The following is a 144179-nucleotide window of genomic DNA, read 5'->3' on the forward strand; positions in this document are numbered from 1 at the left end:
TTTTTTCTCTCCTTTTCTTAAGGTGCCCAACAGCACTTTTATTCTTGCTGTAAACACAGAGGTCAGTCAGGGGTTAAAGTGGGATTTGCAAGAGCTGGTGCAGCATGGGGAAATGACTCACTTAGAAATGAGTCACAAAGTCATTTGTACTGTGAGCTCCAGTAGGTTTGTTTCCTTTGTGGACAGACTGTGATCAGCTGACAAATGCTGCTGCTGCTGGGCACGAGGTACTGCCCTTTCTAGATTTACTCCACCATATTTCCCAATATACAGTACTGTGCAAAAGTTTCAAAACATGTGCAAACATACATGGCGTTTTTACAATTTGAAAGCTTGAAAGTCAATATTTGACCTTTTATTCTTCACCGCATCCTGAACTCTATCAGGAGAGCTTTCTTGTAATGTCTGTAATAAGTCTTTATGAATAGTTCTCCAGGCTTTGTGAAGGACATTCAAAGCTTTTCTTTGGATGTTGGCTGCCTTTTTGTTTTGTGTCAAGATCATCCCACACTATTTGATGCCAGGAATAAAAAAGCAGAGAAAAATCTTTGTATAATCATTTGCAGCCAACAGGGGGGGGGAAAGACCAAAAAAACCCCAAGGATGAAGGTTGCATCTAAGAATGTACATCCCTTACTCCACAGAAAGATAGAGGGACTTGACACCTTTACACCAGACCTTGTTATGAAGCATGGAATTAGGACCCAAATGGAGGACGTAGAAACAGTCAAGAGTAAACTGAAAGTGCACCTTTAATGCAGGTGGATTGAAGTCCAAAAATACAGAGCCCATAAGGGAAACCACAAAGACTCTAATAAATTTCCAATAAACAGCCAGAAAACACACAAGTGGCAAACACTGAGGGGAAGACAGCACTACTTAAACACATGGGGGTAATTAGGAGACAGCAGGTGATACAAATTAATGACAGTGAGACAAGAGATGTAAAATTAAATGTGAAACATGGTTGACAAATGACTAACAAAATAAAAATAAAAGGAAATGAGAAACAAAAAGTGAACAGGGAATAGCAGACACAAGAATAAAGTAAATCTAATGGAATTAACAGAAAACAGTGAAGGAAAAAATTAAACTAAGAACTTTTAAATTATAACAAGAAATAAAGGCTCCAAAATACTCAAAATAAACAAAATTGTGTACAAAACACAAAGATTTAAATGTCTAAAGTTAAAAAACAAACAACCAGGATCAGAACACCACATCACTGCTATCCTATACTGAGGTCTGAGGGATCTTCCAGGAATAGTGGCGCTATTTCCTGGAGACTTGGCTGGTCACTAGGCACTAATTTCATACTTGCTGATCTCTAATCTGATTCGCAGTTACCATAGCAGTATACCATGGTAAAAAGTGCTAGCCATTAAATTAATTGTGACAGCAACTTTACTGACATTTGCATGCACAAATGCATGACAGGGATAAGAAGGACAAAGGATGTGTGATTGCAGATCGTGTGTGTGTGTGTGTGTCAGGGAGGCATTATGTTCTGATTTGTTGAGTGATAATCTCCATGGCATTAGTTGGTAATTCCAGTCTGCAGCACATAAAAGATTACCTCGCTTGACATTATAATGTGTTAAACTGCCAATTAGATTTAATTACTCATTAACTGAAGGTGCTGGAATGTATCGCTCCAGCACTCTTTAACCCCAGTTCATAGTCCCCTTTAGGTAGCCGTACCTGTCACTATGAACACGCTTATCCACAATTTGAGACACTGTAATAATGTATTATGGCGTCATTTAAAAGTACTATTCATTAATTGTCACTTATCACGTGTAGCATTCAGGCCGTGTGCATTTTGCAAAAGTAGACATCCATAAGATCCTCCTAAAGTAAAATTAAGGTTCAGTAAAAGGAAAAAAAAAAAAAAAAAAAAAGCATTGATATGTTTTTTTAAATTTATATCAAGCATCTTCTTTTTTCTTGACGTGTCACCCAACAAATAACACAAACAAGGACATGTTCTTAAAGATGACAGTTAATCTTGTGAGGGGATTTGTATTTGAGAGAATATTTCCCAGCAGACACTTCCTTTTCTTCCTGTGGGTATCTGGTGATTGACAGTGAGCATGTAAGCAGTTATATGGAAACACTCCAACTAGGGCACAATGAAATAATGATCAAACAGAAACTTCTCAACAAATCAGCTATTCATTTTCACTGGTATAGATTATCTTGATCAATTGAAGTTGGTTTTCCATATTGCTGAGGGATGAATGGCAGGAAATGGGTTTTTATGAAAAGCAGGAAATGAGGCCTCACATCTCCAACGCAGTGCCGAATGTAAAGAAGAGGAGCAATCTTCTCCATTAATGGAGTTTTGGATCTGATGTATGGGAGCAGATTCTGACAAACTTTATTTAAAACCAGGGAAGACATCATGATGAGTGAGTGTTTTATTCCAATAAATCAAACGTATTTGGAATTATATAAGCACTTTGAGCTGTCTTTTGATCTCAAGTTAACAAAAAGTTCAAGAACTAATTGAACTAAATAACTTCAGTGGATTTTATGAAAACCTAAAATGATTATAGTTTCCCTTCTTCTTGACCTTAAATTCAAATGATTTTTTAATCACTCAAGACTTTCATCATTGACAAATTTAGGTTTGGCCTCACTTTGTTGCAGCTACATTGATCCAACAAGAAGCCATAAAAATAGTTTTCTTTGAAACTAAGATTAAATTTCCATATTCACTGATCTGTACCTTTTATAAGACTGTGAGACAAATGTCTGGAATAACTTCCTGCAGGTATAAGTGAGGCAGCGGGAACAAGAAGTTGATACATGAATCTGCGTTTACATTCACATATGGCAGACATATAGCAATGTCAGCATTCAGTCGTGTCTTTCGGTCAACATGATGGATGTTGCATTGGTTTTCTCTCCAGCAACTCCCCATGGAACCATTCATCTGTTTAGCTCAGCGGTGTCCAACTCCAGGCCTCAAGGGCCGGTGTCCTGCAAGTTTTAGATGTGTCCTTGATCCAACACAGCCGATTTAAATGGCTAAATGACCTTCTCAACATGTCTTGAAGTTCTCCAGAGGCCTGGTAATTAACTAATCATTTGATTCAGGTGTGTTGACCCAGGGTGACATCTAAAACCTGCAGGGCACCGGCCATTGAGGCCTGGAGTTGGACACACCTGGTTTAGCTGAATGCTCCAATGTTACTTGCTAAATGTGTACATTTGTCCTTTGTCTGTTGCTAGGGCAACCGAAAGAGGGAAATGGACTGCTAGCCACTTATCTATAGCCTGAAAAAAGATATTAATTTGCAACTGGTGAACATTAGACAGATACATAGATACATAGCAAAGACAACAGATGCAGTTTTATCACTGAGGGATAAAGTGGGATTTAATGCTTCCATGTTAAATCTACGCTGTAGTTACATTGCGAACACAAACGTGAAACCATTACATCCTAACTAACACTAATGTGCACCACATCAACTCAGCCTGAAACAACTAGGATTTACCAATTCTGTCATTTCCTTGTGGCCATTTCCAGTTGCTTCTTTTGACACAGTGTTTTGACTATTCAGATGCTCCACTGCCACCTGGTGTTTTGGCAGTGAAATTGCAGCACAATGTGGCAAGTATAAATGCTGGCAATGGGGTCAGCAGGCATGTAGGCTACATTGTGGCCATTACATAGATCCAACTCAGAAGTATAACTAAAGCTTACGTCATAGATAATGATCCTAATATTAGAGAAATTGCCTTTTTCTTTATCTGAGTGTCTTACGATGATTTCCAAGAATTGGCATGGCAACAGCATATGTGACAGTAAAAAGACAAACAAACAAACAACCCCCCCCCCACACACACACACACACACAGGTAAATGTACTTTTAGTTGCTGGGTTTGTGTATCCTCCTGGGTTTACGTGGTTTCGCATGCAAACACAAACAAAAAACAAACAAACACTTTTTTACCGTGTATTACTGCAGCATTTCTTTTCACTCTCTGAAGTCCTTGTATGCTCGGATTTCGAAGTATTATGAACGTAACAAAAAGCTTTAGATTTTGCCAAAAAGGAAAACATTATCCCTGACTGATCATTTCACATGCAAAGCCGCACTCTTTAAGTAAACGGTGACTGTGAAATACAACATTTCTTTGTGACTTCAGGATGTTAGCACTTCAGAGCAAAATGCTGAAAAATGGCTTGAAAGCATTGGCTGGTTTACATTAGTCCAATTGGCTGTGATTGTGTCAATATTTCATGCATGTTCAGTTGTCTGAAATAGGAAACATGAATAAGAACAGCTTTTTTGGGAATTCAGCTGTATTGAAATACATTGTATGTGAGTGGAGAGTAGATGAGATGCAAACAGATGGAAACTTCAGTCAGATTAGTCATGCACTGTGCTAGATTTTAAGAGTTTTCTATTATTCAGAGGAAATTGCCACCAAACTAAAATAATCCACCTGTTTTAGCAGCCAAAATGGAACATTTGAAGTTGCTAGCAATAGGTGAGACAATATAAATAGCTGTCTCCATCTGGATTTAGTCAAGACAGCAATCATTCTTTATATTTGAGGCATATCAAAGTAACCACTAGAAGAGCATCATGTGAGTCTGTTTTATGATGATGTAGATAAGTAATGAAGGAACAACAGGGATCATAGGTGAGGCGTTTAAGGCAGTTCAGGACGAGTGTTTTCTGTGGGAGAGAAATGACTGTTTGGCCTGGACTGCACAAAAAATATGTAGTTGTCTGAAAGGGCAAAGAAAAAAGCCAAGTCCATAAAAGGGACATTTTGAAGGTAGAAGAATAAGCCTTTTTTCTTGATAAATGGATGCTTTTTCAAAAATGTTACCGCACTCCCCAATAAGGCATGGTTTTGTATTATAGAGTAGAAGTTATTATAGCGTCTCTTTTATCATTCCAGGTCATCAGAGGCATGGGCTGTAAAGGATATGAACCCTACACATCACAAGGTCTCAAGTCTGAGATCAGAACGACGTATGTAAGACAATGCCCGTCCTGTTCTTCTGTTTCACAGTCCGCCTAATCTCCACCCCTGCAGGCTATGCTTCTTGTTGGGAAGTCATAGGATTCCTCTGACTGCAGCACCAGCAGGATAAATACGCAAAGAAAAAAAAGAAAACCTGGAAAGACAAGTGAGAATTCTTCAAATGTGTAAACGATTTTCATAAGTTCATAAGTGATTGGTGCGCAGTGGATTGAAGTCACCACAAATAGATACACGCAAACACAAACATATGACTTCTTTGCCCTTTTTTGATGTTTTACTCTGACATCTTTCTGTTGCTCAAAATAAATAGCTACAGGCTAAAAAGATCTGGTCAAGGGAGTGTGTATGCTGCAGGCAACACACACACACACACACACACACACACACACACACACACACACACACACACACACACACACACACGTCTTTTTACTTCCTGCAGAATGAATCAAATTCATGTGAAGAAGCAGAAAAGAGGAAAAAATGCAAATCCTTGAAAGGATGAGAAGCTGACATCTAATCGCACACATTGAGACATGAATTATTGGTGCATGTCCATATTTATGCAGGTAATAATAGAAAAAGTGTTAATCTTTTCACTCAACTTACAGCGTAAAGTGCCCGCATCACCGTTCAGTGACTTTATTTTAATCAGAAACAGACAGTGCGGTTCGTTCAGTATGTGTCGAATTAACAGTACTGGCAGATTCCCAGGAAGTACATTACGGGAAGACACCTTCAACGCTATCCCTCATTACCTCACCTTTCCTCTGTCTGACAGTCTATAATATGGTTGGATGTCCTACATTTAGGATAGCGAGGGGAGCATTTCTATTCAAGAGGCCACATGAAATCTCCGGGTGAAATATGGTCTTTTAATGCATTTAATTGTATGATCTTTTTAATGCGTAGTATACAAGCAAATAATAATGTACTTTACTAAAGTACTACTTGTCCTTGTGATAATAAAAAGTGCCAATGAGACCTCAAGACAAGGCTTCCATTTCTGTTAATCAGTTTTGGCCAGTAGAGGGCAAAAAAGCACATGCTAAAGACAATAAGCTTCTTTTCAGATTAAGTGGCATCGCCAACTGGTTTTGTACTCTTAAGTTTCATTTTACCCGCGTCCATGTTAGTGTTTTGAAGCCAGAAGTGAATGTATTTGGGAAGAGGGTGGAGTGCTAAGTTATTCTACAAAAGGCACCATGGAAAGCTCCAGATCAGTGACATTAATTAGCTGAGCTGAGACCAAACAGACAGCGATCTACTTGAGCTGTATGAATTATTAAAAAAATAAATAAAAAAAATCAGTACTTATTTTGACAGGGAAAGCTATCCACAGAGGCCAAAAACATTTTTGTACCATACTGTAAACATGTTTGTTTCTACTGCAAGATTGGACATTTTAACATGGGAGTTTATGAGGACTGACTCACTTTTGGATCCAGTAGCAACTTATCCAACTGTAAACTGACGCCAGTACAGAAGCAAAAAGAACTGCAGTTCCTCTAAATCCCAAACTGCCACTCTGAAAGGAAATGATAACCTGTAAATTGTCATGGCTGTGTGAAGGCAGGCAGAAATGGTGGACCTAAAAGCAGGACCCAGGGAGGCAAACGTAAACTCAGAAACACTCAGCTTTATTGCTGGATTGCAGAACAAACAGAAAACTTGCTAAAGTGAGAATACAAATAAACTAAACAGGCAAGCAAGCTGGCAGACACTAAATACAAGAGGTGAACAGGACCAAGAGGAAACAGCTGGGAGACACAGCTGACACTGATTACACAGACGAGACGGAGGAGCACGCAGAACTGAATACACTGACATAAGACACAGACCTTCAAAGTAAAACAGGAAACTAAACACACAAGCAGAGAGACAGACAGAACTGACTAAACGGGAACAGAGAGAGCACAGAATCAGAATCTAACAACTAAATGGCAAATGGCCTGTATTTGTATAGCACTTTACTAGTCCCTAAGGACCCCAAAGCACTTTACACATTCAGTCATCCACCCATTCGATGGCAAGCTACATTGTAGCCACAGCCACCCTGGGGCGCACTGACAGAGGCGAGGCTGCCGGAAACTGGCGCCACCGGGCCCTCTGACCACCACTAGTAGGCAATGCGTGAAGTGTCTTGCCCAAGGACACAACGACTGAGACTGTCCAAGCCGGGGCTCGAACCGGCAACCTTCTGATTACAAGGCGAACTCCCAACTCTTGAGCCACAATCACTAGCAGATCTTAACAAAACTATGATTTTATGCTGTTTTTTGCACACTGATGGTAAAGTCTGAACTAGATTCATGGTTTTCAGTTAACAGGTGAGATTACCTGATTGAGTTTCCTGCCCGAGGACCATAAACAGCAAGTGCTGTAATAATCTGTTTTACAGGATAAAAACCAAAAACCTAATTAAATATTAACTCTGGTCCGTTCTTACACGGGGACATGAAGGTCAGTCAGTGCAGAGAGTTTCAAGAACTTTGTGTTTTTGCAAATGCACTTAAAGAAACTTCCCAATGCTTTGATGAAGTCCACACAACCCCAGGAGAGAAAGACCAAGAGATAAGTTCATTAGGAGTTCCCAGTCTCAGAAATCAATAATTAATGAGACCTTAGATTTAAGGCCCACATCAATGTCTCTCAGAGTTCAAGCACCAGGCGCATCAACATTAGGCCTTTTATGACCAAATAGTGCAAAGAAACCACTACTGAGGAAAGCCAGTAAAAAGAAGAAGAAGATAACTGGATCCACAAAACACAAGAAATGCACGTAAGACCAATGAAAATGGGGTCTTTGGTTCTTGGCTGTGAAGGAGGAACTGTTATGGTGTGTGTGTGTGTGTGTGTGTGTGTGGGGGGGGGTCTTGCTGGTGACACTGTTGGATATTTACACAGACTTTCAAGGCAATACTTAACCAGCATGTCTACCACAGCATCCTCCACAGAAACTCCATCCCATCTGGCCTGGAGCTTGGTGGGGCTATCGTTTCTTTTTCAGCAGGAAAAAAGAGCCAAAACATACGCTCTGTGAGGGCTGTTTGAAACACATGAAATGTCTCCACAACAAGTGAGATGTTTTGGGATTAGTTGGACTGGAGAGTGAAGGAAAAGCAGCCAACAACTGCTGAGCACATGTAGGAACTGCTTTAGGAGAGGAGGCTATTTAACAAAAAAAAAGAAGCTATAAAAAAAGTTAAAAAAATTCAGAATAAGAAGGCATGTTTGAACCATTGGCTAATCATATACTTTAAAGCTGTAGTAAGCATATTTATTTGACCATTTCATACGTGATGAACTTTTTCAGGTTGCTGAAAACCATCCTTCATTTCAAACTGTGTTTCTGGCCCACCTGAGTGATAGATGCCAATGTTCACTTTCCCCTAAATAATTCCTCAGCTGATTCATTTTTCTCTTTCTTCATGAGCTACTCGCCTGCAGTTACATGCTAGGCAGGTAGCATACCATATGTTTAACCAAGATTAATGGGTAAAAACTCGTGCATCCATGCACTGCTAATTGTGTCAGCACTGGTACAAAATATTAGAAAGAGGCACACCTTTAGAAACGGCCTGAATGAATCTGACATTTCGAATAATTCTCAGAGACTTTGAAAAGTTTTAAGTGGAGAAGGAGTGGACACCAATGAGGAAGGTGTTCCAGCGATCATCATAGGGAATGGGCAATAAAAAGAATGAGCTTGGTGAGCAGGTACAGACCTGGAGGGAGTGCCTTGTAATATGATATGTTTTTAGACAAACTTGATTGGTAAGAAAAATTGCAGAGAGATTGAGGAAATTGTGATTAAGAAGTGGTGTAATCCCAGAGCATTATCATTCCCAACGTGTAACATGCAGACGATTTATAATGCCTGTAGGTGTCTCAGAGTAAAGCAAAAAGTATTATTAAACGCTCTGGGTTCTGAACTGACTCCAATATAAACCTGCTCATGGCGGTAAGAGATGCTTAGAGCAAAGGCTTCAACTGTCCATTCCAACACAAACTCATGAACGTATCACTGGTAACTCAAGAATAAAATAGCTTCATGTTGTGGCCATCACATAGTGTTTTCCAAAGTGATTCCAATTCTCCAATTGAACAGATTTAACGTACATAAGGTGGGTTTTCATTTCACACGTAAAACACATTTATAGATTGATTCCAACCGGCTCTCATTCCCAACATGTAAAATATAGACAACTTGTCACAATCGTTGGTATTTTACGCGTCAGGATGAGAACGTGTTTGTAATCACGGAGATGTTACTGAGAAGGAACTGCTACCAGTTTGAATGCATGAATATTACTCGCCAAAGGAATTCTTTATCACTTGAGATCCCTTCAAATAGCTTTGACTGTAGTGAATACCTATGATTTTTAAATAGGTATGAAAATTAACCTTCTGCATTATTTACTTGGCAAGCAGTTAAAACTTTGTCTAAAGTTTTTTTTTTTAGCTCCGCTGCCACAAAAGCAAGTACAGAAAATATGTTCTTATTGTGTTATGTGTTGCATTTACATTTTCATCCCTCCATTCATTTGCTGCAAACAAATGGAATGACCTATAGAAAACTATGAAGCCATATATATAAAAAAACACCCAGCACGCCCCTGCGGGCGGTTTATCCTTCAAGCTTGGGTCCTCTACCAGAGGCCTGGGAGCTTGAGGGTCCTGCGCAGTATCTTAGCTGTTCCCAGGACTGCGCTCTTCTGGACAGAGATCTCCGATGTTATTCCCGGGATCTGCTGGAGCCACTCGCCTAGCTTGGGAGTCACTGCACCTAGTGCTCCGATTACCACGGGGACCACCATTACCTTCACCCTCCACATCCTCTCGAGCTCTTCTCTGAGCCCTTGGTATTTCTCCAGCTTCTCGTGTTCCTTCTTCCTGATATTGCTGTCATTTGGAACCGCTACATCGATCACTACGGCCGCCTTCTTCTGTTTGTCTACCACCACTATGTCCGGTTGGTTAGCCACCACCATTTTGTCCGTCTGTATCTGGAAGTCCCACAGGATCTTAGCTCGGTCATTCTCCACCACCCTTGGGGGCATCTCCCATTTTGACCTCGGGACTTCCAGGTTATACTCGGCACAGATGTTCCTGTACACTATGCCGGCCACTTGGTTATGGCGTTCCATGTATGCCTTGCCTGCTAGCATCTTGCACCCTGCTGTTATGTGCTGGATTGTCTCTGGGGCATCTTTACACAGCCTGCACCTGGGGTCTTGCCTGGTGTGATAGACCCCAGCCTCTATGGATCTTGTACTCAGAGCTTGTTCTTGTGCTGCCATGATTAGTGCCTCTGTGCTGTCTTTCAGTCCAGCTTTGTCCAGCCACTGGTAGGATTTCTGGATATCAGCCACCTCCTCTATCTGCCGGTGGTACATACCGTGCAGGGGCCTGTCCTTCCATGATGGTTCCTCGTCTCCCTCCTCTTTCTTGGGTTTGTGCTGCCTGAGGTATTCACTGAGCACTCGGTCAGTTGGGGCCATCTTCCCAATGTATTCTTGGATGTTCCTTGTCTCATCCTGGACTGTGGTGCTGACACTCACCAGTCCCCGGCCCCCTTCCTTCCGTTTAGCGTACAGCCTCAGGGTGCTGGACTTGGGGTGAAACCCTCCATGCATGGTAAGGAGCTTTCTTGTCTTTATGTCAGTGGCTTCTATCTCCTCCTTTGGCCAGCCTATTACCCCAGCAGGGTACCTGATCACGGGCAGGGCGTACGTGTTGATGGCCCGGATCTTGTTCTTACCATTCAGCTGACTCCTCAGGACTTGCCTGACCCTCTGCAGGTACTTGGTGGTTGCAGCCTTTCTAGCGGTCTCTTCATGGTTCCCATTTGCCTGCGGGATCCCCAGGTACTTGTAACTGTCCTCTATGTCTGCAATGTTACCTTCTGGCAGTTCAATCCCCTCAGTTCTGACTACCTTCCCTCTCTTTGTTACCATCCGACTACACTACTATATATATATATATATATATATATATATATATATATATATATATATATATATATATATATATATATAAAATTTTTATTTATTTATTTTTTTTAATCTAAACTCACCAAAAATTCCTTTGATCAGAGACAGACAAGAGAGAAATGATGGGAAAGGTCAGATATTGTTTGTACGTGTTCACTCAGATACAATATAGTTTATTTAAATATTGAGCAATATATCGAGAAACAGGCGATGGGCTAAATGTGCGGCAGTGTTGATGGGTGGTGATATCAGTGGTTGATGATTTATCAGAGGTTGCCAGTAGCTTGTAAATCAAGGCAGTGTTTTTGCTTGTCTTTCCATTAATTCATAATTCATCATAATCATGAGATTTATAACAAACTGAATCTGTGTTATTATAGTTTTATGTCATCCATGGATATAACTGACAGCTGCATATGGGTTCATTGGCACCTTCATTGCTTGATCATCATCACAAAACAAGAAAAAGCAGACAATGCATTTCTAAGTCACATGATTCAATTCCATGTTTGATTTTCAGCTCATATACAGCTGATTATCATAGCAAGCTTGAGCATCTCTAAGGAGACAACAGGATGATTGGACTACAGCAAAGACAGGCCAGCCTACTAAAATATGGACCTGATTCAGTATTGCACACCTGATAATAAGGCACAGGCTAATGTGTAGGATAAAGGTGGAGTTCTTAGTGGTTTTTAGCTTCTTACTCTGCTACTTTCTGATTTGCTTCTTTGAGTTAAGTAACATGCCACAAACCTACAGCTTTAATTTCAAAGCAGAAGAACTGCAGGCTTGCATGTGGTCTCCCAAGATAAAAGTCAGGGGCTGGCATTTATTTTTAAATCTTCAGAGAGGAAAATTCTCCTTTCTGCCACCCCCTGAATTAAAATAATCCACTTTTTCCTTCACCGCAACTTGAACAGAGGGTCTCGATGATACTTGACCACATGACGCACTACCAGATTTTTTTTCTTCCCCTCTGAGACACAGCTGTTTCAAGTCAGTGTATTACAGTGCATATGAAAGGAAGGCAATTAAAGCGTCAACATCTCTGCTTTTCCCACTGACATCCCAAATGAGAAACATATTTCAGATGGGTTTTTTTTACTTTCTGCTGATTGCATTTAAATGGATTCCATGAAGCAAGGGGAAAAAAGAAAAGATTCAAATTTGGTTTTTTGGAGTGCTTTGTCGCATGATGCAGGTTATTTGATTTCACACACACACAGGGCCCATATTGAGCATATGTTTGATTTTATGAAAACTTCTCCCTGCAAATATTATTGCATCAGGGTTTATGGACTTTATAAGGCAAACACTGCTGTCATTTCTGAGCACATTCTCTGGTTTATATAATTTCTAATGCTATTGTAATGCTGAGCTTACGGTTGACTCTTATTGAAGAACCCATCTATCTCAAGGTTTCTTGATGACATCTTAAACTCTGGACAGAAGTGGAAAAAAGAGAAGGACGGGGAACGATTGAGACACAAAGTGAAAATAAAGAACAGTGAATCAGAGTGTCTGAGTACATAATAGAAGTTAAGAAAGGTAACAAGAGAGAGGCTGGCAGGGAGAGGGATGAAATTGAGAAGTAGGAGCTGTAGAAAAAGAGGCTCAGTGAGACTCACTTCATCATGTTCAGTGTGTGAGTGACCTTCACGTTTCTACACACATTTGTTCACCCACAATTGTTATTCTCGCACCGGGCAACATGGAGAGAGAACGATTTAAAGCAGCGTAGGTGTTCTGGAGGACTGATCCCACACCCACATGCTGTCAGACATTTGATCAATGAGGTGACCATGGTTGATCAGATCAGTTTATTTAACCCAAGAGCAACACTCACATGTGCAAGAAAAAAAAAAGCCAGTGTTGAAGCTGCTGTCTGTGCGTGACAATGAAAAATACAGTTTGGAAGGTTTTAACATTTAGGCTGACAAAGACATAAAAACTGCCAGAGCTGTAGATTTATAACTGGAAGTCCAGACACATTTAAAGCACAACAAATAAGAACTTGGACCTGACTTTTGAAGAGCTCAATGCTAAATGTATTGCTGCTTTTTTTAAACAGTAGAGGCAAAGTTGAAGCTGAAATAAATCTGTAATCAGTGAAATGGTTCTGTAAAGTTTTTTATTAGTCATTGTTCTCATTGTCCCTGTTCTTGTTAGCCAGTTACTGTTTGCTGTGGATCTTTGCCTCTGCTTCGGACGCCTACATTGGAGAGACTAAACAGCCACTTTATAAACACAAGGCACGACATAGAAGGGCCACCTTGACGGGACAAGACTCGGCTTTCCATCTGCATTTAAAGGACAAAGATCACTTTTTTGAGGATGCCAGTGTTCACATTTTGGACAGAGAAGACAGATGGTTTGAAAGAGGAGTGAAAGAAGCCATCTATGTCCACTGTGAACGACCATCTTTAAACAGAGGCGTCTGCCATCTATAATCCAGTTTTGAGATCCATTCCCAGATTCCTTAATGCCCACTCAGATCCTGGGCCATTTGACCTCAGTAAATCACATGATAGGGTGGGGCTAGGTTTCACAGTGGGTGATTAGGTAGAAGATCAATAGGGGGGGCATGAAACCTCTTGGGGGGACACTGCCATAGGGCTTAAAATCTGGGACCCTCCACCAGTTGCTCTTAGAACTGAAGAAGCTTCTCAGATGAGAGGTGAAAAGTTTTCAAGAAACTTGAACAAGTCCAGACACTTTTCTTTTCAAGTCCACTTTAAATGGGCCAAAAGAACTTCAGATTTGTTGCAGAGTCAATACAAAGACTTTGTGTTTGAATTCAGATTTTAGCAAAAAAAAAAAAACAGGAAAAAAAAGGTTTACTTCATGTTTGAGATTTTAGGCCTACTTTTAGAGGACTTTAAAGACTCTACCACAGTGGTGTCCAAACCCAAACTTCGAGTGCCGGTGTCCTGCAGGTTTTAGATCTGTCCTTGATCCATCACAGCTGATTTAAATGGCTAAATGACCTCCTCAACATGTCTTGAGGTTCTCCAGAGGCCTGGTAATGAACTAATCATTTGATTCAGGTGTGTAGCTCCAGGGTGAGATCTAAAAACCTGCAGGACACCCACCGGCCCTTGAGGCCTGGAGTTGGCCAAGCCTGCTCTACCTAGTCGATTGACTTTACATAAAAACTGTTTTACATGCTAAACTGATTTCAGCCAACCCTGAAAAAGGCTCTAAACTTGATTTAAACATGTTTTTTTTTTGTCAATTCAATGCAATTCAATTTTATTTATACAGCCTCAAATCACAACAACAGTCGCCTCAAGTCACTTTATATTATAAGGTAAACCCTACGATAATACATCAAAATGTTTACATTTTAAAAAGGGTGCCACAAAATCCTCACATTTAATTTTGATCCTGTTTTGGAGACCTTAGATGAGACCTATACAAACAGACACAAACACTGGATTTGAAAAAAGCCTTAGCCAAACTTCAGACTTGGCCTGGACTTGTCCTCGTGGACCTACTCACAATGACCTGGAACTTGCTTTGAAAATGAAGACTTGCTTTAAGGAGAGTTTACTCACACTTCTTTCAGTGGACTCGAGGCTTGATTAAAACTTGTCCTGGCTGACTTGACACTTGCCGTGACTTGGCTCGCAGGGATTTCAGACTTAGGTTGACCCCATATCTGACACATCCCATTTCAATCAAAGGAGCCATGGTCAAGTTTCAGTTATTGAAATGGACTCTCAGTTACTCCAGACTGACTGTGTAAAAGTGGAGATTTCAGTGGGATTTTACTCTACTTTACATGACTCCAACATGCCCATGCTCTCAAACGTGTTTTGTTGTTACACTTCAGCGCCTGATTATTGGCTTGGTAAAAGGTCTAGCATATTTTCTGACTGGTTATGTTGGTTTTTCAATTTCACTTTCCAGCTCATTGCCTTTGTTTACTTCACTGTTACATTTACCAAATCCCCATATTCCCTCAGCTACTTCTTTTGATTCTTTTGTTCTGTTGTTGATTTGCTAGTTTTTGTCGTCACTGCTTGTGGTTTTCCCATATTATGGCTAACACTGTAGTCTTCATCCACACCCACTGACTGGGAAAGTAAATAAACAATACAAAGCTGAAGTGGGTACACAGTTTCTCAAAGGATGCTTTTGGGTTTAACTGTTTCCTTTTGGTTGTGTTCTCTTTAGCCTTGGAAATTAGCAGGCTGTCGCTAACTGATCCAGTCATTTAGAGAAGTTTACCAAAGGTGTATGTTCCACAGTGACTGAGCAGGAAATAGCTTTGCTGTCTTGTCTTAAAATACACCCCTTTAAACCTCAAGACCACACAGCCTGTGTTATTACAGCTCATATTCTCCACCTATAACACCAACACTCCCACCACACGTTGCTGACTCTACAGAATGAGCCAGACCAGCCTAATCTAAACGTCTGGTCTCTTTGATGTAAAGCAGCCTCTGCTGGGTTAAACACAAAGCTGTGTGTACTTTGTTTTACCACCGACAGAAGTTTACACTAATTCAGTAGCTGCAATTTGTACTATACTTCTTTATCAATGGCAAACTCAAGTATACATGTTGGAGGTATCTTCTAATTTCTAGCAGTCCTATGTGTTAGATATCATTATTATTATTATTATTATTATTAACTCTACAGCTAAAAGCATGCTAAACAGAAAGGTATCACACAAATGTCAACTTGCACGGCTGTAAGGAGATCCATGACGCTGGTCCCAGCCAGTTTCTCTGTTAAGTTTGGGTCAGACTTAAAAAAAAAAATTTAAAAAAGAGGTTTTCAGGACCAGCTGACTGTATCTAAGAGATGGATGTGCCCCTTGAAATGACTGCCTTCTGGAATCATTTGGATAGTTTTAATGCACTGTAGGCACTGTCAGGTTGATTTGGAACCAAGTAAAGAGGTTATGGTATTTTATCAACTAATATTAGTGCACAGTAACATTGTTTCAAGTGGCAGACTCTAAAAGACACGTTGGAAAGGCTGTATCAATTAAAAATCCATATAGGTTGTTTGAAAATTGTTAAAAATTAAAATACTAAAATCAATAAATAAAAATTGTACCTGCCAACTACTGCCACCTGTGTTGGTTCACCTGTCAGTCAAAGCACCCATGCCTCTAGCTTTAAGTATAATCAGGACAACTCTTCATAGACACAAAACCATTTTAATACTGATACGACTGCTACCGTGATTTTAATTGTTGTTATTGTTGGGGACAGCTTCAAGTGAATGGTCATAAAGTTGCCAATAAACAGTCTGCTGACCTGAACCGATAATTCTGTCACAATATTTTAAAAAGTCACACAAATTGGATGGTCTTGCAGTAACACTGTTGCAGCTGTCTATTACGTATTCTGTCACTTCATCCTGTCTAGCAAAGCAGAGCAATTTGACATCAGCTTGTGCTAAAACAAGCAACGGAAATATACCCAAAATCTATGCAGCGCATCTGCTGTAAACATGCAGGTGACACATGTTGACACTGAGGAAAAATAAATAAGTATGTAAGTATTGATGTGTCTGCTGCAGTCTGTTGCTTTTGCATGTGTGCGAACGTGATGGATTTTTCTTCTTTTTTTTAAATTTTGCAAGAAGAAATAAAATCCTCCTTCCTCTACTTCATGCTGTTCAATCTCTCTGTCACCTATTTCCAGTGTGCATAGTCTTATTTCACATCCCACATTCAGTTATTATTCCGAATGATTAAAGGGCAGAAATGAAAAGCATGTTACATAAAATAAGCCCTGCAGAAATGGGCATTTAAAAGGAGCTGGATTTAAAAATCTGTTAAATTTATTCTATTCTGCTCATAAGTTTTGAAATGCCAAACACATTCAACCCCCTCTTTGCACTATGGCATCTTATGCAATTAAGAGACTACAATTAAATTTGTCATTTTTGACTCTGCTAATTGTTGCCACAGCTGGGGGCTTACCTGTTTGTAGGTGTGAAGCAAGAAAAGGTCTGCTGGGCGCACAGCAAATTCTGCATGCTAAAACACCACTAATGCAAAGTGACACTTTAAATAGTTCTTTTCAGCTCCATTAATGCATGAAGCCCCTGAGATATTGTTTGAGACCTTCCAATAATTTGGATCAACTGAGTTTTCACCCTCGCCTGCATCTTCCCTACCAGAGGTAACGTCTTTCCTTTCATGGATGCAACATTTGAAATGTTGTTGCTGTCACAGCTGTTTCGGATGTCACCCGGTGTCACTATTTAGTTGAGTTCCAGGCAGGAAAGGGTACTGGCAATAAGAGCAGAGCAATCTGACAGCTTTCAAGATCTTTTCCATATACATCTCTCTACTGCAGAGCCCAGAATAAACTGATTAATCTTTTCTACACCTCTCCGGGGATGTATTGTTTTGAAATATCTCTTCGTTCAGTGCTTGTGTGTGTCAGTAAAGAGGCCCTGTGCAGCAGCGTGTTTGTTTATGAGCAAACACTGCCTCTCATAAAGGTTTGTGACATGAGTTTAACACAAGGAGGGATGGCTGTTTGCGCCTGCCAGGCACTAACCTAAGTGACTGTTAACACGCCTTGTTGCAAAGTCAATCAAACAACTCCAGGAGACAAAAACCAAGACCATGAAGAGATGTACAGTGGCAACCATGTCTCAAAAAAAAGTAAGACACCCACAAAGACATACAAACAACTGCACATCTATTATAAGGCAATACACAACTCAATCAGAAATTACAAGAAATTAATGTGAAACAATCACAAAAGGATGCATAACTGCTCGTATGTCAGTAAGGTGTTCCTGTAGAGCTCTGTCTTGCTTCTCACGAATTGTAACACAAATTTAATACAAGAAGGAATGACTGTTTGGCCCTGACCCAGAGACCTGAGGTTATGTTGGCACGACTGTTAAAATGTCTTATTGTAGAGTAAATTAAGTAAATTCGAGAGGCATAAAATATAGAGACTCCAGAGAGACATAGTGTTTTGTCAAATCATCTTACACTATAAGATCAGCATACGTGCATCACAAAGTGACACCTATATTTGTTGCGAGATGAACAGTTACCCTAGTGGTAACCTTAACCTTAACCACTAATCGGTAAAAGGAAAAATGTTCTTATATTAAAATAAACATCATTTACTCAGCATTACTCACGATAAACTGACAACTCCTACGCACGTGAATTAACACAGTGTCTTGTACTCTGATATTAAAACAACAGTACAGCTAGTGAGCAGGAAGTACCCACAAAGATAAGCAACACAACAAGAAAGAAAGACAAAGAAAAGCAAACGATGAAAACAAAGAGAACCAAATGAAATACAGACAAAAAATAACCACAAACTAACAATAACAATATAAAAACTAACTAAACTGGCTCCTAAAATAGACAAAAACCTCCAGAAAGTCATTTTAAAATTTCCACAAAGGGAAACAAATACCCTCAAAGAAATCCTAAGCAAGTACATAATATGGTGCAAAACAACCTGGAAGGAATGTTAAACGACCACAGACACATAATTATGACAAGTTTACATAAAATGACCAAAAGAAGTCAAAAACCCTAGAGCCAAAAAAAAAAATGACTGAAAGTAAGGGGCCACAAAAAGACACCCAAAGAGCCCTGAACACAAAAAGACATTTAAGGACTACAAAGAGATGTCAAACTCCAAAAACCTGCAAAACAAAATTCAGAAATGAAAACAACAACAACAACAACAGAGACATGCAAAACATCCACGGGGATGTAAAAGGAGTATTAAGACACACAAAACAACTGACAGAAATAAAAATAGAACCATGGGGGTGTAAAGCAACTACAAAGAACCACAAAACAACCAAAAGGAGACTTAAATTGACCGCAAAGACCCACAAATCACAGACAAAGACAGGAAAAAAATAAAACAACGACTGCAAAGTCAGAAAGTTTACTCTGGGTGTCTGATTCTCTGCAGGAGGGAGAGTCTTTAAGTATCTGTCTGGGGGCCTATTGTCTCATAACCTCTGCACAGTTAAACAGGAAGCAGACAAAGTGAGTGTCATTAATCCCACGTGAATGCACGCGAGAGCAGCGAGCAGGCCTCGAGCTCTCACCTCTCTGCTAGCTTTTTAATTCCACTCTTGGGATGCCACCTTCCCCATCTCACCCCTCCTCCATCCCCTCCTTTGGTCCATGTGATTAGGAATTTGCACAAGTCCCTAGTTCTCCTTGCACTCTCTCTTCATTCTCTTACATTTAGGCATCAAGGGAAATGAAGGTAATCCACCGACAGTTCGCCAGGTGAAGTGAACAGTGGAAAAAGGGAAGGGAAGGTGGATGCAATTCATCATGAGACTCCTTTTATTTTGCACGAGTACGCCTGGCACAGCTGTTTGAAATGGCACCCCTCGCCTGCAGACTTTGGGGAAGGGCGCTTTATGAAGATGCATGAGTCGGAAAACAGACTATTAAAGTTAGAGAGAGTTCATTAACCTTGTAAAAGTAGGCTCTAGCTCCCATAAAGCGCCATATTTCAGGATTTTGCTCTTCATTTTTTATCATAAGTGCTCTTGATGGCCTGATAGTTCATTTCACACGTGACAAGCATTAAATGAGACAAAGAAAATAGGAGTTGGAGCCATGCACATGTGGCGGCTAATGACTGATTTTGTGGCCTGTTCTCAAGGAATTAAAGTCTGGCAGTTCATCTGGTTTTCAGCACTAAATCTCAAAGTGTATTTCCCCCTCCCCCTCCCCCCTTTTTTTTTTTTTTTTTGCTCACTGAAATGTAGCAACAACTCAAGCTGAGTACAAATTAGAAAACACAGAGGGTAATCACAATCAAGCAAGTTGGTGCCGGGCTAACATGTCTAATCATGGACAAATCAGAGGGGGGCCCTATGCTTAGCAATACGGCTCTATTGGTCCTCAAGGAAGGTGTTGCATCGGAAATGGAAGCAATGAATGAACGAAGATGGCAGCTTTGACTCTGAGACAGAGCAATTATAATTTTTCTACCATCTGGATAAGTCATCTGCTACCCCATGACTGTATAGCAGGTTCTCATAACCATCATCATTACCATACACTCTGCTGGAAGTTCCCCTTTGGGCTGACTCCACTTCAGATTTTTATCTTCAGAGCATCACTGCTGCAATGGAAGAAAAAAAGAGAAAATAAACATGCTATGAAAATAAACATGGACACGTCATGCGTGTTCCATTTTTGAGAAAAAGATTTGGAGGCCTGCTTTTTTTATTGGGCTGTTTGTGTTATTATTATAGCCTTGTGAAGTTCTTGCCGCACATTAGGACAACCCCCTGCCAAATTATGGCAAGAAAATAATTCTGAGCAGATGTACAAGCATGCTTAGCAAAAAGTTAATATATGCAAATCACTGCTATTATTTGAATGTGAGGGGGGAAATAGACAAGAGTTGTCTCTGCTTTTTGTGTGTCAGATTTCTGATGATGATGGTGATCGCTTTTTGCCCCTGTAACAAAAAAACAACAACAAAAAAATTGTCCCATGAGAAAAACTAATTTAGCTTTAAAAAAACTTTTAATTGTTTGTGTCTCTTATCATAGTTACAGCATCAGGAACAAAAAAGGAGGCAAACGACTGTTAGCATGTGGAGAGGTTCAAGTGTGTCTGCTGGTGTCTGTCGCTCGGACAAGCACGACGCCCTGCTGCGTTGCTTCCAGGGGATACTCCCACTTTGGCACCGAGCTGCTGGCAGCTGCATCCGTCTGCTGGGGGAGGCGGTGGCTGACCATCCAGAGGTAGGCTTAGTCAGCAGGGAAACAAATGCACAACACACACGTCTTCTGTCACAACGAAATGCCTAATGCATAGGTCTATAAACAACAAACACAATTGTTTCCATATTGCACTAGTGCCCATTTGCTGGAGTTGAGACTGTGACTGTGTTGTAAAACTATAAACATTAAAAAAATGCTATAACTTAGCAGTGTTCACCATGGTGATGCTGAAGGATAAAAGCTGTTCTTTAGTCTGTTAGGTTTTGTGTTTATGGATCTAAAACGTCTGCCTGAAGGTGGGCGTTCAAACAATACATGACCAGGGTGTGAAGGGTCTAGAAGGATTTCCTTAATGTTCCTGAGACAAAAGGAGCTGTGTAGCTCTTCAAAATTTTTGCATTCCCATAGGCAAGTACCTCTGCAAATGCATGCTATTACAGTGTCATAAAATAAGCATTGGGAGGTACAGCCAATCAGGAAAAGGCTCAAAATGCAAGAGGATAGGAGCTAAAATGATTTGAGTCACATGGCAGATGAACTAAAATAAGTTTGTCTTTAAACTGCAAGTCATATATATCTCAGTAAAGTCCAAGTAAATAAATATGGAGCTAAAAAGAGGTAAATCTCAAATCTCCTGTTCTGTTAAAAACAGCTGCACTGGACAAATGTTAAACCCGTGTAGAAGACAGGTTTTGCGTAGGATTACAAAGTGTGTTTTGAAGCTTCACTGCTTATTCTGGTCACTTGCTTCCTTTTATTTGCTGATGCCTCTCATTATCCAGACTGTAAATGAATATTTTCTTTTGAGCCACCGTTCCACTTTGTTGATGAAAGAGTAATTTCACTTCATCAGCGGTATACACCGAGCCAACCATCATGCAGATTGTTTGATACACTACAGTCCACTCTATTCCCTTAAATCATTTAAAGTTCCTCGTTGTTAATTGAGAGCTTCCACCGGAGAGGAAGTGATGTTTGTTTCAGTCCTCTGCGTACGCCTCAGCGTCAGATCTCTGCTTACCTCGCCAAAGCCTGATGCCAGCTCGTTATGCACATCCCTTGCACTCATTTGCGTGAAATCAGGAGATGAGAGGAATTAGTTCCTGTCTATTTTACCCCTCCCCTCTCACCCCCCTTCATCCTCCTCTTCATCTTCCTGTAGGAGTGCAGATGTGTTGGGTCCTTTGAGGGCCCATCTGTTGTGCTGCCGTAGCTTTGGCCCAGCCGGTGCCTGACTGGAGGCCAGATGATTAGGCTTCCAGCCAAGGCAATCCACCCAGGTAAGCCACGGTTTCAACACTCTGACCGGCCCTATCAAGGAGAGACAGGAGACGGGTGTTAGACCAAACACATCATGCGAAGCCCTGAGTGGAGCCAAATCCGGAGGAGGTTTTACACGGATATAGACAAGCTGATGACGTGAAAACCCTCAAGGTGTAACGCCTCAGCTCATTTCACTTCAGGTTCAAAGAGCAATGAGTTTTACTGCATTTGCCAACAGAGATGTTTTAACAGGTATGATATGTGAAAACACAGAGTGGAAACAAAGGCACCACAGGCCAGAGGGCTATAAACTGCACTTTCTGATTATGTAGCAGCAGTCTGCGTACCCCTTCTGAACCTTTTACTGCTCGTCAGCCAAATCAAAAAAGGAAATGAAAACTTAAAAGAATATTAATGCCATTTTCTATTGTGCCGCACTAGTTTATTAGTTTCTCTCCAGCTGTGACCAGCAGAAACATTAGTAACTAAAAACCCATTATTCATCATCACAAGTGCTAAACAGCCAAATGACAGACTGTTTAGAATAACAAATGAAGGGGCTGCATTTGCAATTAACAAGCTCAAGTGACCTTGTTTTGTGCACGGGGGTCTATTCTTTGGTTTGGCTTTTTCTCAGAATCCTGAAAGATGTTTTGACTTTTGGCAGGAAAGTTATTTTTCTCTATCCTCTAGGATAGGTCTTTATTAACGTTCACTTTTTATTAGTAACACGGTCTGTATGACTAAGTATCACGTTGTTGGGCAGTTATTTTCTCCATTGATCTCAATAGGAATAAAGAACTGTGAACTTCTGGAGCCAGTGCTACGAGGAAAACAACTTCATTTCGAACCCAATTGACATTTACAACATTTCTCAATCCAAAAAAAGAAGACAAAAAACAGAGGATGGGTCTCTGTTCTTTGTCTGCTACGTCTAAAGACACAAGACAATAGTTTGTCCTTGAGACTCCTAAGATAACCTAAGCTGCCATGCTTCAATATATGTTTCTGTGTATTATCAACACGTTATTTGGTTTATATGTGAGCATGTACATACACATTAATTTGTGTGCCAAACACAGTTTTACAGACTTTTTTTTTTTTTTTACAGCTTTGGCGTTGAGTTTAACGACCACATCAGCTGCTTAAGCCTCTCTGTGAGGGTCACCCCACCAAAGGATCAGAGCTTCCCACTGGATGCATGTGGAAAATGTGTAAACGCCAAGGGAGAGGACATAAGATCGGTTTTGCAGCCTTCTGATAATATATTTTTTAATATATTTTTTCTTTTTTCCCCCTTATTTTAATTATAGAATGAAATCTGTTCATTAAAAGATGAAATACTCTGTAGTTTTATGCATTTCTTTTCTTAATGTTTGACCCCAAGGAGCCATGCTGTCAGGTTTCTTTGATTTACTACCAACTGTTACTCTTTACATACCCCACCGTTAATTGGGTTTATAAATGGATGGTGTAAACGTCTTTACACTGAAATAGAAAACCTCCCAAAATCTTCAGATATTTTAATATGTTATTAAGCAGTAGTTTTACTGGTCCAGCCACCTAAAAGTTGGACCAGCAGAGCCTTAAAATATATAGGATAAAGTCCTGTGTTAATGTTTGCAGTCTAATCCCTTGGAGTAGAAAGTAAACATGACTAACATACATGTCCACTTATGCCATTTCTTTTTAAAACAGCTGGTTTTAACTGCAAGTCATACAAAGCTAGTACAGTAGAGTCCAGGAATAAAAATAAGTACCTGGAAAAGAAGATAATAAAAGGTCCTCTCAAAGTCTTTAAGAAACACTATATGAGCAACCAGGTTGCAAACTATAGGACGGCCATTCTGGTGGAATACCAGCTGGCAAGTATTATACTAACAGCATGATGTGTTTCTTAAAGTGGCTGTGTAACAATCTGATCACCACAGAGCCCAATAACACAGATCAGGAGACCAGGCAAAAGTTCTTATTTGTTAGTGTTTGTGCGCTAGAGATCAGTCGATTCAAGCCATAAAACACAGAAAGCAATCAGAAATGTACGTAAAGAAAAATGAACGAATGAAGCCAGGTACACAAGAGGTTTAACGTGAGCACATGTTGCAGTGCTTGACATATACATAGCAGTACACATAGAAACAGATAGGTGCAGCTCATTAAAATGGGGCAAACTATCAGAAAGGCATCCCAAAAGGTTGATTCTGTTCATGTGAATGTAGCGTTTTCAGATTACTTTTTGGGATTTCCTGTCTCAAAGGCAAACAATCATAAGTTTCATTGTCATGTACAGATAAACAGTGTAGCCACATTTGGCTCGTGCTCCTCAGCTTTACATGAACATAGAAGTGTGCAGTTAAATTAAAGAAGAAAATAACAATGATAATAATGATAATAATAAAAATAGCAGATAACAAAATACTAAAGTATTAAATATTAAGAGAATTTGAGACAATTGTTTGGTATTTACAGTCTGTGCAAAAAACGTGTGCAGTGAGGATTTAAAGTGGTTTAAAGTGGCAGTGTGTAGAGTCCAGTAGAGAAACAGGGGCAGGAAGTAAAAAAAAAAAAAAAACTACCTTAAGAGCCGTGGCTGGTTATTACAGGTTGCATGCTTCTACTATATCTAATATTGTGCCTCATTTGCAACTAAGATTTATAGATTGAGTTCAGTAACATCAGTCAACCAGACAGCGACTTGTGCAGTCCCTCTAGCATCTACTGGAATTAGGGGGATGGCCACCTTGGCCAACATGACCTGATCCACTAGTTTGTGGATTCCTGTTATAAATTCCAATTATGAGATGAATGTTTTGTACACTGCCAACCTCACTTGGGAACAAATAAATCTCTGACGCTTATATTAACCAAAATTTGGGGTTTCCAAGGTGCAGTTTGTATTCACCTAACATTTAAAAGAGACCTGGTTTGATATTAGGAAGGATATGGGTTGTAAAAAAATCTGTCAAATCTTGCTTGTGAATAAGCAAACAGATGAAAACTTTTTTCCTAGAAAGACCAACATTTAAAATGCAGTTAATGTTATATTCAAAATGAGGAGGAAGCCCATGAACTCATCAGGAAAGGAGTTACAGGAGTCAGAGCCACAGGCAGATTTTCACCTTTGTAGGACTGGAAGTGTTTTTAGAACAGCTATCACCCTCTGGCACCCTAAGAAAGAAGGCAGGTTTAAGGCACTTCTGCATTAGCTTCACTTTTGAGACCTGGAAGCTATGTCCATTTTTATACTGTCTATGGCTGGGCTTACCCTCTGCTATTTGAATCACTGTACTGTGTTTTTTTTCCCCCCCGATTGGTGCCTTTTGGAGAATTTTATTAAAAATGTCAGATAAAAATTTTGACCTGTAGATGTTTGTGCTTCAGTTTTGGTGACTGGTGAACATCAAGTTTTGTTTACTGTTCTTTTGGTTTACTAAAGCAGAAATGACAGTTTGGTCTTAGGACCTGCAGCTTGCTGCCATCAACTGATGCAGTAGATTTTTCTTGTGGCACTCCACCCTCCCTCAAATTCTGTCACCAAAAAAAACATGTTTAAAGTTTATGAGTGATACCACAGTGGCTACATTCATCTTTCATACAGTCTATAGTTATTGGCCTTCACTAGCTTCACTAACATCTTTAAATAGGTCATCACTGATTACTACCCAATTTTATATCTACTGCAATAGAGCATGTAGAAACTGATGGTTTGGTTACTGACAGACTCAAAGAGCTCCTTACTTGGCTGTAAACTCATAGAAAAATTATATCACTACTCCTCAGGCTTTGGGTCTTCATACCTGACAGTTACATGAGGAGAACCCAACAGAAATCAAAGAATTTGTTTTTTCCCATGTATCCCAGTACCCGAAGAAACCCTTAAATGTGGTTTCACATCAGTATACTGACAGTACTTTGGCTAGCTGCGCCTATGAATACACCAGTTGATCGCTTTTTCCAATGTCTGCTTCCAGATCCTTCCAGGGGATCCTTAAATCTGCTCCAAAGCCAGCAGGGATATGTGTCAGTCTGCCCAGATGGGAGACACCCAAATGAAATCCCTACCAGCAGCCTGATCCGCCTAAGCATGCCCATCTCGACGTGGAGCCGCAGCAACAGCAGCTTCAGTCTGAGGCCCTTCCAGATCACTGAGCTCCAGGAGTGGCAGAGGCCAGCTGCCCTGCAGATAAACCTCATTTCAGTCGATTGCGTCCTCAGTTTCATTCCATCGTTTGGCAACCAGAGCTGGGTGACCATCAGTGAGGGTCAGCATGAAGTCTGACAACAAAAACTGATTCGAAATCAACATTATTTTTCAGCTCAGCTCACTCTTTAAACTGTTTGTGATGTCCAGTTCAGGATAGTTTACAGCATGGCTTTTTAAATAAGTATGCACCAATGTGTACAGAAGCTGATACAGTTTGATATTGTGCAGATATTGACTGTTAGATCAAAATTATAACAACTTAAGTTTGCCTCTTGAGTCTGTTGTTTACTAAAACCTAATAAATTGAAATAATAGGGTTAGTGAACACATTTCTTTTAGTTTGTTTTGAGCAGAGCTGTACAACAGGCACATGTCTAAATTGTATCTTCATGCATCAAATAATGCAGGTAAATAATTTAAGTAGAACGTTAAAAGGAATGCACTATACGTTCCTCTTAGACTTCTCCTTCATTGGCTTTTGCCTTTTTTATCCAGTCGGGCATTTGTTATGAAAAGCATAGACTGTATGTGAAGGATGGAAATGGCATCAGTGAAATCACCCATTTATTTCTGGGCTCCACATTTTGAAGCCTCATTATTGATGCTTATTTCCCCCTTCCCTCGTTTATTTGTTTATTCTTTTTTTTTTCTTTTTTTGATATTTTTTACTTACATTACAAATTCTATTATTAGACAAGGATAACCTAAATTAATAAATATTGCAATTTCTTTAATTATGATTTTATTCATTAAGGAGAAAGAGTTACCCAAATCTATCTGGCCCTGTATTTGCCCCTAAAACTAATAACTGGTTGTCTCACCCTTGGCAGAAAGAACTGCAATCAAGCCTTTACTGTAACTGGCAGTAAGTTTTTCCAGTTTGTCCTGTGAAGGAATTTTTGGACACTCTTTCTTGCAACTTTCTTTTAAAAATGCAGCCAAACTGGATGGTTTTCAAACATTTGTCACCTTAAAGCATTTCAGTCTGATCAGACTCCCGACTTTGACTTTGGCTCTTTCAAAACCTTCATTTTGTTTTTTTGCAGAGGTGGACTTAATGGTGCACTTCGGATTTCCTTGTAGGATTAACCTAAGTGGACTTGAGCTCTATAGCACAAACTGATTATTCTCTTTCACGTTTTTCTGGTGAAGAGAGGACTTCATTAAGGTAATGGCCGGCCACTTCGGTGAGGGTTTCACCACTGTTCCAATTTTTCTCTATTTGTGGGTGACACCTCTCACCGTGGTTCTCTGGACTCCCAAAGCTTTAGAAGTGGCTTTATAATCCATTCCAGACTGTCAGATGTCAATGACTTTGTTTCTCAGCTGTTTCTTGAGATCATGATCGGTTGCTTTTTCAAATCTTTTAGATTACATCACTTTGTCAGACAAACTTTTAATTTACACACGGTTCACGAGGCGACCCGGGATGCAGACATTACTGAAGTGAGGGAGCTTTATTAATGGAGGGTGAACATACAAAAGGCGAGGGTGGCGAAAAACAGAACAGAGTAACCTAAACTGGGAAAAGCTAAGCAAAAACAAACTTGAAACCTTGAGACATGAAACAGAGACACAGGGAAACCACATAGGATGACAGAGGGAGATACAAACACTATTTTAAGTGCCACGTCTAAATATTCCTTTAATGCTAATAAGTTGTGCATTTTTAACACATGGCTCTGTCAGGACTGTATTGTTCCTGTGAAATGCAGGAACTGCTGTACTGACTTCATATTTCAGCTGCTTAGGATGACAATTTGAATGCAGACTCTTTCAGTCATGGGACTGTGGCAAAATTCACCATCTTGAGCCACGACTATTGAGATTATCTTTCAAAGGAAGAAAGCAAATGTATGCAAACAAACTGCAAGTTTTATATATTTGTTATCCACATAAATAATCTATGGCGGTTTTATAATAACAAACCAGCAACTTCTTGGCGATTCTTTACATGCATCTCTTGGTGATTTTTTCTCCAATTAAGGTGCTACCAGGATTAAAGTTTGGGCAGAGGAAGAGAAATGTTTTACTGTCAAGGTACCTGTGGAGGGGATGCAGACTACCACTGGATGCAGTGCCATAGCTACTTTATGCGATGCTGGAAGTTGTGGAAAAATTGAGTTACTCATTACTGCTATTGTCGTGGCCATGGCAGCATCTAGACCTGCTTACCTTTCTTCTCTCTACCTTTTTTTTCTTTTTACTATTCTGACCTTTTCCCACCTCTTTTTCATTCGCTCCGTTTCCAAGGATGTGCACCCTCAGATATCTCAGGCTGAGACTTTTACCGATGCACTTGCTCTCCATCATCTCAGCAATCAGCTGTGTATTTACCTCCAGTGAAAAACTAGTGACATGTTACAACTCTTATACTTGCCTTCATCTCTCATCTCCTTTCCGGGTGAACAGTTAGTCTCAGTCTGTTAGACTCTCTCCATTGGCTGGCGTTTTGAGTCAATCTGTACTCATTAGGCTTCTCTCCTAGCAGGTAAACTCTTACTAAGAAATACTCTAGCTGCCTGTTTATTGGTTGTCTAATGTTATGCACGACATTCACAGCTTATTGAAAGAAATTGGAGACAGTTTTCTATTAAATCATCTTTCTGACATGGTTGTCCCAATATCTAAAGTAACCTTCTGTTACCTCCTGAAGCCAAATCATCACAACTCAGTTTCCAAAAAAAGTTTTTTTTTTCAGTAGTATCTTTTAACTTTTATAGCTAGAGCACAAAAACCCACATCTGGATAATCTTATTGTCCAACTCAAGTGTCCTGTTATAAAGCATAACAATGATTTATATAGTGATGTATCAGCACTCATTCATTCACCTTTATACTTACTCATTCAGCAGAAACATCAGTGCATGCAATCGCTCCTTTCTGTGTGGGAGCACTTCTCTGTTGCACTTGTGAATTGCTTTTTCATGCAGTCCACCTCAAAAACTCGGGCTTCAGTCAGCGTAGATGGACCATTGTGTCATTTTGATTGATTTTTTGAGAGATTTGAGAAAATCCATGGCTGTGAGTCAGTGGAGGTCAGATATAAAGACAGGGGTTACCTTTGCAGAAATTTGCCTTTATCTTTATCATTTTTATTTGAGTCTAGACACTTTTGCTGAAGACAAGCAGTAAAATATTCTCCTTTCAGTTTCAGTGAGGAATGATGAACCGCTCGCATGCTGAGGGGCATTGCAGAAAAGATTAACTAAAGTTAATTCAAGTCAACTTTGGCCTTAAGAAAATGATACTAGGGTCAACGGGGTGCTGCTAACCTCAGGCAGTTGGCTCTTGGTGCTAATTTGGATACAATTTATATTCAAATGTATAAATCCATGACATTTGCAAACCAGGGGAGAAAAAAACCCAAATTTGTGGCTCTGGAATCCATGTCAATGCTGATTTTAAAATGAGCTCTGTCAGCAGAAAAAAGTGGCCATGTTTAGTAAATCCTGGGACAAATGCAATCAAATCCTCTGCAGACTTACTGCCATAAGTCTGAAAGACTTTTTTAATCCAAGCCTTTCTCAAACATAAATAGTGGCTCATTTTGGTGAATTACTCCATATTTATTCCTCTAATGAGCGTGTGATTGGATATAAATGAATAAAAACAACTGGCTGCACAGATTGTGACGTAGTTTAAATTTTAAATGAAGAAAACTGGGCAGTTATCTTGCATGTTCCCTCTGTAGTTGATTTGGTTCTCTTCAGGTACTTGAGCTTCCTCCAAATGGCGTCTGTGCTCTCCCTTGGAGGTTGAGGAAGATATTATTTGGGAGGCACTCACATCCAAAGCTGCCAGTTGTGCTGGTTTGGGGTTCTGACCAGAAAGCCTTCTGTATGTTTGGTGAAGTGTTTTGGTCATGTCCTACTGGGAAAAGAGTCCTGCAGCAGACCAGGACATGCTGGAGGGAACCCGTCCTTATCCTTCAAGAAGAACTGGAGTAAGTGGTTGAGGAGAAAGAGGCGTCTCTGCTTAGACTGTTACCCTAGAAAATGGCAAAACGTGGACAGAAAAACAAATTCTAAAAAAGGCCTTTTTATTTGTCATCATGGGTTTGAGAGTTGTTTGTTGTGAATAATTGAATTCATTCAGAAATAAATTACACTGTGCAAAAAGTGATGAGGTCAGACTGCTATCTGGAGCAAAGCTGACTGTGTTTAAAAAAAGATTTAATAATGATCCATGAGATGTATCAGCCTTTTCAAACAATGTTTTATAGTAGGGCACATTCAGTGCTGGTTTAGATCCTTTTGTTGGATTTTTTCACAATAAGAAAAAAAAAAATAATAATGAATAATAGGCATAGGAGAGTAACAAACACGTCACCACAATTGAAGCAAGCTGCTGTCATCTCCAGGCTCTACCACCAAATCAACCACAGACAAACAGATCAATAGCACCAACTTGTTGAAAGGTCACTGTGGTGAAAACACCTCTGAAGAGTCGTGAAATTAGACGTGAAGTTAAAAAGGCCGTCAAACATCACGCATCATGGCTGTTTACCTCCCAGCTGTTTATAATAAGCAGTTTTTGAACCAAGATTTAAGTAGCATAAAAGCATTTCTGTTAATACCCTGAAACCTTATATCCCCCACAGTCTCCTTTAAAAGAGGCTGCATGCTATGCACAGATTATACATGAATCAGAGATTGCCACTTACTCATCTTTCCTTAGCTCAAGCACATATTTACTGACAGATAATGCAAACAATAATTCATGGGTAAACATCTTGGTTTACAGTGATTTCTAGAGCATTCTATCCTTTGTTAACAGAATGCAGAGGGGGTGGAATATTTTTTCCAGCTCTGTTGGCTGTTGCTGCGTGCGTAGAAAGTGCGATCATTTCCATTGTTCCCAGTGAATGCATCGTCTCTCCTTTGTGACCTGATTTGGCACCACCCCTGTCGAAAAAGCGCCCCAAACACAAAGGTGGTAATGCTCGTGCCTTGGAGGGTCTCTTTGTTAAGCCGGTGGGAGTTTGATTTGCCACGGGGAGGAAGAAGGAAGCATTCCACGGGGAACGAGGCCCTGTTTTGCTTGCCCTTATTGCAAAGCATAAGCTGCAAACAGAGCCGGAGGGAATTGAGGAGGTCAGGCAGCCTGATCAATACGCACATTTCCTCGCTAACCATGTTGAATATGTATGGGAGTGTTCTGTCATGCAGCATCTATTTCCCTCTTTATTTCCTACTTGAATGACACTTTTGTGTGCCCTGGCAACAGTCCCATATCCTTCAAAAAATGGCTCAATTTGGAAGGGAGCTACAGTATGAAACACCTACATCACATCACATTCTTTACAGTAGCTGAAGCAAGTATATAGATTTAGATGCTTGGAAATAATCTCAGACCTTGAAAAGTGTTTCATTAATATATATGCCACGAGAAGAATATACCGACTCAGCCCACAATTTATTGAATAAAGACAACTTAAGTGAGGAAAATATAGTTCAAACTTTCTTGAAAATGGGATATATATATATATATATATATATATATATATATATATATATATATATATATATATATATATTAGTGCTGTCAAGAGATTAAAAAAAATAGAGATTAATTAATTATGATTTTTAATTAATTGATCTAATTAATCTCTTTTTTAATCTCACCTAAAAATAGCTGAGGAAAGCCCTCAACTTATTGTGGCAGACCAAAAGACTGATATAACAAAGAAAGTGACTTTATAAAGTCATTTATTGTTTAACAAACGTTAAACAGATGCAACCATTTACATACTGTTGTATTCTTTTGTAAAATAAGTGGAAAAATAAATACAAATAAAATCAAATAAATTAAGTGCTGCAAGTTAGCACATCAGAGTTGCTCTTTTCTGAGCAATACAGCACTGAAATTCCTCTGCTTCAGATAATGAAAAATAAAACTGACATTGCAGTGCTGCAAGTTAGCACATCAAAGTATTCTTCCATCACAAAAAAAAGTGCTGAACATCAAGCAATCTATTCTAGTAGGCTACAAATGACACAGCAGCTATGCTGACCACATGTGTCTCATTTCTTCTTCCTCAGCCAGTCGCTAAGACACACCAGCCTGGTAACATTTTCTGGAAGCAAGGCTGCCCTTTTCTTTTGCACTATGTGGCCTGCAAGGCTAAAGAGTCTCTCACAGGGTACAGAGGTAGCTGGGGAGGCCAGGTACTTTTGTGCTAGGACTGACAGCTTTTCATAGACTCCTGAGTGAGCATACCACCACTGCAGGGGACAGTCATCAATACTGATGCTGGGTTCTGCTCTGTAGCGCTGCAGCTCTCCAGACTCAATTCCATCTTCTGAGTCAGAGTCAGACCCCAGAAGGAGTTCGCTCCTCCTCTTCGTCTGAGCTGGTCCATCATCCTCTGTGGAGGGCTGGAGACTATCTGCTCTTCTGGGCTCTGCTGCCTGGAGCATATTCTCCAGAATGGTCCACACCTGAATGAATGAATGAATGAATGAATGAATGAATGAATGAATGAATGATTGTGATTAAAACTAAGTGCTTTTTTTTTTATTTTATTTAATCTTGTAAAGAACTTTGTGTTCCATATAATAAATAAAAGTTTGATTTGATAATGAATTGGACTCATTAGTCCAGCTTAACCTTATTGTCCTACCTGTTCCCTCTTTTCTCTTGGAAGACATTTCAAATCCTTAAACCGTGGATCCAATGCTGTGGCCACCTCGAACCATATCTCGTTGCCATTAGCTCGTCGTGCTGCCAGATCCTTCTGGAAGGCATTCTTGAACTTCACCACGTAGGCAGGATCATCATCAGTAATGTCCATGACACGGTACAGATGGCGAAAAGCAGGCAGCACTACAGAGCAAGAGACGTAGGCCTCACCACCCAGCAGCTCTGTCACATACCTGCAGAGGTGGAGAGGTTTGCTAAATAAACCTAGCTGGATTCATTTAAATCAAAGTGTAACTGATTTCCAATTTAATTGTCCTTAAAAGTTCCTTGTTATGTTCATTAATTTTGATTTTACACATGTAACAGTAGTTTATATAATTAAAATGGGAAGGTGTTTATTTGAACTTACTTGCATGGTTCAAGCAGGAGCTCCAGCCTCTGCAGTTTCGCCCACTCAGCTTCGGTTGGCAAGACCAACCTGTGGTTCTGTTGGTCCAACGTAGCCTGGACAGCCTCTCGGTTACATAGGAGGCGTGAGACCATTGCGAGAGTCGAGTTCCACCTGGTGGGTACATCCTGTATAAGTTGATCGCTCTTCTTTCCGAGTGCTACTTGTTGTTGGTTAAGTTCTGTGGTACTCGCAGGGCTTTGTTTAAAATGACCAACAATCTTGCGGCACTTTGCCAGTACACCGACAAAACCACTGCTATCGAGACATACCGTGATGGTCCTCTGGAGAATGTGAGCATTGCAGGCGATGTGCTCATATGGAAGTGCTCTCATAGCAGCCAGCATGTTTGCTGCGCTGTCTGTGCCAATGGTGGATATCTTGTTTTCAATACCCCAGTCATTTGCTACCTTGAGGAACTGTTCGGCGCATTTATCAGCAAAGTGCCTGGTTTCTGTTCTCATGACGGTCAGTGCAAATGAGTTGAGGTTCCACTCACTATCAATAAAGTGTCCAGTCACCCCAAAATAGCTGTGGTTGCCAGCTGAGGTCCAGTGATCTCCGGTTATAGCAACACAGTTGGGAGAATCCTCCGCCAAAATCTCAAGTTTGTTTTTCTTTTCGCCGTCGTACATTTTGCTGATTTTGGTCGTTACTGTAGTCCTGCACGGCGGCTTGTATGATGGGTCATTGGACGCAATTTGCAACACCTCTGTCAATCCTTCGTCCTCTACTATATTTATCGGCCTACAGTTCATTGCTATCCACTTGGCAATAACATTAGTCAGCCTGTTGGTCGCAGACTTGCTCATACGAGGGGTATTCTCTAGTTTTGTTTGGCGAAAAGCTTTGCTCTGGCTTGCTATATTGCTAACGTCTTCACTGCTAGCTGTTGCTGCACTCGCGGCTGGGTGCTTTGCGTTGAGGTGATAGGCCAAACTTGAGCTGCTTCGGTGGTAAGCAAACTCCTTCTTACACTCTAGGCAGACCACTTTACCTTTGTCAATGGTGCCGTCGGGGCGTTTATGAAATACAAATTTCCCGTTCATTGGGCCAACAACTCTCAGATGCGCCTCCATATCCACACTGTAAGCTAATCACCACTTCTCACCTTGACCTCACGACGTGACTCCACCCCCAACAAGTCAAGCACAAGGAGCCCAGCACATAAAAACGGATTTTATAACATAGCAACTCTCATACAAAATCAATGACGTCAAGAGATTAAAAATTAGATTAACGAGATTAAAAAACATAACGCGCTAAATAGCATTGTAATTAATTAATCGCAATTAACGCGATAATTTGACACCCCTAATATATATAACACCCAGCACGCCCCTGCGGGCGGTTTATCCTTCAAGCTCGAGTCCTCTACCAGAGGCCTGGGAGCTTGAGGGTCCTGCGCAGTATCTTAGCTGTTTCCAGGACTGCGCTCTTCTGGACAGAGATCTCCGATGTTGTTCCCGGGATCTGCTGGAGCCACTCGCCTAGCTTGGGAGTCACCGCACCTAGTGCTCCGATTACCACGGGGACCACCGTTACCTTCACCCTCCACATCCTCTCGAGCTCTTCTCTGAGCCCTTGGTATTTCTCCAGCTTCTCGTGTTCCTTCTTCCTGATATTGCTGTCATTCGGAACCGCTACATCGATCACTACGGCCGTCTTCTTCTGTTTGTCTACCACCACTATGTCCGGTTGGTTAGCCACCACCATTTTGTCCGTCTGTATCTGGAAGTCCCACAGGATCTTAGCTCGGTCATTCTCCACCACCCTTGGGGGCATCTCCCATTTTGACCTCGGGACTTCCAGGTTATACTCGGCACAGATGTTCCTGTACACTATGCCGGCCACTTGGTTATGGCGTTCCATGTATGCCTTGCCTGCTAGCATCTTGCACCCTGCTGTTATGTGCTGGATTGTCTCTGGGGCATCTTTACACAGCCTGCACCTGGGGTCTTGCCTGGTGTGATAGACCCCAGCCTCTATGGATCTTGTACTCAGAGCTTGTTCTTGTGCTGCCATGATTAGTGCCTCTGTGCTGTCTTTCAGTCCAGCTTTGTCCAGCCACTGGTAGGATTTCTGGATATCAGCCACCCCCTCTATCTGCCGGTGGTACATAAAATTCAAATTCAAATTCAAATTCAAATTTTATTTGTCACGTACACAGTCATACACAGTACGATATGTAGTGAAATGCTTGGACAACTGCTCGTGACCTAAAGAGAACAAAAAAGGAAAAGGCTATGAATAAGATAGGAAATAAATATGAAAAATTAAAAAGGGTAAATTTAACTAGGAAGGAATAAAATATAAATTAAGGTTAAAAATGAAATAACTGTACAACACAAATTAGAATGAAGGGTAAATTTAACTGGGAAGAATAAGATAAAGATAAATATATAAATTAAAGTTGAAAATAAAATAACTGTACAACAAAATACACACTACACAATATAGAACTATATAAGAATGTATGAAGGAATCTAAATATAAATAAATATATACACAATAACAGCAGCTGTACAAGTATTAACCGGAAATGAAGAATATAGTGACCAGTGTTGTGCAAAACCAAAGTCCAGAAAGTCCAGTGTGTGTGTAAGAACCATATGTGTGGGTCAGTACTGTGTGGTGGTGTGATTGAGAGACCGTATCGCCTGCGGGAAGAAGCTCCTCCTCAGTCTCTCTGTGTTGGTCTTCAGGGAGCGGAATCGCTTTCCTGACCTCAACAGAGAGAACAGTCTGTTGTTGGGATGGCTGAGGTCCTTCACGATCTTCCTGGCCTTGGTCCAGCACCGCCTGCTGTAGATTGAGTGCAGGTCAGGGAGCTCGGAGCGGATGGTGCGCTCAGCTGACCGCACAACCCTCTGTAGAGCTCGTCTGTCCTGCATGGTGCTGTTCCCGAACCAGGTTAAGATGTTTCCCGCCAGGATGCTCTCTATGGTGCACGAGTAAAAGTTCCTGAGCACCTTGGAGGGCAGTTGGAAGTCTCTCAAGCGTCTGAGGTGGTAGAGACGCTGTCGGGCCTTTTTCACCACGGTGTTGATGTGACAGGACCATGACAGGTCCTGCGTGATGTGAACTCCGAGGTATTTGAAGCTGTCCACTCTCTCCACTGGGCACTCGTTGATGACGGGGGTCTGGTAGTTCCTCTCCTGCTTAGTGCTGAAGTCCACTATCAGCTCCTTTGTCTTACTGACGTTTAGAAGGAGGTTGTTCCTCTGGCACCAGTTCTCCAGATTCCTAATCTCCTTCAGGTAGGCCGTCTCGTTGTTATCAGAGATCAGGCCCACCACGACGGTGTCGTCAGCAAACTTGATGATGGTGGTGGAGCTGGTAGTGGCCACACAGTCATATGTGTACAAAGAGTACAGCAGGGGGCTCAGAACACACCCCTGGGGGCTCCAGTGCTGAGAGTGGTGGAGGCTGAGACATGTCCGCCCATCCTTACTGCCTGTGGTCTGCCAGTTAGGAAGTTGGAGATCCACTGACACATAGATGAGCTGAGTCCCAGATGCTCCAGCTTGGTGGTGAGTGTGGAGGGAATTATGGTGTTAAATGCAGAGCTGTAGTCTATGAAGAGCATTTTAACATAATTCCCCCTTCTAGTGTCCAAGTGAGTGAGTGATGTGTGGAGGAGATGAGAGATGGCATCGTCTGTGGAACGATTTGGACGGTAAGCGAACTGTAGTGGGTCCAGTGTGTCTGGTAGTGAAGAAATGATGAAGTCTCTGACCAGGCGTTCAAAGCACTTCATCACTACTGAGGTGAGGGCTACAGGGCGATAGTCATTGAGAGAAGCAGGGTGGGGTTTCTTCGGGACAGGAACAATGATGGACTCTTTGAAGCATGTGGGGATCACCGACTGAGATAAAGAGATGTTGAATATCTCAGTGAACACAGGAGCTAGCTGGTATGCGCAGTCTCTTAGGATACGACCTGGGATGCCGTCTGGTCCTGCTGCTTTCCTGGTGTTCACTCTCTTGAAGGCTCTCCTTACTTCATGCTCGGAGATGACGAGCACGTTTCCGGTGCTGGCAGTATCTTCCTGTCTGCAGCCGTTAGCGCCGCTAACACTAGCATTGTTGGAGACCTTAGCTGCAGCCTCGAAGCGAGCATAGAAAGTGTTCAGCTCGTCTGCCAGAGTCACGGCCGCGTTCGTCATACCGGTTGTTGGTGCTTTATAGTCCGTTATTGTCCTTAGTCCCCGCCACAGGCTCCTAGAGTCACTCTGTTGGAGTTGTGACTCTAGTTTCCTCCCGTAGCGCTGCTTCGCCTCTTTCACCGCCCTCCGCACGTTATATGACGCGGCTTTGTATGGGTCCATGTCCCCCGTCATGAGTCCCATGTTGTAGGCAGCGGTGCGGGATCTCAGAGCGTCGCGGATGGTTTTATCCACCCACGGCTTCTGGTTGGGAAACGTTGTGATAGTCTTTGTCTCCACGGTATCATCCGCTAGTTTCCCGATGAATCCCACAACCGCTTCCGTAAACACGTTGACGTCATCGTCGGAGCTGTTTCTGAACATGCCCCAGTCTGCGTCATCGAGTGCGTCCTGTAACGCGGCCACCGATTGATCCGTCCAGCGCGCGACCTTCCTCTGAACCGGAACTTCCTGTTTCAGCCTTTGTTTGTATTTTGGCATGAGGAAGATGGCGGCGTGATCAGATTTGCCAAACGGGGGGCGGGATTGTGCCTTGTAGCCGTCCTTGACCGTAGTGTAGCAGTGGTCCAGTGTCCTTTCACCCCTGGTGGGGCAGGTGATGTGTTGATAAAAGTTCGGCGCTGCGCGTTTGAGGTTGGCGCTATTAAAGTCCCCCGTCACAATAAGCGCAGCGTCCCGGTGTTGTGTCTGGTGCTGTGTGAGTGCCTCATGCAGCTCGCATAAGGCGGTGACCGTGTCCGCTTGTGGTGGAATATAAACGGCACTTACAATGACCGATGTAAATTCCCGAGGTAGATAAAAAGGACGACACATGATGGACAGTAGTTCCAGATTTGGTGTGCAGGAGCGTGTGAGAGGAACAACGTTCGCACTGTTGCACCAGTTGTTGTTCACCATTAAACACACGCCGCCTCCCCTTGACTTCCCCGAGTCCCGTGTCCTGTCCATGCGGTGAACCGAGAAGAACTCGGCCGGCTGGATGGCGTGGTCCGGCACCGCTGGGTTCAGCCATGTCTCGGTGAAGCAGAGGAGATTGCAGTCCCGAATGTCTCTCTGGAACTTTATCCTGGCCCTGAGGTCGTCAAGCTTGTTCTCCAGTGACTGGACGTTGGCGAGCAGGATGCTAGGCAGAGGTGTGCGGTGTGCACGAGCTCTCAGCCTGTTCCTGACGCCGGCTCGCTTCCCTCTAGGCCGCCGCCGCTTCCCTTTGTTCTCCCTCGAGATCTCACTCGGCCAGCTCGGATCCGGAGTTAAAAACTTCGAATTGTGAGTACATTGTATACCAATAGAAACAAGAGTGTCACTGTCATACCTAATGTACCCAATGGTGATGATTTTGCCGATTTAGAAACGCTGAAAACTAACTTAAAAAACAAAGACAAAGAAAAAGTGGTCGGAGCAGTCGTGACGGCAGCCGACCTCACCGGCGCCATCTTAAAGATACCGTGCAGGGGCCTGTCCTTCCATGATGGTTCCTCGTCTCCCTCCTCTTTCTTGGGTTTCTGCTGCCTGAGGTATTCACTGAGCACTTGGTCAGTTGGGGCCATCAATATAATATATATATATATATATATATATATATATATATATATATATATATATATATATATATATATATATATATATATATATATGGTGTCTGTGCAGTTTGTGATAGTTTTAAAAAAAAAAAGTTTTTCTTTTTTTAAAGTATATGAACTAATCGTGTCTGAAATAAATAAATACAGATGTATTCTGCCAGTTCATATGTTTCCTCAACCCTGTATAACAGAAAATCAATCAGTGCACCTGCCTCTGGTTCCACAGAGAGCGTTTATATTTTACCTCAGGATTCTTCCACATCTGGACAAGAAATTAAAGCATTAGTAAAAGCTGCTGTTGCTACGAAGGTTTCTGCATTGTTTCGGTAGTTTTTACAAATAGTGCCAGCTGTACAAAACGTCAAGTGGCTGCTTGAGACTGCAAAAGGTAGCCTACCCCCAGAAACACCTGTATTAAAATGTACACTTTTTCCTGTGATGAACATTTTTTCTTTACTCGCCTCCACATTCATTCTTTAAGTCGGACTCGTTCCCGGTGGGTGATGGGCTCTGCCAGGGCTGCCCTTTGTCTCCGGTTCTGTTCATAATTTTTATGGACAGAATTTCTAGGCGCAGCCAAGTGGCGGAGGGCTTTCGCTTTGGTGGCCTCAGAATCTCATCTCTGATTTTTGCAGATGATGTGGTTCTGTTGGCTTCATCGGGTGAAGGCCTCCAGCTCGCACTGGAACGGTTCGCAACCGAGTGTGAAGCAGCGGGAATGAGGATCAGCACCTCCAAAGCTGAGGCCATGGTTCTCAGCCGGAAAAGGGTGGAGTGCCCACTCCGGGTCGGGGATGAGTTCCTGCCCCAAGTGGAGGAGTTCAAGTGTCTCGGGGTCTTGTTCGCGAGTGATGGGAGAAGGGAGCCGGAGATCGACAGACGGATTGGGGCTGCAGCTGCAGTAATGCAGACACTGCACCGGTCCGTCGTGGTGAAGAGGGAGCTGAGTGTAAAAGCGAAGCTCTCAATTTACCGGTCGATCTACGTCCCTACCCTCACCTATGACCACGAGCTGTGGGTAGTGACCGAAAGAACGAGATCGCGGATACAAGCGGCAGAAATGAGCTTCCTCCGAAGGGTGGCTGGCCTCTCCCTTAGAGATAGGGTGAGAAGTTCGGCCATCCGGGAGGGGCTCAGAGTAGAGCAGCTGCTGCTCCACATCGAAAGGAGCCAGCTGAGGTGGTTCGGGCATCTGACAAGGATGCCCCCTGGGCGCCTCCTGAGTGAGGTGTTCCAGGCATGTCCCACCGGGAGGAGGCCCCGGGGCAGACCCAGGACACGCTGGAGAGATTATATCTCTTGGCTGGCCTGGGAACGCCTTGGTATTCCCCCGGATAAGCTGGAGGAGGTGGCTGGGGAGAGGGAGGTCTGGGCCTCTTTGCTTAGGCTGCTGCCCCCGCGACCCGGCCTCGGATAAAGCGGATGAAGATGGATGGATGGATGGGAAAGTAAAAATAAAAATGTCACACTGTGGTATGGTGAACATCTTTCAGTCTACAAAATTACTGGTAGTGGAATTTCACTTCATACAAGTTGATAGGTTGGTAGCATAAACCTATTCGCTGGAACGTTAAGACAATATAATTACACTGCAAGCAAGACGCAAGTAGGCAAACTTCTTCATGGTACTCGTGCACGGGAGAGAACCAGACAAACGCCGTTCCTTCGCTTGACCCCAGTAGCTCTCGTCCGTCCTCCCGTAACACTGTCCTTTTATTGAGGTTACATGAATATGCATAGGTTCATTAACATACCGACGTCTACATACAAACAAAGAGTACCTTGCCTGTGTGTGTGTGTGTGTGTGTGTGTGTGTGTGTGTGTGTGTGTGTGTGTGTTGCTGATCAAAGGGTCAAACATCCTTGGTCAGGAAGAGGGTAGACTAGACCCCCTCCGGTGAGGAAGTCCAGCAGTTCATCTAAACAGAAAAGCACTTAGACTAGAACAGATGTAGCTACGTTAATCCTACCATAAAACAATTAAAACAAGATGCGACCTCTTCCCGTGCTCCCAGGATGTAGGTGTGCATTCTAGTGTGGAATGCACACCAAGCCTCTGTAGCCTGTTAAAGATCACACAACTTATCACTACACAATTGATTATACACCTCTAAGCATCTATGGTTAAATATTTCTAAGCATAAATGACAATCAACAATACAAACTCTAACATTCCCCCGTTTTTGACCTTTATGCTAGAAAGTTCCCAGTTATGCATACCTCATGTCTGACAGTTTCAATGTAAACATTTTTTTACTCAGCATATGTCAAATCACCCTAAATTACTGTAAAAGTTACACAGTTTAATAAATGTATTAGCAGTTACCCCATTCATTGAGCTCATCTCATGGCAAACTGCATCTTATGAGCAACCAAAGAAATTGTTAATTTAATAGTGAAACTAAGAAAGTAACATTTTCAAAAACATCTCAGCTTGGTGATGCTTCCTCCGGGTGTGCAAATCACATGTCTCTCTGCAGAGTGGTTTGAGTTCTGCAGGGCGTCATGAATGTCTCTTCTAGTTGTTTCGTTGTCCATAGGACCAGAGTCCAAATGTATGTAGAATAAACATTCAAACATACCAGTTAGTTTTGTTGTTTGTCAACATGGGTCTCAGCTATTTCCAAAGCTGCAGACCTCTCAGCACTCTAGTTTTATGGCCTCCCATCACCTCACTTCAGGCCTTCATCCTGCGAGGGGGATATTTATGACTCCTTCATTGTCCACGCTCTGCAGAGAAACACCTCTGTGGAAAGGGTGCAGGGTTCAGTTGTCTTACTGCTGTTATGATCCCAGCAGCCTTCAGAGTGTCATCGTATGCACAGTATAGTGGCACAGCATTAGGTGATGTTCATAGGAAACTGCTGTCATCACCACCATAGCTTCTGGTTCCTGTGCTTTCACAGAATCATGATGTCATCCTCGAACTCCTTCTGCGCTGTCGATGGAGCTTGGCACGCTCCCCTCATCCCACGAGTTTTCATGTTCCAACGCTGCTGAAGGTTTAAGGCAGAGCACGTCGTACACCTTAGTCGTCTTCCTCAGCGTCAATATTGAATCTTTCATTTTATTTAAAATCTCCTGGAAGCTCAGTAGCACAGCTCTCTGTGTGATGTCTGCTGTGCTGAAGATGATCTCTGATCCTCCTGAAGCCTCTCTCCTGGCCTCAGCTCCCATCTTGTGGACGATCCTCTCCTCTATTTTGCAGGCAGTTTCATGGTCCTTGCTGTGGCTCCAAGGTCTGATCTCATGATGGGCCCCAACCAGCTTGACCTTTGACCTCAACCACTGCCTGGCTGTCGGCTATGCCTGGAATGGTTCACGCTTCTCACTGGGCCTCTGAAGATTTCTCAGGAGATTACTGCTGCACCTGTATTTCCTTGCTAAGAAGAAAAACTTCTATTTGGAGAGCATGTCAACAATCATCAAACCACATTCTTTAGTTCAGTGAACTTCACTTATAGGCCATCAAAGCCTCATCTGAACATGGATGCACCACTTGCATAGGTTTAATACTTGTAAATAAACGGCTAATCACACAAATCACTGCAACAATAATAGTAAACATTGTTTAATGTTAATCCTTGCACTCCACCTCTTGACGCATGGACATTCCCATGCGTCAACTCACCAAACCTGGATCCCTGTCTTAAAGAAAAAGATTAGCTAGAACATGTCCCAGGCAACATCAGGGCACCTCCTCCGGAGTAGCTCCGTAACCCTGCAATAAAAGATGTTAGCGTGCGTTGCATATTAAGTTTGCTTAACACCTGGCTCTCCCAGGAGCCTGTATACACACCATCACGGCCTGGAAAGCAAAATCTGGAAGTGAAATCAAACTTCACACCTGTAAACAATTGTATCATAAGAGTAATAAGCATTCAACATCAGCAAGACAAGTGTCATGTGCAGGTTTTCTCAAATCAGTAACTACAACTATTACCCTAATTCACCTCAGACATGGATTATCCCATGTACTCTGTTAACATTAATGTAATCAGTGGCTTCTCTTAAGCAAAGTCACTCCACTCATATATTATTATTATGGGTTCAAAAGTGGCCAGCAAATGAGCCCATGATAAACTATTCCATAATTACCGTAATCTCTTATTTGTTTTACTCATGTCACTTGTCCGCTTCAGCTGATTCTTCTAAATGCAGTCTCAGAAAAACAAACATTAGCAATACACATTGACCATCCTGGTGGGCAGGCGTCGGCCATCCACATTCCAGAGGTGCCATAAAACACCATAAAGTTAACACTCGCTGTGGAAAAAGTAACACTGGTCTCATCACAGTATGTCTCAAACTATATTAATTTCTCCATCAACATATAGCCTGTAACTACAGTTTTCTTCACACATAAACCCAGAAATCTTGTAGTAGAGAAACATTAGCCAGTATTCCTATAAATCACATGATCAAACACATGAAGAACCGTAATGCTGTAAAAACGAAAATGCAAATGCTAGCGCTTGCGCCGGTGTATTGCATACTTTGTCACAGCTATCTCTGTGAGCACACAAGCTAGTGAATGACACACACATAGTAAATTCACAGACACAGAAAATGGCATTTAAAATGTTAAATCATCACGCAACCTCGAGTGTTGCTGTCATCTTTCTGCTCCTGTAAAGGGAAGCACACACAGACTCATCTGCACCCCTGCCAGGCGGGGGTCAACTTCACACAGTCGTGTTACATCAGTAAAGTCTTGTCAGCTTTTGTCAGCTTTTACCAGTCAGTCAGTTTTGTTTTCCTTTCACTCACTCATTCATGCATTCATTCTTTCTTTCTTTGCTGATAGTGGAACCTATCGTCGCATTTAGTTTCCACTCTCAGCAAAATGACGTCATTTCAAAAAGAAAAAGAACTTTTAGATGGGATTACCTCACTGAATCCTTTTTTTCTTTTTTTTTTTTTTTAGGCTGGGACACTTATAATAAGTGGTCTTCTCCAAAGCCCAAATTAATGTGGAGAAAACTCACTTGTCACAATTTTCTCGACGACGTGTAGCGCTTTTAATTCCCGACGTGCAGATCTGCTTAAAGAACAGAGATTATCAAACAAAACTTTCAGTGCACTGTGAAAGTATCAAAATAAAAAGGCCTTGTTAAGTCATGACACAAACTCCTCATCTCAGGAGGGTAAATCATACCATTAGCATGGTTTATCATACCATCATACTAATCGGCAGGCTCGACTTCACAACAGAAGAAGAAAAATCATCAGCTAGATTCACTCCAAATCAACCATCAGCTGCACAAAACAACATAACCTTAATGCCTTATTAGCTATGAGTTTAATCCCCAGGTCTGTGCTCTTCACTCATTTAGGTCACAGATCTATTTTATTCAATTTACCTTTTTCCTTCATCATAAAACATGTGACATGCTGTCATGCACTTCACAAAACAGTCTGTTCTGACGTATTCAGAGTTGTGTATCTAAATACAGGATTCACTCGCACATCAAAGCAGGAAACTCAGTGTTTTAGAGTCTCTACTCAACACACAACAAACTCCAACACATCTCATTCACTCGTGCTAGAATTCAGTCACCTTTCATTAATCTAAAACCAATCAACTAATTTGCATATCAGCTATTAACCCACTAAGTTGACAGGACGACAGAAAAGCATGTTCAAAATAGTATCACAAAAGACAATTTCCCTCATACAGTAAATTACTTATGCTGCCTCAATCAAGCAGGAAGCTTCTCCCAATTTACCATTTTAACACTAAATTTATTGTCTGATCACTGATTTATCAAACCAGGATTTTTTTTTTTTCCCACAAAAGTTAAATTGTTGTCCTGCAACTTGGAGAGTCAATTTTTTTCTTTAGGATAAATTCAGCATTTGATAACAAGTGTCTGCTAAATTGACACTATTGTAACACTGATGAAAGATAACAAGCTAATTTTCATTACATGTGTTTGTGTTATTAGGCAGGTCTAATGCATGTCTGTGGAGCTGCATCTCCAGCAGAGCATGTTCTTAAAGCTGCCTTTCCTACACACTTCTCTGCTATTATTTAATCATTTCTTAACTAATGTGCTATGAGTCTTCATGAGTCATTTTGTGTTTGGAATTGTTAGTAGGGTTAATGCATGTTCTGCTTGTGTGTGTGTGATTTTGTATATGTTTCTATTTTCGCAATGTTTCAGACTCCGTCTCAATTTTCCAACTTAAGCAGTCAGTTTTCTTTTCCCCAGGTTTGCTAACCCAAATTTTGATTTCCCACATTAAAAATAAAATTTGTGTTCTCACCACTCTCATTCTATTGTCCTCTGATGCGGTTGACTTCGTGCTAGTGGCTGAAGTGCTGCTGCTGCTGCCTTCCTGGGCGACTTCTTAGCAGCTGCTGCCGGTTTCTTGGCTTTGGCCGCGGCGGGCTTCTTGGCTTTGGTCTCAGTAACCCTGTTCATCTTGAAGGATCCGGAGGCCCCGGTGCCCTTGGTCTGCACCAGAGTGCTCTTCGCCACCAGACTCTTTATGGCGGTCTTGACACGGGCCTTGTTCTTGTCCACATCGTAGCCTCCGGCAGCCAGAGCCTTCTTGAGAGCGGCCACAGACAGGCCGTTGCGCTCCTTGGAAGCGGCCACGGCTTTCACAATCAGCTCGCCCACGCTGAGGCCGACCTTTTTGGGCTTGGAAGTCATCGTCTTCTTCTTCTCGGCCTGAACCTCGGCGCAGGGCGCAGGGCGTGTTTATGATGGAGCCTTTCCCACCACAGCGCTGGCACGTTGAACGCATCATGAAGGGTCCATTTCTTTCATGTGGCTTGCCCGAGTCACTCAGTCCTTTTTGAGCATTTCGACATGCTGCCGCCGCAGAACCTGGCCTCAGATCCAGCAAGCTTAGCGCGCTGATCTCCAAAAAAGTCCCGAAAGCCAGAAAGACGTCAAATAAGTGTCTCGTGCTGAGAACTCAAACAAAAACTCTTCTTCACGCCGCCATCTTGCTCGCCCTTCCGTGGAATTCATCCAATCAGACAGGAAGATGGGTTTGCTTTCTTCTTCTGCTGCTGTTTATCCACATTGCTGCTGCTTGTTGGGACTTTTTTGCTCAGGACTTGATGCTGTCTCTTTATCATGTTATTGCTTTGGAGCTGCATTCCTTGTCTTCAGGGAGGGGTGAGAGCTTGCTTGCTTGTGAGGTTGAGAGACACATACACATTGCGCTTTAAATAAGTCAGCCAGAAACTTGGCCTGCATGTTTCCAATGATGTTAAACTATAACTTTCTTCCGACTGCTGCATGTGGAAAATTGATTCAGGTCTGCTTTTCACCTGAAAGTGACAAACTAAAACATGTTCATTATTATCATCACTGTTTAATCAACACACATCTCTCTCTCTCTCTCTGTCTGTGTTTGTGTGAACAATCCTTTCTTAAAAGCAGAAAATGACATTGTAGTTGTTTTTCGGCTGATCAACACAAAACCTTTTTCCTATGATTATTTCTCTTCGTCTACAATGTAATTTGTTTCTTTTTCACTCTTTTTTTTTCTTCACAATAGCTGGTGGTCTGCAAAATCACCGCTCTCACTCACAATCAGAGGCAATCACTTTTGCACAGTGCACAAAAACACTGTGATGTCAGACACATTCACACTCACTTTGTCAGCTGCATAAATAAATCATATGGCTGGAGATATGTGCCATGGTGATCCATAGGCATGATCACACGTTTATTTAATTATTTCCAACCCAACAAAACAAATAAACAAAAACATGATGCTGATGCTATGAACACTCCACACACAAGAGTCAAGATTCAGGAAAACTGCTCATGGAAACGCTGCACACTCCAGTTATCACAGTCAACATAGTGCTGTTTCCCTCTCTTAGAGTAGTTCTCAGACAGCTCTCGATCTGATAATGTGTAGCCTGCTCATCAGCTCAGAAGAGAAAAAAAAAAACTGCAACGCAACATCACACAGTAGTTGCTCTGCCCACAGCGGCAAAGTCTTACACTTTCATATTCAATTCAGCTTCTCCATCATGTGCTTTTAGATGTTTCATACAGGGTTGAGCATATTAGTTGTTTTCACAGATGTGCTCTATATCTCAACAATGGCTCATAATAAGACGACAGTCTTCCACACAGGTCAAGTGCCTCTATGCACTTCATTAGTTTAAATATTTATCTATATCACTTCACCTCACATGTCATTGTACTGAATTTAAGCAACCACAAGCTTAATGTAGATTACTTTTAACAACTATCCACCTCAATTACGTCCATGGTCTGGCACACAGGCTGTTAACATTTTGTGTCAGGAAGGGGTGGGGGGAAAGCCACCCACCAGAGCACAGCTGCTGATGTGGGCTGGCCTTTTCCACACACTCCTGGTTGCTTAGGAAACCCATGATAACAACAACAGTCGGTGTCACAGACCACATGTTCTGCGCCGCACACACCCACACAACAACAACAACAGCGACGACGACAACAACGAAAACAACACAAAATAGGCCTACCGTCCAGCACAGTCTGGACCCCGCGGAACTTCTCAACGCCCCACAAAGTGGCGGAGAACTCACCTCTCGCCACACAAAGTAGCGAGGAACCTCTTGCTCCACAAAGTAGCGAACTTCTCAACGCCTCACACAGTGGCGGAGACTGCACAACCACACGGTTATAGAGTCGGGCTCTTCTCAACGCCTCACACAGTGGCGGAGACTGCACAACCACACGGTTATAGAGTCGGCCTCTTTAAACTTACTTGGCATTGCTTAGAGTGTAATATCAGCCCGAATCCCGCCGACCGTCATTCATCGAGGAGAAAAGACAGACCGCGAATCCACAGGAACTTCCTGGCTGACGTCAGTCTTTCAGTGTGCCTCTCCTCCCCTCGGTGAATGCGATTCCAGGGATCCGGCTCGAAGGACCAATTAATGATAGGTTGGTAGCATAAACCTATTCGCTGGAACGTTAAGACAATATAATTACACTGCAAGCAAGACGCAAGTAGGCAAACTTCTTCATGGTACTCGTGCACGGGAGAGAACCAGACAAACGCCGTTCCTTCGCTTGACCCCAGTAGCTCTCGTCCGTCCTCCCGTAACACTGTCCTTTTATTGAGGTTACATGAATATGCATAGGTTCATTAACATACCGACGTCTACATACAAACAAAGAGTACCTTGCCTGTGTGTGTGTGTGTGTGTGTGTGTGTGTGTGTGTGTGTGTGTGTGTGTGTGTGTGTTGCTGATCAAAGGGTCAAACATCCTTGGTCAGGAAGAGGGTAGACTAGACCCCCCCGGTGAGGAAGTCCAGCAGTTCATCTAAACAGAAAAGCACTTAGACTAGAACAGACGTAGCTACGTTAATCCTACCATAAAACAATTAAAACAAGATGCGACCTCTTCCCGTGCTCCCAGGATTTAGGTGTGCATTCTAGTGTGGAATGCACACCAAGCCTCTGTAGCCTGTTAAAGATCACACAACTTATCACTACACAATTGATTATACACCTCTAAGCATCTATGGTTAAATATTTCTAAGCATAAATGACAATCAACAATACAAACTCTAACACAAGTATTGGAAGTATTAGTTGGTTTTATTTCTCTTATGTCTCTATTTCAAATTTCGACAAGTGAATGGATTGTTGTTGTGGTTATTTTTTAAGAAATGCACTTGTGACTGTTAGAGCGCCTATAAATCACTATCAAACCGAGAATCTCAGTTTTATAATAACTGTAATATAAAACCCAACAGTCAGCACAGGTCACTGTGAGCATTTCTGTGGTTTGGTTGTCTGCAAGTTCAGCTATGCAACATTTGCCATCTGTCTGATTAAAAACTAAAAGAAAAATAAAGACAGGTGCAGACTTTCCACTAACACAACTGAATCTAAGTGCATCTCCTGGAAGAACTAGTTTTTAAAAAAATATTTTCACCTATCTCCCTTAGGGTGAGAAGTTCGGCCATCCGGGAGGGCTCAGAGTAGAGCCGCTGCTCCTCCACATCGAAAGGAGCCAGCTGAGGTGGTTTGGGCATCTGACAAGGATGCCTCCTGGGCGCCTTCTGGGGTTGGTGTTCCGGGCATGTCCTGGGGAGGCTGCAGTTGGTGGTGTGTTTCCAATATTTGTTGACCTACATTTGAAAAATTTCCAAACAACAAAAATCTTCATCTTCTACATTTTCAGTATCACTTCATGATGTTTGTTTGATCCCGGGAAGCCAAATTAGTGATCGATATTAAGACTCGATCAGTTGTGCATCCACACAAGATGTTCCACTGAATGTAATGTTACACTGGTTACCCAGGGAAGCCTGCTAAATAACTTGGGGAATGTTTGATACAAACCGAACAAAATAATACAAATGTATTGTGTTCCTTGTTGTTATTTAGCCTAGCTCATATCACAGCCCCAGGAGATGTATCTCTAACGCATCCAAGTCTTATCGTAATGTGAGAATCATAACAATAAATTTGATGTTTGGCAAAAATTACGAATTCTCTATGCGAAGGAAAAAAGTGCTGCCCTTTGTAATTATGGATTCAAGATGTAAACTCATTGACTGTCTGCTCCCCTGAGACTATTTCTCTCTTGGCATTTAAAAAAAAACAAAAAAACAATCAACCTGTGGGGAACTTTCAAAATATCCCTGGCTTTAAAAAGAAAACACCCTTAAGCTCTCGCAGTGTCGTGTGCGGCACAGACCTCATTCTGCAAGTCTGTCATTTTCATATCTTCCTACTGCGCCTCGGGCTTTTTAATAATTGAATTAATTATATTGACATTGTTGAGTATCCTCCTCTAATTGTAATAGGCTTGCTGAGATGATAAGAGCGTCTGTCAGGCTGTGAGTCAGAGCTGCTCACCTAGAACCCATCAGCTCTCTCTCTGACATGTATGAATAAGACAAATGAGCCCAGCAGTACTGAAAATGAATTGTGTGTGCACGGGTGCACAGTATGTGCTTCCAAAGACCTGTTTTTCGTATGAACTTACTGTGACCCGCGTGAATATAAACAATATTCTGTTTATTATTCCTATATTCATTCCTTATGCAAAGCTTCGCCATCTGCTGCATTACCCCGCGCCACCCCAAAGACAGCAAACAGGCAGACAATCTGTAATCTGCAAATGACCGACCAACTGTTTTTCCAGCTTTATGAGATGCTGTAAAAAGTTGTCATTTTATATGAGTTGTCACATAAAATAAAATAAAAAATGTAGATTCAGATCTTAATTGTTGTGCTTCACCTTGTACCTCCACCTTTTGATTTATATGTTTAACATTGGGTCTATTTTTCTTCTAATTTTCAGTAGATTTTTTTTAAGTTCATTTTTACGCCTACCAATGTTACTTTTTTATATTCTCAGAACTCATCAGAAAGTAAAAGATTTGCTTTGAGTGATGATAATAGAGATGACATAAATGGAAACACAGTTGTTTGCCAATCAATACCAGGTTTAAAGTTTTTCCATAAGTGGTCAAAAAGAACATACAAGATTAGAAAGGTTTTTATATATATATATATTGATATTTTTGCCCTTCAAACTTTGCTGCAAATAGTTGGATGGATTCTTTTTAAAGCAATTGCAGCCTTATAAATGTTTTACATGGTAGCTGGCAGTTTGGTGAGGTAACCTGGTTACACTCCTTCCCATGCCTTCTAAATGGGCCTCCCACAAGCTGGATTGGTTTAATGGGCAATGCTTATGTAGTACACGGTCAAGCTGTCCCCACAGCATCTCAATAAGGAGGTTAATGTCTACCACTGTGCTTTACGTTTTACCACTGGCTGTGGAAATTTTGTACATCAATGTTCTTTGTATCCTGCTGCTAAGTGGCTGTCTCTCTATGGCTGCAGACTTTCCTGCTGGTTGGCACTTCTATATAAACCTGTGTACATAACCAGGCCTTTTCACGCAATATTTAAGAAATGTTGTTTTTAAATATATTGCCATTGTTTAAGGGAATAATTGATCCAAAATCTTCAAATCTGGATTCATGACTTATCTGTTGCCACGATTTTCAGTCCAGTTCTTGTGTAATCTAGCATAGCTCAGCCTTTTCACCCCGTTTCCCTTGCGTAACAATGGCTTCTTTTTGATGGCTTTTTAAAAATGTATTTATAAAGGACATGACTTTTAGATACTGTTCATCTGCAGTAGCAAGTTGTTTTGGGTTTTCCCATATGGAAAACACTATATGAAGTAGGCATAAGATGTGGCCTACTTCATATAGTGAATCATATAAGACTTATATGATTTCCTCATGAAAGTTGCCACTTTCATACATTGTGTTTGTAAGTATCCAAAACATACAAGTTTCATTTATATATTTTTTCTAGGGATCTTATATCTGTTTTCACTCTTTTATGCTTTTCATACAAGTTTCACTCAAGACAGATACAAACTTTATAACATTTATATATCTTTTCCATATGGGTTCCTTTAAGGTCTGACGCTTCTCCTCTTTTTCATTTTCTTTCAACTTTACAGGGTCACAGTGCACACACGGCGAAACATGCCAACATTTAAGTTAATATTTTTTTCTGAATAACCTTGAGAGGCATACAACAGTATGTTTGCACTAACATGCTGTGTTAATTTTGTTATTTTCAGAGATTGAGCTAAAAAAGGGGCACAAATGATGTGCTTTGTGACAGGCTGTTAGTAACAACCTGAAGTGGAGTTTAACTCCACTCTAAAGGACCAAGAAAATAATTGTTTTGGTTGGTGTGGCTGCTTTTGAAGTTGCTCTTATTACTATTATTATTACTATTATTATTATTATTATTATTATTATTATTATTATTATTATTATTATTATTATTATTATTATGTAACTGCATCTGATCCAGATGTTGTTCCCTCTCCTGCCCGGTCAGCATAAACGCTGCTGGCCTCTTGATCAGGTCTTGATTTTTGATCAAGGTAGAAAGGAGTATTATAGTAAAATATTGAACAACAATAAACATAATAAGAAAGGAATATGGGATGTTTTAAACGGTATCATTAAAAATAATTCTGGACAACAAAGTTATCCACAATACTTTATCGATAATGGCAATATTATGGAAAACACTGCTGATAAGGTCAACAGCTTTAATCATTATTTTGTAAATATTGGACCAAAACTGGCAGAACAAATTCCTGAGTCACTGCCATCAGTAGACTGTAGTGAAAACCTGATTGATAGGAACCCTAACTCAATGTTCCTCACATCAGTGGAGGAAAAAGAAATAATTGACATTGTACACATGTGTAAATATAAAACATCTACTGATTGTAATGATATTGACATGAAAATCGTCAAGAAGGTCATTGAAGGAATTGTAGGACCTCTAACATATATTTGCAACTTATCATTTCAGACGGGAAAAGTGCCAAACAAAATGAAAATAGCTAAAGTTGTGCCGCTGTATAAAACCGGGGATAGACGCCACTTCACAAATTACAGGCCTGTTTCTTTACTACCACAATTCTCCAAAATCCTAGAAAACCTGTTTAATAAACGATTAGACAAATTCTTAGATAAATATAAATTACTCTCTGACAGTCAATATGGATTCAGATCAAAAAGATCAACATCTCTGGCATTAATCGAATCAATTGAGGAGATTACGAATGCTATAGATCAGAAACAGTATGCAGCTGGAGTATTTCTGGATTTCAAGAAAGCATTCGACACAATCAATCATGACATATTAATTAATAAACTGGAACGGTATGGGATTAGGGGGGTTGTACTGCAATGGGTGAAAAATTATTTAAGTGACCGGAAACAATTTGTGAAGCTGGGTGTCCATTCCTCATCATGCTTGGACATTGCTTGTGGTGTTCCACAAGGCTCTGTACTGGGTCCAAAATTATTTATTATTTATATAAATGATATTTGTAAGGCATCTGATATATTAAAATTAGTATTATTTGCAGATGACACAAATATTTTTTGTTCTGGGGGGAATCTAAAGGAGCTGCTGGATACAATTACTTCAGAAATGTGCAAAATTAAAAAATGGTTTAACAGGAACAAACTATCGCTAAATCTAAGTAAAACTAAAATTATCTTATTTGGGAATTCCCTTAGAAATGCACAAGTGCAGATTCATGTAGATGGTGTGGAAATTGAAAGAGTACTTGAACATAAGTTTCTTGGTGTGATTATAGATGACAAATTAAACTGGAAGTCTCATATAAATCATATACATAACAAAATTTCAAGAAGTGTCTCAATCTTGAGTAAAGTAAAACACATTCTGGACCACAAATCACTCCACATTCTCTATTGTTCCCTGATTGCACCGTATTTGAATTACTGTGCAGAGGTTTGGGGCAATACTTACAAATGTTCGCTATCATCAATCTTTATATTACAAAAAAGGGCCATAAGGATAATCCATAAAACTGGTTACAGAGATCATACAAATCCACTATTCTTAAAATCAAAAATTCTAAAATTCACAGATCTGGTTCATTTTCTCACAGCACAAATTATATATAAAGCAATAAATAACCTGCTTCCTGACAATATTCTAAAAATGTTTTCTAAAAGGGAACGGGGATACAATTTGAGGGGGGAATTAAATTTAAAACATCCTCGTATCCGTACAACATTAAAAAGTTTTTGCATCTCTGTGTGTGGAGTGAAGCTGTGGAACAGACTAAGTATAGATATGAAGCAATGTCCAAGCATGGCGCAGTTTAAAAAGCGGTTTAAGGATATGGTTTTTACAGGGTACAGGGAAAAGGTAGAGATTTGATAGGGTGTTCTTGTCTAATATTTTCATGTGTGTGCGCATGCACGGGTTTGTTGGTATGGATATATATATATAATTGTAGGCTGTGTATCCTTGAGGTGTTAATGGGGTTATTGAAAATGTGTATATGTGCGTATGTGTGTATATACGTATGTATGGATAGATAGAAACATATATGTGTATATATTTAAAAAAAAAAAAAAAAAATTACACATAACATATAATGTAATTGCAAGGAGGTATTTCTGTAGTCTATTGATACTAGATAGTGGAAAAGGGGTGGGATTAAATAAGCTTATGCTTCTTCCTGCTCCTTTTTGAACATGGACGTTATTTGGAGTTGTGGTTGCTCGTTTTCCTTTTGTTTGCTTTGTTCATTTGTCTCTTTTAATTCTATTTTTTTTTTATACTTTTTCAACATGTTCAAAATAAAGATTCAATCAATCAATCAATTTTTGGTTCCAAATGTTGAACAAAGAAGTTGACCTCAGTCATAAACTGCGTACAAAAGATTGAATTAGCCATGGTAATGTCTACTCTTGGTTTGTCAAATTGTTGAACCTTTGATGTAAGCATTTCGTCGGTTGTCGTTTTAGTTTTGAAATGAGACATCACGAGTGAGCGGTGGCTTTGAAACCAAGAGATATGTGGAGCGACTTGTCAGTTATAAGATAGACCCAAAGTAAAGTACAGTGCACTTTATCATTCATTTTGTCGCTAATGGGAGCCATAATTTACATAATTAACATCACGTTGTATTCAGTAAAACCATAAATTAATCACAAGAGTGTTTACTGAAGTCATCAATCAAGAGAGCCAAGGGTCAATTTTATCACAGACTTCTACACAATCCACAGAAAATGTCATTATGGAGAAAGTCACTATGATGTCATCCACTGGTTATTAAATTCCCCCCATGAAGTCCCATGGCCTGCTCATGCCTGATGTTACGACCCCTACAGCCACTTTGTGACTAGTCTGGCAGTGTGTCGATCTTTAATACCACCCACTGAGCCAGTCCAAGTTTTTACTGGTCCCTTAATAACTTTAATTACTAAGTTAATCTGTAAGAATAAAGCAGAATATAAAGATTTATATTTTATGTCATAAATCAAAGTCTGAAAATATAGTAACTAAAACTAATATAAATGTAATAGAATAAGATGTGAGTTTAACTTCCTATTACTGAACATGTGAATGATCTGCACAACTTGTCAGTTATGTTGGTGGTCTGCATGAATGGTGGGAAGGCCCATCAGTATAAATAATAGGATATTTATCTCCTGATGAAGGTGAATAAAGAAGCACCTTTGATGTGCCTTTCCTTAGTATGTAGAGAATTTAGGTGCAATGTAGATAGTTCTGAGTCACTTCTTTCTTTTCGCTAAGAAAAACTAACTATTCAGCTGCACTCTAAATATCTCCATTGATACTAACATACTCAGAATGAGATTGTAATGTGTTCATGTTTACTTTCTTAGTGTACCGTTTTAGGATCCAAGCATTTTCTAAACAAAACACCAGCTAAGGCTGATGGGAATGTCTTTAACTTATGGCTAAAACATGATGAACTGAAGTGGTTGAACTGATTAGTGTTGTCATGGTAACCCATCCCATTTTTACTTTGCTAATGTTAACCTCATGGCAGGGCAGAGGTTCCATCATCTGATGATTATTAACATAATTAACTTTTCAATGTAATGGATCAACTGATAAGTAAACACAGCAACATCCGTACAAATGCAAATATTTTTAAAGCTGTAAAAAATAGGCATTATTTTCATTAGTTCATTTGGTTTTCATATAATTGTTGATTTCTACCCACACAGTTACAGTAGATAACTGCAGAACTCACCTGAAAAGTTTTCAGACTCTGAAGAAACTCTTGTTGGAGAGAGGTGCATTCACTGTCAACTCTGGCAAGCGGGAGATTTTGTCAGCAGGGGGTAGCCAAAACCAATCCTATTAATTTTCTTCCGTTTAACTTTTGTTAAGCATGATAGACTTATCTAAACACTTTGCCACAACTTTTATACTTGATGTATCCATCTTCTGCTCAATAATCTCCAAATCTGCTGCCACAAGGAAGTCCGTACTAGTGAGGTGTGATTCTAATACATAGGTGTAGTTGTAAATTTAAGCCACTGGATTCAGCCAAAAGTCTGAAAAAAACCAAATAAAATGTCAAATGCAAAAGGAAAAAGTCTGTGGATAACAGTCGCCTGTGAGAGGAGATTTAAAAGAGATTTAAAAGATGATAGTCAGGCAAGTTGTCCTTAAGCCCCGACAGGTAAAGCCCTCAGATGTACAACCTTTTATCCACAATACCTTCTGTTTTGGATCGTCTCGTATTAGGTTCAGATTCTCTTAGAGACGAGTGCAAAAAAGCAGCATTACTGTCAGACTTTATTTTATCTTAAAAGGTCACCAAAGAGCAGGACTTGAGCCGAGCAAGAGTTTCAGCGGCCTTAAGACAACCACAGGGTTGTTTCAAGGATATGAGGACTAAGTAAAGGAGGGAAAGAAGGTGCGAATTTCTTATTAACGAAAGGGCTTTTGTGCAAAACTAATGCATATTGGACAAATAACTGTTTTTTAAGCAAAAATTATATCTTAGTGAGCATGTAGTTGTTTCGCCTGCCGTTCCAGCTGATGTCTTCCATTCATTTCTTAATAAAATTCGGTGAGTAATGTGAAGCTGACATTTTGCAAAGATACATACAAATATTTCTGAAGACGTTTGGAGAGAGGGATGTTAATTTTGGCAACCGGAGGCTTGTATCAAAAGTTTCAATGATAGATCTTTATGCCTCTCAGAATCACCTTGTGTACATCACAAAACAAAGAATTAAATATTGAATTAAAGAATAATAATTCTAAAAAGCCAAACTCACAACCAAAACAGAAAATGAAGAAACAGAAAAGTCCAAGAACACAAGATTAAGAGTCCATAAACTCAGGGCCGTGACTTCTTTAGGTACTGTGTGATTCTTTGAATCTGAAGGGCTTGTTTGCTGAAATGCTTGGGACAACCATCGTCAGTTCATCTCTCAAAGAGAGAGAGTTTCTTTAACAATATACCTGTATTTGTAAACAATCGATGAAGTATGGAAACTACATATCTGGTTAACTCCCAGCTAAAAACACCAAAATCTCACCTAAACTGGCAATTACGACCTGGTAACATCTGTTTTTTGGTTACTGTTGTTGCCCTAACGCACGGTGGTGCATGCCAAAAAGAGCCATCACTACAGCTACTGTTCGCTATGTCGTGCTTTGGTGTTGTTTGACTCGTTGTGCACCTGCACACAGCACAGCCGGTGCAGACAGGTTGAAGACATGAGTCTGACTGTGTCAGTCTGTTTTCCACACCACACATTAGTGGTGGAGCTCAGAGATAACTCGCACACCTCAAGTGCCAGTATAAATGGTGTCAGGGCAGTGACTTCACAACTAATGTGGTTACCATAAATAAGGCTTAAGAACAAACTTTCATGCAGAACAATAAATTAGAAATGTCCTGGTTTTATGACTTGTTTTATCATCTGTGTAGTTGTTCACAAAAATGAATTAATTGAAAAGACTGGGAGAAACTGGTTTCATTAATCAGGTAATGATGAGTTCACACATTTATAAAATGGAATAATAATGACAAGCAACCCTCTGCTGAGCTGTACATAGTAGCCAATCATCATTCACTTCCATTAATGTTATAATAATAGCTCGTTGCTTCTTAGTATATGTGATTATGATGATGTGGCCGTTTTACTGTATCTGAAACTTTCAGCACTTATTCGCAGTTTGCTTAAAATAAAACTAAGACTATATTTTCAGTGTCTAGTGTGGTTTAAGTTTAAACTAAGAGCTTGAAATGAAGCCAGTGGAGCATTCCTTTAAATAATTAATTAAAAAAAACTGCTGCAGGCATGTTTGGTGTGACTGCATACTAAGATTCATTCATGTAAAAACAGTCTTATCCAGAGGTTAACGTGTCAAACATTCAGCCAGAGGGCAGCTACTTGTTTGTGGGAGACAAAGTGTCAGAGTGCATCATGTCCAAGGTCCTGGGGAGAAGAGATGCATCAGACACCCAGCTGTAATGGCCTGTAATTAGAGAGCTGATTAGCAGAACTAATGACCCAAGAAATGATCCTTCCCTCATATCTCAGTGTCTTTGGAACTGAGCTGAAACGAGAGATAGGGGACAAACAGTGTAGCTGGACGAAGACGAGGACGGTCCTGCTCTCGTTAACCTAATTATCGTGTATACAGGTAAATAAGTGATGATGGAAGATGATGAGGGAGGTGTTTGGAAGATTTTGGGTGAGAGATGGCTAGTTCTTGTTGTCTTTTTTTTAAGATGATATTTTGCACAGGAGGAAGCTTTCATGACCATCTGTCTTTGAGCAAGGATGAGCCCTCTCTCTATATATTCAGCAGAGTGCTGCAGGCCACGGGGTAATAGGGGGCTTGGGGCACATCAGATGGGGAATAACAGTGGTGATTATCTTCTCTACCTCCTTGAAGTAATAGATGAAAGCCTCGCCATCATGTAATAGGCTACTTAAGTCTGTCAAGGCGGGAGAAATTTTTACCCTGTCCCTATTTGCCTTGCTCCTCTCCCCTCTCTTTGTGGTTAAATACGCTTTGTCTGAATGTCTCTGATGAATAGTACAGGCCCTTTCTTCCTCCCTCTTCCCTGACATGATAATAAAAAACCACATGGGCGATGTGCTTTTAGTTTCCTTCAGGCCAAATCCCCGCAATCAAGAGTCATTTAAGATATGACACATGCAGGCACTAAAGAGCGTTCTGGCCAGGCAGGAATAATCACACTGTTATCCATACTTTGACATCATTAATGAGGCAGATGAGAGGGACAAACCCTGAGGAGAGGAGGAGTAGAAAGAGTCAGATAAATGGCGTTGTTTCGCAAGATCATATAGCTGATGTTTTTACGTGATCATATCACCACCTCAGCAGGAGATGTTATTTAGCTATTTTGGAGGACATGAGGCTAGTTGTTAGCAGCAAGCAGTGACACACCTTCAGTATCTTTGCAGCATTGATCTCAGGGAGCGTGTTATCTTGTTACAAGCTCACCTCTAATGGCTGCTGATGGCTCAGAGCTGGGTTTTAATTTGCATCTATATGGTAATCCTACAGCACCTGCTATATTTTTGCATAATTCTGCATAAAATCCTTATCTGGCTCTTTCACGAGACGTGGAAATGTCCTTTAATGCTCTTATTGGGAAGACAACTGCACGTGTTGGATTCAACTCTGCAGAGCAGATAAAACTATCTAAATGCAAATAAACAGTGTAATTGTGTCAAAACTGATTCAAAGTTTACCATGCCACGGCTGCTGCGGGGCACATTGTTTTAAATCAGACATCCTTCTTCGCTTGTATGATCACATCTTACACCACTATGTTTTTTTTAACTAAAGTCCATGCTCAGCCAAACATAACTTTTCATCCTTTTATCGACTCGGGCAGAGCTGTACTTTGAAATTAATGGAAAATGTCCGCAGTAGTGGTTTGATTCACTGTAACTCATCTTTATTTGCTCTGTTACACGGCTTCTGTAACATTCAGAGTCAGATATCAGCAAATAGCATTGTAAATGTGATATAGAAAAAAACATATAGAAGAGTTTTACTATTAATGTGTTCCTCGGTAATAGATTTAAAAACAGTCCCTTAGACATACACTCACCAACCACTTTGTTAGGCATACCTTAATAATACTGAGTTTTGCCAAATTGTTCCCTTCAGATTCGCTTTCATTCTTCATGGCACAGATTCAACACAGTCCTGGAAACATTCCTCAGAGAGCTTATTCTATATTGACATGACAGCATCACAGTTGTTGCAGATTTGTCAGCTGCACACATGCAAAGTCAATCTCGTTTTCCCGAAAGTCCTCCGTTGGACTGAGATCTGGTGACCTCAGAGGCCATTTGAGTACAGTGAACTCACTGTCATGTTCGAGAAAACAGTTTGTGAGAGAAATTGGACTTTGTGATATGGTACATTATTCAGCTGAAAGAGGCTATCAAAGATAGGTACACTGTGGTCATAAGGGGATGGACATGGTCAGGACCAAAACTCGGGCAGACTGTAGTGTTAATGATAAATGATCCACAGCTGGTACTAAGGGGCCCAAAGTGTGTGAAATAAGACCACCAACAACAGCACGAACGGTTGCTTTAATGTTGTTTTCACCAAATTCCAACCCTACCATCTGAATCCTGCAGCATCCAGAAATCAAGCTCATCAAACCAGGCAATGTTGTCCAATTTTCTGAGCTTTTATGAATTGGAGACACGATTGACACCCAGTGTGGTCTTCTGCTGCTGTAGCCCATTTGCCTCAAGGTTTGACATGTTGTATATTCAAACATGCTCTTGCAAGTCACATGCAAATCTAGTTTCTAGTTTCTAATTTCTAGTGAGTGGTTATTTGAGTTACTGTTTCCTTTCTAGCTAAGTACTGACATCAACAAGGCATTCACCCAGAGAAGTGCCATTCCTTTGATATTTTCCCTTCTTTAGACCAAGTGCTTGCTCAAAGGGAGGAATTTCATTTGATTGTGGTTTTCTCTATATTATTGTAGGATCTCTACCTTACAATATAAAATGCCTTGAGGTCATGCCTGTTGTAATTTGGCGCTATGTAAATAAAACTGAATTGAACTGACACCAATGATCACACCACGTTCAAAGTCAAAACATCAACAAATACTTCCACATTTCCCTTATTTCAATTTGAAATGAATCAAATTTGTGCAGATAGCACGCACAATTTCTAATTCAGTCTAAACAATACTTTCTACATACTTATCCAGATCCCTCACCTCTGTTATTGCTTTCATCGAAATTCACCTACAGGTTTTCAAATAATCCTGCTTCCAAACAAACTAACCATATAACCACACGGCAAAGCTAAATAAATGAAATTAATTGGTTTGCTGTCTGAAAGTGGTGGGAAAAGTAGTGTTACCCCATGCAGGGATGGTACGAGGGGTTAAAAAACATCTGCTGTGGACTTGATTTAGACACTGGTGCTCATTTCCTGGGAATGAGCAGTGGCGGCACCAGTGGCTCGCGGATGTTTTTAAACCCCTGTTGCATCAAACGTTGCATCCCTAATTAGAGTCTTCATTCAAATCTCTACACGCAGACATCTTACATTCAGTAAAATTGTTGATCTGGTGTGATTTGCACTTTGCAAAGACATCATTATCACCAGTGCTCATCATGAGTAAATATCTTTAAATAACATAAAAATGTTGATCTTTATAACTTCAGAACTTGCTTGAGTGTTTGTTTTGGTGATAGTTCTTTTTAAATGACTGAGTTCTGAGCAAACAGGAACCCCTGGTAAGTAACTCGACATGGTTATGGTGTAAATATGCCAAAAAATAAACAACTACAAACTTAAAACCACAGCTAAATTCTGACTCCCTAGCGTAATGATCTTTAATGCAGTCAAACCTCATAACAGAGTACAATGGTGCATCTCTCAGCTTCAGAGTTCTTTGCAAAACCAACAGCAGTGATCTCAGGTTCACTGTTGATCAAGAAAAGATGCACTTTGCTGGCTAATTTGTGTCACTGTTACAGATATGTTGGCACTAAAGCCCTTTGTTGGCAAGCTACCAAAACATCAGGAGCCCCACAGTAATGACATCCAAGGCTTTTAAACTGAGGTCAGATCCTTAGATGCAACAACTGATTCGGTCTCTTAACTAATCTATAGCCAGTGTTTTGTAGTGTTGTGGCGAGCTGCTGCTTATTTGATAAACAATACATTTATTTTTGGGGTTTTTTATTCAGAGCGTCTCTGAAGGAAAAAAGGGTTAAAAACACATTTCGGCACTTTCAGACAGCGGGGAGAGCCAAATAAAGGCATAGATCTGAAATGGGAGAACAACTAATGAAACTGGCAGCATGTTTTGTTTTTGTGCACAGAGAGCTTTCCCTCACAATGGCCTCCCACATGCGACCGAGGGAGCTCATCAGTAAAAAGTGAAAGCATTAATTACCTGAATAAAGGCAGCTGGCATGGCACTTTTTAAAAATTCACCCTCTTTCAACCTACATGTGAGAGAAGAGATTTCAAAGCGTATTGGGGAGGGAGCAATTTTATGTAGCCTATAAAACCCATTATTCTCTACATAGATGACGGAATTGCAAGATGATATGATTGAAAGGAGGTAATGGTGCCTCTTTCAACAATAACAGTTCCCAGTTTATTTCCCCTAAATTAGGAACACAACAAAGAAAACTTCCCCTGTTGCACAGCCGAGGGGCAATTTTCAGTTGTTGCAGATCACATTCATGCATTCTGACTTCATCGCTTGTTCATAAGAGTTTATTATTGCTATTTACTGCTTCCTTCAGCTTATTACAACTGGTTAAATTGGTTTTGCAGTGTTGCTTCCAGTTTTTCATCCGTAATATGAAGGCTTTCATTCCAGAAATTGTTCTTTTTTTAAGGAAAAAGTATCATCAATTCATCAATAAAATCTGATTGTAAAGGATTTTAAAACACTGTACAAGCTAACGATGTTTCTCCAAACGGCGGATATCTATAGGAGCAAACTTGTCATGTTTGCCCGAACAGAGAGAGAAAGGACAATTGCATCAACCTCCCACCACAAATCCCAAGCCGTGCTGCATGTTGCTGTGTGAAATAAAGCATGAATCTCAAACTGCCATGCTACTCTGGTCCCACTGTGCTGTGTAACCACTCATTACGTGGCCTGGGTTTCAACAGGCACCTACAGACAAATCAAGCTGCTGCAGGTACGCCGAGGGGAAAAATGTGAAGTGCTTCTAATGGCGACAAACCTCAAGGAACACAGTTTCTCTCAAAGTATTTTTGAGAACAGCAAAAAATATACACAATCCTGTTTTAACCTCACATTTTTAAACCACCCGTGTGGGGTTTTTACAAAGTTACGTTGCAGATTCTTTAGTTTGCACCTCTCATGTATTTGATTTTACATTCAGGCCTCTGTCCACAGACGGACACGAAAACAAACAAGAAGAACTGCATGATTTGTCACCTTTTTGTGCATCTTGTACAAATATACTCAAATAAGTTAAACTGTACACATGACTCTTTTTGTTCAGTGTATGGAAAGAATCCTTCTGCATTGCACCATGCACCCATTCCATACCACACTCTTCTTATGTAGTGTAGTAAAAAAACAAACAAACATATGTATCTAAGCTGCACGCTTTCACATCTCTCCCTCTGACACGCTGATGTTATTTTTTCCCTGCTGGTTCACCACCTGTAGGCTAATATTTACTCACAGTCTCAACTAAGTAAAGTCACTGGCTTTAGTTAAGTCACTTTTGTTAAGGTACATCTGGGTTTGACCCTCTGTTGTTTTCAGAGTTGCCTTAATTCTTCATGGCAGAGAAGATACAAACACTCTCGGAGATGTTTGGTCATTTTGACATGATAGCACGACACAGTTGCTGCAGATTTGTCAGCTGGACATCCATGATGTGAATCTCCCATTACACCACATCCCAAAGGACTATGTAGATCATTTGAGTACTAAACTCATCATCAAGTTTATGAAACTGATATGGTTTCCGAAAGAGACTCAGGTGCAGGCCAGGATATTCCTTTAAGCGAAGCGAAGGAACAGTGCGTTTATTTACAGTGAACACATGCACCAAGTGGCTATATACAATGTGCAGGGGGAAACGGGTCCGGGTCGCCAGGGTCCGTGGGGAAACAGGGTTGGGAGAAGGGTGTTCCACACTCTCCGTACAAAATGTTCCTCCCCAATCACTCCTCTCAGCATCGGGTTCCAAAAAACGATCTACACACAAAAATGACGGGTTAGCGGGATAACTACAAGGGATTCTCAGAATACAGGTTAGCAGGTACACAAGTCTAACTGACACTGATAGCTCAACGATCCAGCGAAGACTAGTGCAGACTCGCCATCTAAGTAGTGCAGTAATCAGCTGGGATCAGCGGCCGGTGTGGTGATGAGCAGGTGTGTGGGCCAGCAGCGGGAGCCCGCAATGAGCATCGCCGTGGCGAGAGAGAGAGAGAGCGAGAGAGAGAGCAAACAAACCACAAACATATTGCCCAATAGAGGATTTGACCAGCGGGGCACAGGGACCATGACAGAAACCAGTTTGGGATGATTTGAGCTTTGTAACATGATGTGTTATCCTGCAGGAATTAGCCATCAGAAGGGACGGACATGGTCAGCAGCAGTACACAACCAGGTAGGTTGTGGAGTTTAAACAATGCTGAACTGTGGTGTCCAAATGGGCTCAAAGTGTGCCAGGAAAATCTCAGCCACATCATTACGCTACCACCTCATAAATTGGCCAACGAGTTTAACATTGTCTACCATTGTAACATTTAATGTCATCAATTTAAATATAGACTAAAAATATATATTTATTCAACACCATCTACACATTATATTTGTGTTTTAGAATAAACTGCAGCAGAATGTTAAGTTCAAATTTATTTGTAGTTCATGAGGTAAAGCAGGTCACCTACTGATCGGAAGGCTGGTGGTTCGATCCCTGGCTCCTCCAGTTGGCATGTTAAGTATCCTTGGGCTGGATACTAACCCCAAGTTGCTCTCCGATGCATCTATCGGAGTGTGAATGTAGTTAGAGAGCATCAAGTATAGAGAAAGTGCTTGTGAATGGGTGTGAATGTGGCATGTTGTATACAGCGCTTTTAGTACTCCGGGAGAGTAGAAAAGCGCTATAAAAGAATCGGTCCATTTACCATTCATGTACTGCATCAAATTATAACAGTCACCTCGAGGTGCTTTATTTTTTAAGGTAAGGACCCTACAATATTAGAGAAAAACAACAACAACAACAACACATTCCCTTTGAGCACTTGGTGACAGTGGGAAGAAAAAAAAATCCCTTTTAACAGAAAGAAACCTCCTACAGAACCAGGCTCAGAGAGGAGCAGCCATCTGCTGCAATGGGTTGGGGGGGAGAGAGACAGGAGCAAAGACAAACTATGGAAAGAGATATATGTGCACAATACCTGAACTACATAATTGCATCTTATGAAACAAGTTAAAACCTTTAAAAAAAAAAAAGAGTTTTCTGAAGAAATCTGAGAATTCAAGAAAAGCCCTTGGGTTAATAGGTTCAAATTTTCAGGTCTGCAACTCCTAAGAGACCTTACCTCATTTAAGTAGGATTTTGACGTGCCAGCCTGTCTATAAACTCTCAGCTAGCAGCTGGCTAACTCAGATGTATAAAGTCCACACGTGGATGGAATCACAATGGCTTTAAATGTTCAAATTTGGCTTTTGAGCTGCCCTCATCTTGGTCTTTCAGAGTCAGAATTTACAGTATTTTCACAAGAGGGTGGATTGATAAGTTAAAGGCTAACATTAGCTCACTTGGTTAGCAAGGTGCATCCGTAAACAGTATGAATACCAGTCACGAGCACTAGCTATGTATTATTTAGCAGCCACACATCTTAACTGTGCATAATTGTATGCCTTAATACAATTTAAACATGTTAGTTATATATGAATTCACAATTTCAAAGTTGTAAAAAGGAGGGTAATTAGCTTTAAACCACAAACCACCAAAATCTTTTTTTTCCCCCAAAGGTCTATAAACAACCTTATTTCTGTTTCTAAAAAGGGGCTTTTAATGTGGCCTCATTATGAGGAACTACTTACCTTTGGAGCCAGCCTTAAGTGGCCCTCCAGTTTTGGCAAATCCATGTGGGCTTTTTTTATTTTCCAACCCTAGAGTTGTTTGTTAAACTCTGAGGTTTGGTCTATGAAGCACTTCAACCAGTACCTGCAAATCTAATCTGTGTAAAAATAAATAAATAAATTTAAAAAGTGTTTCTCCTTTTGGATCATTTGCCTCCATCTCAGACTATTCCTAGTATCCTCCTCTGTCACACCAACCATGGAAGCACAAAGTAAAAATAGCAAGTTGCCTTTTCTACAACTGCAGGTCCAATCAAAGAAGTAAATAAGCTATTTTCTCCTTCTGTGGTTCATGTTTTTTTTGGTAACTTGGTATTAGCGTTACATGATAAATGTTATGTTGAATGTCAGCCTTCTCCTTCTACCTTAGCAACTGGTCCACACACTGCTAAATTGTTAAATTTCCTTTGAAGTTTGCCAAAAAGTCTCAAGTATAATATAATATATTGCCTTTCATCTTCCTTTGTTTCTTATGTCAAACACACCACTATCATCAACACCAAGAAATAAAAGAAAGAAAATAGCACTGAAACCATAAATCAACCCACTTTACTGCCTTTAGATGACATTAAAGTTATGTTAACATCTACAGTATGTGTGCATTTTTGTGTGGGTACAATTAGGAGTGTTAAATTCAGTTAGTTATTTCAGACAGTGTTTGTGATGTACTCCTACCTGAACGTGTTAGAGATCACACCAAGCCTTGTCAGAGCAGAAGAAGTGTCAGAGAAGAAACAAAAGGTGTAGATTGCCAAAAAATGTGGCTCTGATTGACCTGATGTCATGGTCCTGGGTCGTGCGACCCAGTGTTTTGTGTTTTAGCCTATTTTGATGTTTATTCTTTGTTTAGGGTCACTAAGGCAGTCCAGACATTTGTACATATTACCCGTGTATTAAGTCTCCCTTGCCCTTCGTGTGTTTATGTCTGCGTGTCTTATATTGTCAAGTCCATGCTGTCGGTTATGTCATCTCCCCTGTACTACGTCTCCACGGTTCATGTGTCTTGTCTAATCTCCATGTTTCCTGTTTTACTTTGAAAGTCTGTATTCACGGTCAGTGTATTCAGTTTCACTCCTTCTGTCCTGTCGTTAAGTTCATGTGTGTCAGCTGTGTTCCCATGTGTGGCCACTTCCCCTGATCATCCCTCATGTGTATTTAGTCTCTGTGTTTCATACAGTCTGTCTCGCGTCGTCTGTGTTACCACCTCCTGTGTTCTGTACCTCCAGCCATAGTCTTTCCTTAGTTTTGTCCAGTTTAGGTTTTCTGTTGAGTACTACACGTATGCTGCCCTCATTCTGTTTTTGTTCTTTTCATCAGCCATAATAAAAGGCTCGTTTTGTTGGAATCCACTCCTGCATCCTCGTTTGTGTTCGCACCTGGGTCCACCACACACCTTTCCGCACGGTCTGCCTCCGCAGACCGTGACAGTACGACGCGAGCATGCCGGACCCAGCGACACATGACATGGAGATCGTCCGGACAGTGGAGTCGCTATGCGACCGATGGCTGCACTGTCCCAGAGAGGGGGAACGGGAAGAGTTAGCCCGCCAAGTAGGGGTGTGCGTGTCCGTGTTCCCCTGGTTATGGGAGACGCTGCACCCCCTCGTCAGCGACTTTCTCGTCTCCACTCTCCGACTCCGCCCGCAGCAGCAGCGGCCCGGCGAGCGTGAGTCGTCACCAGAGCCATGCTGTTGCGGTGTTACCCCGCTACCTCATGAACCAGTGGCGGTCAGAGTCGGAACGGTGAGGCTCACCACCGACACACACACTTCATCGGCTTCCGCATCTTCGCCACCGCCTGTCTGCACGGAGATGCCCGAGGCTATTGACTTCGGTGAGGAGGAGCGGCAGCAGGTGTTGCGGGCGTATCGGGAGGACGAGCTACGCTGGAAGCCCTGGCTTATCTCCGAGGAGGAGCTTCTGCCAGCCGCCCCGCCTCGGACCGGCCGCCCGTCCTCGCCGCCTCGATCGGACTACACTTCTCCCGCTTCTTATCTGGCGCGGATGTGGTCGGAAGACGAGGAGCCGCTCGCCACAGAAATCCAAGTTCCGTCCGCGTCCACTTCAAGACGGAAGCGACGTTCACGTCGCCGTCGCTCATCGCTACGGCATGTGTCGCCCTCCACTGAGCTACACGAGGAAGCTGTGGGGGGCATGGATTCCGACCTCGAGGGGCGGCAGCGCGCCGCATGCGCACAACTGCAGGAGGAGCTACGGGAGGAGCCATGGCTCGCTCCTCACTACGGTGAGATCTTCCGCGGGACACGCCTAGCCCTTGGGGGCCCCCGGAGTTGCCTGGAGCTCCCGCCTGCCGCCCCGCCAACACTCGCCGCCTCAGCCTCTGCGACGCCGCAAGAGGCTCCACTTTCCACGTCAACGGGACCCACGGCCAAGAAGAAACGGCGTTCGCGTCGCCACCGCATCGCCCGACGCTCGGAGGTTAGTGACGATGTTTTGTGTCCACCTAATCGCTCTGGATGTACTGAGAGCGAGGGGCTCAGAGGGACAATAAATGTCTCAGAGATGAAGACCCCGTGTACCGGTACTGTTAACTCTGTCACCCCCCCAGGCACCGTGTCACAGTCTGTTTTCTCGGAGGCCAGTGAAGAAGCTGTCTTTCCCGTGCCTCTGGCTACTGATATTGAAGGTGTTACTCTCGTGCCTACGTTTTGTATTGACAATAAAGCTAAGTTTTCTGGTGTTGGGCATGCTGTTTTTGGGGACGCCACACTGCCCTCACAGTACTGTGAACCTGACACTGCCAAACCGGCCATAGGCACTTCGGTTTTGGGGATCAACCCGTGCGATGTTCTGTTAAACCCTGTTATTATGAGTGTGCAGGCTGAGGGGGAGGTTAGGGAGATAGAGGATAGAGAAGACGCTGCACACCCAGGACATGCGTCTTTCGCTAAGGAGGCTTCTTTTAAGACTGTTACGGCATCTGGAGCCTTTTCGAAGACTGTGTCTCAGCCCCTGCTATCCATTGACTATAAATCACGTGAGAAAACGTCTGATCTGACTAGTAATAAGACTGTATTCCCTTTGACTAGCACCCACCTTTTGGGGTCTTTTTTCCCTGTTCCCAAGCCGAATAATGAATGTTCTGCTTATGTAACTAGCCCAGCGCAAGAAGGAACGTCTGGTGTTGATCGGGAAATTGTATGTTATGTTCCGGCGCTAATCGGGCCCCAGGTTCCTCACTCTGCTGATGATTTGACCAGAGTGAGTGCTTTGGGGTCCGACATCAGCAACCGCTCTTCTGCACCAGTCCGCCGGGGCTGGACGAGTATTAAGGGCCTGCCGGGTTTTCCTATGTCTGTGAATGGCATTGTGATTTCTGTTAATACTAAAGTGAAGGTCTGTTTATGTTGTGCTTTCCCCTTATCTAATGACAAGGCTGTATTTTGTGTTTCCAAGACTGTCGGGGGGGCGCCACGCTAATCATCACAAACCAGCTAGCCCTTTAACCGCACCCCTGGGCCAGGGCCTTTTGACTGCAGTTAATGAACTGGCCGATCTAAGGACAATTCAGCCGGATTGCTCAGAGCCAGTCCACTATGTTTTCTATGCCACGCCAAGTCCATGTGCATCCCACTCACTAGCTTTCTACAGCCGCCTAGTGTGTGGGGCTGAACCCCTCCTTAACTCAGTCTCGCCAACAGGGCTCTTAGACTCCAGTAAGTGTAGTTGTCTCCCATGTGACTGCCAAATTATTGTGTTCAAATCATCTGCACCTAGTCCTGGTTGTGTTATGTGGGTTCATGCATCGAGTCTTGGCCTTAAGAGTCATGCTTCCTGGGACAACATAACTGTCACTTGTGTCACTGAGCCACCTTGCTTCTGGTCTGAAATATTGTTTGAATCGTGCTCCAAGACAGAAGGAGTGTTTAGCTCCCCAAGAAGGGCAACTAAGGACAATTCGGACTGTGTTAAGGACTTAGAGACATCAAGGTCCTTGTCTGTCGTTGCTCCTCTGCTTACATCTGCCAAGGACAGTGTCCGGAGCTTCGTGCTCACTCCCAGGGTGGCTGTGGCGTTACCTGACCTCTCACCTGCGTCTGATCTCCAGGTAGAGGCAGTGGACACCCAGCCAGCACCTGAGCTAGCTCCCACCACCAGGGTCAGGGCAGCCGGAGGTCAGCCATATCCTGCGTTTACACCCCAGGCGGGAATGGCTGCCGTCCGGTTTGTTCCTACACCCAGGTGGGTTCCCAAAGTTATGCCAGTCAGTACACAGCTGAGCTCCGCACCCAGCCTCGGCGCTCAGGTGGGAGCGGTTGTCGCTCTGCAGGCGCCTGCACCGGCTCATGTTTCCATTGGAGGCTCAAGAGAGTCATCGCCACCACGACAGCCTCCTGCTCTGCTCCCTGTCCAGGTGGCAGCCCTGCTCCCGGTCCAGCCAGGGGCCTCCTTAACTGTTCACCCTGCGCCTGCTGCTGGATGCCCGGGTGTGCCTATCCGGCATCCTGCAGCATCCACACCACTTCACGTCATGCCAGCTGGAGGGCCCGAGGAGCCCCTCCGGCCTCATGTCTCGTCAGCTGGAGGGTCCGAGGGGCCCGTTCAGCCTCATGTCTCCGCTGGAGGGTCCGAGGGGCCCGTTCAGCCTCATGTCTCCGCTGGAGGGTCCGAGGGGCCCGTTCAGCCTCATGTCTCAGCTGGCACGTCTGCTGGAGGGCCCGAGGAGCCCGTCCAGCACCATGCCACGTCCAGCACCATGCCACGTCTGCTGGGGGGCCCGAGGAGCCCGTCCAGCACCATGCCACGTCGGCTGGGGGGCCCGAGCCGCCCATCCAGGGGCCCATCCAGGGGCCCGTTCAGCCTCATGTCTCAGCTGGCACGTCTGCTGGAGGGCCCGAGGAGCCCGTCCAGCACCATGCCCGTCCAGCACCATGCCACGTCTGCTGGGGGGCCCGAGCCGCCCATCCAGCCACCTTCTGCGTCGTCTGCTGCAGCCTCAGAGTCGTCGTCTGCTGCAGCCTCAGAGTCGTCGTCTGCTGCAGCCTCAGAGTCGTCGTCGGCTGCCTTCTGCGCGGCCGGCCTCCGGACCGGCTCTGTCACCTGTGCCGCCCGCCTGGTCGGCCCCCCGACCATGTGACCCGTGTACTCTTGTGCCTGTGGGCTCTGGGTCGGCCCCCTGAACTTTGTTTGGACTTTGGTCTTGTGCTCCTGTGTGTTCTGTTGTTCGTTTTGTTTCCTGTTCTGGTCCCTCCGTCCTGGTCCCCCGCCTCCCGCCCTGGGTGGGGTTTTTCTGTTTTTGTTTGGTTTCTCGGTTTTGGGCTGTCGGGAGCCAGCCCTTGAGGGGGGGGTATTGTCATGGTCCTGGGTCGTGCGACCCAGTGTTTTGTGTTTTAGCCTATTTTGATGTTTATTCTTTGTTTAGGGTCACTAAGGCAGTCCAGACATTTGTACATATTACCCGTGTATTAAGTCTCCCTTGCCCTTCGTGTGTTTATGTCTGCGTGTCTTATATTGTCAAGTCCATGCTGTCGGTTATGTCATCTCCCCTGTACTACGTCTCCCCGGTTCATGTGTCTTGTCTAATCTCCATGTTTCCTGTTTTACTTTGAAAGTCTGTATTCACGGTCAGTGTATTCAGTTTCACTCCTTCTGTCCTGTCGTTAAGTTCATGTGTGTCAGCTGTGTTCCCATGTGTGGCCACTTCCCCTGATCATCCCTCATGTGTATTTAGTCTCTGTGTTTCATACAGTCTGTCTCGCGTCGTCTGTGTTACCACCTCCTGTGTTCTGTACCTCCAGCCATAGTCTTTCCTTAGTTTTGTCCAGTTTAGGTTTTCTGTTGAGTACTACACGTATGCTGCCCTCATTCTGTTTTTGTTCTTTTCATCAGCCATAATAAAAGGCTCGTTTTGTTGGAATCCACTCCTGCATCCTCGTTTGTGTTCGCACCTGGGTCCACCACACACCTTTCTGCACGGTCTGCCTCCGCAGACCGTGACACCTGAGCTGTTTGTCTTTAGGCAGATATCAGTGTGGGCATTTGGAAGTGGGCAGCTGGGGACCTCAACATGGCTGACAGGATCTAATGAAACAGGCAGAGCAGTGGAGCATGGATATGACAGGTAACAGTGGGTAACCGATGGGCAGGGGGCAGCTTGGTGCGGAGAGGTGACAATAAGACATGATGAGTTAAAAACAGATGAAACTCTCACCCTGCTGAGAATCAGGGCACTGACAAGATATGCGAGTTCCAGAGAGACAGTGCAGCAGAACAAACAATATAATGTGTTTAATCTGTTCAATTCTCAAATAAAAGCCAATATTTGAACAATGGCTAGGTCTCACATAATGGTTGGCGTGGTTGACATGAACTAATAAAGGCTGAATAAAAGCTATTAAGGGTAGAGGGTGATTACCATTACTGTCAAATGAACTAAATGAACATTTTAAAAATACATACAGAAAATGTAGTTAATTTGACGTCTTGGTCAAATTTCTCAGCACAACCAGAACGTGTTGTGTGCCAAGTGTTTGCATCCTATTATTGCTCTGTTTTAAAGTTCTTTAAACACTGAAACCAATAAAAGCAAAGCAAAAATGAGTCAGTTTTACTGATTGATCAGTCTTTCTAGAGTCGTATGTCCTTCTGGGTGACCTCATTCTGCCAAGACACACAGTCTCTCCCGTCTTTCTAGGTCTGTTCCAGGATCTCTAACCAGCCCGAACCACATCAGGCTGACATAAAGGGGCAGCAGCTGTATTCTGAGCCCCATCTGAATGGCCAAGCTTCTCACCTTGTAACTGATCTTTAAGGGAGAGCTCAGACACATTTTGAAGGAAGCCAACTTCCATTGTTTGCATCATTGATGTCATTCTTTTTATCACTAGCAGAGCTCATGGCCATAGGGGAGGGCAGGAGTATATATTAACTGGTAAATCAACAGCTTTGCTTTCTTAGTCAGCTCTTTCTTCACCATGACAGACTGGCACAGTACCTACATCACTGCAGATCCTGCACCAATCCATCTATTAAGCTTCTGCACCCTCCCTAACTTGTGAACAAGAACAAAGTACTTTAACTTCTCCACTAGGGCTTTTTTTGGCTGAGAATCATGCTCTCAGACTTGGAGGTGCTAATTCGGATCCCAACTGTTTAACACTTGGCTGCAAACCAATCCAGTGCAAGATGGAAGCCGTCAATAGAAACCAGCAGACAGAAAACATCTGTAAAAAGCAGAGACAAGATCCTGGGACCACTGAGCCTGATACCCAATGACTAGACTGAGATACCTTATCCATAAAGATTATAAAATGAACCTGGGATAAGGAGCAGGCCTGGGAGAGTCTGAGGCTATGTCCACACTAGTATGTTTTCGTTTGAAAACGAATCGTTTTCTCTCCGTTTTGGCCTCCTGTCCACACTGAGACGGTGTTTTCCTCAAGGAAAAACACAGCGTTTTGAAAACGCTCTCGAAAAAGCATACATTTCAAAACAGAGCTGTCCCGTCGCAGTGTGGACACTCAAAAAGGCAGACTTTCTAAAACAATGATGCATTTTAGTCATGTGATGCAGTCATGTGACCAATTAAACAAAGATAGCGGAGTGCATTATACAGCAGTTGTTTTGATTGCTCTCAATTTTGACAGCCCTAAAAAGATGAATATCAGTTTGTACATGCTCCAGATAGCTTTTCTTCAAATTCTTTAATGCTCACTCGCTTTTGCACATGCGCAGGACTGGAACGTAAGCATTTTGGGCCGTTTCAATGTGGACGCACAACTCTGTGAAAATGACTCAAAACGCTAGTGTGGAAGCGGAGCATTTTCAGACAAAAACACCGTTTTCAAATCTATCCGGGCTAATGTGGACGTAGCCTAAGATCCACCAAGAACAAGTCCAACTTACTGCCAGCAATGTAAACCAAGGTCTTAATACAGCTATACAGTGACCAAATAGCCTGTAACAGCAGGAGACATATCCCATACTCCCCAAGGGGGAGATCCTGAGGGGGGTAATTGGTTCCCTTCTGCTTGTCTGACTAAATTTCATTTATCTATATCTAATTTCATTTTTCTATATCACTAACATCTATATTACTATATAGGCCTGTTAAAAAAAGCAAGTGGATAAAAGTCCACTTCATGATTCAGTAGATTGCAGAATCACTCTTAGCTGCAATAATTTGAAGCACTAGTTTCCTGTGCACTTTTATCAGTCTCTTACATCATCGTGGAGGAATTTTGGCACTCTCCTCCTTTGCTTCAGTTCATTGAGGTTTGTGGCCATTTATTCATGCACAGCTCTCTTAATATAGCATTTCAGTCAGGTTGAGGTCTGGACTTTGACTTGGCCATTTCATCGAGTCTTTTTTCTGTCATTCTGTTGTAGAATAGCTGCTTTGGTCCTATGGCAGCAGAACAAGCTGGTGTTTGTGGTGACATGCTGTGGTTAGTTTTTGTCATACCTGTCCTTTTGCATTAGAGCTAAACAGTCAAGGACACTACTCCAGAAGTGACGTTGTTTGTTTAGACGCAGTTTTGCAGACCTAAGCTATGCTCGCATGTAGATGCTTTCTACTGGGAAATAAGTCATATTTGTTCAGTCTTTTTCACAACTTTATAGTCATGAACTTTAATATTTTACAGGTCTGTAGAGCCATTGCATGTGCTGACCTTGGGGTGAGTTTGCTGGGATGTGTACTCCTGGAAAGCCTGGGACATTGTGTCAACAGACACCTAAATCATTTAGACCAACAACCTGCAAAACTTCTGCTCGTATAGAGCAGAGGTATATAAAGTGCATCTTATTAGCAGCATCTGGCTGCTCCATATCCTCTCAATTCCTATAGATGTAGCAGTAGTGAGGATGCCCTTGATTTTCACAGGCTCACATAGAGTGAATTTTTTTTCACATGAATATAGTTATAGAATTAAAATTAATACAAGCTTTCTGAAAATTTCCAGACTGTAATCTCTTGAATACCACACGTGTGGGAATATTCAAAACACTGAGGTAAATACAGACAACATTTAAACATGGACAAATATGTTTGGAAACAGGGAGGGATTAGGCTAAGATATGATAAACAACACACAAACAGTCTTTAAAATGTGTGCCAGGATGGAAACTGGCAGAGAAACTAAATTTTAAGTATAAATTAATGCTAATTGAGTTCCTCCCAAAAGTCCTGAGCCAGTCACCTTCGCATCAGTCTGCTGCTGTGAAGAACCAAGAATCAAATGAGCATTCAGTGCAGGTGAAAGTCTAACTCAGTCTCAAGTGAGTTTCAGGGAGAAATCAGCCTTTAGTGGCAGCCCGTGTCCTCCCAATTCCAGTAATCAAATCTCTGTAAATTACAATGGCTCGGGAGATAAGCTGTTTTGAAACCTTGCCATGGATCAAATGGGCAATCTTGATTCAAGCCACCTACAAAATTAGCCATCCAGTTTCAGTTGTGTTTTTCCCTTCCCCCTCCTTCCAAGGAGAAGCCCAATTTAATTTCACCCCACGTGTGCAGAGAGGTTGCTCAGACAGCGTGATCAATTGATAATAAGAATATGGGCCAAGCGGGATAGAAGTTTCATTATTTTAATTCCTTTATAGCTGCCCTCAAGCATAAAGTCACATGAATTTATTTGTGGCCAGATGAGAGGATTAGTATATTGATTACATACATGATTAGATGTAGCAACATTTATAATGAAGGCTTATGGGAATTAAAAGAATGGATTCAAAATATGCTTCATGACATCATGAAAGTCAATAGAAACCAATAAACAGGCTGTAAGTTGGTGATTTTATACGGTATAGTAGTAAAAAGAATGTTAATGATAACAAAGCAGCAGTAAACTTGATATGCTCCAGCTCCCATACGAGCTCTGATGGAGGATGAATCGTGAAGTTAGTTTTAATGTTTGCGGTAACTACAGCGGCTCCCCGCAGGCTAATCAATGTGGTTTTTTAAAACGCTATAATAGACGGGCGAGCCACGTTATTCCCTTTTGTTTCCTCGAAATCTCATCAGCAAAGCGATGAGCGGCAAGAAAGAAACAAATCCAGCCGACTGAGACCAGTTTTCCTCCCATTTATGTCTAAAATGAAAAGTTACCACAGGAAAAATGTTGCATCAGTGAAAATTCAGTTCTGCTCCATTTATGTTAAGAGTGTATCTGCAGTTTAAAACTCAATACAGGCACATATCAGAGCTGTGATGCACTTTCTTATGAAAGCAAAAGATTAGAAAATAATAAAGCTTATGCATCAAAATCTCATCTTACAATCTTTACTGCTTTAGTCTGGCTTTTGACTTGACAAAGATGATTTAGTAAAACTTGCTATTTAGTTTCCACCATGTTTAGAGTTGATTTAAAAAAATAAACTAGGGGTGAACTATGGACTTGGACTTGCATTCAATGCAAATGGGAAAAAATATCTATAAATTAAATGCGATGATATTGTGTCCTTGAAAAGCAAAATAATATACAACAAATGTCTAATTTTTGTTTTTTGTCTTTAACTTTTTGCATCTTGCTAACTGTGATAGATGAAGGTGACATGGCAAACTTTTGATTCAAAAGTCTTGCAAAGTTTATTAGAGGCCAGTCAGCTAATTATTTAATACATTTGCCTCATGTTTCACGCATTTTTTTGCACAACTTCAACGTGCTGTTCATTTTAAACAATTGCAGTGTTTGTAACAGGCTGGGCCTCTGACCCTGCACTCTGAATGTAGTTTGTATTTGTCTTATGTTAGATTTGTGATTATATAGTTTGTTTGGTTCTTATTTAGGTTTTAGTCGAGGATAAGCTCGGCCATTATTTGTCATTGTCTCCTTGGTTTCTGGGTTCTTGTCTAGTTTTTTTTAATGTGTGCCAAGTCTGTGAAGTTGGTATTGTCTTGTCTACGTTTCCTGTTTCATTTCCTGTGTTTCCCTTAGTCAGTGTGCTTAGTTTTACACCTCCCCTGTGTCACTATGTGCATTTGTGTCAGCTGTTTCCTCATGTGTTTCCACTTCCCCTGATCACTCCTTGTGTCTAGTGTTCCATTCTGTATTTGTCAGAACATCTGTGTTTTCATGCCTGGTCATAGTTTGAAGTCATAGTATGAAGTCACAGTAGTCATAGTCGTCATATTTTCTTTGTTTTTCATAGTTTCATGTGCATCACTTCTTTCCTGCCAAATAAAGGCTCGTTCAAGTTCAAGTTCAGTTCTGTCTTCTTGCCTGTGTCTGTTCCTGGGTCCTCCTCATACACTCCACACGATCTGCCTCCGCAGACCCCGACAGTGTTTCCCATACATTTTTCCATTTGCTACACAAAGCGGCTACTTTTTTTGACTGACTGGCCTTTATGTTTTCTGTTAGGCATGTGTGGAACACCCTATATGATTTTCGCAAGAATAGACACACAGCCACATCTGATGTTTTGAGTACATCTTCAGCTGTCTGCTTTGTGTGCTGTGGCTCAAGCCGCCTGCTGTGGCTAGAAATGATGCAGTGAAAAAGTTATTGGCTGAAAACCAACAGCGTGAGCTGAAAGACGCTAAAGTGCGCTGTAAGGCTGATGGGATTGCTGATGAAACTGTGTTTTTCCAAAAAATATTCCCCTTTCAAATGGCACATTAAGGATTCATATGAGCAGCTTTCAGACAGAGCTGACATGACAGACATGATTTTGAGATATTTTTTCAGCCTTTGACGAAAGGGTGTACCCATTTTCATGAATGTTTACAAAGTAACAATTTTTCTCTCTGCAGAGCATGAGAGTTTGTTTAGTTGAATATGTTGATATAGACTGTCGTGACTCATTGATCCTTTAGTTGCCTGAGGTTTGTGCAAGTTAGAATCCATGGACCCGATCACAGCTCTGAAATATCAGTAGCCTAACTGGGCTGCATATTGATAAATCTATGGAGCTGTCTGTACTGCTGAAGCAGCACACAGATTTGTAATTGCACCTTTTTCTCTGAGTCCTGTTCTCTGTCAGTTTCCTCCTACTTAGTCATGAAAGTATATACCATAAACTCTCTTGCGCATACTATACTGTAGCCTGTACAGCAGTGCAACATTCAAGATCAAAGTGAAAATAGCAACCTGTAGTCCCTGGGCAAGAAAAATCATAGAGGCACTGCTGCTTGTAGTATCCTTATAATATTCCTTTGATATTACTATGATCATGTGCTTCTGAAAATACATCCAACGCCAAACAACCTAAACACCAAAATATTATAGGAGACATAACTGCAGAATCTTTTTTTACTATAGATGTTTGGTTTATCCAGAGAGTGAAGGAAGGACAGAGACTGCATTAACCTGGGCAAATTACACTGCTACAGCTGCTAAAGTTACATATTTCAAAGTAAAAGCATCAAAATGCTTAATGTACACATCTAGAAAACAGGCTTCCACATATTTAAGGTAAATTATATTTCTTCAAACTTTAGAGGTTGTAAAAATGTGAGGAAAAACATAATGAAATGCTTTTCAAATCCATGACGATGCCAACAGAAAAGTGTTGTCATTAACATGAATAACCATACAAAGAAAGCATTTGAATTGCAGAAGTGCTGATAGGGAGGGGTTCACCACTCTGTGAAAGGCTACGTGGTCTACTAGTTTAACCATATAGGAATATCACTTCTTGATAATTAATTTATTTTACATATTAAATGGTTTAGAAATGTCTGTACCCAAAGGACAAGGCTGTAAACCAGTATTGAATGCATTTGATCTTTAGGCCCGCAGGCAGTGCTGAATTAAAAAAACAAACAAACAAAAACAAACAATTGTATGATGGAAATCAACGCATACGGTCTTCTGAAAACATAATTGAACACACTTCATCCTTAAACCCACAAATACAAGTTCAAAAGTATAAAATAGAAAGATAAAAACATGTATATAAGAAAGAGATTCTGAAATGATGTTTTCAGCTTGCCGTGGATGGAAATGTTTAAAAATGGCAAACTATTCTGTGGCTTGACCAATTGAAATGTGTAAGTCTTTATAAAGGTCATGGCCAACATGTCATCCTGGCATCCTCCAACTTTTATCAGCACAATGTTCAAAACCCAGCATCTATGATGGTAAATGGAGCCTTTTATAATGTCATTTGCTGCCATCTAGATGGTGTCTTTTGCCTTGTCGTGGTCCATCGGGGTATTGTTTTCCTGTTGGTCTCTAACACTTCTGGTCTTTCTTTCTCTCAGGTGGAGGTGAACAGGCCCAGTTTCCTTCTCTTCAGGCAGATACGTGTTCCTGATTGTTCATTACCAGCCAGTACTTAAGGACCAGCTTGAGATGTCACGAATATTTAAAATCCTCGGCTGGCCTGGTCTTTCAGAGAATACACTTTCATTCATTCACCTGCCTGCCCGCCCTCCACTGTCACCTGGATCCCAGGACAAAACTCCCAAGTGTCCAATCTCCCCACTGCTGATTCCACTGCAAGTAAGGACTCTCAGAGCGATTCAAAAATGTATTTTCTGCATCTCTCTGGCTACAAACTTTAACAGGCTTCTCGTTTCCACCGCCTTCCCTGAGCCATAAACTCCTGCATTGTACCTTTTGTTCGTTCTCAAACTTGTGTGACAATAAATCTTGTTAAACATGAGTCTGGGTCTTGCTTCAGTCTACAGTAAATTAGTTTCACCTCTGGTTATGACATCCTATTTTACCAAGACTATACAAAACCACATTCTAGATATTACAATCCATGATCATATGCTATTCTTTGCATGTCTGGTTCCTGCGATGAGAGTGTGTGTGGGTGTGTGTAGCTTTCTCCCCTTCTATATGTGCAGTTATGTGGCTGAGATGGGTAAAGAGAGCTAATTGGCTGGTTTGAATAAGTTGCTGTGTGCTGATTGGATCACTGGATGTACAGCAGCCTCTTGACCTCCAGCTGAACAAAGAGTCAGTAGTTACTTTGCTAGCAGCATTGATTGTTTGTTCGAATCGTTAGTAGAAGCTAATAACTGAATTGTGAGAGCTGAGTTGTACATTCTTTGTGGTTAGCTGAGAGCATGTTTTAAATTCTCTTTGTACATACTTATACACTATATATATATATATCGAACACTTTGCAGCAGTTTAGAGAGAAGCTCTTTTTGCTGAACTACTTTTTTCTCCTGTTTATTGATTAGGAGTTTGTGTTACAGAACTGTCTTTTGTTTGCCTTTTAGTTTTGCTTGTTGTTTCGAGCACTTTAAAGTGAATAAACTGCTTCTCAGCAGCTAGAAAAAGCTTTGGGAGTCATACCTCATGTGATATCTATGCCACCCTTAAGCTGGGGACAGAACATGAACTGGGGCTCATCCAGGATTTCAACCTGGGATCTCTTGATTTAGGTTTTGGCCATACCAAAAGATACATTTTGAAATATTTAGAGAGAGACTACACAAGGCCCGCAATTTTGTCTGTGATGCATCTACAAATGCCAAGTCCAACGTGAAAATAAACCTCAACAAAAAGTCTGTAGGATGGACCCTCCAGTCATGTGACCACTGACTTTGCTACACAGGCACTATTTTCTTGTCCATATGTTGTGGAGCACAAACCCGTTGATACAGAGTGGGTACTCCGTACATAAAGAAACAAAGTCATACATATGTCACATCAACATCCTGAAGGCACATGATAACCCTAAAATGTAGTCTCCAGTAAAGGAAGGTTTTGTAATATGTGCATTGTTTCATAAATCAAAAGGAGACCACAAGTTTCCTTTGAATTGAAGATATGCATCTTCAAAATGTTTATTTGAAGACACATATCAATCAAGACTTGCCAATGTTTCACTCAGACAGATGTAGACTTTAGATAATTTATAGTATGCTTACTTATGGAGGAAAATTCACACAAAAAAAATGTTTCTTGAGCAGCAAATATAATGGAGCAGTAGGCAGGCAGGCAAGCAATTACCCGCCTGCCAACTCCAGGCAGGTAATTTTGATGGTGCATATGGAGCTGCAGTAAAAAAACAGAAGAATCCAAGATAAGAAGAGCAACAGAGAAATACACCAGGAGTTTCTTGAAGGCAGACAAGAAAAAGGGTAAGCGCATGGAATCAAAAATGAACAAGGAGTTTCTTTCTAGCGAGCCTCATATTACCACTGGAACTAGCTGAACAATCTGGCAACAGTGGAGAAGAGAAACCTGTCCTTAAGTACTGCTGAGGAGACTGGGAGATGAGTAACAGGTGCTTGGAGTTTCTGCTGCAGCTTGGAGGCACGACTCTAGGGATCTCCACCAACCACGAATGACTGCACACAGGAGAGATAAGGAATGAGAGGGAGCTGGATAGAGCAAGACAAGAGTGAGAAGAGGGGGGGGAAGGGGAAGGATGGAGCACTGGACTCCAGGGACAGTGACAAGAATGTTTAAAATATTTGCAGTCAAGGTCTGACCCAACCAAAACTGCACAAAACATGCAGACACGGCCTTCCATATAGTGTGATGTGCATATAGAAACACATCATTTCTATTTATAGTGTGAATGTAGAGCTGAGCAGATAGGAGCCCCCGCTGATCACTCTTCAAGCTGAACTGTTTGGAGATAAAAGACACAAGTAAAGACCGTATATGCTGCATAAAATCTATATGCAACACAAAAAGAAAGTCATTTGTTATGAGCTAGAGGCACAAACACAGGCGTGTTACACAAAGACACTGTTTGCACCTCCCTCAAGAAGATGCTTGATTCCTCTTAAAATAGCAGTCTTTATGAAACTGAAATACCAAAGTGACTGCGTCTGCAATACTCACACTTTCTCTGCTCTGGTCAAAATCACAGATAAGTGAAAGATGATTCTTTATTTCCCTTTGATCCGAAAGATCAAAATCCAAAAACAGACTCCAAAAAAGTTCACTTAAAAGAAACGCATTTTAATGGCTGACAGCCAACTTTGTACTGTTCTCTTAAAACATAAATATTAAGTGAAAAATACCTTTTGAAGTGGCTTTAAGAACACTCAGAGCAGGTATGACAGAGACTGATGTTTGCCTCTTCAGTGTGTTTAATGGCTGCAACCGGGAGTCTATAGAGGACACACACAGGCTCACACACTTCTGAAGTCAGTGTCGACATATCAAACCAAACTAGCTGTCATGGTCCTGGGTCGTTGACCCAGCGTTTTGTGTTTTGTGATTATTTCCCTCTGTTCTAGTTATTCTGTGTCCTCCCCCCTTGTGTCCGGTTCGGGTTCTAGATTTCCTGTTTTGTTCTGAAAGTCTGTGTCTGTTGTCATTGTGTTCAGCTTGTGTCCTCCAGTCATCATGTGTATTCAGATCAGCTGTTCTTCCCTCCTGTGTGCGATTACCCGATTACCTTGTGTGTGTGTGTGTGTATATATAGTGGGTGTCGGTCTGTGTTCGTTGTCGGCTCGTCTGTGTTTCTTGGTATCCTGGTCTTTGGTCTGCGTCTCTCTGCGCCGCTCTCCGTTTTGTAAGATTTCAGGTTTGCTCTTTAGTTTCTCCCAGTTTAGGTTTGTCATTACTCATGCTTCATTGCCTGTTTTTGCCACTGCCACCGTGTAAATAAACTTCACTCGTATCATCAGTTTGCTGCATTTTGGGTCCTCCTTTTCCTCCACTCCACACGGCTCACTCCGCCAGCCGTGACAGTACGAGCCGACCAAACATGGACCCAGCGGCATCCGCACCTCCCGAGGAGCTTCGGGAGGAACTAATTGACTCTGTTTCCAGGTTGGTTAACCTATGGCTCGAGCATGAGGGGGAAGAGTGTCTCCGCGCTGTAGAAGCCAGGCTACAGCAGCTCATCTCTGCTCACTCCTGGCTGCTGGACTCTCTTCACCCGCTCGCACAGGACTTCATACTCAACGAACTGCACCTTCACCCACCAGCCGCTACCGCTTCCCAACTCAGCCCGGCGGCGAAGATTTTGCCCGGCCCGCCGGAGGTTTTGCCCGGCCCGCCGGAGGTTTTGCCCGGCCCGCCGGAGGTTTTGCCCGGGAGGAAGCGACGATCGCGCCGTCGGCGTATCACCCCACAGCCGAAGACTAGGACTTTGGAACTGCCAGCTGTGGTGAGTGAAAAGGACCCTTTTTCTGTTTTGGACTGTGTGTCTGTTTATTCCGGGGCTGTGTTTTTTGAGTCGGCTGCCCTGCCGGTAGCTCAGTTAGCTGCCCAGCAGCCACTAGCTCAGTTAGCCACTCAACCGTCACCCCCATTACAGTCACAGCCAGACCTATTAGACACTTGGTTACAATCCATAGCTCAGTCAATAGCTCAGTTGACAAGAGACTCATCCGCCTTATTATCACCTATTCAGCCATCGTTGTCACCAACTCCTCCTGCACAACAAGTTAAGTCCATCCAACCCGGAAAGAACTATTTTTCACCTGTTCATGTCAAGCAGAGAGACACACCACATAATATTGTAATCAGTCCTCAAAAGCTGGCCAGCCCAGAGACTGTGACACACTCCAGGGCCTCCCCAGAGGCTGGGTCCCAGCCCCCGGCCGACTCTGGACCCCTGGAGATTAAGAAGCCAGCTGAGGACTGTATCCGGCTGTCGCTGCCCGAGCTGGGTCAATGCTCTGTGCAGCTGCAGTCTGCCTTGTGTTTGCCAAAGGCCCGTGTGCCTGCTGGTTCTGACCCGTACCTGCCAGAGGCCCGTGTGCCTGCTGGTTCTGAACTGTGCCTGCCAGAGGCCCGTGCGCCTACTGGTTCTGACCTGTGTGTTCCAGGGGCCCCGGTGCCCACTGGTCCAGAGACTGTTTTCGCTGGGGGGCCCGAGGAGCCCGTCCAGCCTCCTGCCTCGTCAGCTGGGGGGCCCGAGGAGCCCGCCCAGCTTCCTGTCTCGCCAGCTGGAGGTTCAGGAGAACCTAGCCAGCCTCCTGCCTCATCAGCTGGAGGGCCCGAGGAGCCCGTCCAGCCTCAAGACTCATCGGCTGGAGGTTCAGGAGAACCTAGCCAGCCTCCTGTCTCGTCAGCTGGGGGGCCCGAGGAGCCCGTCCAGCCTCAAGACTCGTCAGCTGGAGGTTCAGGAGAACCTAGCCAGCCTCCTGCCTCGTCAGCTGGAGGGCCCGAGGAGCCCGTCCAGCTGCCAACTGCAGCCTCATCATCCTCGCCAGCTGCAGCTTCATCCACGCCACGGGCAGCAGCAGCTTCTTCCACGCCTGCAGCGCTACAGTCTCCGGCTTCCACGCCGTCGCCTGCTGCAGCCTCATCATCCTCGCCAGCTGCAGCCTCCGAGCCTTCATCCTCGCCCGGTGCAGCATCATCATCTGCCTCGCCTGGCCCGGCTGCAGCCTCGTCGTCTGCCTCGCCTGGTCCGGCCTCTGCTTCAGCCTCGTCGTCTGCCTCGCCTGGTCCGGCCTCTGCTTCAGCCTCGTCGTCTGCCTCGCCTGGTCCGGCCTCGTCGTCTGCCTCGCCTGGTCCGGCCTCGTCGTCTGCCTCGCCTGGTCCGGCCTCGTCGTCTGCCTCGCCTGGACCGGCCTCTGCTTCAGCCGCGCCTGGACCGGCCTCTGCTTCAGCCGCGCCTGGACCGGCCTCTGCTTCAGCTTCAGCCGCGCCTGGACCGGCCGCTGCTTCGGTCTCGTCTGGTGCTGCGACGGCCACGCCACCTTCGGGTCCCGAACTGCCGCCTCGACATCGGCGGTCATCTACCAGGCCGCTGGTGGAGCGTCATCGTCAATATGGACGACCTCCTAGACGCCGCCGCTGCCTTCCGCGCGGTCGGCCTCCAGACTTGTGTCATCGTCGCCATTGCTGTCCGCACGGTCGGCCGCCTGAACGGTTTCCTCGTCGCCGCCGTTACTGTCCGCACGGTTGGCCGCCTGAACGGTTTCCCCGTCGCCGCCGCTGCCGTGTGCACGGTCGGCCCCCTGAACTGCCTCCACTCCGCCACCGCTGCCTTCCGCTCGGTCGGCTTATGGATCTACGTCACCGACGTGGCCGGCCTCAGAAGATGAACTGTCCTGGACTTCTGAGTTGTCAGCGTTTTGTGTTTTGTGATTATTTCCCTCTGTTCTAGTTATTCTGTGTCCTCCCCCCTTGTGTCCGGTTTGGGTTCTAGATTTCCTGTTTTGTTCTGAAAGTCTGTGTCTGTTGTCATTGTGTTCAGCTTGTGTCCTCCAGTCATCATGTGTATTCAGATCAGCTGTTCTTCCCTCCTGTGTGCGATTACCCGATTACCTTGTGTGTGTGTGTGTGTGTATATATAGTGGGTGTCGGTCTGTGTTCGTTGTCGGCTCGTCTGTGTTTCTTGGTATCCTGGTCCTTGGTCTGCGTCTCTCTGCTCCGCTCTCCGTTTTGTAAGATTTCAGGTTTGCTCTTTAGTTTCTCCCAGTTTAGGTTTGTCATTACTCATGCTTCATTGCCTGTTTTTGCCACTGCCACCGTGTAAATAAACTTCACTCGTATCATCAGTTTGCTGCATTTTGGGTCCTCCTTTTCCTCCACTCCACACGGCTCACTCCGCCAGCCGTGACACTAGCAGTGTAAACAGATGTGGATTATGTGATTTTATTTTTTTTTTCCAGTAAGGCTATTCAGTCCGTGATGTCTCTGATATACTTGTGACTTGGGTGTTTTACTTGTTTTTAATAAAAGTATTTTAAAAAGTTTTACTATACTTTTGAAAGATTGTACAAGTTAGATAATCTCTGTAGAATTACACTGACTGTACTGGAAAATGCAATCTCTTATGAGCAGCAAGACTTGAAAGGCTAATATGGGATTGAACTAAAGCAAGAAAGGTTGTGTGGACACATGAGAGCAAAGTGTTTCCGTCAAGTGTGGAGAATAATAGGGCATGACCATCATCATGAAGAGGTCATGTCATGGCTCCAGCAGATATGGCCATTTCTGGAACTGGCTCGCTTTTTATTGATTATGAAACAGATGCTGGCAGCTGTAAAGGTCACAGGAGGGAAAGACCCAATTGCTGGACGAATAAATAAAAGTACAAATCCAAAATCCACAAACTAGAGGTCATACAAAAGAGGTTAATAATTCAGATATGGAACAAGCATAAGGCAAAGTTCATAAAACAGGAAAGTGGTTGAACATGTAGAAAATGATGAGAAACATGAAAAAAAGGAAAAACTAAAAGAAAACAAGGCAGTGTGAGGTGAGCAGTTGTTGCTATATATACTGAGGTAAGTGATTAATTGATTGAACATAAGCGTGGCACAGGGGGGTAGAAATAGAACAAAGGCTTGAGGTAAAAAATAACTGAAGTGTGTGACAAGCTATACAAATAAAACTGGACAAAAAGAAACACAAAACCATGGCAGGCAGCAGCGGGGTGAATTTAGGAGTGTACAACACACAGTTTGACTTTGTACAGAACAATTCTGCCAATCTCAAGAGCTGGACCTTTATCCTGCAACAAGACTCCAAACATTCGGCCTGTGGAACTAAAGCTTTTATCAGTGAGAAAAACTCCAGCCTCTTAGACTGGGCTTAGGTCACTCACCATGTTTCAGACCTTAAAATTGAGGATTTCATGAACTTAGAAGGACGCTAAAAGCAACTGTAACAAACATCAGCTGAAGCCAGCAGCTTTGGGCCTTAAAAAAGCAGTTCCCAACCCCCAGGCCATGGACCGGAACCGGTCCGTGAGTCGTTTAGTATCAGGCTGCGAGAGTTGAGGCTCGGGCGTGAAATTTATGGTTTTCAGGGTTTTTATCGGTTTTTATCGTTATTGTTTTAATGGTTTTTATCCTTAACTCAGTTTCCCCATGTGTTATGAATAAATCGTTTGTTTGTTTGGTTTTTTGGTCCCAGCACTGGTTTTATTTTGCTGTATTTATCTGCAAAACCTTAAAGGCCGGTCCTTGAAAATATTGTCGGACATAAGCTGGTCCGTGGTGCAAAAAAGGTTGGGGACTGCTGGTTTAGAATATGAAAACTGGACTCTGAAAACTACTTGGGTAAGTATAGGTATATACAAACACAACGTGGCTGGGTTTTTGGTCTAAAGACTTCCTGGTTTGGTTCAGAGTTGAGAAAACTAGGAACTGAAAATTATTGGTTTAGTTCAGCATATGGAAAGTCTAAAAATTAAGCCTTGAAAACTATTTGCTTGTGTTTAAGCACTAATACAATTTATTTTGTTCTACTTGGTTAGATTTACACACTGAAATCCAAGCGCCAGATAGTACTTTGTTGGATTTAGGCACTGAAAACTGAAAGTGTTTTAAGAAAAGCTATGCTTTGGATGAAAACATGCCCCTTCACAACGGTAACCCTGCTCGGTGACAAATTACACGTTGGGATGGCCTGATCCTTCTCACCAATAGTCTGTGAAGGCACAGACTTCAAAGGACACCTTGTGACTAAATGAGCCATGCCATTTATTCACAAAACATGTGACAAATCTAAACTAATTGACGCTGCAGGGGTGAGAACAGGCTGTTTTTCCCAGCATAATCTATTTCCACAATGTTATTGTGATGCCAGACATGTTTGGTTTTCTCAGTCTTCTTTCAGTTCTCCCAGAAATGTTTGACCTCAAGCCTGTTAAACAGAACTCCTCGGTCTTTTTTGGTCTTCAACGAGTTCTCATGAAACTTTAACATGTGTTTTGGACTCGTTATCATATTGCAGGTTGGTCTGTTTTGATACCCAATTCCAGGGTAAAATATTCTCACCACCATGTTTTTCTCCGGGTTTGATTCACTGTCTCCTTACATGCACTCATCTATTATTACCACTAATCTCTAACTTGGACTCATCAGTTTTTCCATCATTAAATGTCAAACAGTGTTACTCTATCTCTTTGTCCATCCCAATCCTCTGGCCTTGTTTGCTTTAAGAAATCTTAAGAGATGTTATTGGGCAGACTTCTTTTGAAAGCGCTTGTGTTTTGCCTTCATCTGTGATGAAGAAGCATATCTGTCTCTCCTTGAACAAACTTCAGTGTAAGTGAGCTTTTGGCGGTGTTGTAAGTTTTGGTCTGCGTTGTGTTTATCTTGCTTACAACAGTGCGATGTAGTGCACCCTCCAATCAAAGGCTTTGATGGAGAAAACACTTCTTTGCTCATCACAGTTCTATTTCTGACACTTTTATTCTCCTTTTGTACAAATACTTTTTATGGTCTGTGCCACAAATGAGCAGAACACTGATGACTGACCAAGGAATAAAGCAAAATCTGAAATATATACATTTTCCTTGTAGATAGATGTTTTTAAATTGTTGAAGATTTTGATCATTTGTGTTTACTTTCTGCGTGAGTATCCTCCAACTACATTTCAACCTGTTGTTTAACAGGTGCATAATAAAAAAAAACAGTCTTATTTATTTAGAGCTGCCATCCCTGGCCTTGCTTTTTTGATTTTGGAGGGTTCCTCGATAGTCCTACTGGATGAGATAGACACACTTGTCTTCACAACTAAAGTCTAAAACAAAACCATCCAGACATCTTCCACTTATCCAGTTCAGGTTCATGGGAGCTGGAGCCTTACCTATGTTTTAGGTTAAGATACAGGTTACACCTTGGACAGGGTACCAGTCTTCTGCACCTTCAGCCAATGTAGAATCACTAGTTAATCTAACATGATGTCTTTGAGGTGTGGCCACAAACCAAAGAACCCAGAGAGAAAATGTAAACCTCACCACACCCCAGTCAGCCAGTGGGGTCAGACCCTGGGCCTTCTTGCTGTGAGGCATCAATGACAATCACTGCACTATTGTGCATTAACATTAAGTAAAACAAATACAACTTGCCAGTCTGTCTTTTAATGATGTGAAATTATTTGAAGATGACAATACAGATAAATAGTACGAAATATAATGAAATATTACTCTACTACATGCATGGTCATTGAGTTATGATCTTCTACTCTCACCCTGCTTCATAAACCCACTGTTTTGTGAGTAGCCAGATATGGCAGTATATTGTGTCTCTGCACTATCTGCAATCAGGTTGTCCTTGTAGCCGTAAAGCCAAAACACCCAGTGCGATCGTATAAGCTACACTAACACTAATCTTTTCTCAGGCCTCACCAAACAGAGAGGTTAACTCCAAAGACATCAATTACAAAGGCAAGATGAACGTCAGACAAAATGAAGACCACACATTATTTTTAAAGTCAGCTAAAATTACCCTCACTCAGCAAAATTACTTCCACGAGGGTTGGAAAGAAGCCAGGGAACACTGGGGAAATTAGTAGATAAAAAAGAACTAATGACAGACAGTTGTCCTTTTCTGACTAATGTCAGGATGAATACATTTCCTGTAGGTAATGGTACTATGAGGAGGAAAATAGACTTTATGTCTGCAAGTGTAAAATTGTATGGAAATGAACACCTTGCAGCACATTCTCCACCTAAAGTAAATCCCCCAGCCCTCGCGCACTACATTTATATATTCATGTCAAAAGACAAGCTACTTTTTTTTCTATGAATCTTCCCTGAATCTTCCAGAAATGTCAGTCTTTCTCATAGCGAGTGCAGTTCCTCTTCCAGGAAAGTTGGACTAGTCTCAGAGCTGGGGGTGACAGCAGGATACAACTGGTTTATGGATGCTCGTTCTAACTAGTTTGGTATTGATTTTGGTTTTGCATCACAGTGCAGGATATCACAAAAACTGCTTTAAGACTTTTGTTTATCAAACAACCATCAGTAGCATTCATTTTTTTAACTGTGTTAGTGGTAGAGCTTTGCTTAAATGGTTTCTGTTGGGAAGTTGAGAAAGTGGTTGCAGTAGCCCCAGGCTGTGTGTCCGTATGACCTCATGCATTAGTTGATGGTTGGTCTTTCTTGCGCGAATCATAATAGATCTTGTTTGAAGTGTTACACACTATCACATTGAAAACATCCAGTGTTTAGTTACTGCTGCGAGTATTTTTTTTAACTACTTCTTCAGTTTTATAATTTATACTTCACTTCACATTTTATGAAAACATGCAGGTTTCACTCCAGTATATTCAGATATAATAAGTTTGCACAAAAAAACATCGACATGGTACCTTTTTGCAAATTACAACCTACCATACAAAGTAGGTAAAATTAGTCTCTACAGCAACAAAAGAGTGTCGAAGAGTTGCAGAAGGAAGGAGGAAGCAGAATGCTCAACAAAAGGTGAGCCTTGAATGTGGCTAATTCAGGAATCCATAATAAGCAGCCCAACGGGGTATCCAAACATGAATCCAAAGGGCACAAGGAACACGAGAACACACACACACAGTATCATCTCGTCTTCTTGCTCAGATGTGCACCGGTGCTCCCCAGTTCTCCTTCTATTTTGGTTAGAGCCAATTTGCACAGCTGTGTGAATGAAGTACACAGTTGAATAAAATGTTTATTTTTTTTGGCAATTTCCAACATGGAATAGCCTTCTTTTTCAGAACAGGAACACACTGAGCTTTTTTGGTCACTTTTAAGAATATAATCGAACCCCCAAAGGCCGATACGCCAGAATCTCGAGTAGCTGAATTTAACATTAAATATTTAAAAGTGATGCAAAACTTTTCAGCTGTTTGTGGATTTTAAAAATCAGTATTTTAAGGTGAATAAAAGTACCCATTTTGATAAAACACAAGCCCTGTCTGCAGTTCTGAGCAGTTAATATTGATCTCTGTCCAAGGCTTTAGTCATCTTTAGACTGGAGTTCTGTTTTATTGGAATTTACTTCTTCACAATCTTATTTCTTTGTGTTTAACTATTAATGCTTTGTATGAGTTCCTTATGTTGTTGTCATTCATGTTTTCAGTTCTTAGCTTCGGCTCAATAACAGTCGAAACACACTGTACACACTATACTGTTAGACAGAGGGGATTTTTGAGTTTCATGTGGTTGCCCATAGGTAGCCTAACAACAGCAGTGACTCTGAGTTTTATATATAAAACTTTATATTCAGCCATTTATTTTAAAAAAATTAGCACCAATTTAAATGTTCATTACTTCAAAAAATATAGCCTTTTGAAATCAGAAAATCAATTTTGGTACACCGTTTATATCGTGTGAGCCCTGTATTGCTTCTGTTTCATGAGATTTTTCATGAGATTTCTAACTTTCGTATTGCAAACATTTTAATATTTCCTGTGAATTTAGCATCAGTAAAGCTGCACTTTAAGTTTACTCCCTGTCTGCTACATGTGTGTCCTAATCCACAAGATACACAACTGTAAAAAAACATTTTTTTTTCACAGGTTTGCTCTAGAGCTGTGTGATGCTAACCTTTTCTAAAAAGGTAAGAGCTAATCTTGGAAGTACCTTTCCAAGAATGTACTTAGTAAAAACACTTTGAAAATGTTAATAAAAATAGATCATGCACACAAACATAAATCATTTCAGATATTGTGCAAAAAGAAAAAGTATTAACACACATGAAGGATCCATTCTTTTCACAGGAGGGATCTTGAGGGCAAAATCATCCATATCTTGATAAGTACTTCTCATTTCTGCAGTGGCACTTGGTGACCCTCTCAACTCCAATTACATGCAGAGCCCCTCTCTGAGACTCACCTAAGATGTTATACTTGATATTCATTGCTTATGCAAGAGGTGGTTGTCCTTAGGGAGCTTCCACCATCTTTGTTAATTACCCCTTGTCTTAATTTAACATTCAAGAAGTTCACCGATCTCTTCAAGTCAGGATGAAGAGGAAATCTGAAGCTTGAAACCAGCAATTATTCCCCACATTGTTCATGTTTCACCTGAAGCCAACTTACAACTGACTTTGTTTAAGTATTTTAACTGAAGATGTGAGACTGTAAAGATCTTAAATATAATATGATTGATTAAAATGCCTCTTGGCCCCCAGACTCTGGAACTCTGACCCATTCAGTATTGCGATCTCCTTGAAAAGCCCCTTAAAACGTATCTTTCTAAACTTTGGCAACGCACTTCTTGATGCATTAAATCCCTGTGGGATTGCATCAGAATAAATATTCTACATTCTAAAATTTAAAAAAAAGACTAATAGTTCTGCACTGCTGGCATTGTATGGACAACTCCAATGTAAACCTAAAGAAAGCTGAGCATCACGACGCCAACATGAAAGACTTTTTAAGTCTGACATGGCATCTGTCAATCTTAGCTCGCTGCGTTACAAAGTGGAACCACAGGACCATCGTTTCTGACAGTATGAGCAAAACACAGGATACAACTTATTTCTGCATTTTTGTATATGTAAAAGTTGCAATAAATAATGTGTAATTATAGTTTTTGACACCAGCAAAAGAAATAATTACCAAAAAAAAGTTGCTTTTAGCACATCTAAAGCTTGAAGCCAAGCTCAACCTTTCTGGTGCACCTGCCTTTTATACAAATCTAATTGGGTCCTCCAAAAAGATCTAACCAATGAATAAGCCTTTAAACGCAAAGATTTGGGTCTCTTTGAACACTAAAAAGCGATTGTACAAGGTAAATGTCAGCTGAAAACACAGAAAAGAATTATTACTGTGACGAACAAAAGACCTTTTTAGAAAAATGACTCCCCATTTAGTATCTGAGTACCTTAGGTGTTCTCTGTTTTTAACAGAAAGCACTGTTTTTTAACAGCAAATCTGAAAAAATGAGAATTTTCCATTATCAGAGTTGTAATTGTACCTTGAGCCTCTCATTTTTTTTCCCCTTTTGGCGAATAAATAAATTCAGATTTCACAGTGAAAAGATTGGTTGATTGAAAGGTTTTTTGTGTGCACGTTCTTTGAGTTTTTCAAAGGGGTCTCGTGTTTCCTAACTATGCCTTTGAACTGAATCTGATTCTGTGCATGTGTGCAAATTTGTATTTTGTGCACACGAATATTTTCACCCTAAGTGAGCTCATCATAGGTTGTATGTGCTCTGCTAAACACGCTCAATGAACTGCAGCGTTTGAAACATGACGGTTTTATTATGAAAATGTCCTTTCATCTCTGTTAAGAGAAGTAATTTTACTAATGAGCCTCTGGCTGAATTATAATTGACAAACGCCTAAGACCAGGTGTTTTCCTGCATTTTGAATTTCAAAACTGAGCTTGGATAGATGTTTGCTTAAAGCTTGCATTCAAATGCTGTGTGTTGAGATGAAGGACCAGCTATGGCACCAGCTGCTTGGCACTACCGAGCCCCTGATTACAGCACCGGGGGTGACATGTCAGCTTGAAATACTGCGCCCTGGGTTTGCATGTTTTGAGGCCAACAGCTTCACTAAAAATCCCAGCTGGATCATGACTTTACTCAGTGATGGAGGGTAAACGAGAGAGGGCTGCAAAAGAAGCAATCTCAGGCAAGGGCATCTGCAAGGCCAATAAATAATGGGGTGTGTAAGGAGCTGGGGTGATGGCTAGCTGTATTTACTCTCAGCTCGTCTTGACAGCTCTGTGAATGCGGTGTTTTTCTACTTCTTTTTAAACTCTTTTGCCTGCAGAGGGACAATTAAAGAAGACCATGCTCTGCTCTAGACTCCGCGAATGATTATGGAATACTGATGAGAGGTGATGCCCAGCCAATCCTAACTGAGTTTCACTGCAAAGTCCTGCATTGATTTGTTTCTCTTCTGGCTTTTTCCCCCTTTTCCTCCAGCTGACAGACTGATAGAAAAAATAATACATTTGGCTCAGTCTGATGAGGTGGTGGAGGAGGAAATATACACAGATAAAGTACTGGGCTGAGGTGGTTTTTGCTGAGGAAAAGGAAGATGAGAGACATTCAGAGGTTTAAGCTAGTGCATAAAGAGCACAATCTGAACAAAACCAGCTCACAGGCCAGCCTCGTTGCAGAATGTGAAATAGGGACAAAAAAGCAATCCATATGTTCGTGTTCGCACACACAAACTTTCATGTTTCTCCATGAAATACACTTTATATTTTATATAACCAGTTACCACCACCAAAGCAAACTTTAAAAGATGTGGCAATCCTTGCATTTCAACCAAATCATGACATTTTTCTGAAATATAACTTAGTTAAGTTGAGACTTTTAAAAGTTAACCAAATAGTGTGAAATGCCTAATCCCAACCAAGAGGTTTGTAGTGCCTACAGCTATACCTAAACATAATCATCATAGTCGACTCATAGATTCATGCCTAACATCATCACTAAAAACAAGAATGGGCTCACATCAGATCAGATCCCTGATGTAATCCTACCTCCACCTTGAAATCATCTGCCACAGTTTCTCTCTATAATGCCTAAACTAAACCAAGTAATTTAAAATAATAAAACATTCAGATTTTTTTAAAAGTTCCCCAAAACGGGTAACTTTTTGAGCAACTTAAAGCCATTTTGTCTCATTGCGCATCAATGTTTGCCTTAAAACAGCCTGTGCTCTGGTGTTGAAGCTATAGGCTCCAACAACATAGAGCACTCTGGATCACATGTCTAACCGAACAAACACATAATAAAGGATTTGATATCTTATCTCTTTAGAAGAACACCAGGAAAGAGCTGAAGGATGAAGAGCTGTAGCTTATACTCAAGCTGGATTAATGGTCTGTCTGTGGACTGCATTGTAAATGGTAAGATAGCTTTGGCCATAGTGTCAGATCTGACATCAAAAACCAACTTTCACAGCATTTTTGAACAGCTGTGTAGAAGTGAAAGAGTGGCCAGTGAATGTACCCTTTCTAAACTCCCTCTTTTTTGTTACTTTGACAAATCGGTGGCAGTTTTCACATGGACAACCTCATAACAGCTGCCTCGTAAAAAGAAACACATTTAAAGGATAATCCTAGCTTATTTCAGCCTGAGGCATTTACTACAAAAACTGTGACTGTAGGGTCAGTCATTCTAACTTTTTACTTTTTACTTTTTAGGTTTGAGGAAACGAGGTGTCCAACAACACAGATCCCTACAGTTCATTTAACCCAAATCATTTTTAATAGTTTGTTTTCGATTCTGTTCGATCCAACAGGGTGTTTCTTGTGATCCCTCTTGAAGTGCTCGCTACATCCACAATAGTCTACCAGCAGGAGTTTCCGAATACTTGTGTTAGGGTCAATTTGCAGACAAACTCTCTTGTGCTCCTTGTCATCTTGTCAAATCTTGCAATCCAGAAACTTGCCAATACAAACCCTTTTATCTTGTTTGTTGAGGCCTCTCCAGCACAAACTCCCAAAACAGAAAGTTATCCACAGACCCATACATATCAACAAACTGGCATCTAGAGAAGAGCCTGGCAGGGATTTGGTTACACAAGGTGGTGTTTTTCTTATCAAAAAAGACAGATTCTTGATTTTAAAAATATGCATTATACATAGTGACAAGCAGGGGGTGATGACTCTGGTGGAAGTCTGACATATACAAATCTATGAGAAAATTACCCTTTTTCTGTCCTCAGTGAACACTTTCTCTAAAATCATGGTCCCAGTTGCTAGTTTCATATCTTTTATTAATACAAAAAGCCCCATTCATTGTGTAATTTACACTCCCATGAGAGCTAAAAAAGAAATTTTGTAGGTCATGGCTGCTTTGTGACTGATAAGTCGCAGAGGTTTGAGGTCCTCACTTGTCACATCCAGTTTCAAAGCTTCAGGGGGGCAAACAGTTTAAAAAAACATGATTAAAGCTACACTATTTATCTAGCCAGAGTAAGCACACAGCCCACTGGTGACACTGGGCATACACAAAGCTGCCCAAATCGGTTATAGCTGGGCTTTTATTTTGAAGGACCTTGCACTTGTTTTTAATTTATTCCAGTTCCTTACACATGTGCGTGTGTGTGTGTAATGTTTTTCTGTTGCATGCAGAGTAACCTAACTCACCATGTAGTAGAAGCATACCTGGACAGAAAAACACACAATGCAACATTATCACTCATGGACTGGCATCCCCAGAACTCGGACATCAAAATTATGGAATCAGCGAAGGATCATCTTGAGAGCAAATGGAGAAAAGGGCTTCCAACATTCAGTGAAAAACCTTCGATTGTCCTTCAAGAACTTTAGGGAACTGTTCCTGAATACTGCTTACAGAAATTACAAAAAAGCTTCACTATGAGAGTTCAGGCTGTGTTGAAGAATAAAAGTGGACCATGCGCTTACCTGCTGCTCTCTGGCAGGTAGCTCCATGCCCTCCTGGGTTTTAATTGCACCTTAGAACACACATGCATCAACATTACAATGAGCGGGTGGAGGGAGGTTTGGAGTCTTCTCTCACCCCCGTTCTCTGCGGCCTGCTGGAGCGGGGGGGCTAGAAGGAGGAGTTGGCCGTCCGACTGCGGTCTGGAGTGTGGGGCCTCCCTGCTGCTGCGGAGTCAGGGCGGTCTGCCTCTCCCCACCGCAGGGAAAAGGGAAACACCACCTGGGTCTGGGTGCAGTTCCCCCCTCCAGGGGCAAGGGTACCTAGACCCGGTTTGTAGAGTACGCTTGGGGAGTGTGATCGTGTGTACAGCGTCTCTTTATGTTTGTCTCCATGTTGGTTGTGTGTGGAGTAAGTGCATATGAGAGCATGAGGGTGGGAATGGATGTTTGTGTCTGTGTGTGCCTGTATGTCTGTGTCTATATGTCAGGTTGGGTATCAGACGCCACCTCTCTGGGGACATCTCAGGCCCTCCAAGGTTTGGAGGCCTATCTCCCCCCACCACCACCACTTCCCCTGCCAGTGGCGGACTCCCTCAGACATCGGTGCGTTGGTGGTTCTTTGTGTCTGGGGATGGGCTTCCAGGTACACACCGGCTCACTCCTTGGCGGCCGCTTATCGGGGCCTGGAGCCTGGGGCTCGCTCGGGCCACTTCGGGGGTGGGGTGCCCTCAGCCTCTCGGCCTGGGGCTCGGTCACTCAGGCACAGCTGGCTGCCGGCGGAGCTCACGGGCGCGTCACTGCAACTCCCCCTGGCTTCTGCTCCGCGGCTGCTGAGTGACCCCTCATCTGGGACTCTCCTCAGCTTTTTCTGGGACAGTGGCGCAGCTGCCCCTCTGTTGGTCTTCCTTGGTCTCTTGTGTTCTGGGGGCCTCTGGATGTCTGGAGTTTTGATCTCCTCCATACCTGCTTCATGCCCTGGAGGACGGGGCTGTGGCCCCCCCACACCCTCTAGCAGATCATTACATGAAGGAACCTTTTAAAAAAACAAGCGCGTCCATGCTCACAGGTGTACACACGGGTGATCACACACACAAACTACACCCTTTTTGGCTCCTACCTCAAAGCACACTGTGTTCTGTTGATCTTATGTGCTGCACAATAATGTTTAATATTTAGTATTTACTGTCATATTCCCATATATCATTGTGATGTTGTTTATTCTATTACTCTTGTTCTCTTCTGCTTGCTTTCTTTTTTCTTTCTCAACAGGTGATCCAGGTGATCGATATATGCATTTTTTTTCTTATTTTTTTTCTGCCCATTCTGTTGGTTTTTGTTTTTTGCCCTTCTCCCCAGCTGTTTCTCTTTCCCTCTTTCTTTCTCCCCTTCTTTCCCCCAGTCAAGTCTGTCCCGTATTCAGCAAGTGAAAATAAAATAAACAATAAAAGGTGAATCAAATAGACCATTACGGCAAGGCTGGGATGGTCAGTTTGGTAAAGTAAATCCGTTGGGCATCTTTCTTTGCCTTTAGACAACAATTCTGATGGCAAAAGAGCCAAACGGGACAGGCAAAAAAAAACAAAAGAAAAAAGAAGAATAAAAGTCATATCAAATATTGACTATCTTAGAATTGTACAAACCTTTGCTTCATATACTCTATTTCTGTGTATGTTTGCACATGTATTGTTCTATTTTTCTACATTTAGTTTTATTCAGACTGCAGAAACAGTTTGAATTCACTCGTGTGTTTCTCTTTTCAAAGCTCCACAGACACTGCAGACATTGGACAGGCCAAAAGAAACCCAAAATATAAGTGTGATTGAAGATAATACTTTGAAAACTACTTCTGGGAAACTGTTATTGAGCCTTTATCCCTCTACCTGCTACCAAAATATTGAAAAACTGACGAGTGATTGTATGAATGTTCTATCACCTTTTGAAACCCTTGGCCAAATGTTAATGGTGTTTTATACTGATATGAACTATGAGAGCCAAATCCAAAATACTGGCACTGAATAAAGTGAGCATGAATGTTTTGGAAAATAAATATATAAAAACAAATAAAAGAACTCAGGGGATAAGAGATTACTGTTGAAAAACTTGGAGCTTTTCAAATAGAGGCATTCTACCAACTAGAACAAAGCTAGATCCAAAATGGAAACAGCCCAACCATATCAACATATCACACAAATGATTTCCAGTGTTACACACAGTAATGCACTCAGAAATTACAACATACCCAGTAAACTGCGCAAAGGCAGCAGGTAACATGCAATCCTTCAAATCCTGCCAGAATATAAAATCTCTAAAAATATTTCCATGTTAGATTAGAAAATAGCAAAGCTCCACGTAATGCTAAACAGGTGTGTGCTCACCGTATATGCAGCGAAGCAGACGTTGAGGTTGTGGTTGATGGGTGCGTAATGCTCCTCATCAGATGTCTTTTTATTTACTGTAATAAAGACCCATCTTTCATTTTAACCAAGTCTAAGTCTCTCATTTGCCTACAAACAGTACCTACAAACGATACTGTTGGCCTTTAAAGCTTTAACTGAACACTCCCTCTGGACTGTTTACGTCTCCATCTCAACTACTTTAGACTCTCTAAGGGTCTCAGCTCATACAAAAATGGGCCATGATTTTGCTGTCATTGCATGAGACTTTGGAAAGATCTACCAAGCAAGCTCAACACTTTATAAATCTAAGCTGGTGACATGGCTTTTTATTCAAGCATTCAGCAACCGCTGATCTCTGGAACCACGGTCGTTGTATGCAAACACTTCAGTTCAATTCAGTGTGATTTATTCAAAATGTACAAGGTGCTTTATGTTGTAGACTACAAATCCTACAATACTAAATGACCGAAACAAAACCAACAAGTCTTTCTCCCTCCCTGAAGAACAATTTCAGCAAAACGAGGCTCAGGGAGTCAAACAGCTACTTTTTGTAGTAAAATATTGTGTAAGTAGCCTTTACATGTGTAGAGGAAGGTTAGAAACCTTCCGTTTTTCCCTCTCATTTTTACTTGAAAGTGCTTTTGTTTAAATTTACTATATAGATAAAATTTACCTTGGCCTTAGCTTCATTCCACTAGATGAAAAACCAGGCATTCAGTCAAACCTCACTGATTCCTGACAGTTAATGCCTTTTTCCAGCTGTGAAGTTTGCACTTGAAGTTATCTGAAATGAAACCCTAGCAATGAAAGAGATGTGCCAGATGCCAGAGGTGTGAATGAATCTGCCTAAATGCTTGAATACATATAGCTCACTCCAGCATTGGAAGGAAGCACCAATATATGTCATGAAATACAGCCATAGGTAAACTAAGCCACCCATTGTCTCAACTGCTTATTCAACACAGGGTCACAGGGGGAACTGGACCTTATCCCAGCTGTCACAGGGCGAGAAGTAGGATACACCCTGTATAGATTTGTAAACCACTCCTTTATAACAAGAAAAAAACCAATAATTTTAGTTAGCTAACCAACCCTGACATTATCTTAATCACACCTGAAGTCTACTTTTTCCATAACTGTATCCTCAGCCTTACTTATTATGGGCTTTCATGCGCAGATTGTACTGCAGCAGAAACATATTGATTTTATTAATTAAAGCTGCAACTTAAATAATACAAGGCAATTAAATAGAGAGGAAATTGCAATTTTGGACAAACTGGTGAAGGGAGAAACTTCAGTAACAAGAAATGTAAACTCTGCAGAAACTTTGGAGGTGAGTGAACTTTGACTCTTTGAACTTCTACTCAGCACAAAAACCTTGCTGAACCGGACTGGAGAGTAGTGCTCTGCTTCTCATAACGCAGTGCACCATATTTCTGTTTGCCCTCATCTGTTTTCAGACAGGCTTTATTATTATTTCTCCTTTGCACACTTGTGATATTGACTGTTATGACTCGAGTTATAAAAAGGCTCCAAGTTGTCTTGAAGGGGGCTACTGCAACAAATAGACCTGCAGGAGGAAGATCAGAATCTTTGAAGTCTCTGAAAAGCAAATGCAGAGGTTTGCTATTTAAAAGATGAAATCAATGTGTGTTGAAAAACAACTGATGAAGACATGAAAAGATTGAACTATGTAGTCGTGTTTTTCATCATGGTGTTTTTCAGGAGTTTTGAGGAGAGCTGAATGGTTCTAACACTATAAAAAGTAGAGCTTACTGCCATCATTTCTGCAGTTTATTAGCTAGCTGTTCTGTCAACAGCTAGACAGAACATCATATCTCATAGTACCATAAGCCCAATAAAGTATTGTCTCTCTGTCCTTCTACAGTGTTTGTCTGCGTATTGTTTTTGTATGAGTGTGAACTTGATGATCTCTGAGAAGCTGTCTACATTTCTCTTCTTGATTGGTTAAACCTGGCTGGCTGTTCGGATGTCAGCTGCTGATTGGTCCCTCCTAGAACCCTGGTTCTAGGAGCATCATTGTGGTTCTGTTCTCAACAGACAACTCCTGTCCTGTCCAGACAAATTTGTCTTATCTTAGCGAGCGATGCAACATCCTCTGTTACCGAGCAGTGTTCATTACGTACTTCCATGCTTTGCTATTTTTATACCTGGTGTTTGGTTTAGTTTTTCTATTTTGCATGATTTTTCATTATTATATTATATTATATTATCTACAGAGGCACTTATTTGCAATATTCAGATATGAGATTGCATTTTGTTAAATTTTGAGTTTTACTCATTGAGCTTTAATTTTATCTAGCTCTTTCTTTTCTTTTCTTTAATTTCTAAAGTTTTTTTTTACTTTGTTTAAAATATTTTCATGCCAGTTGTGTGTACTGTGTTGGCTGTTGTAAAGGGAAAAAAGCGTAGTGCAATATTTCTTAATAACAAGCTCACCTTAACTTTATATTTGACAGTTAATAATACAATTGATGTTACAAACTCTGAATAAATGAATTTAGTAATGCCTTATGTGGACTTAAAACATGATATGACTGTCAGCAACAAACTGGACTCTACAGCTCGGTTTGGTAGTCACAAAATCCAGTAATAACTTCTGCATCATGTAACATCCAAGCTTTCCATTGAAAGCAATAGAAGATAAAATCTTTCAGGCTGGTTTATGAGCAGTGTGCCTCCTCCTGCTCTTCAGCAGCAGGAAGAACTCTGAGCTGCAGACTAAACCTGGGATCAAACAACAGGAGCTCTCAAATCTCTCTTGCAAAGGGCAGCGCAGACTGTTCACAGTACGCGATAGGGCAGAGATGATTGTCAGACCAAAAGGGCTTAGTCATTCAGACCTACATTACCATTTCAGTTACTTAATAGTATCATTTTTGAATAAAAAACAAACAAACAAAACTGTAAATTCAACCCAAATTCATTTGGTAAAAGCTCCATGACTGAAGCCACAATTAACAACCTTTGTGATCCACATTTGCAGAATTTTTTAATCAGCATAAATAAACATAATGGCATAATACTATTTCCTGATTTCTTGCACTGGTTAGTAAGTGCTGGAGCCAAATATGACATTTAATTCAATTCAAATCAGTTTTATTTATATAGCACCAAATCACAACAGCAGTAACCTGAAGGTGCTTCATGTTGTAAGGTGGAGACCCCACAATAATACAGAGAAAACCTCAACAATCAAACAACCCCCTTTGAGACAGTGGAAAGAAAAAACTACTTTTTAACCACAATAAACCTCTCGCAGAGCCAGGCTCAGTGAGGAGCAGCCATCTGCAGTGACCAGTTAGGGATGATGGTTTGATTACAAGGGATGCCATGCAGGATATTTAATGTTTTACAGTTTACTCTTATGTGCATTGTTTAATTGCAGTCATAAACTTAAATTTCTTCTTATCTGTTTATGGTCAGTTATTTTTTAATTTTAAAAAAAATCTGAAAAAAGTCCATATGGAGAAAAAATAATATTGAACAAAGATTAGAAATCACAGCAGGATAAAGTTTAAGTTTCTACATTAAATCCGTAAATCTCTCTCCTTTCCCTGATGGGCCTGAAATGTAAGACAAAGATTCTCATTTTTATTCATCTTATTCATCTTTGTCCTCTTCCTCCCCCCTGAGGGGCCACCACAGCAGATCATCTTACGTAATTATTTTGATTCACATTTTCAATTTGACAAAGATTTTACACCTGATGCAACTCTCCTCATTTATTCAGGCTTAAGAGCAACACGAGAATTACATGTATACAGTGCAAGCTTACAGCAGTGCGATTTCAACAAAACTGCATAAACAACAGGTCTCTGTCACACAGGCCTAACAACTTATCAGCGATGTCCTGGCAATCTCCGGTCACTAGGGAAAAATGGTGAGTGGCTGCTGGAGGTTGCTGGCAGTCATTTGAGGTAATCTGCTGCAAAGAGGGTGCTGCACCAAAAACATCTTTGCAATTGCTTTTCTCACTAGCAGACTGCTATGGTGGCCCAGAGTTTGTGTAAAAAAAACCCTTAAATGTCTGGCAACACTCACCATTTGCTTTCCTTGCTGTAGTGAAACTTGAAAAGATGTGACACAAAGTAGAAATGGAGAAAATTCACCCTAAATATAAATGGTTTGCCTCAACACTGCAACCAACATATTTCAAAAGGCTCAGCTCTTATGTTGAAGGTGAGCGACCTCTGTTTCTGTCACGGTCTGGCTGGCAGACCGTGGGGATGTGGGGAAAAGGAGGACCCAGGCACGGTACTCTGTGTATAAACAGTGCGTTTATTTACAGTGATGGAAAGTAACAATAAACCCCAGTGTATTCCCCAGACTCCCGTGTCGTGTCTCCCTCGTGCTCTCTGCTCCCGTGTCAGCACCCCCCGGTGCTCGCTGCTCTCCCAAGCCTTCCACGCTCCACCTGTGGGAAACAATAGCGGCAGCTGTCAGGACACTTAGGAATGGCAGGCATACACTTTAAGACAAAACCTAGACAGGGTGACTAACGTGGAGTCTCATGCAATGATCCCGTGTCGGTGGGAGCTCCAAGACTCTCCTAAGTAGCTCCCCCGACGAGCCCTGATCAGCGGCAGGTGTGTGGCTTCGGGTGTGGCCAGTCCCTCCGCAGGGCCACACCCCTCAGGCCTGCAGGTGGCCGAGCTCCATCCTCCAGGCACACCCGCAGACATACACACCCATACCTCGCCTAAACATATGAGTGGGACACAGACTAACACAGCACAGAGAAACACACATATGTACACGCACAGAGAAGGGGAAACGACACCAAAAATACATAATAATACACAGGTCCATGACTGCCCAGGGATCCTGGGTCGCCCAGTCCCAGGACCCTGACAGTTTCCGCTTTGCATTACGGCTTGGAGAGTACGCTGTGTGTGACGAAAACAAGAAAAAACAAAACATCCTGCCTAATAAGGTAACAAAGACTTATTTTCTTTGAAAATAAGACCAACACTGCTTATAGTACATATGGCTAGGAACTAACCTTTTGCATATAGAGTATAAGTGATCTTGTCTCCATCACCAGGCCCAAGTGAGATTTGAAAAATAACAACTTCCTGAACCTTTTCTTAAGATTTTAAACTGCTGCCTCAACAAGTGACAAAAATAATACATTTAGGAATTTAGTTTGAATATTGCTTGAATATGCCATGAGTCCATTTTAATAACAGATGCTTCCTTGTGGAGTTACTCAAATGCTTTTTAAAAGAATTTAAAATGCAAATGAAAATTTCCCAGTGGTGCAGTTAATGACCATAAATTGCTGCCCAAATGCTGAAACCTAAAAAGATGTCATTTCCAGTGATGTAAAGTAAGTTGGAAAACAGCAACAGTTTGCTGTTTTAACTGACTCAAATCAAGAAAAAGAATTCTTAGCTAATCACCATCGGCTAATTAGCTTAAAGAATTTCCCGCATAATAAGAAATACGTTTATTTGCTTTTTCGCCAGGACACCAGTGGAGACTCTGAGTGTTTATTGATCCCCACGACAAGGAGTAAAGTGTAAACCGAAACAGAGTTGATAAACTATCCTGACTTCCCTTCCAGCTCTCTTTCACTGTTGTTCTCCTCATCTGCCATTAACATTTGCCAGCAAACTCTCAGAACTTGGTGAGCCTTGGACTGCTTCACTCTGCACGAGCCCGGACAGACTGGGATTGTCAAAATCAAACAATATTATTGTAGAATTTCAGCTGCTCTGGATTTATAATAAACCTATCTCCAGAAAAACCTCGACACCAGACCTGATGAGTTGGAGTGGGCTTAGAAAAACTTTCTACATGGACTTTAGTTTATTAAAACCAACCCGCCGGGACAGTTGTCCTCATTTGGTCATTCCGCCAACCTCCGTATTGTTGTTTTAATGATATGCTTCTCATCTAATCTGCACAATAGCACAAGAGTGTTGTGCTGATTATGGTTGACCCTAAAAGTAATTGGCAGGCTGCTTGCCAAAGCAGGGAATTAATCTAATGTTTTGGAGCAATGATGATTCAAAACCATTCAGAGGAGATAAATCACAGGAGACCCAACAAACAAATAGCAGTGACTGTAATTATCAGGAAGACTTTGTTTTGCAGCTTCACCTAAGAAGTCCATGCACTTTGAGAGAGACAATAAACCTCCTTGAGACTAAGCATGCAGTCTCAGCACACTACCGAGCTATTGTGTAAGACGATGCCCGGCAATTACGTTTCTGCGTTGACCACAATCGACACGACACTCATGGTGAGGCTGCAGATTACAGACGTCTGCTGAGAGAGGTCAGCGTGAGATTGCTAGTTCAGCCAGGGCAGTTAATATAAAATCCTCTCAACCTTTTGGGGGACGTATTTTGCCTATATTGCAAGCCAGCAAACAAAGAGAAACTGCTCAGGGGCAACAGGTCAGTTGCAAAGTTATGCTGTACCAAACTAACAAACTACTCTGACTTATACATTTGTGCGGGCATGGGTGGGCATTTCGTTTGTCCAATGTGCCACATGAGAAACTGGAGCTGTTGTTGAGGGCTGCACCAAGATGATGAACTCATTTCTGCTCAATATTAATTTTATCTCTTTATAAACTGCTGCTGGTAAGAGTAGATGTTACAATTATTGAAAATGTAAAATAGACAGAGTAAAACTATCGCTATTCACTATTTAATCAACACTCTGTCATGGTCCCTTTCCCTGATTGCATCACTGCCAGCTCCTCCGTAATCGTAAACTCTTTTATTAATCCACAAACAAAGATAAGTAACCGGGCGGTGTCACAGACATCACAGCTCTCATCCAGAGGCAAGAAAAAAAGTCAAAATTGTGCATTTTGTTTTTCAGCTAAAGCTCCAGATTCCCCTTAATCTGTGTTCTTATGGTTTGACTGGAAAGGGCCACATTGTCAAATCCTTTAGGTCATATTAGGCTGTAGGGTCCATAAAACACTTCATTACATCGTTCCATTTCAAAAAATAAACAAAAGTTTGCTTATATATATGATTTTCCAGAAAATGTACTGATTTCTTACAGATTCTGTGGAGTTAATAAGTGAACGGGTACCTTTTTTAGCATTTAGCATCCTAGTTTACCAAACTGGGAGGAGAGGTTGGACTGTTAAGAGGAGAGACTATATCCATACATTATATTAGCATTGTACGTAGACACAAATAAGTGCTAATTAGTACTGTGTGGTGGGGCGTGGTTTGCGGTGCCGTGCGGACGCACCTGCACGGCATCCGCAATCACGCCGGCCGTATTAAAACACGGGGACTCAGGGGTTGGTGTGTGTGTGGTGTGACGTGAATTAAATAAAGTTGGCTCTGAACGTTGCTCCGTGGTCCCGCCGTGCCTTATTCACGCCACATTGGTGCCGAAACCCAGGAGGCAGCACGGCGGGTCCGTATCGGAGTCAGGGAATGGAGGAGCTGGCCCGGAGGGTGGCCGAAATGGCGGCCGCCCAGCGGGAGCAGGCGGCGGAGGTGCGCCGCCAGCAGGAAGAGCTGCAGGACCGGTCCGAGCGCCACCTGGAAAGGATTGGGGAGCTGGTGGCGCTGCTCTGGGCCTGGGCGCCACCCCCACAAGTGTGTCCCGAGGACAGTGAAGCGGTGGAGGAGCCGTGTGGGGCACCTCGGCAGCCGGAGGTGGTGGACGAGTCACGCGGGGGTCCGAGCCTGCCGGAGGAGGAGGAGCAGCCGGGTGAAGGGCTGCTCCTGCCGGGAGCGGTGGAGGAGCCGCTCCAATCGGAGGCGGAGGACGAGGCGGGCGAGGGGCTACACCTGCCGGAGGAAGAGGCGTCGCTCCACCCAGAGGTGGACGAGGGGCTGTGCCTGCTGGAGGCGGAGGCGCAGTGCGGGGAGCCGCTCCAAACGGGAGTGGCGGAGGCGGAGCAGCCGTGCGAGGAGACGGAGGTCCCTGCTCCAGAACAGCCTGCGCAGCCGGAGTTGGAGGCAGAGGAGCGGGATAGCCCCGCTAAGCCGGGGGTCGGCGGGCTGGCTAGTCCAGCCTCGCTGCCACCAGTCGATTCTGCGCGCCTGACGTCTGCCCAGCCGCCTGCGTACAGGAGCTCACAGCCATGCCTGTGGGGCCGTGTCCGTTTGCTACGCGGCCGACCTCCGGACCAGCTTCGCCGTTGCCGCTGGATGCGCGGGCGGCCACCAGAATGGACGCTTCCCCGTCGCTTGGGCTGGGGCGCCGATGTTTTGGGCCGAGTCTCGCCCCAGTTCGCGGGGGGGGGGGGGGGGAGTAGGTTCGGCCAGATTGCTCCCCGGCCTCAATCGGGCGATGGGGGTATGTGGTGGGGCGTGGTTTGCGGTGCCGTGCGGACGCACCTGCACGGCATCCGCAATCACGCCGGCCGTATTAAAACACGGGGACTCAGGGGTTGGTGTGTGTGTGTGTGTGTGTGGTGTGACGTGAATTAAATAAAGTTGGCTCTGAACGTTGCTCCGTGGTCCCGCCGTGCCTTATTCACGCCACATACTGAAAAACATAAAAAAATAGTACAATTTCACTTACCAAAAAATGCTGTATCACATGAAGCCACACATTATTTGCCAGATATTACATAAAAAATGGTCAAAAATACCAGCAGCACATGTGCTGTCAAAGTCCAGTTTTGTGCCTCTAATTAGCCTAGCAGACAACTAGCTGCTTTAGCTTCCTGTATCAGCACACCTCTTAATGCCAGCATAACTTTGAGCCTGCACAAAAACTAATATTATGTTGAGAAATTTAGCTAAAAGTAATAAAATAGTTTGTTTGCTGTAGGTTACAATAAAGGCGTTATATATTTATGGCTGAAGTTGGGCATTTTAATACGGGGATTTATGGGGACTGATTTCCTTCTGGGCACAGCCTGTGGCCCCAAGAGGAACGCTACTTTTCCCCACTGAGGTTGACAGTTGTTATGCTCCCACTTAACCAGTGGGCTGAGATGGGTTCCAGCTCTCTGCAACCCGAGTTGACTGATGGATGAAGCGTATTCTTAAATAGTTAATTAAATTCCAGAAAACTAAAAGATATTAAATATTACTTTAGCACTGTTGATTTCCATAGCTAGTAATCAAAATAAGTCTTGGGCTTGTCATAAATTTAAGCAAGCATTATTGACTTTGGTAATTGGTATTATTCAATTTTAAATGTGCACTTCTAGTGCACAGTTTAGGTGTTCCAGTTTAATGATTTTTAACTATGTGAGGCTCATGTATGTTGCAATATTTGCAGTATCTGCCATGCAAAACTAGCAGGAGAAAACATGTTTTTTTCATGGATCAAGTTTAACATATTCAGGACTTGAGCTCATTAAACTAAATAAATCAAGTAACAGTGGGGGAAATATTTAGAGAATCAGCAGCTTCTCCATCTTTAATAAATAAAGGTTAACAAGGACACATTGGATGATTTTGTATCTGTGTTTTCCACCTTTTTATAATCAACCTCTATTCTTTTGCATTATATTATCAAGTGTCATCATTCGGGGAATGCAAATCAGGTTTAAATGGGTAGTTGTAAAATCAAACACTGATTTTTTTTGTCTCCAAATCTAACAATAAAAATAATTTGAGATCCAATTACCAATCATGAATGATGAATGTGTCAGCAGGCATAAGCCAAAAACTTGATTGTTTGATGTGCTGCAGTTCGCTCTATAGATGTTGCGGCCACCAACAGTAAAAGGGTTTTCTCAGTAGACGTTGATGCTCAAGGTGCTGCTGCTGCTGCTTGTGGATCTTTCTGAACAACATAAAAATGGGTATTTGAGGGATTCTGGAGAGCTTTCTGAGATGCTGTCTCTCTCGGCATCTTAAATGGTCACAAAACATCTGAAATTAAAGGATGTTGGGCAAACACTTGAGTGCGAATGGGTAGGAGGGAGCAGATAGAAAAGAAAGAAAAAGAGGGGGAATGGCAAGAAAGGATGCAGCCAGTGCTTTCATGTCCATCCAGTCCTCTTGTTCACATAAGGGTTTACTCAGAGAAAGCTGCTGCCTGTACTTCTTCATAGATTCTGAATCGGCCCTAAGGATGGGAACTCCTGCAATTCTCAACCAAATCAGATGAAATGTAGCTGCAGTAATTTTTTAAAAAGATTTTAGAAGTTGGCATATTTGTTGATAGATAAAATTAAACATATTGTCAGAGATATGACTATTATTTTCCCTTTAATTCTGATGTGCTCTCAGACTTCACACTAAATATTTAACAAATTTAAGGTGAGTCCATAAACCCTCAGTAAATATGCTGCTAGCATATGAAAAACAGTCCAAACACCATTTTTTTTGTAACATAAAAATAAAGTGTTTCAAATTTTAAGCAAATTAGGTACCAACATTGCAACACAACTCTGCAAGTGGTTGTCATGGGCAACATGAGAAAACGCTATAAACAGAGTCAAGAAAAATAACCAGTAAAAATAAAACTGTATTTTTTATTTTTTGGATTTTCTAGCTCAGCCAAAAAATTCAAAGTCTAATGAGTAAACCAAAATAGGAAAAACAGGCAAAAAAAATGAGTAATAAGGGCTGGATAGACAGTCCAACAACAGTAAGAAAAAGAACAGAAAAGAGAAGAAAAGAAAATGAGGCTAAAAACTAAAAATGAATGGATACCATAGCAACCATGACACAATAAAAAGAACTTTGCTTGAAAAGCACACAGGAAGTCAGATTTTTTTGTTTTGTTGGTCAAACCAAGCAGAGACCTAACAGCTATGGCCAACAAATCAGCAGACCTGTCAGTCAAAGTGAATATGTCCCTAACTTTTAAATCCTTAATAAATAAAAAAACAGTGAGTTATAAAATAAACTTTGGGTCAGGAGTTCTGTCGTTCTGGACAGACAGTCCTCGTGGGAGGAGGCCAGATCCAGAGAGATTATCTCTTTCAGCAGGTTGGAAATCTTTGTTTAGACCGCTGGCCCTGAAACCCAGGCTTGGATAAGTTGCAGAAGATGTATGGATCACAAAGATGAAAGTGAGGAAACCAAATTACAATTGTCTGATTGTGCAATTAGTTAGTCATCTGTGTCCCTTAAGGGGCGATTTATTCTTTTTTCACTCTTTGCTCCAGTTGACCTGTGTTGTATTTGATGTTTCATATATTCCACATTTCAAATTAAAGCTTTCAGCCCCACCGCACTATCTTTCATATATTTGACATCCTGTTTTAGAGCTTTATCAGAAGAATTCAAGTTGCCACTCGGTTGGCTTAAGTCTCTGCACGCTCTGTGGTGGCAGTAATCCTTGTTGTTTCCATAACTTGATGTTTTAACAGGGTAAGTTTGTTGGCCTCTCACCTAATCCCAAACCTAGAGCACCAGATGCTGATTTTCATTTGGTCTTTTCCTCTTGATCTGTCTGTCTTGGTTAGAACTGCAGAGTTTGGATTTTGGAGATCATTGAGGCAAGACAACACAAGTCTCCATGCCAACAGGATAAAGGGTGTTATCATAGATTATGTGTCATTTATTTATGTCTTAAACATCTCATATTTTTGTTGAAGAAGCAAATTTTTTACCTAGGCATCATTTAATTACAGATTTATCTCTTTTATTATTATAAGTTAATACTTTTTACTGTTGCTGATATATAATCTCACACCGAGAAACATTGAAAATTCAGCCAGAAACAACCAAATATGATAAATATTTGTGTCTTTCTATGTGAAGTCGGGGCCCTTTTTATTAGTTTTATTTATGTCAATATCTGCTGCAAAAAATGGGCCTAGCTTCGCAAATGGACATTTCCTCACTTTATGACTGAAAGCAATTATGTTTGGTCTGAGGTCAATAACAATGTTGTTATAATTGTCTTTTTTATCTTTCTAATGATGAAGCCTACAGTAGCTGCTGCGCAGGGACTGCATATGGAAATTTGCAATCTGCTGCAGATCATTAAGCTATTGTTCTCCGTCCCTGTTGAGAGAATAAATAAATAAAAGTGTGAGGATTGGCTCAGGAGCCTCTGTGAATGTCTGTTTTCACTTGTTCATTACCATCCTGTCCTTTGAGTTTTCCTTACTTTGGCCCTTCGGTTCATTTGCAGCGTTGCACCGTTCCTTTATTATTAACTGGAGAAAGGAATTTAAAATAGAGATTTTAAACATCAGTGTTTTCCTTAGATAACTGGTGCCATTAATTGCAATATTACTGTGTCAACATCTTCTTTTGCAGTTGTGCCTCAGCCATCTGCCGCGTATCGTCGAGCCCGCTGCGAACAAGAAAACAAGCGAGGGAAGGCGCTGATTAAAAGAAATTTAGTGAAAAAAATAAAAATAAGAGGCTCTCATTAATTTGAAGCAGCAGCAAAGACGCCTGCGTTTCCTGGTTGAGCATGAAATGATGCAGCTGCTTATCCAGCGCCAAAAATATATGTACACAAAGAAAGATTACTCTTGTGCGATAAGATGCCATTGCATCATGTCTCTCTCTCAGAAGCATGAAGATGTGTACTGTGCGCCCAGCTTTGGGTTTTTTCAGGGTGAGGATCTCTCACACTGAGAGCCACAGCAACAAACATAAATAAACAGATGAAATGTTGTGATGCTTGTGAGAAGAGAAAAAAAAACCTTATTACACTTGGTTTTAAAGCACAGCTGCGTGTCCTCTGCAAGGCTCGAACCCCAAAGTCTTTCACTCCCCTTTTCCAGACTTGTGCTGCTGCCCCTTCTTCATCTTCACATCATCTTCTCTTCCCCTTCATCGCTCTTTCTTGCTGTTCCAATTTTGAGCACTGCTATTGTGAGCATAATGGCCTCAGATGCACAAAAACAGATTTAAAAACACATTAAAGGGGGAGGTGGAGAAAGACAGAAAGAGGCTCTAGAGGTGGCAGCGGTGGTGGTGGCATATTTTTGTTAAGCTTCTTTACTGCGTGCCCTGCATGCCCCACAGATGTACAAGAGGAGATGTAGCTACCATGGAGCAAAGACCTGGAGAATATCATGTTTGCCTCATTAAAAACGACACTCTCAGTGAGGTGAGCGCCAACAAACAGACAAAAGGGATAATAAGAAGCCCTGCAGCCCTTCACATATTCAAATGAGTGGGATACATGCAGATCTGTACTTCATTATTTAAAAATGTTCATCCATGCTCAATAAATACACCCAGCCATCAGGATAAAACAAGCAGTAGGGAAAAAAAAAGAATAATTTCCAGAGTAGTTCATAGCTATGAAACCCATTAGTCTCCAGACAATTAGGCTACATGTAGTCTGCATTATGTGGTGTGAAATATGAAGCAGAACGCCCTGAATGCAGCTGCTAAAAGGTGAATTAATCAGTTAATTAATCTGAGGCTTTTCACTGAATTACACACAAGTTTCAACAACTCAAAGGGGATGAAAAAGATATGAGAGCGAGGGAGAATTTGAGTCTCTTGATATGACTGAATATGCATGAGGAGCAGTTCATTGTTCATATGCAAGAGGAATACTTTCATGAAAAGTTTACTCGCAGAGATGATATTTGGGTTGGGCATGAAGTGCGATCAAATTCATAAACCAACAAAAAAGATAAAAAGTGAGAAGATTTTCACATCGTCAAACTACATTACCACAAAAGAAATCAAGTTAAATATATTAAAGAGGCCGTTTTGAAAACATTATTATTATTTCAATAAATGTCGTGACCAGGTCGTTTCCTGTTCTTTTTCTTTTCTTTCAACATGCCTCTGAGTTGCAGTGACGGGCTTCGTTTTTGGGCGGAGTATTGGTTCAGTCAGTCCTTCCCACACTAATTCAGGGTCACGTTGGGGCTGGAGGCTATCCCTGCTACCATAGGGCGAAAGGCTGGGTACCAGTCGCCAAGCCTTCATAGGGCTAACACAAAGACAGACAACCATTCCTTCAGTCATACCTCACTCTCAAACCTCAGATTCCACTTGTCCTTGGAAAGCCCACCCTGGATCCAAAATCTCTTCATTTAAAAGTAACACAGCTCACCACAGCCACATTAAATATCCGACTTTCCTCAGCTTCTCAGAGCTCACAGCTGTTGACGTGGTTAAAATGCAAGTTGCATTCACCCAATCACACACATATTCATACAGGACTTTATCAATGCCTAAGTACTTTATCTAACATTCACACACACTCTGATCAGGGGCAAGGTTCAGTATCTTCTACAAGGATACTTCAGCACATGGACTGGAGGCTAAGGCTCAATCGATCTTCAGCTTGGTAGATAACTTGCTCTACCACAAGAAACAGGTGCACTATTAGACGAGAAAGCCTATTACAGTAGTCAACAGCGTATTTGTAGGACCGGGCTTGATTATCTGACTTAAATCTCAAGAAAGGTGGTAGGTAGAAAATCTCAAACATGGGGTTTACAAGAGGTAAGTACAGTTTGATTACAGTGTTGTCCACGATATGTGGCATTTAGACCTAACTAAGAAAAAAAATCCCCAGATTAACTCATAATAACAAAACAAAATGCACATAATCAGGCAACACACGTCACCTTTCATCATCTAAAACAACCTCTAAACACACCTAATTAGTCTAGCCAGTACCAATAACTCAAACCGGATCAATCCAAATATCAATATTATTCATACTATCGCTGGTATTGTTATTGGATCAATACTACAGCAACAGGATTCATGTGTATGTTGCTCTTGTTCATGAGAAAGTACACGTCTGTGCAAACACCGCTCCTCTCATAATAGCACTCTTTGCTCCAATGCTCCTCCTCACTACGTGACTCAACGGCACCGAGCAGCAACATGTAGGCTGCAGTAAGTGAGAGAGTGCGCCATTGTACAGAAGCACTTTACAGACGTAAAGAAGAACACTCCAAACAGTGATGCATATTGGAAGGAAATTTTCTATTGCGGCAAAACCATCAACTTGTATAAAGACATGAAAGGCCAAAAAAAAAAAAAAAAAAAAAAGAGTTTTACTCTGGAAAAAGCAGCAAAAATAAAAAATAAATAAACAAAAAGAAGAGAGAGGATGAAGGAAATCCCTCAGACAGACCCAGACCTCCAGCACAGAGACAGAGCCCACTGTCACAGTTTTCCCAGAGAGGTGAAGAATAACCAGGTAACTCATAGACAAGATTCAGGTGATCAAATAATATATTCAGCCCATTGATTGTTAAATAAATTATTGTGTTTTAACTGAAAAAATATACCTAGTATAAACAAAATGTCTGAATATAATAAAACATTACGTCAACGATGAAGGCCATTTACACATTTAATAACAGACGTTGACCCAAAGTGCTTCAAAGACAGAAACATAAAACAAAAAGCCCAGTTTCAAAATATACAAAAGCTAAAAGGTGTCTTTTTGTGTGTGTTAGCTACTTGTTGTAGAAAGTAAAAATCAAAGTGATTTAGTGGACAATAAAATGTGTTCAGAATTTGGCAAATAAATTACGACAATTCATCTCATAAGTCACGACACACTGCTCCCCCTTACATAAGCTGCTTTTATAAGTTCAAAGTATCGGTGTTGGTATTGGCAACAAAATTTCCTGTATGACACAGTATATCCAGAAACCAAAAGGAACATCTGAGAATCACATAGCACTCACTATCAAACCAGGAGTTCAGTTATACAGCTAAATGGATCTCTATAAGGCATAAATATGCTCTTTATTTAATAGTTTCTTCCATAATCCATAAAATAAACAAAAGCAAACATTCCCACAAATAAAAAAAAACAAATGTCAAATGTGACATCAACAACAGCACGGAAGTCAAGAAATGTTGGGCAGTCCCTTTTTTAAACCCTTGATCTATGTGGAAACTCTTATCAAAGAGTTACGAGTACAACATAACAAAACAAACAGACTGCTGATACGTGTGAAGGTGTATTTGCATTTTACCTGCTCAGTAGCTTTGGTGTTAATCACAGCAAATAAGCACATGTAGAAAAACAGCATGTTGTGGTGTGTCAGATTAACATGTATGAGACAAGTGCTGAGTATGAGTGCGTTTTAAGTGCTCATCCACTTTGTTACAGTTGGTTGTGAATAACATTTGGGGGTTAAAAATAATCCCCACAGTTTTTGTCACATCAGTAAAAAAAAAAAAAAAACATCTCACATTTGTTCCTCATAATCATGTAATCTTTCATGGATACAAGAATTTACACTTTCAAATTTTAACCAAAAAAACTAACCACTTTTCAATCAGTGGATTTTCATACATAGAAACGTAAAAATAACAAAAGTTTTTTTCTTTAATATTTACCCAAGTGGGGTTAGAGGTCCATTTATTTATAATTACAAAAAAACATCCTGTTTGATGGCAAGCTTTTGTGCAACATTTATGTGATCATAATACATTACAGTCCAGGGTCATTTTAAATTGGACACTGAAGGAGCCGGGGATTGAACCACTGACCTTCTTGAGTTTTCAAAGGCTAATGGGTTTAAAAACAGCCCCGCTATAAATATATTGTAACTCAGTGGCTCTCACATTTCTTTCTGGTTTGAATAAAATGGTTTGTGCATTGGTGTTGCATTTATTACATTAAAAAAATTAAAGCTTGTGCATCAGTTTTATTATAGAAGCAATCTGTGGTTACTCATTAGCCTGCTTTCCTGGTTGTTCGACTTTTGGTCTATTCCTTACATTACTTCCACTTCCCCATACTTACAAACTCAATGCTGACATCATTACTTTGATCCAATTACTTTCTTGCCTGCTTTCTGTTAGCATTTAAGCTTAAATTCTGTTTCGTTTAGGCGTCTTCACCATCTCTGCCTCATCCAAGCCTCCATCTTCATCCTCAACACCATTAAGCATCTAGACTCCGGGGTGGCCTGTTCTAATTCCTACCACTGCTGGGATCCTGTTCTGTTATAACTGGTCATCAGGGTCTAATTGCCAAAGAGCATAATTGAATTCTGTATCTCAAAGCATCATGTCCAATTCTTCCAAATGATCTCCCCTTATTGAAATATTAATTACAATAATTCACTTTAGCTTCACTTCATATTTTTCACCTGGTTGTCAGTGTTGCACCTCCAGGGAAGCCCACCCCATACTGAAAGGCATCGTAACAACACATAAGTGGTGGAGGCCAGTACCATATTTCATGCATTTAAACCAACATCCAGACTGTGTTTTTGCTGATGCCTGACCTCTACACAGAGTTTAAGGAAAACAATACAAATCCCACATTTCTTAAATTGCCAGCAAACAGGCAACAGACGAAGCGGCAAGATCCAACGTTTATGCAAATGGGGAAGCCTTTAAATAAACAAAACTTGTGTTCAATCGCTTCCTAAACAGAGATGCCATGTGAAATATAGATATATAGGTCTTAATGTGGATTATTACTATAAATAAGGAGACTTCTCTTCTCCTACGCGACTCGATAAAAGCAGACAGAACACAGTTACAGTCCTCAGGTTCATTTATTGTTGAATAGAATCATGATGACACACACACACACACACACACACACACACACACACACACACACACACACACACACACACACACACACACACACACACACACACACACACACACACACACACACAATGAAAGACTTTAAAAGACTTTCTCTTTCTTCTATATAAAAGGGAGTCTTTTACATATCTATGCCCAAGGGGCCTATTGGGCCATACTAACAATTTGCCTTGTACTATTGCATCATCTCCAGACATCACCTCCATTTCATGTCCTTAGGAATTAATAATTGTATTATTATTGTTTTTTTTTTTTTATGTGCATGTTGAAAAGAATTCAATTTGTACATGCAGAAGTTATTTAACTTGGAAAAATAAGCATAATGTTAACGTGTAATGTCAAGGCAGGGTTTTAAACGGACCCACAGATACTGCAGGAGACGGAGCTGGATCGTGAAACAAAAGCGAGCGTTTATTTGGGCTGAATGAAGGCAAATGACAAGAACGCTAAGGAGAAAACGGAAAATGACAACAAAACTGAGTACAGACTATGAACAACTATGAAACTATGAAACCTATGACAACTATGGTGTGGCATTACAAACGATATGACAATGAATGAATGGAAACACACAGACTAAATAGACACTAGGGATAATCAGGGGGAGTGGAAACACATGAGGAAACAGCTGACACAAATGAACGTAACGACGTTACCTAAACACAATGCTAAAGACACTCTTACAAAATAAAACATGAAAAACTGAGAACATACAATAATAAAAGAATAAAATTAAAATAAACGAAACACTGAGTCGAAGACCCAATACAGTGACGTGTAATCTATTATGAGTTATTTTTTATTAAAACCAGGTATGGAACATTTTATATGGGCACAAATATAATAAAAGCATAAAATATTTTATTGTTTACAATTTCTACGCAAGAAAGTCCAGATCAGTGCAATTTATTTGCAGCAGGAAGTATTAATTTTTAAGCAGGTAGTAGTTAACATGTCAGGAGACAGATCACATGAGTAATGCATTCTCTTCATAATGATTTGACTTCTACAGCTCTTTTGTGTTTCTGTATCTTTTATCCGCTGACCTGTGTTTGTCTTTTACATTTGGTTTTATTATACAGCCATGTTGTTGTTTTTAAAGTGCTTTATAAATAAAGTGGTACACTACTGTTTTTACATTGGTTTGTAGGACAATAACCAGCTATAGTGAGTATTACTGAGCATTGTTACATTATATTATATGAATTGGCAGCCCTTGGATAAAATTAGAAAAGTTTACGGTCTGTCTTAATAGATAAAATACACAAGTTATCATTATGTTGTAGGTGTTTTGTGCGCCCATCGTGAACCCCAACCACCTCCTTCCCACTGCAGGAGGCACATTCCTAAATGTGGCCCTTTCATCATTTATTTATCCCCACCTTGTTTCTCCTTAATTCCATTCAAATTAAAATTCTGACAGGGCCCGACCTCAATGTTTGCCATAGCAGCAAAGCAATGTTCAGACAGTTTGATGTGGATTTAAGTTTAAACACTGTACGTATACAGTTTATCCTCTCTGTTGTTTTTATTGTCAAGATTTGTGTTAAATATTGCCTTTCCAAAACAACAATATGCCCCTTTTGTCAAAACAGGGGTGAAAAGGTAAAATGTATGTTTGAATTATGCATATGTTAGGTAATTGCTGAGAGTACAAAGCATTAAAAACATACTGGATTTTATAATAGAATACCACTCAATATGCTAATGTTTTCCACGTTTTTGAAGCAGTTGCAGGTACGCTCAGTCGTTACTCTTTGTTTTCCTCAGCGCGGTCTATTTTTGTGTAGAATAGAAATGTGTTTATTTTCTGAATTATTTTTTCTGCTCACTTGAGTGTACAGTATCCAGGCTGAGGAAGTGGATGCATTTTTTTCTGGCACAGATGAACACTAATAGGGATTTCAGGAAATAAAAGTTGTCACATCATAAATTGATTAAGTCTCTGCTAAATTTCACTATAACCCAGTTTTCCTTCCTTCCAGTCTTGCATTTGCTGTCGACTGAAGAGTTGCAGGCCTCACATACTGACAGCAGGACAAAAATCAAAACAGACTCCAAGTCCAAAATATCCAAAGCAGGAAGAACCGCATGTGCTTTTGTCAAATCGATATTTTATCAGGCAGCTCCTCTGAACCTATGACAGGCCTCTGAACACCCCAGTGGGAATGGAAAAGTCTCACCAAAGGGTGCCATTAGACTGACGGGAGAAATGAACGGTCAGATTCAAAGCTTCCTTTGTGTGTAATTAAGGGAAATTATCCTTCACCATTTTGGCAGGGCAACGGGCTGATGAAAATTTGCCTCTCCTGCGGTCAAACTGACTGCAAAGTGGATACTAAATAGCACCGCTGCTGAAAGATGTGTCAGAATGACTTCTCAGACCACCTAATGTTTTAAATTGAGCTTTTCCTTTTGGTTGAGGTGACATTACAGTGACATTGAATCACGTAGCACAAATGGAGTTTGTCTTATTCAACACTTTTTACTCCAAAACTTTTTACAAAAAGAGGTTGTACACTTTTACAAATGTTTCTTCATCTGAAGGTAAATATTTGACGGGGACCTACAGGAAACAGCTTGTTGGCTTTGGCAAAAGAACGCATTAATAAAATGTTATTTGAAGACATAAGCCAAATTTAATGAATTGTTGAGCTGGGTGTTTCCCACAGTGTAGTAACCATCTGTGCAGTTTAATGGTAAGTAAATAAATCCAAAGCTTCAGTATAGGCAGCAGTGCGCACTAGCAGATGTAAGAAATGCTACTTGATATTAAAATACTGACACAGTTGTGTGTTGTCTGACTGCACACAGCATGTTTACCAGTCAGCCTGGACATTTTCACGCTGAAGGAATGAGATCAGAGCTGTATTGGTGCGTATAAACAGCTGTGCAGCATCTGCCTACCTCTAAGTAGGTGGGATTACACACAGTATGTGACAGTATGCATCTTTTGAGGTTAAAACCTTGAGTTCTGTGAGGACAATGTTAGCTAAAATACAGTTTGATTGATAGTCATACTGCAGTGATTTATATTTTCTGGTCTGGCTCTTTGTCCTTCTATGCTTATACATTGAAAACCTAAAAAAGACACAGTTACACCAGCTCTCATGTCTTTTCTCCAGAATAAATGACTTACATGAACTCCATTCCCCAATCCATCCATCTAGGTCCATCTTGTAACCCTCGTGCTCGGGCCCACAAGTGCCAGTCCCAAGGCAAGATGAATGTAGAGAGTTGCTCAGTGGGCATAGAATTTTTGCCAAATCAACAGGCTGATCATCAGGTATTTTCATACCTAAATGCTCAAGTTGCAATCTAACCATCACCAACTTCAGTGCAGTTTGCCAACAGCGTGCTAACTTCGCTACTGTTGGGTAAAGGCGAGAGGGGAAAGGCATTTTTTTGACAGAGCAAGGAAGGAGAGTGGAGGTGAGAGCAGAGACTTGTAGAAATTGTGACTGATTAAAGGAGAGTTCTGGCCGATATAATGGAGAGTAGATATATCCATACCCACTGTATTAAAGTATGGAAATGCCTTGGAGAGAAAGCAGTGGACCTTTTGAACATACAGTTTAACACAAATGCATTGATTGTTAACAACAAAAGTGATGCAAAGAACTGTAACTGCAAAGATACATTTGATGAGCCATGCTGTGAAGCTTTGAGAAAGAGTTGTTTAAGCTAGGTTGAGAAGAGAGGTGTTCAGTGAGCAGAAGCATGGCTTCATGTCTCAAAGCTACAGATGCAATGTTTGTTTTGAGAGTGTTGATAGGGAAGTATAGAGAAGGCCAGAAAGAGCTGCACTGTGTCTTTGTGGATCTAGAGAAAGTATTTGATATGGTGCCAAAGGAGGAGCTGCCATACTTCATGAGGAAGTCAGGAGTGGCAGGAGTCGCTTGTAACCTTATAGTTTCAGTCACTGCCCACAGCTTGTAGCCACAGTAGAGAAATGTCGATCAACAGTTTTGCTTCCATGATCAGATATTTTTAACACAACAGACTAGTACAGTGTCTGAATCAATGTAAACTCCAGGCACACTCTTCTTCCTCCACTTCCTAGCCTTAAGTAGGAACACCGCCCTCTTCCAGCTGAGATAAAGGTCGTATCCAAATTCATGGGCTGCATCCTCCTGAGGATGCATTTGTAGGCCGATTACATCACAGCAACGCGCCGAATGCTGTCCAAATTCGTAGACTCCTCCGAATGCAGCCGACAAATGCGTCCTCCTTTTCCCCGAATTTGAAGGATGGGTCGGGTGTGTCCTTCGTGGCCCACCATATCCCAGAATTCATAGCACAGCCCAGCCAAACTCCAGTTTACATGGCGGCCGCTACTAAGTTTTAAAATTACTCTTATTAATCTTTCTGGGTCACAAAATAAACTTTTAACATATTTTCAGGCGAGAATGTGAGTGTGTAAACTTCAAATATCTGCTCGGTCAAGATATCGCATATTTGCAAAAGTGCTACAACGTTTTCGGAGACGTCTGTTACCAACCAGCTCGACAGCTAGCCGGGAGCTCGAGGGTCACTGAAGCCGCCGAGAACGGTCAGTATTACAACTTCATTAATAAACTCCCAGAGAGCAGCCATTTGGCTTTTCTACCTATAAAACCCGGAGGGCAGCCAAATGGCTGGTAGGCTTTTAGCTAAGCTTTAGCTTCAGCCAAGTGGAAGCTAAATTGGCTAGTCATTCATATGTATATTAGGTTGTTACCTGGGAATTCTGGAGGGAGGGGAGTGGGTGTGTGTGATTGAGGGGGTGGGGGAGCTGCTAAAAGCTGTGCACTTCCTTTTGTGTTTCATCTTGATGCATTCTCAATCATCCAGGGAAATAAATCTCCAAAAGTCACCAACTTGGAGTGTTTCAGTTTGCCATCTTAGGGAGAAATCAACACACATGGGTGTAGGTCCTTTGTTGCTGAGATTTATTGATGAAAACTGTACAAAAAACCAACCATTTGTACACATATTTACAAATGGCCTGCTGAGTGGTGCACGGGGCATGTTCATTGGTTCATGGACCTCCCTGAACTAATGGCATTTATTGCAATTGTCATCTTGCGGGGGGTTAACAGGGTTCCATCTCTAAATGACTGCTGGTCAGCAAACCTGGGAAACCCACAGATAATTGGAACTATGGCACGAAACTGCTTCCAAGACATCACGCTAAAGCGTAGGTGTTGCATGATGTCTTTCTGTGGCTGTGGATAATGGCTTGGTGTTGTCTGCTCAAAGGACATCGCTCCAAATGTCGTATTGTCTGTTCAAGTCCAGCTTTGCGACTCTAAACTGTTCTTTCTAGACAGAAAAGGCTTTCTCCCAGCAACTCTTCAAAACAAGTCATATTTGTTCAGTCTTTTCCTAATTGTACTGTCATGAACTTTGACTTTTAACATACCACCTGAGGCCTGTAGAGATATAACTCACAGCATCCAATATAAACAATACCTGTATCCCTCATTTTAAGAGGAACTCAGTCTTTCAACATACAATATTGCTGCAGCTGGTGCATCAAGACATCAACGGTAAAAGAAAGTTTTAGCCATTGAAATGCTTATGAATGACATATCTGATGCTCATGTCACTGGTTGCATCTTGAGGCTTCAAAACAGAATTTAAGAAAGCATTGTGTTATGTTCATCTTGCTAAAAGACAACTTGCTCAGATCACTGCGAAGTCAGCAGCATTTCACAGATAACCTTGATGTGTCTAAGGTTACAAAATACACCTATCTAGCCCTGGCAGAGGCTCATTTCCTTGTAGCAATAAAGGCTGCATCTGCCATTTAGACATTTTCCTCTCCAGCCCTATCTAACTGAACCAACACCAGATGTAAACCCAAACCATGAAACATTTTACAACTCCTTTGATGAAGAGAAAGAAGTCCATAGATAACAAGTCTATAGTACAGAGCCTTTACCTTGGCTGTGAGGATCCTCTTGATGCTCTCTCCATTGAGAACATTTTGCAGTTTTCATTTTTAGACTGCATACTCAATAACAGCCGCAGAAACTATCGTGGGAATCTTTTCATATTTCATGAGCACTCTTGCTGGAAATCAAGTTGTAATCCAGCTGCCTGCGAAAGAAATACAACTACTGTTGTTGCTTCCTTTATTTTCTTCCTCCAAGGCTTACAAAAAGGTGTTATTTCATCAGTGCCATTTTTTTTGTAAACACAGGTTTGTCTGAACCCCAGCACACCACCTCCACCACCGTGGTTGCCACACTGACTGATTTCTTTTGTCTTCCCAACAATACCGCCTTTGGCATTTTGATCAGAGCTTCAAGGTCCCTGATGCCCGAGCTTATGTTAAAAGCAGCAAGAGAAAGGAAGTCCAATTAGTTTTCCTTTCTCTTCTCATAATTCATTTTCAATCAAACAAAAGACTCTGTATAAAAAAGAAGAGGATAACATCAGATTATGTACAGCTGCAGCTGAATAAGTTTGTGAAGCCTTTAGAAGAAACCAGGATTTCTGCATTGATTCCTCATATAATGTGGTGTGATATTAACAACAGCAGACAAACGATCTGACTAAATAATGACACAAACTGTGAAACCCACTGAGTAATCAAAGTGCCAGATGGAAAAAGTAACAACTTCCATCAGAAACTGGAGACTTGCACAAAAAGATTTCATTTTTTTTGTATCATTCCTCCAAAAACTGTTTCAGCTCTTCAGCATTTTGTTTTAGTGATTTGATTGTAAAGCCCTCGTCAGAAGCCTGTATTACGATGAAGCAGGATTTAGGCTTATTCAGGTAACATTAGGGTTAACCCTGCTTTCTCAGTATTACAAGTTCAACCTGCTCCCAAACAGGTAAGCTTCAAGATTAGCCACAAAATCACCATCTACTGACCGGTCAGTTTTCCAGAAAAAAGTGTCAGTATTGTTGGATGATCCCTCAGACCTCTGTGCATGGATAATGTACATTTCAGGTTATTTTTTTTAATGATTAAAATGCCTTTATTTCCCTGATGAATATAAGCAATAAATATAGATTCTTATAGATGCAAACTATTTTATAGCAATTTTAAAGCACTATATGTATTCATATCAATTGTACAACAGAGCAGCTACACTCACTGGATACAAGTGACACCTTGTTACTACCTAGTTTGTTGAGTTTTACCTTGAGAACTGCCTTAATTATTCATAGTATAGATTCAAAAAGGTGCTGGAAACATTCCTTTGAGACTTTAGTTCATATTGACATGAAGCCATCATACAGTTGCTGTCGATTTGTTGGTTGCGCATTTGTGATGAGTATTCCATAACATTCTATGGAGGTCGTTTGAGTACAGGGAATTTCTTTAATAGTTTAAGAAACCAGTTTGAGATGATTTGAGCTCCATGCTTTCATGAAATTCGTGCCAAATTTTGACTCTACCATCATAAAGTTGCAGAAAAAAGAAAAACCGAGATTCATCAGATCAGATAATGTTTTTGGTGAGCCTACGCCATCTCGAGCATCAGTCTTCTGTTCTTACCTGACAGAAGTCTGGTCTTCAGCTGCCTCACCCCTCTGACATCAACAAGGCATTTTCATCCACGGAACTACCGCCGACTGCAAGTGTTCATTTTTTACAATAAATTTTGATTTATATTTAATCATAGTCTCTTGACACTATACGTTTATATTTTTTAGTTTTAGTAGACTAAATCTGAAGTTGATTAAGTTCACTAAAAGTAAAGTGTTTGGTGTGTTTTTACCTGTGAGAGTTGTTCCACAGTTTCCAAATATATTTTGCTTGACATCAAATGCGAAATGTGTCCACGTGTCTAATCTTCTCTCCCTTCAAACCTTTAACATGTTTTCGTATTTTCATGAGAAACAGGGAGCATGGAAGCTAGCTGCATCGCTTGCAGGGTGCAGATTAAATGTGCACATCTAACCCTACTGCACAATGAGATTACTTGGATCACTTCCTAACTTGTGCCATTTTCCACAAAATTTAATTAGTTCTGATTGGATCTCCTTTCACCTGAATGTTCTCACTCAAGTGTCAATACATTTCATCATAGTTTTTGTCCGTGTTCGTCAGTTTTTATTTGGGTATCATTTTCTTTTCATCAGAAAAACGAAGATTGTTGACAAAAACTATGACAAAAATTATTGTTCGACAAAATTAATACTGCTGTTAACCATGGAGATGGTTCTAGGTGTATGTGGAAAATCCCAGCAGATCAGTGGCAGATGGCCGCGCCTCCCTGAGCCTGGTTCTGCTGGAGGTTTCTTCCTGTTAAAAGATTTTTCCTTCCAACTGTCGCCAAAGTGCTTGCTCATAGGGGGTCATATGATTGTTGGGTTTTTCTCTGTATGTATTATTGTAAGGTCTACCTCTATAAAGCACCTTTAGGTGACTGATGTTGTGATTTGGTGCTGTATAAATAAAACTGAATTAAACTGAATCAGCAGTTTTTGAAATACTCACATCAGCCCGTCTGGCACCATGTTCAAAGACACTTAAATTGCCTTTTTTCCGATTTTATGATGGTACTTAAATTGAATTGTCCTGCAATGTGATTGGCTAGTAAAACATTTGAAAAGTTAAACACATATAATAACGTGTCTGATGAGTTGATTTGTACTTAAATCACATTTGCACAACCTACCTTTGAATTCTCTGATTATATTTATTCATTACTTGCTCTCAGACTGTTAAATGCTACCAAGGCTGCAGCTGTAAGAAAAAAACTGAAACTGTCTTGGACATTAAATGAATATTTTCCCCATTATAGTCCTTCAGCTTCTCCTGAGTCTCAAACAGAGCTGTGATACTGACTCTTTCCTTTCACGTTGGGTATTTTTGCCTAGTTTCCTTCCTAGCTTCACACTAAACTTTATTAATATATTAGGTCTTTTCCCATCTTACTGACTAAATGTTTTTAAACCACACGCACATATTGATACAACACTTTAGCATGTATAAACTACTGTTCAGTCTTTTCCCTAACACACAAACTTGCACTCTTAAGCTCTTCTTATTTTTTTTTTCTTTTTAGAGTTTTTATCTTCCTTTGTAAAAACCAGCTGGTCCGCTCTCAGGATACTCACCAGACAAAACAACTAAAGGCAAACATTTATTAGGCCAGTGGCAAAAATCCTAAAAGGCTGAATGAAGCCCCAAAGAAATTAAAAAAAAAAAAAGAAAAAAGAAACACAATTCAAAAGAAGAGGCACAATAAACGAGAGGTGGGCTACAGGAACACAATGAGAAAGTACAACAGACAAGACAAACACAGGAGGGGAAGCAGGAATTCATGGAATACTAATTAGGGGAACAAGATGGACGTGAGGACAAAAACACAGCAGGAAACCTAACAGCAGGTGAAAACTACAATATCTGGGAAGAACAGGACATCACAGAGGAGGGAAAGGCAGAAACCAGAACTAGTAAGCAAAGGACAAATAACACAAATACACTACATCTTCTGTTTACTGTTGTTGTATTTATATTTATTCTTATTTTATGTTCAGCACTGCTTGGCTGAGTTAACCTTCTGTCACAGCGGGGCGCACCGATTGTGTTTACGTGAGGACGCAGACGCTGACAGAGGAATGCAGTTTGAACAAAAAGCGATCCTTTAGTTGGATGATGGCAGGAGTTAAACATGAAACACTGTGAAACAAACACTATGAAACTCTATGACTGACTCTGACTATGGCGGAGAGAACAGACAACCTGACGATGACATACAGAGAACACAGGACTTAAATTCACACAGGAGGCGATCAGGGGAAGTGGGAACACAATAAGTGGGGAAACAGCTGATTGACATGAACCTAATGACAGGACAGGGGAAGTGAAACTAAATACAATGAACAAATAACACAAGACTGCTTCACAATAAAACAGGAAACATGGAGAAAAATACAATAATCAATGAAATAAAACTAAAAAACACACAACACTGGGTCGCAAACCCAGTACCATGACACCCAGTTGATCGTTTGCTCTGGTCCGAATGAGTTTATGAGTTTGGAAACTTGTAGCTTTCCCTGTGATTAGTTTCTAAACCCAAGTAAACTCCTAGCGAAACAAAATGCAAACCAGTGGCTCATTGGCCAGATGTGCCTGGGCGGGACCAACAACAGCTGCTGTGTTCTGGACTCTGGATAAAAAGAACTGAAGCTCATCATGACCCTCATTAAAATTAAATCAAAACAGAAATAATCCAAACTTAAAGGCCACAAAGAAAAGAAAAATGTGACAATGAAAATTGTTTCATCCACTGACCTCTGGTAAGAGTGAAGTTCTACACTTGTCTTTTCCTGTGTTTAAAAAAATAAAAGAAATGACTGATAGAATTTTGAATTCATTGTTCCTTCAGAAAGTCCAGATTGAGACTGGAAAGAGGCCCAAACTTGCCAACAGTGTTCTAAATGTTCCCTCATCTGTCCTTTGATTTCACCTTGATTGGTAAGATTGCACTCTCTGTGTGATCTTTCAAGGATACTTACTCACAGGAAGAGCAGCAATAATCCTGAATTCCCTCCATTTGTAGAAATTTTACCCTATTTGAAATTTAGTACTAAGGTCTTTGGAGATGCTTCTGTAGCCTCTCTTTCATATTTCATACAAAGACTGCACTCCTTTTGTGCACACTTTGTATGCGTGTTATTTATAGGGAGGCCACCTCAGTAACACACACTTCCACTCTCATTTTCTTAACTTGAACATCTGCCCCCAAGTAAATTTCGAAAAAGTCATTAGCTTAACAGGTTGTACATTTTTCATCCTGGACTCTGAATGATTACTCAATTTGTGAAATAAAGATATAAAAGTTGCCGCTGTTAATGAGGCACTGAAATCCGGGCAATATCAAACCTTTTCTTACATTTGTATGTGACTATAGCCCATCCCAGCTCTAAAATGACTTGCACTGACACCTGCAGTGAGGAGCTCTGTGTTGGTATTATTTCACAGCATTACTATTTGTTGCAATTTATCGGTCTACTGTGTAGTGGGGGGTTGCTTTTCCCCCACAGGAAGCCTGGGGATTTCTACACTGAACAAATTACATTAAAGAACTCAGTTATTTTTTGCTAAAGCTTTTAAATACAGGAATTTGAGCCAGATAATAATTTCCCCAGGAGCCTGGATCAAATCCAACTTTAAAACAATAGAAGACACACTTGTGTAACTGCACAGAGAGGTTAAATGCATTTATAGAAAAGTGCTATATTTTTGAAGTTTGGATTTGATTGCTGCAAAGCAACAGGTTTCAGCTGGCCTGCATCATTTGTGTGCTTTTTCAGGCACTTTGAATTATGAAAGACTTATATTGACTTAGATGTTGAAAACTGGTAAGATGGAAATGTTATCAGCCGTTCCACCGTGATGAATGTGTGTGAGTGTTATTATTTTTTATTGAATACAACGCAACATATTAATTTGCAGCTGCAATATGGTTTTAGCAGGGTTTACAATCCAGGATGTATTTGCAGGTTATTTTAATGAGGATAAAAATTCAATCATGACTTCTTATAGTGAAAATACAGGAGCACGCTGGACAAACATATGCTGAGTAAAAAACACAAAGTGCAACAATCCCGTCTTTTATGAATTTGCATTGTAAATATGTTCCTTTCAGTCCTTAAAAACATGAAATCTTCAAAGGAAGATGAAATTAAAGTGCTCTTTTTGGCTCAGTTAAGCTTAACAATTATTTAGAGATGGAAGCACAAACTTCGCATGCACTTTCTTGACTTCTCTAATTGAAGGAGAGAAATTGGCTTGTTATGATTCAGTGCAAAGAGTAGACCCAACAAAAGAAAGACTAAACAGAACTTAATGGCAACAGAAAGTACAGCATGAAACTGGCAAGACAGTCCCAAACTGAAATAATTCACAAAAACTAAAAGAAGCACCAAAAACAGCAAGCTTACAAAAGCACTGGGAGTACATGAATTTAACAGGATGTTAAACAGAGGGGGAGACACAGGTGGGAACAATTAAGGTAAACCAGATGATCAGAAAAAGGTGGATAAGGAAAAAAGGCAGGAAGTAAAAAAGAAAAAGAAAAAAGAAAATAAAAAAAACATTCACAGTAGACGTGCCAAACAGAAAGACATGAGAACAGAGGGCAGCAGAAAAGTGAAAAAGTAGAAACAAAAGAGGTACTTGCTCAGGAGAGTGATTGGCTTGCTGAATACAGGTCTGTATAAACCTGATATAAATCTGCCCACTTGTAGATGTGCTCAGTCTTCTGTGAAAATGCAATGACAAACCAGAAAATGAGGCGCTGTCCTTCGAGGTTGAAGTTGTCAAAGTAATTGTTCAGCTGGTTTTCTCTGAAGCTAGCATGAGAAGAAGCTCTGAAATTGTTTTATTGCGGAAAAATGAGTACAGTCCTCTTGATCTTCCACGTTATAAAAGTCTCCAACTCCTGCTGGAGAGACTTGAACAGTTGTTACCAAATAATCCCACACAGAGTCCACTCATTTTAAGCAAACGGCAATCTCCGGTTCAAGGTGTTGACCAAAACGTTATTTTATAAACAGCCTTTAATTAGCAGTGATAGCATGGCAACCTACTGTACCATAATATCCTTTTTTTTTCCATCTTTCAGAAACGGATGTAACTGGCCTCATGGTTCGTCTGTTGTGCCAAGAATATTTTTTATTTTTCGTTTAATGTTGCAGTGCAAACGTAAGTCTTTAAAACTGCATCAACTTCTGTCGGGAATTCTTAAAGCAGGCAATGCTGATGGGATAAGGAAGTGGATATGTTTCATCACTGAATTTATTACCTCTCCATGTTGGAGAATAGGGGTAGATTACACTGATGGATAATACATCTGGGTTATCCTGTCTTATAAGATGCACCTCTTTTCTTTTCCTGTTATCGGAAGGTCTTTCAGGATCCCGTATACTCTTGAGTGTTCCACTCCCACTCATGTGTGTTGGAAGTGCTGTGTCCTCAGTGAAGCATTTCATCTAATATACAACAAAAGCTGAGCATTGTCATTAGTTGATTCATCGGCCTCCAGAGCTATGTAAGGTGCACTCTAAAAAGCATCATCAAGCAATGGCTGCACATCCTGTGCTGATATTTTTGTTCTTTTTGTGGCTGAAATGGGGATTTTGTTAATGTTTTCACAGTTCATATCTTTTCTGTTTTTCATAACAGTCTCCAAGCACTGCTTTACTATTTCCCTATCAGTAAAGGTCTTCTTATATAGTCCTAAAATTCATGTTATTTGCAGCAGACACTTGTGTGTTTGTCCTGTGAGGGAAAAATTGTGGCCCTTTGAAGAAGACTCACATTGGCCTTGGAAGCAGCTGAAGATTCACTTACAGACTCACTTTTAACCAGTTTGATGGTGCATGATATATGTATTCTGTTTCATGCTTTTGTCTTCTGTGTTTTCTTTCACGCTGGTTTTTACTGTAGAGCATTTTGTGTGGGGGTTTTTTTCACCTATGAAAAATGCTGCATAAGTAAAATAAACTTTATAATTTATTTTTTGACTGTTGCCCTTCAGTTTCTTTGAAGTATCTATGTCTAGCCTCAGTGTGAAAATTATTATTTGCACAATTACAAACAAGCATTTCGTTCTCATAGAGTGCAGAAGGAATAAATGTTTCTTTTTTTTCTCTGTTTATCTTACATACAGTTGTTAATAACTGCACATGTTTTCATGTTTAGTTACTTTTTCTCATACTACAGTATGCACAGGACACGACACTGCAGAGAGGGAAGCATTTACAGTGGCTATAAAACATTGTTGCAATGTCAAAGTACAGTAATATCCTCATCACTGGTACACTTCACATTTAAGCTTCCTTTCAAATTACTATGATTTACTTGGTCCCAAACAAAGTCCAGCTGTTCTCAGCTGACCTTTATGACAGCTATAATACAGTTAACTTGATCATAAACACACCAGTTTAACAGATTCTTAAACAAAGGTGACTTCTTTATCTTCAAAGAAAGGAAATTCTGCTAAAAACTCACCAAGAGTTTGTCCACATTGCTAAATTTTGGGGATAATATTTCAGTACAACACAATATAATACCCCCCCACCCCACCCCCCACCCCCCCCCCAAAAAAAAACAAAAAAAACCCAGCATAATAATTACAAACTTAACAACCAAAACTGATCGTTAATAACCTTCATCTCTGCAAGATTTATTGCATGCTCGCCATATTAGACAGCATTTGTTTCAGTTAGCTGAACATAATAAAGTGGAAACTCTCTTTAAGCCTTAAAGCTGCACTGATCAATATATAATATTAACAAACTGACTGATAGGTATGAGTAATGTTAAAGAGTTGCTCGTAGTGTGAAACCCACAGGGGATTATCAATAGACCTCACAGTGTGGAGCAACATTAAGGCTTATTATTTTGGTTTCCTCACCGAACTTATTGGAGCTTCACAAACAAAAAATAAACAAAACATACAACTAAAGGGAAAGTAAGTCCCTAAATCAAATCTATAAATGTACCTTTGTATTAGTCATCCTTTCATCCATCCATCCATCCATCCATCCATCCATCCATCCATCCATTCATTCATCTAGATGAATTTGGTGTGAGTTATATGATTTTGGAGATAATGCAACCACTCCCAACAATTATGTAATCACCACACATGGAGGATGTTTATTCATTTTTTAAACCTTTGTTTTTTTGGTGATTCATACTTTTCCCAGCAGCTGAAGCCATAATGTCAGCATCTTCAGTGTCTCAGCATCCTATTTTACTCAATAAATAAAAAAAACAAGAGCAGCAGATCTAGACCGAGATATCTTTGAATGCCTGAGCTCCTCTCTCTAAGTCTGATCCAAGAGGAAACTCTCCCAAACCTTACCCGTTACCCTTAATTTCATGACCATTGGTCATGTATCTGGGATCTAGATGGACTGGTAAATCAAGAGCTTTACCTCACCTTCGGCTCAGCTCTCTCTTCACCATGGCAGTCTGGCACAACACCCACATTACTGCTAACACCGTCCCAGTCTGACAGTACTCACGATACAATTTCCTATCAGTTATGAAAAACTTCCCAAGATACTTGGGAGCCCACAGGAGTGAATCCAAACATTTACATACCATTTATTAGCTTTATGTATAAAAATACAGAAGTGTGGTAAAATCCTAATGTATCCTGTGGTGTGTTTATAGCTATTTCTACAGCCCCCAAAACATCAATTAATCGACCTTTAATAGTTTCTTATTGAACAGTAGCATTCAGAACTGGCATCACATATTTGTAAGAAGTGGAATTACCTTCTGAAGTCATTCCCACTAGTGTGCAAAATTCCCCCTAAGGGCCAAATAAACTCATCTGGAATATCTCTGTAGAAAACTTGGCAATTGCTACATACAACAGACTATATAAAGAACAGCTTCTGAGGGTCCCTCAGTATTTAGATTATTGTATTTTGGTCTGCTTTTATTAATTACCACACCATTTCACAGTACTTGTTCTCCCCATTCGCTGTATAATAAACATCATCCATTTGAATTTCTCTTCTCCTCACAGTTGCACCCTAAGTCTATCTTCTTATCATGTTTGGAGAGGGAGAAAGATAGCAGGCTGAAAAGTCTAAGCCAATCAGTGTTACTCGGTTCCTTGCAGGATGTTCACTACAAGGTAGCCCGGAAAGCTGACAGAGCCAATCATCGCCAAAAGACCACGCATACCGCCGGAAACTTCCCCCTCCCTATTTTGAAGCAGGCACCTCGTCATCTCATATTAGCCCCCTGCAAGGAGCAAAGACGTGCACGCACGCACCCCCAACCCGGAGTCATCTGGCATCAAGCTCTATCTGAGAGCTTTCATGAGCCAAATCAACCTCTTCAGCCCCAGAGGCGAATACTGTACCTCCTCTGAATTACTTTGTCAGATGTTCATACTGCCTCAGAACAGGTAATGTCACTCCTGAGATCATCCAGCAAGTCTTTCATGTCATCATGATTTGTTGTTTGGAAAAAACTGAATTCAAATACCTAACTTGATGTTATGTTTGCAACCCACAAATTTGAAAATCAAAAATGTTTGTTTGCACTTTTTTTTTGTTCAGTTTTATAAGAAAACCAGGGAAGCTTTGCAGCTCTTTATGGCTGCTTTAAACTGCTATAGTTGAAAATATTCTTCAGGGAACAGAAAGCGTTTCCACGCAAGATGCTCAAGGAAATTCAACTTTTTCTCATGATTTACTTAGATAAGAAAACAGTGATTCATTGATAGCTGTTAGTACATCTAATGGTAAATTGCAAAAAAAGAAGTCTTGAGAGTGGATTCTGAATTTTCCGAAATGTCACCTGACTCATCCTGCAGCCCTCAGTGTAGCTCGCAGCATCCACGGCAGCACCATACATCCAGTTGCGTTTAAAGGTTTACAAGATTGAAGCCCACTAATGTGACACAAAAATAAAAGCATTTGATATTCAAGTTCATATCCATTTAATGAAATCATTGCATTAATTATTTAAAGATCTCTTTTTGAGTCTGACTGGAAGTGAACACATAAATTAGTTGCTGTCGGGAATCGACATTTTGCTAACTGCATTAAGGAGATCAATTCAGGGATACTTGCTGTCCGACCTTATCATCCTCCATATTTATCCAACGAGGCCAAGTTACTTACAGTCTTGATGTTCGTTTTGTTTTTTTTACGCTGTTCCCTCTTAAATAACCCAACAAGCCACAACATCACCTTGACTATCACCTGGTTTAAATTTGAATTCGATTTGGCTAATTTTTTTGGTGAACGTGTTGGTCATGACATTAAGAATACACCGGCTCACTGACAGCACAACACATAAGATAAAATAAATACTGTATTTATCACAGAACATGAAAAACAACCAACACCTCAGAAATGTAAGAAAACACATTAAAATGAAGCAAGCATTACCTGTAAACCACTTTTGACAAACAGGAGTCACAAAGTGGTTGCACAAAAAATATAAGATAAAAGTTAAAACAGATAAAAGCTAAACACAAATGTAGAAAATGTATGAACGTAATTATTAAAAATGATTAAAAGCAGTATGAGAATCAAAGTCAGCATGTAAACTGTGCAAAGGCAGAACTGGCATAGAGTGTTTTACTGAGAGGCCTGAGTAAACAGATACGTCTTTAGCTGGCTTTTAAAAGATTTCACGGGATCAGCAAACCTCAGGTGAACAATTAGAGTGTTCCTCAGCTCAGGCACCATTGCCTCAAAGGTTCTTTTACCAAAGGTCCTTAGACAAGTGAGCTGAACAAACAGTTTGCAAGTGAACCCGAAGAAGCAAAAAACAAAACAAAACAAAAACACATCACATAAATTAATTTGAATGTTCTTGAATGAAATAAGTATTTGATCCCTGAGCAAAACGTGACTTTGAACTTGATGGAAAACCCTTGTTGGTAATCACAGCTGTAAGGTGTTTCTTGCAGGTCGCCACCAGGCTTGCCAACGTCTCCGACGGGATTTTGGCTCAGTCCACCGTAAAGAAACTGGCAACTTGAAGCTTCCGCTCCCACACTGGATTTTCTCTAGGACTGAGATGTGGAGACTTACTAGGCCACTCAATGACCTTAATGTGCATCTTCTTTAGCCACTCCTTCAGTGCCTTTGCTGCTATTTTGAGTCGCTGCCATGATGGAAGACCCATCAGTGACCAGTCTTTCTTCCCTCAGTGTTCTGGCTGAGGGAAGAAAATTGCCCATCCATTGGCCCCTCAATGCAGTGAAGACATCCTGTCCCTTAGCAGAAAAACACCCACAAACCACAATGTTTCCACCTCTGTGCTTGACTGTGGGGATGGTGTTCTTCGGCTCAGCATTCCTCTTGTTTCAAACACGACATGTTGAGTAGGGCTGGGTATCGTCACTGATTTCTAGAATCGATTCTGATTCACAAGGTCCCGAATCGATTCGATCCATGATTCAATTCAATTCGATTCGATTTAAATCTGGGAAATTTTGCCTCAGACAGTCAGAAGTATTATAATTCAGATCAGTACATTTACATATTTTTGTATCTATAAAAAGGAAGCTGACACTCGCAAGACTTTATCAAAGGTGCAAGCATCACAGCAGATGCCTTTGTGTCAAAGCAGCTGAAGATAAAACAGAAAAACATGAAGGTGATTTTCCTGGCCTGGGATTTTATAAAAATATTCTGCAGTGCATCAAAAATGAAAGAAAACCATTAATCAACATATGAACATTACCTCTGAAGTTACAGCGGTTTTATTAGAGACACAGCTAAGCATTTTGCATTTTGCATGATTTTAAAAAGTTTACATTTGTTCAGAAGCCCATTGAACGGCAGAAATGAGTCTTTCTTTTCGGAAGTAAGTAAAAGGGGAAAAAACAGCGGCCGACAGCGCTGTAAGAACGGTAGACTTGTGCGTAACAAGCAAGAAAATAATGCAGAAAACAGATTTTTAGACGGGAAACTGTTCTTGAAGTATACAGAGAGAGAGAGAGAGAGCTGTGCATGAAGAGTGGTGGCAGCAAAACCGCAAAAGTCAGAGTGAATTCATGACGATGTTTTTGTGAAGCGTAGTTTGGATCTTCTTTTGCTGCTGGTTCGGTCAATAATGTTTGGAGAGAGATAAAACTAACAGCTTTAGGATCAGCGCAAAAAGGGCGTAAACACAAAGCGCGGAGCCGCCGAAACATCAGAATCAGTGAGCTGTCGGCTTTCAGCCCCGACCGTGTCCGTGCCGTCGGGTGAGAAAGGCGACCTGCTCTCATTTACTGTTTTAGCTGTTTGGTGGTTGTTGAAATTTTGTGAGGTTTAACCTGAGATTCTGGCCTTTCGGGCAAAATAAATTAATATTAAAAAAATCGATCCAGGATTTTAATGAATTGATATCACGTTATCCAAGCCAGAATAAATTTAAATCGATAAATCGATTATCAAAACCCACCCCTAATGTTGAGTTTATGCTGGAAAGCTATACTTTGGTTTCATCTGACCACAGCACTTTCTCCCAAGACTGAATCATTTAGATCTTCACTGGCAAACTTAAGAAAGGCCCAGATATTTGTCTTGTTGCCCTGTTTTGTTTTGGGATTTTTTGTGTGGGGATTATAGTAAGTGAGAAAATGTATAAATTCTGCAGGGGATCAAATAATTATTTCCCCCACTGTAGGTAAAGATGAGGATTTAAAACTGGATCCTAAATGTTGCAGACAGCCGGTGTGGGATGATATGAGACTGTTTGATCTAGCGAGCAGCAACATTTTGAGTTACCTGCAGTTGGTGCAGGTCAGATTTACTCAGTGTGAAGAAAACTATGAATTACAGAAGTTTATACGAGAATAGAAGTAAGCGCAGTGATGCAAATTTCCAGCTACTCTTCATATGTGTTGGAGCAGCTTCCTGTGTGGAGTTTGTATGTTCTCACCGTGCCTGTGTAGGTTCTCTCTGGATACTCTGACTTCCTCTCACACTCGAAATCCATTGTGTACCCGAGCCTCTCACCTAATGATAGCTAGGAGAGGCTCCAGACTGAATTGGATAACCAGAAGAAAATGGATGAATGAATATGAAGAGCTATTTGTAAGATGGGTATGAAAGTGATAGCTTAAAGATAACCCCTAGATTAGATGACAAGCAGAGGACAGACAAACTATATTTTTCTATATGATCTATATGAGAATCTCAGTCTTATAAGTTCTAAAGTGGGGAATTTGTCACTGTCCAGTCCCTGACATTAAGGTGAATTAGCCTAGAGAACTTCTAAACCTCGACTGGTGTGAAAGAGAATAAACCTGGATACCATCAGCAAATAACTGGCACCACCAAGCTGTCCAAATAGTCCAAATAGATATAAAGCCACCAGTACAGATAGTGAAGCTAATGCAATTAAAAGGCTTGAGTCTGAGGAGCTTGATAAACAGTTCTTAATAGTTTGACTTTTTAAACTAGGTCAAAGCACTTTAGTTAAGTTTTATTGCCAAAAGGTGAAAAAATGGGAAAAATGAAGGTAAAAACCTTCCATCCACACCTGAATGACAACAATGCTGCTTATTTCTTTTTTTAAATCTCTATTCATCTTTTAATCAGTGGAAAAAACTTTTCATTTTCCACTTACAGTATTTCACATAACATGGGCTCCAAAGAGAAGTGTTTTCTTTTTTTATCTGGCTCTTTCAGCAGCTAAAACAAATACATGTTTGTTGTTTTACCTCATTTCACACTTTCTGAGGAGAGTTGAAGTATCTGTTAATAAGTAAGACAAGCGGCGGGTAAAATTCTTTATTGTTTGTTTTAGGGAAACATTGTTATTGTGATGTCTCTACGGTGAATTGGGAAAGCATATCGAAGACAGGTCACAGCTCTCCTTGTATTTGCACATTAAAAAGGCTTGCGGTTTCTTCTCATTATTATTCTTTTTTTTCCTCCTGTATAACAGTGAAAAAGGTCCCTCAGCTTTCATGGCAAAAGCTATCTGACTGATACAAGGAAATGTCAGCCGAATCCAAAAGTTAAAAAAAAAGAAAAAAACAACCTGATTATTCCTTCCCGTGAAAGGTCAGCGGCGACATGGGATCTCAGAAATGTAAGATAAATTTGTGCAACATTAGGTGTACCGAGCCAAACCTGAGCTGGTTATATGTGTCTGTCCTCACCCCCTTTTTTTCATTTGTTTATGAAATCTATGGGTTTCTGATAAACTCCACGCAGCTCGACAGCATCTGCAGCTCATCTCGGGACTTCTGTTTTGCCTTCACAGTGAGCGGACACAGTTTATAGCAGCTGACACAATCTGACGTCTCCATCAGGCTGATAGTTCGCATGCAGTCATTCTGTTTTCTTCCACAGGTGACCGCTTTGCTCGCTCACACAGGCAGTGGAAGATGTAAGAAGCTTGCTTTTTATGGATTGCATTCTTAACAGTTGGGAGTGTTTTTTTTTTTCCTCTTTCCTTTTTTTGGATGCTCTTTGCAAAAACACAAAAACACAGTGGGTGATGGAAAATGTTTTGAGCTGTGCATCACTTGAGGAGCTTTTAAAAAGGTTCTCCTCTGATGGCCAAAGGCAATTTCAAGTGGCATATGCAACCACCTTATATTATCATGTGTATTTTTTAACAGTGTTCTCTACTCTGGGTAATAACAGAAAACAATCTAGGACCAGAGCAGGTAGATGAGAGTGTCTCGTGTCACTCCCTGTTGAGGATCTTCACAAATTTCCACTGGAACTTGGCACAGCACGCCTTTGCTCTTGCCTAATGATGCAAATTATTAAAATGCTTTCTCTCCACAACCTGTTTCATCGCGTTTCCTTCCAGAAATAATTGAGGAATCTTTTTATGTTTTCAATTAGCTGCTTCACCCTCCTCTCTCCCCGTTCTTCCTCGCCAGTTGACATTCCTTCTAATTGCCAAAGATTCAGGCTTTTCTTGGAAATGTTGCGGGGCATCACAATAGCAGTCGCTTTATTTTCCCCGTCAATCTTCTACAATGGAAAGGAGGAGTGAGAAGGAGTTTACATATAATTACTTGAAGAATAAAAGCTTTAATTTTTTCCCCTTTCTGCATCAAAAATAGTGCATACATATTCCTCTCAGGGAGTAATTACACTGAATGTTGACACAGTTATATTTTTGTTGTTTTCATATATCACTGGGAATCCTGCCGAGAGCCTCCTAAAATAATCCCTCATGTTAGCTTTTCATAAGTTAAAGTTTGATACCTAGCAATAGACTTATTCTGGGGAGTTACATAATGCTGTTTAGATCAATGCTGTCTGTGTCTCATCATGTGACAGACAGCCACAAGGCGGTTTGGGGTTTGTTTTTGTTTTTTTTGTTTCTTTTGGCACTGATGCCTTGGTGCTCTGGCTGAGAGATAATGGCACCGTTTTATAGACCTAAAAAGTCTATGTTCCATAGATTGGTGGAATGAAGATGGCATCAGATGTTTTCCTCACTCACTGATTAGGTTAAGGCACTAAAAGCTACTTAGTTTGGGTTATCAAAAGATTTTGGTTTGGGGCATTGACAGTGGTGTTTCCCTCATACATCAGGGGCCAGCACAACAGGCTTCCTTGTGTATAACTGGCATGTCTCAGTTATGCACAATTTGCCTGAATTCGCCCTCTTCTAATTAAAACTTGCGTTTAACTTCAAATCAAATCAAATCACTTTTTTTTTTTTTTTTTTTTTTTATTGTCACATCACATGTGCAGGCACACTGGCACAGCACATGCGAGTGAAATTCTTGTGTGCGAGCCCCACAAGCAACAGAGATGTGCAAACACAACAACACAAACGAGCAAAATACAAGAATGGCCAACCTGAAACTAATAAATATATGTACAATATATAATAGTGTATGCATTTCTGGATGTGTATACTAAATATTTTCCTACGTGTGTGTGTGTGTGTGTGTGTGTGTGTGTGTGTGTGTGTATACACATTTTTACAAATTAAATAGTAAAAAAAATAAATAAATAAAATAAAAATAATAATAATAATAATAATAATAATAATAATAATAAAATATATAAAATATACAGAGTTGAATATGTGCAAAACAAGTGGCATTTATATACAGTGTGGAGTGCATAATGTTGAAGTTCCAGTAGTGAAGCTGAGGTGTCTATGACGTGTTCAGCAGTCTGATGGCCTGATGGAAGAAGCTGTCTCTCAGTCTGCTGGTACGGGACCGGATGCTGCAGAACCTCCTTCCTGATGGAAGCAGTCTGAACAGTTTATGGCTGGGGTGACTGGAGTCCTTGATGATCCTCCCCGCTTTCCTCAGGCAGCGCTTCCTGTAGATGTCTTGGAGGGAGGGAAGCTCACCTCCAATTATCCGTTCAGAGCACCGCACTACTCGCTGGAGAGCTTTGCAGTTGTAGGCGGTGCTGTTGCCATACCAGGTGGTGATGCATCCAGTAAGGATGCTCTCAATGGCACAGTGATAGAAGGTCCTGAGGATGCGGGGGCTCATGCCGAATCTTTTCAGTCTCTTTTCACTTCTCTAAGGATCTCATTTTTTCCCCAACTTGCATTCTTGGAAGATCCAGCCCTCCCCTGCCTCTGTTTGTCTCTAATACAGTATCATCTCCCTCATATGCAGCTTAGCCATAATGCAGTAGGGAGTAGGGCAGATTTTCCATAACTTAAACGTTGTTTGTTTGGCCTCTGAGGAGTATTTCCCATCTATCATAACAGCTCTGAGTGAGATAGATCCATCTCCTCTACCTGGATATTGAATTTGACTGACAGGTTTCCCCACCATTCACCAAATCAAAGATGGAAGCAGCTACTATGACATCACCCACGAGTTTGTGAAGTCTTGTTATAAAGTCTTGAGATGAATGTTTTTGTCGTTAGCATCTTTGTGTTTTGAAAACAAATTTGCTTGCAGAGCAGTCTATGTACTCATTCTTAAACAGCATAGCTCAGATAATCCTCATTTATGACACGTAAAATAATGAAATAGAAATAATGAAACAAACAAAGTCCCAACATTTGTCAGGAAACCGTTGATAGAGGTCAGGGGCAAGGGCTTTTCCCCCGTAGACTCCTGTAAGGCCCTAAACCACAGGTATCGCCCTCTGGTGGACGCTGAAAAGAAGCTTCTATGTTGGCTTAACTTTTCAGACTCAGAGGCCATCGTTCATACCTCTATGATCTCCCAATCGAGGGCCATTCTAACTTTATCTTAATGAAAACTAAATCTGTCAGAAATTATATTACACATTAGATATGCACATGCACCGAGCCTGTTTTCTGTGAATCCCTCTTCACACAAATCTAATCTCCCTCATGTGAAAGAATGGTTAGTTCTGCCAGTGACAATTAAAACTCAAACCCAAATACCCTGAATGGCATTTGCAGAAGTGTCGACTATAAATTCTATCAAAAAATGTTTTATATATTAACAAACTTGCAAATTATAACTTGTAAAAAGCTGTTTAGCATTTCCAAGACACCATGCAGACTGCCATTCATTCATTCAATTATTTGTTTCCCCCCAATCCTCCCTCAGATGAAGACTTATTGGATAATTTAAATGTTCCTGCTGCTGCCCCAGTGCTGATAACGAAATTAACCACTCTGGATGGACAGTGGGCTCGTGTCACTGTAAAATAGCCTTTGTAGACCCTGTGTACGGGCTCCATAATATTGTGTCTTTATAGAAAAGCAAGACAACTCTAATAAAACCTTTTTACGGGGTTGCTCACTGCACTGGGGTTGATCTGTGATTTCTTCCACGGTTGGAGGCTTTAAATCTGCACTCTGCGACTGCAACAATTTGTTTGAACCCTTGTGGAAAGAAGAAACAACTTGTAACACTACACAGACAGATTAACACATTAAATTGATTGTGGACTCATTCAGCAGTTGTGGAGCAACATAATCAATGTTTTGTTCCATTAGTATATCCAGTATATGCATCTATATGATTATTGCCTTTAAAATCTGTGACTACTCTAATGGTGTTTTTCTTCCAGCTTTTCTCTTTAGTGCCTGCTGTAGTTGATTATCTGCCTCCGTCTCACCCTATTGCCAGCATGCTGCTCTATCACACCATCTCTTTGCATGTCCTCCTTTACTACATCCATCAACTTCCTCTAAGGGTTTCCTCTTTTCCTTCTGCCTGACAGCTCTATATTCAACATCCTTTGTCCAGTATATTCACTATCCCTCCTCTGCACATGCCTCGCTAAGTTTGTCTCCAAACTTCTCAACCTGAGCCGTCCCTCTGATGAGCTCATTCCTAATCCTGTCCATCCTGATCACTCATAATGAAAATCAGCTCTGCCACCTCTGGGTCAGCCTGCTGTCTTTTTGTTAGTGCCACCATCTCCAAACCATACATCATAGTAGGTCTCACTACCACTCTGTGAACCTTCCCACTTGCTCTTGTTGGTATCCTGCTGTCACAAGTCACCACTGACACTCATCTCCAGCCTCTCCACCCTGCCTGCACTCTCTCTCTCTTCACCTCCTCTGTGCACAGTCCATTGCTTTGGATAAAAACACAGTATTTATTTAAAAAGAAAGGATAATAATCTGACAAAAATATATAGATAAAATAAAGGCTACACACGGGGCACAAGAAAGTCAGATTTACACAAGAAACAATAATAAAACACCAACCACTGGTTGCTGTTTGCTTGTGTGTTTGCTTAGCAGATAATTTGCCTGTAAATAATAAAGTACAGAACCAGTATCCCACTGAAGCTGTGCACTAGTTGTTATCAAATGTTTGCAAAATATGTCGATGATAACAGCATCCAACAACCAATCCAGTTATGTTCACAAGGAAAGCAAAGGAGCGTTACAGTATGCTGGAAGAGCATGAAAAACTAGCGTTACCTCATTCTTACAGTGCGTACAGAAAGTATTCACAGCCCTTCTTGTCCACATTTTGTCATGTTACAGGCTTATTGCAAAATAAATTAAATTCTTTTTACGCCTCAAAATTCGACACACAATACTCCTTAATGACAAAATGAAAAAAGGTTTGCTTGAATTACCTGCAAATTAATTAATTCAAAATAAAAAACAAATATATATCATGTACATAAGCCTTTGCCTTGACACTCAAAATTGAGCTCAGGTGCATCGTCTGTCAGATAGCTTGATTAGAATCCATCTGTGGTAAATCCAGTTCACTAGACATGATTGGGAAAGGCTCACAGCTGCCTATAAAAGGTCACATAGTTGAAGTCTAATTGTCTGTAGACCTCCAAGACAGGATTGTATGGAGGCACAGATCTGGTGAAAGGTACAGAAAAACTTTTGCAGCATTGAAGATCTCAATGAGTACAGTAGCCTCCATCATCTGTAAATGAAAACGTTTGGAAACCACTTGGACTCTTCATAGAACTGGCTGCCTGGCCAATCTGAATGACTGGGATTAGAGAGCCTCAGTCAGGGAGGTAACCAAGAACCTGATGGTCACTCTGACAAAGGTGTCAGATTGCTCTTCAGAGAGGGAAACCTAACCTTTGCCAGATGGAAGACAGTCCACTTGGAATTTGCCAAAAGGCACCTGAAGGTGCCTTGGGTTTGAACCAAGATGGCGCCGCGTATGGATGCCCTGGTGCTTCAGTGCGTTACTTTTGTTTTGCTTTTGTGCATTTCTTCTGTGTTTGGGCACTCCTCTGGATACTCTTACACCAGAGAAGAGCTCCTTAACTACAGGACTACAACGCCTGTGGATTTATTTCCAATATTTGTCGCATCTGCGGCAGATTTACTGCTGACTCTGACCAGGAAAGCGAGACGCCGAAAGAGAGGGAAGCGAGCCGGCGCACTCGTGCGTTTGAGGAGACGCGGACTGCGTACTGCTCTTCCTGGGATCTTCCTTTCCAACGTACGCTCACTCGGGAATAAGATTGACGAACTGGCCCTGATGAGAAGCATGAACAGAGACTTTGCCTCCTCCTGTGTCTTATGTTTTACGGAGTCGTGGCTCAGTGAGGACATCCCAGACTGCGCGCTCAAGCTGGAGGGCTTCCATCTGCTGCGCGCGGACCGGCAGGCCGCTCTCTCCGGTAAGTCCAAAGGTGGAGGTGTCTGCTTCTACATCAATAGTGGCTGGTGCACAGATGTGACATTGATTGCTCAGCACTGCTCTTCCTCTCTGGAATATCTTTTTATCCACTGCAAACCGTTTTATTCTCCGCGGGAGTTTGCTTCATTCATCCTGGCCGCTGTTTACATCCCGCCAGACGCGGATGCGCAGGCAGCTCAGTGCGCACTCGCGGAGCAGATTCTCCACACGGAGCGGACATTCCCGGACTCTCTCATCATTGCTCTTGGGGACTTTAACAAAGCCAATCTGAGCCATGAGCTTCCCAAATACAAGCAGTATATTAAATGCCCGACCAGAGAGGAGAGGACATTAGACCACTGTTACAGCACGATCAGCGGGGCCTATCGCGCGGTGCCCCGCGCTCCACTCGGACTTTCTGACCACGTCATGATCCACCTAATCCCCGTGTACAGACAGAGGCTGAAGCTCTCCAAACCTGTCGTGAGGACCAAAAAACTGTGGAGCAACGAGGCTGTGGAGGAGCTTCGCACGTGTTTGGAGTCTACAGACTGGGACACAATGAAGGCTGCTTCTAACAGCTTGGACGAGTTTACGGACACTGTCACCTCCTATATCCACTTCTGTGAGGACAGCATTGTGCCATCACGCACCAGGGTGAGTTATAACAATGACAAACCCTGGTTTACTCCTAAACTCAAAAAGCTGTGGCTGGAAAAGAGTAAGGCGTTCAGAAGCGGAGACAGGGACTGCTACAGAGAGGCCAAGTACAGGTTCACTAAAGAAGTGGACATTGCTAAACATCAGCACTCTGAGAAGATGCAGCAGCAGATCTCAGAGAATGACTCGGCCTCTGTGTGGAAAGGTTTTAGGAATATCACAAACTACAAGCCTAAAACCCCCCACTCCACTGATGACTTGCTCTTGGCCAACACCCTCAACGACTTCTACTGCCGTTTTGACGAGCCATCAGGCAGCCTTCACACCTCCAACGGCCCCAACAATAGAGGCACTTTGGACACTAATTCCCCCACCTCTCCCCCCTCCATAGAGCCACCACCACCTTCAAACTGTTCACCTACAACACCCCCCTCCTCACCCCACACAAAAGAGGATTTCACACCACCTCCTCCCACCACAACTCTTCATATTCATGAAGCAGATGTGGGGAAGCAGTTTAAGAATCTGAATGCTCAGAAAGCTCCCGGCCCAGACGGCGTGTCTCCTGCCACCCTCAGACACTGTGCAAACGAGCTGGCCCCAGTGTTTTCTGGCATTTTCAACTCCTCACTGCAGACATGTCATGTGCCTGCCTGCTTCAAGTCCTCCACCATAATCCCTGTCCCCAAGAAACCTAGGATCACTGGACTAAATGACTACAGACCCGTGGCTCTGACATCTGTGGTCATGAAGTCATTTGAGCGCCTAGTTCTCTCCCATCTCAAGACCCTCACGGCCCCCCTCCTGGACCCCCTGCAGTTTGCATATAGAGCCAACAGGTCTGTAGACGACGCCATCAACATGGCCCTACACTTCATCCTGCAGCATCTGGACTCCCCAGGAACCTACGCCAGGATCCTGTTTGTGGACTTCAGCTCTGCCTTCAACACCATCCTTCCAGACCATCTCCGAGGCAAGCTTTCCCAGATGAATGTGCCTGATCCCATCTGCCGGTGGATCACTGACTTCCTGACGGACAGGAAGCAGCATGTGAGGCTGGGAAAGAATGTCTCGGACTCCCGGACCATCAGCACCGGCTCCCCTCAGGGCTGTGTTCTTTCTCCTCTGCTCTTCTCCCTGTACACCAACTGCTGCACCTCCACCCACCAGTCTGTCAAGCTAATCAAGTTTGCAGATGACACCACCGTTATTGGGCTCATCTCGGACGGGGATGAGTCTGCCTACAGGAGGGAGGTTGAACGTCTGGTGTCCTGGTGCAGCCACAACAACCTGGTGCTGAATGCCCAGAAGACAGTGGAGATTATTGTGGACTTCAGGAAGCACACAGCCCCACTCCCCCCATCATCCTGACTGACACCCCCATCACCTCTGTGGACTCATTCCGCTTCCTGGGTACCACCATCACCCAGGACCTGAAGTGGGAGCCCACCATCACCTCCGTCATCAAGAAAGCCCAGCAGAGGATGTACTTCCTGAGGCAGCTGAAGAAATTCAACCTGCCAACACGGACGATGATGCAATTCTACACCGCAATCATCGAGTCCATCGTCACCTCCTCCATCACCGTGTGGTACGCTGGAGCCACTATCAGGGACAAACAGAGACTGCAGCGTGTTGTGCGCTCTGCTGAGAAGGTGATTGGCTGCAGACTCCCATCTTTGCAGGACCTGTACACCTCCAGGACATTGCGGCGTGCAGCTCGGATCTCAGCTGACCCTTCTCACCCTGGACACAGTCTGTTTGACCTGCTACCCTCAGGCAGGAGGCT

General features: G+C 41.6%; 2 protein-coding genes and 1 pseudogene across 2 annotated transcripts; 1 reads left to right on the forward strand and 2 right to left on the reverse strand.

Moving 5' to 3' along the window:
• Nucleotides 1–32223: 32223 nt before the first annotated feature.
• LOC112435347 (E3 SUMO-protein ligase ZBED1-like) lies at nucleotides 32224–34369 on the reverse strand. Its single transcript, XM_024803792.2, has 3 exons — nucleotides 33252–34369; nucleotides 32823–33075; nucleotides 32224–32640 (listed from the first exon to the last, which is right to left on the reverse strand). The coding sequence occupies exons 1-3, from the start codon at nucleotides 34367–34369 to the stop codon at nucleotides 32224–32226; spliced, it is 1788 nt and encodes a 595-aa protein (XP_024659560.2).
• Nucleotides 34370–45312: 10943 nt separating this feature from the next.
• On the reverse strand, nucleotides 45313–65525 carry LOC143420425 (histone H1 pseudogene; annotated as a pseudogene).
• A 16327-nt stretch (nucleotides 65526–81852) lies between these two features.
• LOC143420426 (uncharacterized) lies at nucleotides 81853–84411 on the forward strand. Its single transcript, XM_076888587.1, has 3 exons — nucleotides 81853–82520; nucleotides 82767–83108; nucleotides 83947–84411. Exons 1-3 carry the CDS (start codon nucleotides 82116–82118, stop codon nucleotides 84409–84411), a joined length of 1212 nt encoding a protein of 403 aa, XP_076744702.1. The 5' UTR covers nucleotides 81853–82115.
• The last annotated feature ends 59768 nt before the right edge of the window (nucleotides 84412–144179 follow it).

Source organism: Maylandia zebra, linkage group LG9 (assembly GCF_041146795.1).
Source record: "Maylandia zebra isolate NMK-2024a linkage group LG9, Mzebra_GT3a, whole genome shotgun sequence".
NCBI classification, from domain to species: Eukaryota; Metazoa; Chordata; class Actinopteri; order Cichliformes; family Cichlidae; genus Maylandia; species Maylandia zebra.

What these genes read in the sequence shown, in the direction of transcription:
- LOC112435347 (XM_024803792.2), bottom strand. Translation starts at nt 34,369, where the DNA reads ATGGAGGCGCATCTGAGAGTTGTTGGCCCAATGAACGGGAAATTTGTA. An exon ending in CTCCTGCTTGAACCATGCAA is followed by an intron (nt 33,076 to 33,251) that starts GTAAGTTCAAAT and finishes CCACCTCTGCAG; the next exon opens with GTATGTGACAGAGCTGCTGG. An exon ending in CAAGAGAAAAGAGGGAACAG is followed by an intron (nt 32,641 to 32,822) that starts GTAGGACAATAA and finishes TCATTCATTCAG; the next exon opens with GTGTGGACCATTCTGGAGAA.
- LOC143420426 (XM_076888587.1), top strand. Translation starts at nt 82,116, where the DNA reads ATGGACCCAGCGGCATCCGCACCTCCCGAGGAGCTTCGGGAGGAACTA. An exon ending in CTTTGGAACTGCCAGCTGTG is followed by an intron (nt 82,521 to 82,766) that starts GTGAGTGAAAAG and finishes TCACCTATTCAG; the next exon opens with CCATCGTTGTCACCAACTCC. An exon ending in CTGACCCGTACCTGCCAGAG is followed by an intron (nt 83,109 to 83,946) that starts GCCCGTGTGCCT and finishes CCTCTGCTTCAG; the next exon opens with CCGCGCCTGGACCGGCCTCT.